The sequence below is a fragment of the Coffea eugenioides genome, chromosome 10, assembly GCF_003713205.1.
Source record: "Coffea eugenioides isolate CCC68of chromosome 10, Ceug_1.0, whole genome shotgun sequence".
In the NCBI taxonomy this organism is placed as follows: domain Eukaryota; kingdom Viridiplantae; phylum Streptophyta; class Magnoliopsida; order Gentianales; family Rubiaceae; genus Coffea; species Coffea eugenioides.
This window is the reverse complement of record NC_040044.1, coordinates 3941156-4054438: the sequence shown is the minus strand read 5'-3', so window position 1 is coordinate 4054438 and position 113283 is coordinate 3941156. Positions and strand designations below refer to the sequence as shown.

Genomic DNA, 113283 nt, shown 5'->3' with positions numbered 1-113283 from the left:
CACTTACACAAGCGATCTAGACCAAGCTAAGATGAGCAGGAGAGCCCTCCGAATTCAACTGACTCAGTCCAGATCATCCTGGAGAACTTTTATTCTTCGTAATGGAAGGCATATTCTGATATATGATTATGATTCGCCCACACTTTCACACAGAGTTTGAAAACAATCGAGGACGATCTTGCGATGTTCAAGGAATTTTAGGTTTATTGGAGTTTGGGAAATTTTGAACTTCCACGCGGGAAGAGAGATCTCTCAGGTTAGAGAGAGAAAGTAGCTCTCACTAAAGGAGAGATTCGAGAATAATACCAAACAGTTCAATTGAATCCCCAAAAGTGAAAGAGTTTGCATTGGCTCCCCAAATAAGAAACTTGTTCAACTTTGCAACTTTAGTTCCAGATTCCTTTACGATGCCCCTTAATGATTACTTGAGAAAAATTCCAGGGATGTTTTTGGATTTCGAATTCTACTACTGTATATTTATATTAAGAGACAAAAAAGTTTTCAACAAGAAATCACCTTATTTTGCACTTTTCTCTTTTTTCTTGTTTGTTTGTTAGACCAATCCGTGTAAGATATTGGGAATAAGAGTCTTCATAAATTCATTCCTCCAATGTCTTCAACATATCATAATCACTTCAACCAAGGGCTTCTATGAAGTCATGCGACAAACATACTAGTAATTAAAACACTAAAAAAAAAATGCAAAAAGTTCAACAAATTTTCGCGTTCGGAAGGCCAAAATTCAAGCATTTCTCTTTTGGTGGCTTTAATTAAAATGTCTGGCCACTTCAGAGAGGCCAAAGTGAATAAAACACACTTTTGTGTTATTGTATAATTTCTAAATTTTTTGAACCAATAATTGACTAGAAAGGTCAAGATTCTCCTTCTTCCTATACCAACATGACCTCCATTCCATGACGCAGTCGATGGCCTGTTGCCGGTGCCTTAATTACGAATCAAATTCGGAGTCTGCCAGATTCAATCTAACCGACACCACGCGTAGAATCAAGATAAAAATTTGGTTGTATGTCATCTGTAGAATACTACTCATATTTTTTTGGTCAGCTGCAGAATACTTATTTTTATTTAGTTGCTTATAATATGAATCGTTGTACAAGTTTCAGGCTTTCAGCCCTAAACAAAACAAAAAGTTGTTTTTATCTTGGGTTGTTTTTGAAGTGATAACAGCCATACATAGATTACAATTTGAAGGGAAGGGATGTATGTTATATTGGTCAACCATTTGATACCCTGTCCATGAATCGATAAGGTTCATGCATCTAAATAGTAGTAATTGATTCACTGAATTCAGCAGATATGGTGCTAAAAGCCCAGAAGTATCTACAGTACAGTTGAGGGATGTAAACAGTTCTAATAATATCCCAGATTAAATACTCTGGCTTCTTGAAAGTCAATCAACGGGCAGAATGAAAGCAAGCTCTCCATCCCCTATACGAACGAAATGCATTTTGTCAAATCTCTTTTAAGTTTGATTCTTCCAAAATATGTACCCAAAGCAAGAAACTTTTACAATCTAACCAACTCTGTTATTTACAAAACATCTTCACAACTAGTCAAAATCTCAGTTTCCAAGGAGTATTGAGCCAAAAATTTCTCCCTGGTTTCTGCAAGGCGCAGTTTGTAAGTGTCGCTGGGCTTCTAATAAGATCAGGGATTCAGCAAGCAACTTCACACTGCAGGGCTGCCTTGTTCCAACTTCAACAATGCCATGCTTACAAGAGAAACAGGCAAAGAAAGGCTGACAAAAATCATGGGTGTGCCGCTACGATGTGTTCGTGATTGGTGATTTTCCATAACTATCTAAGACGATTTCAAATAAATCACCTTCAGATTCTTCATCAAATTCTACTCCTCTGTTCATATTGTTGCCAGGGGTGCTGGTGCTTCTTGTCGTACTTCTGTTTAACCACTGAGCATCTATTCTCCCCATTGAAAAGAGCTCTCTGCTGTCCTCATACCCCAATACCGGAGAATTTGCAAGAGGGCCAATGAAGCAAGGATTCGGAGTTCTTTGAAGATTTGCTTGTGAATATTTGAAGGCACATTGTCCAAGATTAACAAGAACTGTAATGTCACTATTTGCTGCCAATGTTGGGTAGAGTGGAGTTCCAAATTCTTCGGATTTACAGTGAATTTCATGCACAAGCTGAGAATCCACCGTGAAGAAAACCTTTTTCTGGCTAGGATTGTATCCACAACCAATCACTGTGTCTGCTCTTCCCCATTCTTCCCTTTCAGACTCGAACACAAGTTTGACACCTGGATACATAAAACAAAAGACTATGAATTAATGGTATTGCGCATAAGCAAGGGTCAATTTCTCGTCCTAACCTAGTCAGTTTCTTAAGAACGTCTATAACTACAAATAAGAACCGACCGTCTTCAAATCGAATATTTGCAACTAGTAACCAATATTTTCTTTTATCACCTAAGCTTGAGGAGTGGACCTCGTTCCCTTCTCTAATGTTTAAGTCGATTATATTCTCTTTTCTGACACCTATATTCTGAACATAATTTTTTCTGCCTTAGGCTATCTCTATAAAATCGAAGTGGAGCATCTTTTAATTGGGTGGTTAAGCAATATGGCGCATTTATCTGCGACGGTATATAATGACAACCGATTTCATGACTATCCTGAAACTAGTGATGTGCAGACAATGCAGAATATAGATTTTTTCAGAAGATAGTGGCACATTTGGTTGTGGAAGCAAATGGTGCTATTTAACTGTTCTCCATGTACTCGAATGCCTATTTGCTGGTGCAGTTCGAAAAAGAACGGCGCTGATTAGGTTGTTGTTCCTTTTTTAATGCCATATCTCCACTTTTTACATGGAACAGCGAAAGTTTGACCGCAGAACAGTGTCTGACATTGTAATTTGTGTAGATTGCACGAGACAACAAATGAGAAACTTACCATCAAGAAAAATGGAACCATTAGAATTGAATCCAATCGATCCTGGATAGCTTCCCGGAAGCTTAAGCGGAAGAGGGCCGCCTCCTGCAAGCCCAATAGACAGCACAGCAGCTCCGGTTTTTCCATCTTGTTTTCCTGCAAGTTTCATTTCCTCTATCTTGCTATTGCCGTTACCATGGCCACTTGGAAAATTAATTAAAGTCTCAGGACTGACTTTTGCGTTGAAATCCTCTTGAATGAGTTTTATTTTGTCCCCGTCTAATCTACCTCCTTTTGCCTTGCCAACCACGTCATTTTGATCTTCACCAAAAGGTAAAATTATGATTTCAAAATAGGCTTCCTGTGGAAAAGCTGAATTTCCTAATGGTGGACCAGGCAAAGGCAAAGCTGTTCTGATCGCAGATTTAGCCACCATTGAAGAATTGATGGCCGTATTTGGTATTTTCTTTAATCCAGAATTAAGTCTAATTTTCTGCAGAAAATCAGCTGATCCTTGGCAAACTTCCCAACTGATTTCCACCTCCATTTGTCTGTCGTGATCCCCAGTTGCACACGGACCTAACAGGGATCTTGTTGATCGAGCTGAGGGAGATGGTGTAAAGGTTGTAAAAGCAAATCTTGACCATCCATTTTCAACAGCATCGGTGACAAGAGAAGGATGATCAGCCCAGTTGAAAAAAGGTCTTGTAGATAGCCCACGTCGGAAAACATAATAATTTGTTCTCTTGCTTCCATCTCGATCAAGATGATGAAGACTCACATGGTGAAGTTTTGCTGTTCCTGATTCCAACCTCTGAGGCACTGTTTCTTCATTTCCGCCAAGAATTTCTCTACGCTTTCTATTGGAACAGAAACATCTCTTGATGATCACAATTATCAACACAAAAGCTACTATACATGCTGCCACTATTGCAGCTTGTAACCATTCGAACATCTCTTCTTCCAACTTAAGTTCTCTTCAATCCTGGAAAAAAAAAAATTTTTTGAGGAAAAAGGAAAAGGAGAAGTTTGCTGCTAAGTAATTTGTGTTGGGAAATTTCAAAAGGAGAGGAATGTTAATTGAAGAGATATCAGGGGAGAAAGGTGCACACAAAAGGAGGGAGGGGATAGATGAAAGGTTTGAGGAGGGGGGCGTGGACTGGGAAAATTAAAGAAATGTTCAAGGAAGGCAGCAGCAGCGCCAGCAACAGAAACCAAAAAGAGTAAGAAAATCAGAAAACAAACAAAAGAGAATAGTTAGTAGTACTGATGGAGAGGTGGCATGCTCTTGAAATACTTCTTCATTAATGCCTTTCTTTATTGACTGAGTCATCTCTCCTTGCTGTCTCCCTCTCTCATCATTTAACTATGCTAAATAAAATTAGGGATAATTTCAGAAACCTCCCTTGAGTTTTCTAACAATTTCACTTGGCTCCCCTCAAGTTTAAAAAATTATACTTACCTCCCTTGACATAGTAAAATACCAATAATGCCCTCCACTTGATAGATAATTTTAAATTTAAGGCAATAAATTTACAAAACCTATTTTTGTCTCTTGTTTATTTTCACTCCTATCTTTTCTAATTAATATAGCATATTTTTATTATCTTCAATTTTGTGGATATTAGCAAATTGAAATTTACAAAGCAACAGAGAGCATATTATGTGTCAAATTAGAAGGAAATGAAGAGACTCGTAGCGATAGAGAAATGAATAATGAAATTGATGATTGAAATAGGAAAAAGAACTAAAGATGTGAAAATTGACATTTTTTGTTTGTTGTCACAAAATTTTTTTATAAAATGTCAATAATTATATATGGATTTCTTTCATTGGATTAGATTTTTTATTACGATTTTATTATGGAGGTAGAATTTATTCTCTACTTTTGAAAGATTAATAATTTTAAAACTATACGACGGTTGTAATGATGGTTTTAGATCAGATTAGCTTGTATTGAAAAGGTATTTGAGTATGATATATAATTTTTGGTACAACTGATTGTCAATTAGGTTTGTATGCGTGTTTTTCTCTTTTTTGTTTACGTAGCAAGTATTGATATTTTCTGTAATTTAGGATTTTTTGAACAACTACTTGATTTCAGAACTTATGCTTGGATGGTTGTTAGGAATTAAGCTTGTTAATTTATGTAAAGTATGGAAGAAAATGATTGAATATACTATATTTTTCTTTCTTAATTTTGTAAAAAGAAGGGCAATTTAGGATTTTTGTGAAAAAATCTATCTTATTGGACCTACATTGTTACTAAACATTAAAAGTAGGGGAGGTATATATAATTTTTAAAACCTGAGAAGAGCTATTTGTAATTGTTAAAAATCTCGGGGAGGTTTGTGAAATTATCCCATAAAATTAACACCAACAGCAATTAAGCTGTATAAGAAATACTCCATTGCATTTATATATTTATTATTATCCTCCATTGCATTTATATGCTTTTTCCTACCGAATCTCACTCACCTTCCCTTATATTTATTTACTTTTTTTAAAAAAAAATTAATTTTATATTTATCAAAAATATAACATCTGAAACATATTTTAACGACGAGGGCACCCGTTAAATAGATCCAAGCATCAAGGTTCCAATAGTAAAGTTCATAATTTAACACTCAAACCTTCTTTCTTTTACCATATTCTTTGCAAAATTTAAAAATCTTCCTTGAAAGAGAAGGAAAAAAAAAGGATGCTTATATTACCAGATTTCTTCTTTTTTTTCTTCACTTTGCTAAGATGGTCTTTTAGATCAACTTGTGGGTAGATGTAGATTTTTTTTAATTATTATTTTAACTTTAACGAAATGGCGTTTTAGTTCAAGTTGCGAACCAAGTTATCGCTTTTACACAGTTGCATGTAAAAGAAGCAACCGGACGACTAGGTTGAAAACCTTCAAGATAATGCGTGAAAGTATTAGTGGGGCGCCGTGGATTGTTGATTAACTTCAATTTCATTTTCAAAGGGAAGAGAAGTCAATCTATCAATTTTTGTGCGAAGCCAGCCCTTCTAGAGAACCAAACCTTGGTCAAGGTCCTCAAGGACAAGGAGAGATAGAGATATAGAGAGAGAGAGAGAGGCTGAAACATTCTTAAAAAGGCGTGGATTACTTCTAACAAAAAGGGGATGAACCGATGGAGACAAATGTTAAAAAGGGAAAAGACAAACGAGGGAAGAGCAAAGATTTATCGCAAGGGAAGATGGTTGGGTGACGGTAGTTTTTTGTCGACAGCAGTTAAATCTATTTGTGGTTAGAATAAGGGTTAATTCCACTTTGTCCCCCCAAACTTTGGACAATTATCCACTTAAGTCCCTAAACTTCAAAATGGGACACTTAAGTCCCTAAACTTATAAATACCTCCCACTTAAGGAAAATTGTTAACAAATCCTGAATGCCGTTGGTGGTCGAAGTGTCCCATTTTATAAGGGTTTAGGGATTTAAGTGTCCCATTTTATAAGTTCAGGGACTTAAGTGGGAGGTATTTATAAGTTTAGGGACTTAAGTGTCCCATTTTGAAGTTTAGGGACTTAAGTGGATAATCGTCCAAAGTTTGGGGGGACAAAGTGGAATTAACCCTTAGAATAATCAATCTATTCAGGTGGTGGGGCCGGGGGGCCAGTGAAAGCAGTAATCATTTTGCTTAAGCCTGGAAACAAAAGGCGTGAATTATTCTCTGTTCTTTTTTTTTAGTGCAGGGAATTTTGAAAATAGTTAGTTTTTTGTCTTGAGGCCTCACAAGTACATCAGGTCTCTTAAATTTGCATAATATTCCTCGTGAATGTGAAAGCAACTTTTTCTGGGGGAATTTAGAATTTTAGCAGATGGGTTCTTTTAGTTAATGGAGTAGTTAACATACATATGATTCTGTTCGATTAACGCATGCTGTCTACTTCAAAAAATATAAAATAAAAATCTTGGCCGATAACAATCAATAGACAGGACCGAAATATTTTACTTTATAATTTTAACGTAAGATATTTGATGCCTTTTTTTTTGTTTTGGCAATGGTAAAAAATATTTGCGTGCGTTTCAAGATTTGATTTGAAACATCTTAATCTGGAATGAATAAAGGACGCGTTGCAGCTGCCCCATTTCTTGAAGTCTTGAGTGAACCTAACTTTTTTTGTCGTTGGGTATTGCTGGTTCGCAAGAAATTTCACTTAGTTACAAAAGACAAAAAAAAAATTAGCATCGCTAGAGATTCTTGAGTATAATATTAATTATTGTCTAATCCACGTTAGGCTAGTATAAGCCTGATTTTCAAATTCAATCCTGAAAAAAATTTAGTTGACTAAAATGTGATTTAATTAAAGTAGTAATGTATTGTTGGGAGGTTAGAGAATAATGGTGGCGTCAACGCCATTCAGAATCCAGACAACCTGTAAATCATAGATGATCCACATCATCTCCCACCAAATTCTCATCTACTCAAATTATTATTATTATTAATCTAACACATCATCAGTATGATATTATAAAAGCACAGAACAGTATGAAATTCTCCTCCATAGAGCACCACTATATTACACTACTGACTCATCCATCCTGCTGTCCGTCCCTTGAATAATTATCCAAAAGTAAGAAAGTGATGTCATCAAACAGTGCAATCAAAGCATTTAATTTTATTATTATTTTTTTTTTGGTGAGACGGGAAACTTGCTGTGAGAATGAAAGAAGTCAAGTGAAGCACACAGGCAAGTCCGAGCACTTGAACCAGCCAAGTGAACAACGTTATGTTATGGCAAGTTACAAATGCACTTTTTTTTTTTTCTGATTATCATGAAAAGTTTGAGTGTTTTTTTTTCTGATTATCATGAAAAGTTTGAGTGTTTTTTTTTCTGATTATCATGAAAAGTTTGAGTGTGCTCGATTTCAATCATCATTACCGATCAGAGTATATCTCTGAATCTATAGATCGCTTACAGAAATCCTTATAAATTGCACACCAACACAGTCCTCATATTGGGACCAATTTTTGTGAGAAAGTGTTACTTTTTTATTAATTGAACCAACCTGTATTGACGTGGAGTTACAAATGGTCATGCAGGAAAAACAAAACTTACAAATGGTTTTGATACGCTTGCTCCCTTCCAAATGCTAGTTACTATCTCATCCAGAGCTCAGTAATTAATTGTATCACTAATTTACTTGCTGATATTTTTATGTATTTGATATTTTACATTAATTATGTGTGAATTCAATTAAGCAAAGGGCCTCCCCTTTCACGAAGCACGACGGTAATTTTGGCTACGACAAAAGCGCTGCTCTGCTGCAAGATGAAAAAAGAAAAGGAAGAACAAGAATCCCACCAAATAAACAAATTGGATGCTGCAAGCAAAGCAAATATTGGAAACTCATATGGGGTTAAGATAAATATTACTACTGTGGTAGTAGTAGGTAGAGCTGCAAACGAGCCGAGTCGAGTCGAGTCAAGTTTTGAGCTAATCGAGCCGAGTCTCGACTGAATTTTACCAAACTCGAGCTCGAACTCGAGCTCGACGAGCCGGCAATTTTCAAGCTCGAGCTCGACTCGAATCAAGTCAAGCCGAGCTCGAGCTCGAAAAAAATAAAAAATAATTATTTTTATTTTTTAAAAAATAAATAAAATAATATATATTTTTTAATAAATAGTAAAATATTAAGGATATATACGTAATTTTACTATGAAAATAAAATATATATATATATATAATATACGTAATTTTATTATTAAATAAAAATAAAAGACTCGCGAGCTAACGAGCTTAATATTCTGAGCTCGAGTTCGAGCTCGAATTGGACTCGAGCCGGCTCGATTCGTTTGCAGCGCCAGTAGTAGTAGTAGGCAAGCAAAACCATCTAAACAGGAGCTTGTCCATCCCATTTTGCCTCCTCCAACCGGACAAAAGTATCCGGGAGAATGATTAGAGAAGTAAGGCATGATTGAAGATTAATCTCGGACATCGCAAAAAGGATGTAGTATTTGAGATGTCACTCAACGTCACCAATGTGTCAGCAGACAGACACCTGAATAATGGGCTTTTTACATCCACTTGCTAGGTTCTAGTACCTACTACCCTCCTCCTTTATGCTTATGGGCTCTCTCCCACAACAATACCACCGGTCCATCTCAGCTCAGGACACCAACACCTCTGCTCGACTGGTAAAGTGGTAATGACTAGTTTGGACCACCGGCAAATGAAAATTGTTCGGCAGTTCTGCGCTTTTGCCCGCCCTACAATCCAGATTAAGTTCCATTCCTCCCATTCGTTGGTTGGTTCCACTCTCCAATTTTTTTGGATCTCAAATCCAAAACAAAACGGTTATGGACTTTTCAACAGCAGGAGGACGCTGGGCAGTTGAATGAATGTCGCAGAAGTTGAAATGTCAATAATGTTTTGGATCGTTCGTTCTAATATATGAGATGGCAGTGCATAATATGTAGGAAGTCTTTTGTCAGTAATATGATAAAACCTGCTCATCCTTTTGAGCGTAAACAACTTGAGACTTCACTTGGATTGCTACAGACTTGTGATTTGCTGACTTGAAAAACGGGAAATGCCCAAGGCAACTTGGTCGCAGCACAAAACATCGATCCCTTGAACACCATACTCACTCCTCCAAGTTCATATTCTCCCAACCTATATATGCTTTTTTTTTCCATTCAAAACCTTTATATATATATATATATATCATGGCGTAATCATTGAGCGTTTTTCAGCTATAGATTGATCCAAGAAAAAAAATCCCCCAAATGAAAGGCAAAGGCGCAGAACGGGTATGAAGCGCGTTCATGTTGAAGGCGTGATTCAGAACCAACAAGATTCGTGCACCTGCATTTCCCGAACATTCAGCTGCTGCTATTGGAGGCAGAGAATATTCTCATCTCCCTCCTGAAATTATCTCAACTTCCACAAGGTCTCCTTCCTCTTCCCTGCGACCACCTACACAATCCCGGAATCCCCCGCCAAAAACCCATAAGCTATAAAGTTTACCATGATTAACTCCCTATGCACCTCCATTGAATTCATCCACCTAAATTCTCCACCATTCTCCCACTACAGATTCCCCAAACCCCTTTTTCTCATTCCGCAATTCGCCCCCCAAAAACCCCCAAAACCCCTCTCCCTATCCGACCCCAATTCATCTGGTAAATGGGCCAACATCAGAGCCTGTGCAGCAGCAGCAGCTGCAGCCGAGAGCGAAATCGATATGGTGAGAACCAAAGAAGGCATCTACACAGCTAAGCCTAAGAAAGTAGTGGTCTTATGGGACTTAGATAACAAGCCCCCTCGCGGGCCGCCGTACCAGGCGGCGATGGCCTTAAAAAAAGTGGCCCAGCATTTCGGCGACCTGGTTGATATCTCTGCTTACGCTAATCGACACGCTTTCATTCATTTGCCTCAATGGGTTGTTGAAGAACGCCGAGAACAACGGCGTATGGACATTCTTGAGAGGAAAGGTGTTTCTACCCCTTCTGAACCGTATATTTGCTCTGTTTGCGGGAGAAAATGTAAGACACATTTGGATTTAAAGAAGCATTTTAGGCAGTTGCATGAGAGGGAGAGGCAAAAGAAGCTGAACAGAATGAGGTCATTGAAAGGTAAGAAACGACAGCGTTTTAAAGAAAGGTTTATTGATGGCAATGAGAAGTATAATGAAGCTGCAAGGACTTTGACTTCGCCGAAAGTTGGGTATGGATTAGCCTCCGAGCTTAGTCGAGCTGGGGTGTTTGTGAAAACGGTGGAGGATAAGCCACAGGCTGCTGACTGGGCATTGAAAAGGCAAATGCAGCATTCTATGAGTAGAGGGATTGATTGGTTGCTTTTGGTTTCGGATGATTCAGATTTTTCTGAGATGTTGAGGAGGGCGAGGGCGGCCAATTTGGGGACTGTTGTCATTGGCGATGGGTACAGAGCATTAGGGAGGCAAGCGGATTTATGGGTGCCATGGAATGATGTGGAGAATGGGGAGATTAAGGAGGATGATTTGGTGTCGCGGATAAAGAGGAGGAGGGAATCTGGAGGGAGGAGGACTGGGAGGTTTTCAGTCAGTGAGTTTGACGGGGGATTAAACGGGGAGGGGAGTGTAGACAGCTTGATGGATCAGCTTGTTGGGACAACGGAATTTGATGGAATGAGAATTTCGGCATTTTCTGAAGGGGAGGAGGAAGAGGATGAGGACAGGGAAGAGGAACAGGACTGGCTGAGGGAGAATCAAAGAGGTTATGTTCAGATTGGACTAAAAAATTCTATTGATGACGAGGAAGATCCTGATGAGTACACTGAGGAGGAAGATTATGTTTTAGACAGTGAGGAGGAAGGGGTAGAAGAGGATGGTTTGCAATTCTGGTAAACTGTGCTTCTGTAAATGGTTCGGTAGTGTGATATTTTTGGCATGGCCTGATATGAGATTAACGCTGATTTGTCTGCTTCATGCTAAGTATCAATTAAGGGATAATAATGGGAACAAGAGTTAATTCCTAACTGCACATGGAATTAGCTGCTCGGATTCTTGATTTGCCAGACAATTTTGTTGAACTTATCAGGTCATTTTCTGTTCTTGCTCGGGGATATTTAACTGCATTTTCCAATGCTATGTGTTTAAGACAGGACACCAACCTTGTACATGACCGTATCCTGAAGGTTGATGCTTTTGGTATTGTACTTTTCAAATCTTCTACCGACAATATTCCACGTACCTTGCTAGACTTGCATGATCGTTTCGTAAAGATTTAATTATTTCCCACTGCGGATATGTGATTTCAAGAAAGGTTATGCTGTGCTATCTATGAAAGAGATTTTTCTGTTCCCCCCTCTATTTGCCATCAATGAGGTGTTACTTGAAATTGATGTATTTTAGCTTTTCAAGGACTGTTCTGTGTTTTATCTTCTATTTGCCATCAATGAGGTGTTACTTGAAATTGATGTATTTCAGCTGTTTCAAGGACTGTTCTGTGTTTTATCTTGTATGTGGCTTCAAAGATCTTATTGATGTACTTTGATCCCTCAAAATAAGTGTATTTAGGCTATACTTCAAAACCTTGGCGACTTTGCTTCTTTTATGTGACTTTTGTCTAGAAATGTATAACTGTGAGCATTTTTTCCCCCTAATGCAGATTAATCAATTGATTGTCTCTAATTTTTTTAAGCCATCATTTGCAAATATGCAATAGTTTTTTTCATGAATGTTGGGAGTTTTGCAATGCATTGACTCTTCTTGTCACCTGAAATCACTGTTAGACAGGTGATTGTCATTAAATTAGTAATATTGCATTTCATCAGTCATATTAACACACTAGTTGGTTATATAACACAATGTGGTGATCCACCTACATAATATGTTCTGAAGTGGAAGTGCTATGGATTTTAACCTTGATAATTGGAAAGGTTTTGCAGTCATCTCTGCCTTTGCTCCAGGCTTCTTTGGGTGACATGTAGAGGTTGTTCAGTTTGTCTTCTTCACATAGGAGAACCTGTTCTGTTAATCCACCGGTAAAAAAGATTCTTGACATGAGGATCAGCATCGCACTGACTTGAACCACATCCTCTAGCATGAAAACAAAACAGGGGTCAGAATTTTCGGACCCCACTAATGGTATGAAAACAAGGAAAAAGATGTAAGAGATAAACAACATACTTTTGCTGGTATTGTAAGACCAAGGTACAAGAAGAAGTAACCAAGTCATTAGAGACGCATCAGGCACACAGCTAAGTCATTTTTGACAAAGCTGGTTATTATGTATATTGAATGCACGTTAACTATAATAGGCAAAAATTAAAAAGAAAAACAGAGAACAAAAGAAGGAGAAGAGAAGCACACTATATGCGTAATCTAGTAACATATCAAAAATGCATCAGCCATCTTAGGAACAATTCTACCAACTGACAAGCTTTGTTGTAAAAACTTCATTAGGCTTCAGCAAAGTATATTCTTGAATATCTAGTTCTTATGTGTTTGAATTGCCTATTACTGAAATAGCTATATATATCATTCAGGACCTCTATTGGCTTTTGAAAGGTCCAATGTCTTTTCACTTGTTGCAATATAAAAGTGTTCTGTGTCTTTGTTCAAAATAGAGCAACTAGTCAACATTTTATATGGGTCTTAGCCTCTTGATCTGTACAAAGAGATTATAGTAGGAAATATCTGATCATATAGGCATTAATTTCCCGGTGCCATGCTCTGGTATGCAATCTTTTTTCCTTTTTTGTTTGAATATTTACAAAGGAAAAATTTTTTTTTGGGGAGCTTACAAAGGAAGTTATATTCGTGAATAGTTGGCTTTGGGTGCTGTGATTTGAGATTATGATTGGTGTGGTTTAATGTGCTTATTTAATTTATCAGGGGTATGCATATCGAGCTTTTGCGAGTCTGTTGGCCTCTATAAATAATTACCTATGCCTTTTTCTGGAGAAATAATGTATTAATCTCTGGAGCATCCCTTGCATTTCTTTGAAAGTGGGATTACGATGGTAATAGTGGTTCTCAACTTGCATTTTTGGCTCTCCAGTGCTATTGCAGATTTGAGTCTTACTTTAGGTCCTTGATGTTGTCTTGCTTTTCCTTTCATTCTGGGATGTTGAGGATTATGGTGTCCGTCATGTTGCAGAAATGGAGGTTTATGTGTTTCATCATTTCTCACTTCTGGTCTTATGCACGAGGTTAGTTATTCTCCCATTTGATTCTATGGCATGTTGTGGCAGACAATACTTCCTCCAGTTATATTTTAGTTCATCGGCTGTCTTAGGCCCACATTTTCTCATTGCAGGTGATGCACATTAAAATCCACCACAGTTTAAGAAAGGAACTCCTAAAAGCTACGGATAGTAGTAACAGAATATTTTCTTTCTTTAGTTGTCTTGAACATGAAAGATTTGTTGGCACAGCTGAGGGGATGATAGTTTATGATTTTTGGTCGCTACAATGTTAGATAGGATAAAGCATAATGGATTTGTTCTCACTGGTTGGCCATTAAATTATTTGCCATGACTTGGGTTTCTCATATTCTTTATTGCGGTCCATTATAGTTTGGTGAAATATGGGTTTGTCCGAAGCCATGCTAAAACTTGAATGGCTATATATTCGTTCATTGAGGATTTCTGTTCTATGGGTTACTAATAGCTTCAAAGAGATGCTTTTGTCAAACAGAGTAAGATTCCAACACTCTTTTGTCGGATACAGAAATTTCTATGCCAACAAAAATCTTCGACGGCTAGATGCGGTTGCTTTGGTGCCAACGCAGGTCTACACGGCTGCCTTAATTCATATTCGCATTACATATCTTACCAGTTTGGACCATTAAATTTAGAGGCTGTGTAAGTAAGGAAAGTAATTCTTTTATACCACCTCTTTGAAAAGGATGCTTCAAAAGTAACTGGCTTTTGAACTCCTTGCTTGTAGTTGCGTATCTGAATGCCGGAATTGCTTATCTTCTGTCCAGACTACTGATTTTGAGGCCACGCTGCTGAGATTGTTTTCAATCATTTGTCTGCAGTAACAACAACAGCAGCAGCAGCAAAAGAAGAAGAAGAAGATTTGCCTATTATTTGTGTGTAATGGGATATTAATGTAATTGCACAGCCAACATGGAGTACCATACCACATCGTAAAATTGTCGAGGATGGTAGTAGGTCTCTTGTCATGTTTTAATAATGCAGCAGGTTCCTATGCTTAGAGCTTCTGTATCGACACACTTGCCATATAAGGAAGGATGCATCTTCGGCTGGTCCCCTTGTGGACTCCTGCTGATGCTGAGCATGGCCTAGTTGAAAGCATGCCCATTTGCTGCCGCTATCAAGTGCGTAAAAAGGCATAAACAGATTTTTGGAGGCCAAGAAAAGGAGGCTGACGGTTGAAAGGGCGCCATCATTCTCAATAATATTAGCAGCCTGTAGTGTAGCAGCGGCTGTGGCTGCCCATAGGCCGTAGCCTTAGAATGGACCGACCTGTCGGCAACCCCTATTTTGCTTGCTGACGCAGGTGGCCAAGCTTTCAAGCTTTATCTCTAGTCAGGCTACATCCCCAAGTTTCAGCTGTTTTTCCGTTCTTGTCACTTTGTTTTACTGGTCACGTTGTGCTATTCTCTTCTATCTCATATTGGAGAAACATGCCTCTGAAACCCAAAAAAAAAAAAAAAAAAAAAAAAAAAGGAGGAGGAAAATTCAATAGTGGCGTGATCGGTATAAATTGGTTCAGCACAACATCTCATCCTACCAACAAAACCTGACCAAACACAAAATTGCCGACTTAAAAATTAGGTTTTGGAAAAATTGAAGTCGTAAGACCACTAGAATAGAATAGAAATCGAACGGAATAGATGATTCTCACATCTTCAATTTCCAGTTTCTTGATTTGTTTATTGCGTGGACGGAAAGTCGTATATTCTCAATTCTCAACACACTACTGAAATTTCAATAGTCATCCACCACCGACCTACTTTTACCGTTTCTCCCTCGTCTCACCTCATGTCATCCATCATGTTTGTTTTCTGAATAAATTTCACAAAGTATAAAGTATAAACCACTAACTAATATGAATTTGTGAACCCTTTCTAACCTATACTCCTCTTAAGAGAATACGAAAAACCCAAAAAAAAAAAAAAATTTGTAAACCACTGTCAACATGCTGTAATCATCATCATGATCACTTGGACAAACCCCACAATTTTTTCTCAAACCAAGTTCATTGTTCCTTATACCATATAGAAGTGTGTACACACCCAAATACATACATATATGTATATGTATATGTATACGCACACCCTTTCTTGATAACATAATTCTACTCTTATACGAGTATTATTGGTAATGTTGACAAAATGAAACCAGAGGGTTACGTCATACGTGATTTGAGCTTGCGTAGTAGAAGCGGAACCCAGCCCCATCCACGTCGGCAGATAGCAAAAAGCTTCCCCCCGCTTCTACGTGGAGTAGGAAAGAAAGCAACGTAGGCCCCATACCATACAAAATCGCCCACGGTTGTGGATGACTATCATTCTGGAGAATCTAGACTTATGTTTAAGCAACATTGCACTCCCCTTGTACACAATATCATAACTGCAGCGAACAGGGACGGAGCCAGAAATTTATTTTTGGGGGGCTGAAGTGTATTAAAAAATTTTTTTTGTGACGAAATAAATATATTTAATAAGTAAAATTTAGAATCAATAATTATAAAAATAATAAAAACATATAATTATACATACCCAAAAATTTGTTCTGAATTTTTGGGTATGTAACTTACCCAAATCTACAAATCTACAAAAGAAACAACGAAAACAGAAGGCCTATCAAGATATGTATAGTACTCGGAGGCATAAACCGCTCAAAAAAATAGTTTAAGAATTGCCCATCGCATACTAAAAAAGTTTAAAAATTGCCCCTTTCATATGAATTTGATAAGTTCTTGGAAATCTCAAAATGCTCCAAAAAAATACTCTAAACTATCAATAATCTATCACTCACCCTGCTTATTGAATTCATGATCAGAATTCGAAATAAAATAAAAAACTAAGGCGGTCAAAAAGCGAAATAGCAGGAAAACTTTGATAGTAATTGCAAATTTAATTCTTCTTGAAGTGCAAGGGATGTCATAAGCGTTAAATCAAGAACTTTTCTAAATTCCAGGAAATACATTTACAGCATTCTTTGTTCCAGAACATACATTTAAAACAGCACCAACAACTATTGTTGGCAAGCTTCTTGATCAACAAAAGAAAGCCCACTCCACCATATAGTTCATGACAGCGATGCACAAAAAATACTTTGCCAACAACCAAACATCTGAAATAAAAAAAAGGCTATGTTTCCCAGGCTCTATGTTTCCGAGTCTCACAGGCTCTAACAAAGTCCAGAATATATGATGAATAACTACAGAGTTCAGACCTGCTCAAAACATTTTAGGAAAATCCAAGTTATTACATCACCAGCAGGTGAAAACATAAATAACTATTGAAAATTTCAGACAATAATACCAGTATCCTAAGAGACACATAGGAAGAGAAAGGTAGTACCTACCTACCTACCTAGTTACCTACTGCATTTTAGAAGCAAGCATTTGGAATCCCCTATATATAGGGGGTTTTCCGGCGGCTTGGGGGGGGCTTAAGCCCCCACCAGCCCCCCCTTAAATCCGTGCCTGGCAGCGAACGAAGATCACTCTAGACTATGTTAGGAAAGAAATAAATCCACGCATCTTGATCCTAAATCGATGAAAGGAGAGGAAAAATAGAAAATAGGTAACGAGTGGAGATCATGCAAAGGTGATCTGTGTCTTGACAACTATCATGACATGCAAATTAAATCATTTAAAAGATTGATGAGTCACGAACTGACTATAAAAAGGTTGAGCAGATTTCAATTTGACATGTTATCATGAGATCTCGATCTTGAGGTCTCAACCTGACATGGTGAAATGGCGAGCATACGAAAAATTGTGCAAAGGTAAATAAAAGTAGTAGGTCGCCAAGGAAGAGAGGTAATGGTGATTTCGGAACCTCTATCTAAAAACTACTTTCTTTGTTGAAACTTTTCTTACTTATAATCATCAGAATTGATTCCAAGGAGATAGCCTAGCCTTCTACAGATTTTTCATCTCAAACAAATTCAAAGAGGTTCGATCATACGAGCAGGTGCAAGGTTTTACTTTTCCAATCGACGAACTTAAGTGTACATTGTCCAAGAAAAAGATGCATTTGTAAAATTGTATTCCAAATAAAAGTCATAACCCCAAGATTTTATGCGAGAAGAACACATTTTTGCCGCTTTGGTTTCCTTATGGCCTGGTTAGCCAGTTTAGCATGGGGAAAATTGTTTAAAACGTTCTCACATTTTTTTTTAAATAAAATTTTTCGTTCTTCACTTTTAAAATGCTGACTTTATGTTCTTTGCAAAATTAAGTCAGGCTAAATTTGATCCTAACTTAGGTTTTCGATTACATTTTAATCCGAATTCATCACATGACCCACATGTGATTATTTTTTTTTTAGGTGTAAAAAGATCAAGCGTCATGTTTTTAGGGGTAAAAATAGTTGTGGATAAGGTAATTTGATTAATTGCACATTTGTTAGGGACAAAAATGAACGTAGGTCGAGTAATAAGTTTAAATACAAACGGGATCTGACCTTTTTGAACCTATAAACATTATCACGTGTACATCACATGGTTGTATTTAGACTAAAAAGTAGTAAAAAACTTAGGGTGAGATCATATTTGACCTACTTAATTTTATAAGAGATGTAAAATAACATTTTAAAAGTGAAAGATAAAAAATTCATTTGTCGAAATATGAGAAATGTTTGAACGATTTTCCTAGAGTTAAAGGAAAAGAAAAGAAAGAGCAAGTTATGAGGAAAAAGGACAAAAGAGAAATGATCTTCTATATCTTTTTTTTCTGAATTTTTTGAGAGTTTAACATATAAAAAACTAAAATGTTGTAATATGCTTTTACATGTTTGCCCCTTCGGTTGAGAAGATTTGACTTTATAAAGGACAATAGGTAGGAATAAGGTGCAAGTAAATTGAGTCGAGTTCAAGCACTGTATTATTAGAGTGCAACTCAACCTAAAATACTTGAACTCTAGTTTGAAGTCAAACTATTTGAGCTCTTAAAACTTTAGTTTTAGCTCGAGTTAGGTTAGATTACAAGTTATTCGTGCTCAAATTGGATCTAGCTCTACAATCGAGTTCAACTGATATAAATTAATATTTATACACTTTTAAACAAGGACATGATAGACATTTTGCACTAATAAATATGAGGAATTCAAAAAAAAAATAAATTTAAAGTTTGATTGAGTTCAATTAAGTTCAATAAACTTGAATGATAAGTTTGGAACTCAAATTCTCAAACCATTCGAGCTGCTCACACTTTAATTTTGACTGCATGAACTCGTAAATAACTCGGATTCAACTTCTGAGAGCTATATAGTTACATGGAAATATTCACTTATTGCCTTCCCTATCCTTTTCTTTACTTCCCATTCATTGTAAGAAGACACCTTCACTGTTTGGAGCGATTTGGCATCCCTCCATTTCCATTTTTTTCCCTCTAGGTTCGCCTCTCAAATGAGATAACGGATGCAACTTTCTCCCTAAATCAATTTTCAGCTCTCCAAATCTTCACCTTTCAAACGAAGCGTAGAGAATTAAAAAAAATCTAAAAGGAGAAAAAAAAAAAGGCTCTTGCATGAGGGAGAGGCGACCCTAAAATAAGGAAAAAAATAAAAAAAAAAGGGAAGGAAGTGAATGAAGCGATGGACTATGTCGGCCAAATTTGTACTTATCTTTAAGGAAGATCAATCAACGTGGCGGCCGAGCCCAGACGACAGACTAGCAGCCAAGTAAGAAATCCCCCTCTCTAATGCGTGCTGTTTATGCACTCCTTCCCCTCCTTTCCTCCTCAATCATAACTCATCATTCCTGCTTTCTTCCATTCATGATTCGCCAGTCGCCACCCCCTGAATTCATTTCTCTGTCCACGTATATATATGTATAAATGCTCTATACAATATATATTTCATCATACTTATAATAACTGTGTCTGTATTCTCTCCCACCTCCATATAAATATGATTGGCCCTCCTAAGGCAAGCTTTTTCCTTGGACAGTTGTTATCTACCTAAAACAGAATCTTCTCCTCAATTCTTCTTTCTTTCTTTTTCTTTCTTTCTTTTCGGGTGAGCAGGTCACCCACAGACTGATAGCTGATTTCTTCAAGAACAAAAGAAGAAAAAGAAAAAAAAAAGGGTTCTTTTTCTTCTTTCGTTTTTACCTATCGGGTGATATGGAAGGAGGGTGTTGTTCAAGCACAGAGAAAAGAAAGGAAAGGGAAAATCATCACCAACAGGAGAAACCCTACAGAGGAATAAGGATGAGAAAGTGGGGTAAATGGGTGGCTGAGATTAGGGAGCCTAACAAGAGGTCAAGGATATGGCTTGGCTCCTACTCTTCTCCGGTGGCAGCGGCGCGGGCTTACGACACCGCCGTCTTCTACCTTAGAGGCCCTTCTGCGAGGCTTAACTTCCCTGAATGCATAGTTGAAGATGATGAGCTGCATGACTTGTCTGCGGCTGCTATTAGAAAGAGAGCTACTGAGGTCGGAGCCAGAGTTGATGCGCTTCAACAAACTGCAGTGCATGCTTCTTCGACAAAATCCAATTCTACTCCTCCTCGCCTGGAGAAGCCTGACTTGAATGAATATCCTAGCCCGGAAACTTCTGACGACAACTGAAAAACGATGTCGAGGACAACTACTTTGATGACTTTTCTGTTTTCTTGGCGACAAGCAAGATGATCAGGAACTAGAGATGACCTCCGAAGGGAGACATAGAGCTGTAACGGGGCAAAAAGACGATGGACTAAAAGAGAGTATGCTATATTCTTGGAGGGTAGTGCGTGTAGCTTATGATTTCGCGGCTGTTAGTGAAAAGATTTCTCATTGGAATCGATGTTTTGAGATGTATAATCCAAAGGGATTATATGTTGCTTAAATTCTATTACATATAGTTGTGAAATTTTATGAGGATTAAAGATGATAAACCATCTATATAGCCTTAAGTCCTGAATGAATCATTTCCTAATTAATTCCCCCTCTGATGAAGTTCGATTTTCGTTGTTTATTTGATCTGGGAGGTGGATCGCTTACTTACTTTTTTTTTTTAATATATATATATATATAAATTCAGGACACCTGGTTCTTGAATTCTTTGACAGTTTTCATGATTTTTTGTACTGTTTCATTGAAAGTTTTTTGTATGAGGCTTGGGTGATAATATTGGAAATTAAGGAGGTGCCGAGGATGGAGACCATCGGAATAATGAGATGATAAAGGAACAGCAGCTATGGCCTACATTCAGTTGCCATATGAAAGAAAAGATAAGAAGAAGATAAGGGTACAAGCTTGGCGTCCCAAGCGCTACCTGTGACGTCCTGTGGATACTGCAGGATGCCACCAGCCACGAAAAAACACACACTTACCTAAGACTCTCTGAAAGGGTTAAAAAAAATTGGATCGATTAAGCATTGCAAGTGGTAGTGGTTTCATGTTTCAATCGCTTTCAAGAGATGGTGGAAGCTTTGAAAAGGCTTGTTTGGTAGTGGAGCATTGCATGATGGGGAGGTGGGCGGTGAGCAATTTACTAGTCTTCTTTCTTGGCTTTTTTTTAATCTTAAAAAGTACAAATGGCAACTTAATATGTATGGCATTTGTTTAGATGCCTTTGGCCACCCTATGACTGTTGTATGTATGGACCGACCACCCAAATAATAAAAAAAAAACACTAAGTTCATAATCTAATTTAATATTTAAAATTAATGGATTCAGATCTTAATGTATTCAGACATGTTTGATAACATCTGAATTAATTAAATGACATTAGATTTGTTAGGTAAAACTTGCTTCCAAGAAATAAGTAATGAGTTTTTCGCTTATCACTTAATGTGATATATACTCAAATATATCATATTTCATATTTCAGTTTTCGTGGAAACAGAAAGGAATCTGGTATTTTTGAGAGTCAAGCTACCCAAAAAAAAGAATAAGAAAAAAGGGTTGTTTAGACGTTCCCTGTTTTTGGCGGTCCTTTTCCTATGTTGGTATTTTATTACTTACTATGTTGCGCAAAGCCGCCAAGGGCGTTCCAATTAAATATTGCCGCCTTTGGTTTTATTTTATTTGGGTAAGTAAGGAGCCGGGGGTGCTTATTTTTGCTTGCTTTTGGAATTTTTTGTTTGATTTGTACGCGATCTAAGATAGTACGACTGTTTTTGTCCGGCGGTTAGGATTTGCAGTCCCTGAACTAACCAATAAAATGAGGGAGGAAAAATCGATCTTAAAAGATTTTTGTCCAGTTGCCTGCTCAACTGGCTGGCCGGCCGGCTCCTCGGGTTGTCCTTAAAAGACTGTACACTTGGGGTTACGACCGTAGACAATCTTTATGGAAGATAAATTCAAGGATTATTAGGATCCACACACGCGGAATAAATCACGATTGGAAAAAAAAAAAAAAAAAAAAACTCCTAAACAGTGACAATCCAAATGGAATAAATCTTGACAATCCTAAATCACGATTGGAATAAATCTTGAGAGTTTTGATGTCCTCGAATTTCATAGTTTTTGTGATTACACAAATCCTATGATTTAAACGTCCTATGAAAACGACAACTTCTCATTTACCAGCCCAAAGTCGAAACCAAAGGTAACCCTGCAAAAGTTGCAAATTGCTTCCAAGCAAAACTCAGAAGAACCCTTCATAAGGATTGACAAAGAATCTGACACGGGTCTGTTTTCTTGCTGAAGTGATGGCCTCTAGCTTAAGCAACACCCTTTGATTTTGATTTGGTAGGTGCAATGGAGTATCCCGGGTCATTTGACCGTGGTTATGAAAGTGAAACCCTTTTTTTTTTATATATATATATATATATATATATAGTTTTTTTTTTTTTTTTAAAAAGGAGGAGTTGAATTTAACTGTATTTAAGATGTAGAGATGAAATAGAGGGACATGAATCGAAGACCTTGAGTAATGACACATTCTTTTTATTATTATTACTATTATTGTTGTCTTGTTATTAAAGAGGATGAATCCCACTTATTGAACACGTAACCCCTCGATCCCGAGAAAAAAAGTTCTATCAATTACAATGCACTTTATTGTTCATGAGAATAAGTGAATCCCACTTACTGAAATCATAGCTTTTCAATCACAGATGAAACGTCTTATCAATTACACTGTAGACTTCACTTTCAATAATAATACCTTCTTGATCATCAGGTTGCAGTAAATTCCTAGACTTGAAAGCAAACTAAGAAAGGTTTGGCGTTTTCCCACTGCTGATTTTGCATGCATTGATTGAGTCCGTCCGTTGAATATTTAAATTGGTCCTGCTCCTTGGGCGACAAAATGTGTTCCAATGCTGCCTCTCCTACTATTAAAATATGATCAAAGTGGACCCAATATTATAAATCGAAAAACACCAAGAAAATAAATTGCTTGATGGACTCAATTCAGAGCATTAAACGTTTCTGAAAATTGGTTTTGCTGGGCTTTTATAGGCACATCTTGATATTGTCTGTTGAATTACCAAATTTAATCCAATTCCCTTTGTAGGCTGTAGAAAACTGGGGAACTGATCAGCAATAAATTTGGTGGGCACATCTTCAAGAATTGAGATGAAAGCCAGATACCCGTCCCCAGGAACAACATACGAGAAGAATGGTGTAAGCTGTCCCTTTAATAAGATTCAATAACCGGGACCATCATAACTTCGAAATCCTATCTGCATTAATGTACACTGTTGCTAACGTCCTATCCCGTTCGGTCGTTTTCCAATCAATTGCTAAATCATTTGTAATACTGATGCGGAAATAATAAGATGAAATTCCAACCAAAGATCTCCCAAAATAATTCTGTGAACTGAAGCGAGGCATTTGCCAGATAGTACTACTAGTTCAATTTGCAAATTTTTTTTTTTCGGTTCAGAGTGGTTTCTGGGCTATGATGTTCAAGATCCGATCTCATGCGCCAATCCATCGACATTGATAGAAAATGGGATACCTATGATGACTTCCTCGTTCTGAAAAGTACCCATGCTTAGTCCAATTGGCCCAAACAATTTAAGCTTTTTTTATCAAGTCCACTAAGTTTGACATAAATTAGCTCACTTGATATAATTGATATCAACTAGTACCTTTTTGTATTTTAGGTTAGGGGTGGTGGCGGTGGTGGTTGTGGTGTGTGGAAAGCAACAACTTCAATTGAACCCGACAGAAATTGGTAGAGATGTAACATATCTATCTTCCTATAGATGACTGTCAAACACTTGCTTACTTTAATGGTTTGAATCGCCTCATCTCCTATAGTCACTGAATGGTGCTAAACAGACCACAAGTGGATGGATAGCTCCAAATCTTGACATTGAGAATAAACGTATCGTAGGAAAATGTACCGTAACAATTTGACGTATGTTAGATTAAAAAGTGATCAAAAAATGTGTTCGCGAAAAGTCACAATCCAAACAAACAAACAAAGGTGTCATTCAGACAAGTATAAGAAATCTTATGCCAAAACTGAACATATCCTAGTTAAAGTTCCATATCCAAGATTAACAAAACCAATTATGGCTATGTTGTTATCGTTGTGGTGCCCAGTGTGCCCACCTTGATCTTCTTTTCCTAGGTTGGGCATTTAACATGTCAAACATTTGACAACCCTTCCATTTTTATGCACAGCTTCTTTTAATTTCCAAATTAATTGTGTCTTTCAGCTTCTAGTCTTCTGAATTAACATGATGACCACATATTAAAAAATAGGTGCCCCATGACGCTTGATATGTATAGAAATGAAGGGCCACTTGACAAATGCAGTTTAACAGAAGACTGCTAGAGCACTTCTTGCTATGCAAATAAACGCATGCCACCAGAACATTCAATGTAAAAAGCGGGCAGACATCAAAATGATCCTAGTTAAAAGTACCTACAAATTCATCGTCAAGTAATCATAATCCTGTAAATGTATGATCAACATTTTGTTCTGGTGTTGAAGAAAACAGTCTCATTACCATGGTGAATGCGCTGGAATGATGGAAGGGAAAGTTGTTTTGGGTATGCTGGAGAACCACTAATTAGAACTAGTAATTTAGAAGTTTCGTTTTAAGATACTAATTTTTTTTTTTTAAGGAATAAAGCGAAAGCACAGGTTCGTTCTCAAAAAAGATTGTTGTTCGTCACAGAGACTGGCAATGATCCAGAGCAAGTGATTCTGCTTTCAAACCTGCAAAATTACATCTTACGGAAAATGACACATTTGAGATCAAAAAATGGCAACCGGGTGTCCAGAACTTGATCCTGGGCACTACAATACTTTGTTTTCACTCATCATCTTTTCTTTTCTCTACTTAGAGAGTAGGCAAATCAAGTGGTCGTTAAACCAGGAAGTTATCTTTGTGCATAATGTGATGCGAATACGCGTTGGTTCAATTATTAATCACTTTCTTGCAAAATATCGTATATTTAAATTTTTGTTTTTAATGTCAGAGGTGTATTAGCGGATAATCTATATATATATTCCTATAAATAATTTACGATCTATTAACATGTTGTCGCCCATAATAGTTACTGAAACTTAAACCACTCAAACTTTTATTTTGCCAATTTGACAATTTTTAAATAGGAGCCTTTTTTTGTATGTTTGTGTGTGCAACTGTGCAATATACGTGTCAACATATGTATAGGCATGTACATATGTATCAAAATTTCATTGTTCATGTACATGTATATATACTATAATGGCAGTAATATACTAATATAGATATAAATACATATATTCATATAGAGGTGTTTTTATATTCAGATAATCACATATACACAGGCCTAAAACAGACTACATTGGGCCTAATGAGGCCGGTTTCAACTTTCAACAAGTCCATCCTAGCCCCAAAAACCCCTATTTTGTTGGCTTGGGATGGGCCCATTCAAAGTTCTCGTTGTATTAGGCCCAACTATGTAGCCCATATATTTGAGCCAATCTGAATTGTTTGGAAAATAATTACACAATTTTTTACGTACGCGTTTTCAACAATTACATAAGCAAAAGAAAATATCCTCATATAGTTACTATAATTAAAAAATTATTAGCAAAACGTGCCCAATTGTTTCATAAAACTTTGCTAATTTTAAACATGGATAATTATCATAATGTAAACTATTTATGTAGTATTATTAAATTGATTAATCTTTCCTGCACTGACAGTATGTACACTGTCAGTCTTGAATGAATAATAAATATGTAAAATTTGAATTTGAAATCCAACTTTTATACATATGTCATGAATCTAATAATGATAATATATACACTATTAATGTATATAGAATTTACCCTTATTAAATTGGTCGACCTTTAATTGAATTGAGTCTAGTTTGACTGTTAGTCAATTAGCTTTTTTTTTTTTTTCGGAGGGAGGAGGGGGGTGGTGTGGGTTAGAAGTTAGAACTAACATTTGACAGTGAGAAATGGAATATTCTGATATAAACGAAACCTGGATGTTTTACTAATTTTATTCACGTGCACTTCCGAGTTCCTAATCAAGAAATATGTGTGGATTCGTTTGGTTCAAGTTTAATCTTCATATCCATAAGAATATCTTTCGAATTTCTGTTTTCTTTTTGACTAACTCGGAGTAGAGTATGGGATGTTGTCTGGCTTGATGATAAATGATGATTTATGTTGACTTCGATCATGGTGTGTTACGTTCTAGGAAAGAGCCTTGAGTTCATTTGGCGGGAAACCCTCTTTCCGAGTTTTTTTTTTTCAAAAAAAAAAAAGAAATAACAAATGTGATTGGAGTGTGATCTTTTCTGCACTTGGTAGAGGAGTGGGGTAGAACTTGGGAATAGCATTTCATAGTGGGAAATGAAAAGGAAGTGAAAGAGACATTTGGACTTTGTAGGGAGTCAAGATTTAACTCTTTTGAGTTTGTGCAAGCGCCACAAAGGGGTTAAAAAAAACTCAGATAGATGAATAAAGAAAAAGGCATGAAATGAAGCAGCAGCAGCAACAAAAAGCAAAGCAAAGGAAAAAAAAAAACAAGAGAGAATAAAATGAAAGAAAGGAGAGAAAAAGTTTGCATTGGGAGGATCTTTCAGTGCCATCAATTCACCAACTTAATTGTTTTTGGACTGTCATCCATTTACGCCCTTCTCCTAAGAAAAATCCCTTTCTAAGCACATTTGCGCCCACTTTCCCTTACAAGACATGACATCTTATCACTGTGCCCTCATGTTACTCATCCATCCATGAGTACACATGATACATTCTTTTTCTCTTTTTGGGGGGGAAAAAGTGGAAAGGAAGAGGAAAAAGAGGGAGAAAAGAGACTTACTCCATGGAACATTTAGGTCACGAACCAAACTCATCATATGATGAAAAGATGCCCGTGTAAAACATCTAACTTGGAATGAATTTCAATCAGAGAAATGATGCCCTCTCGCATTAACTTTATCTGGCATATACTTATGACATGATTTAGAATCAATGGTTAGTAGCAATTGCATCGGTGATTGTTTTCCCATCAATTCCCAAGCTAAAAAGGTTTCCAATCAAAACGAGAACCAGGGTATGGAAATATAAAGTCACTGGCAAAAGTGACTGAAGATGGCATCCTTAAATCATTCCCTTTCTTTATTTTTTTCTTTAAAAAAAAAATTAAACTAGAATACTAATCATGTTTATGATGAGCCTTTTTTTTGTGTTAAATCTTACCGACAGCCTTGAATTACTTCAAATGGAAAAGTATATAGAATCCTGATTAAACATTAATTCGAGAATACATCATGACATGGATAAATACCGAGAGGGTTTTTCATCTGCATATACAATATACTAAAAGGATCTGCAGTTTTTCCTGAATTTAAGTGAAGCATGTTTTGGTGGCCGGGCATGATTAGGAGCTGAATTTGATTCTCATTTCAACAAGTAAAGTTTTTACGTCTTTGTCTAAAATCTGGATAAAACCCTTAAATATTCAAGAATATCAATCAAATTGAGGGGAAGACCCTTGATGCGGTTCTCCAGTACAATCAAGATTGAGACTGAAACTGCCACCTGCTGTCAATTCTTTTGTTTCCTCGTTCCTGATGTTGCCTCCGGTCAACCCGTCTCATAAATCAAGGGTATGCCGTAGTTCTTAAACCTCCCGAGTTATTCCATGTTCATTCAAAAGGTCCATCGTCCCTTCTACCCTTTTCAATTCTAAGTTGTAAAAATCGTCTGTTGCGTCAACCATGCATCCATCTTCCTTTTTTTTTAGGGATAATTGCAGAAACCTCCCCTGAGTTTTATGGTAATAGCATTGACCTCCCCTATGAAGTTTAAAATAGCAATCACCTCCCTAAAAAAAGACTGACACAATTTAATACATTCTTCATTGTCAATTTACTAAAATACCCTCACTAAAATTTAATTTTACCAAAGAATGTGATGACTTAAACCTAGTAAAACATTTGTCATTTTGATAATTGTAGTTTACACTAAATTAACTATTTATGCATAGTTTAACTAAATAACTAAATAACTAATAATCTAATTAATTAATTAACTAATTATCTGTTGACATAAATAACTAATTAACTTTAGATGCTTAACTAATTATCTAATACACTAAATTTTTTTTTTTTAAGTAATTTGTTAAATAGCCTGCCTGAAACCCGCTTGCGGGTTTCCCCTTTATGTAAAATGACTAAAAGCTGCGTTTCTGTTCTATTTATATCAAACACATACTCTCAAACCCTCACCTGAAGGGTGAGGATGAGAGGGGAGGTTTTGCTGGGCATCCTAGGGCCCTCCGATGGGCATGTGCAACTCAACGCAGCTTGCATGTAAAAAAAATTTTTTTTTTTTAAGTAATTTGTTAAATAGCCTGAAACCCGCTTGCGGGTTTCCCTCTTTTTTTTTTTTTTTAAAATAAATTCTATGCTAAAATGACTTAAAACAAAAATAAAAGACTAAAAGTAAATAAAAACTAGCATGAAAAATAAAAATAACAGTAAATAAAAATACACTAAAAATTTGGTGTCTACAGTAGTTAATGAATAATCTGGAAACAGATTGAATGAAGACTCAGAAGAAACGGAAGCTGGTCTCTTATTATTAAAGAGTGAAGGCTAAAATAGGCATATCAGGTGAAAGTTTGTGGTGGAAATCTGTTTTTCGCATATGCACGCGCCTTTGCAGTTCGTTTAAGACACACGCCGAATATTTGACGATTTCCGTCCACTTTTCAGGTTAATTCAAACCACGGGGTATCGACTGGTATGATATGAAACCACAAGGGGTTTTTATGTATGATTGCCTAACCACAGGGGGCTTTTTTGTTGTTTACCCAAAAAAGTATAATTTGTTGGGGTTGTTTTCAGACTCAGAAATCTTCAATGTTGCCTTTCTATTGCACCAGCAATATTTGTTTTGTATTGTGAAGGATGTAGGAGAGTTCCATGATGTTCTCCTGTGGCTGGAAGAAGCCATTTTCTGATTTCTGCAATATGACTTGAAACTGCCAAACTGAGTATCAAGCAAGCTGTGTTTTGAGCTGGAAAATTGCTGCTGCATACATGAGTCCAGATTCTGGTATTCATTTTGCTACTGACCATCGTTTATAAGCTAGTGCCTTAGTTACATCAATTAGCCGTTAAGTAGCCGTTGGTTTCTCAGCAAATGAAGTTGTTGCAGGTCATCATCTGGAAGCATGTTGTTGCATTTATACCCCCTGAACTTCCTTGTGCTTAATGAAAAAGCCCCTCTCTTGTTAATACTACTTGTCAACCAACATCAGGGCAAATTTGGAACAAATTTTTTATCTCACTTGTACAGCTAATTTTTTAATGGGAATTGAAGCTGCCTGGACTGATTTTGCAACTTAATGTTCCTGTTGAGGGGTGCTATCTGCCATTTCAGAACTTAGAGGGGAGCTCAGTGCAACTGTCAGTAGTTTCAGGGGAGGTTTCTGCAATTTTCCCTTTTTTTTACTCTCTCGTTTCTTTTTATAGTTTCCTTATTAGATGATCAAGAAACTCGGAAATACTTTAAAGACATTTGTATATTGGAATGCTATATAGGTCCAGACAGACCACAATCTAAAGTAGGTTAATAAGTGTGGGGTACATGTGTATCATAGATGGTCTCCTGCAAAATTCTGCATGCACTACATTCCTCAATTCTTGGTTTGTGGTGTTCGTGGCTCATCTAGGGCGTGAAACAAAAGTATCCAGACGACCATAGCCTGAAAGAATGTACCGTTGATCAAATGCTACAAAAAAAAAAACATTCTCTGTGGGATTCAGATATCCTATCATGAAAGCTGAAATCTTGACTGTAAAGCCGTTATCCGCCGTACTTAGAAACAAAAAAAAAATGCCTCTAGATCACATGGCATAATGTTGGTGAGACGTAACAAACGCCTCAATACGTGTCTGATAGCACTGGTGGAACCAGAAGTTGGGACTTAGGGATAGGACTGGTGAAGAGGTATACTTAGGAGGCACTCTTATATTCTTGTAAAAAATAAAAATTGGGGCTAAAATCTAATATTTACAAGGATGTAGATGAGAATTTTTAATATTTTAGACAGATATAGAAGGATTATTGAACTATTGGAAGAACAATTGCCCTCCCCACCGGCCGTTACACTCTTTTTGTGTATGTGTATTTGTGTCTATATATATATATATATATATATTCTCACGAGTATCTAGCTACTGTACTTCATAGTAATTCTTTGTAGGGGAGGTAAATTAATTTGGTATTGTCTAGTAAGTGTTTCAGCAAGTGTTAGGTGATGTTTGAATTGCTAGTTTTTGTTAAAAAAAAAAAGTGGAAATATTACTTAACACATCTTTTAATTAACTTTTTATCTCATGCAAGGTTAAAAAATAAGTCATACTACTCAATACTCAAATCGAGTTCGCCTCGGTAAGAGTTTATTCAGACTTGTTTCTTCAACTAATCAAAGTAATCTTGAACAATAGTTTACTTTCGATAATTTTTCAAACTCGGCTCAAGTTTGGCTCGATTAGCATAAAATTAAAATTTAAAAGTAAAATATTCAAAATATTCGAACTCGACTCCATAAAATTCGTTTGAGTTCGACTTGATAGATAAACAAATCAAGTTGCAACACAATTTCAAATTCAATAAAATAATTAAAGAAGTTTAAATACTATGGTGTTCGGTTTGATTATGTTCGTTCGTATCCCTAATCTCACATACATCAAATTCATTATAATACATTTTTCTATAAAAAGTTCTAAAAAATAGTAAATCCAAAAGGGATCTTAGATTTGAAAAAATTTAAAATTAAATCTGATAAGTGTCTAAAGTGAAAAATGGACGGAATGCAATTGATTGTATATTTCGTACTCCAAACATACATCAAATCTTAATGGGTAAAACACTTTTTGGATGAATAACTCTAGAGTGTCGAACTGAGAGTGAGTTATTCCTGACCCCAAGTCCAACTATGACGATGGAAATCGGAGGCGGAGGCCCTACGCGGCGGTGCCAGCCGAAATGTTGGTGACCTGCTCTTTCTAGGGAGCAGGAGCAAGAATAGGATTATGAAACGGAGGACCCGATGAAGACGGGGAAGAGGAATGGGAATTAGAACTTGGGGGGGGAATTGGAATGGGGAATGAAATCAAAAAAATGGTGGTCCATGGGACACGTGCAAATGATGACAATGTCCTCCATCCCTCAATGATGGTTTTCCACCGTTTCTTCCACTGTGTGGGCTCCCACCTCATGTCATGCCACCACCCAACCCCAACTTCCAGACTTTTTCTTTGACCGACAATTAACCCCGTCAAATCACCCATTTCCTTCCCTTCATTTCGTCTTTTCTACTTAACCAAATGCTTCTTAACCATGGAAAAAAAAAAGGCTGTCAAAAATTATTTAATTTTTTTCATTTTTATAAACGAGAGGTATTGAACTTAAAACTTCCTACTCATAATCTCTTCTTATGGTCCAATCAAATCCTCCCTGCCCTGTTCAAAATTATTTGCATTTGGAGTTGGATTGCATGTTTGTTGCTAGTCTAGCATAGATCATTGCGGACTGTTTTTTCTTTGAATTTCGCGGATCAGGTTAGAAACTTGCACCACTTATATTATATGTCCACTTCAACTTTCATCGAAAACAAGTAATATTATTGATAGTGTGTCTAAAAAATAAAAATCACAAGTACTTGCTTTTCTATTTTTATTTCTTTTAATGTTTTTGAAAGAGTGTGGATATGGATCAACAGTGAAACTTTACTCATGTTTGGATAGCAAATTTTTCCAAAAATTTTTTTCGCTTGCATCATAAACACATTTTCCAATTCACTTTTTTATATTTTCAATCACCTTTTTATCTCACATACATCACATCACAAAAAGTGCTACAGTAATTATTCCAAATAATTATTTGAAATAATGCTCTATCCAAACATAAGAATGTGAGGAGCGAGGGATTATAATTAGAATATTTTTTGTTCAAAAACTCCCACTCAAAAAAAAAAAAAGAAAAAAAAAGCTCACAATCCGCATCTAATTCTGCCATTTTTTAAGTCCTTAAAAACGGCAAAAATCAAAAGCAGGTTTTCTCACGCATAATGTGAAATAGGAATCCCTAATTTTTCGGATCTTTAAATTTGTTTGTTGGTTTTTTTATTCCTCTCCTTTTGTAAAAAGCATAATACAAATTAAATTTCAGGAGAAAAGTGATACTATCATAGGGATCAAACTCGTGCAAATGAGCCCCTTTGATCATTAGGATATGTCCATGCATCCTTAGATTCTTTCTTCGCGGTTGTAATCGAAAGTTGGAATTTTTGTACAGTGGCATGTGGTGGGCAAGATGTAAAAGAGACTCGGAACACCCAAGGTGTCATGATTTGGTTCGCAATTGAGTAGTAAAAACAGAAAATGTTCACAGTTGGAATTTGGAATCAGGTTTCTCCATCCGGTCTCAAATTTCAATATCTGATTGGTCATGGATTACAATATTCCAGCTATTAAAGTATGGTACCTGCAAAACACCGCACATTTTAATGGAACTAGATTCCTCTCCATTGCATCGGACAGAATTTCAATCCATTATACCTCAACAAAATTAATTTAACGATTATTTTTTAAAATCAACTCCATTTATATATATATATATATATATATATATATGTAATATGTTTCAGTACTTGTGTTAGTTATATACAAAAAGTTTTGCTGTTTGATTAATCATTGTAAATTTTGTCACAATTTTGATCCATTTTTCACCGTTCAAATGTTCCACGTATACTCAAAGTCAAAATATTCTCCAAAAAAAAAAATCATTTTTTGGTATATTGATCCAAAAATTAAAAGAAATATAATGACACAATTGCATAATTTTATAACATTATATTAATTTGGACGGGAATAAATGGAAAGAAAAATAAAGAGAAATTCAATGAGGAGGATCGTAATTAACCGCAAAAAAAATGTATTAACCGTGAAGGCCAAATGCGCGATAACGTTTGGAGCAAAATGAAATATTTTCCGAAATGAATAATTATTTTTTTCGTAGCAGCCAGCCTACCCATGACAAGTAATAACTTTTTAACCGCCAACGTGTTAAATTCAGGTAAAAATGAACAGAACAGAACAGCACAGGAATGAGAAAAATGCACCGCCGGGAAATTTATCTTACGTACGGACAAAATTGAACAGTATTTTAAAACAAAAACCATATGAAGAGAATTCAAATGGGTGGTACCGACATATCATTGGGGCGTGTTTTTGGGACCGAGGGACAGAGAGCAGAGCATAACATGCATGGACAAAGGGACGCGGGAATGGAGCGGTTGTCAGAACAACCGCTTCGGAAGGTGTAACACCATTTGTACATGGTGTAACATCATCTGTACAATGTGTAACAATAGAACAACAGCGAGTAAAATAGAACAACATTTTTGTGGGTCCCACACGGCATGAAAATCGAGTTACAAAACGTGATTTGAGCCGCACAAATTTTTGAGGCCTCATCCAAACCGTGAACTGCCTGGGACGGTTGTCTCTAACAACCGTCCAGGCCCCTCGTCCCAAAGGCAAAGACTTCAAAAAAATAGGAAATGAAAAAAAAAAAGAATTGGAAATGAAAATGGAAAGCCCTCCTAATTAGGTATGTATATTCATTCATGAGTATTCTCTACGTTTTGATTTTCCTAAGGCACTGGTATTGACGGTTTGGCTGGACATGGAACAAAAGCTGATTGTCCAAAACTTTTCACGTCATGGTGGAAAAAAAATGAAAGAAGAGAAAACTCATAATTCTTGCTGGAATTTCCATAATAATCATTCACTTCACTTTTTCCCCACTGGCCGGAAACATATAATTATCTCTCTCCCACGTTTTCATCTTTTATTTTCATATCTTTTTTCTCTGGGCGACTGGGACCGGAGGGCAGATGTTGGGGATGGTTGAGAAAATTTAAAACCAAAAAAAATAAAATTGGCTTCCTCATTTTTTCTTTGAAGTGCCGACGGATGTTGTCTCAAAACAGCAATTTCATCTCCTTTTCATTGGAAAACCTTCTATGAAGTCTTCGCCAATTGGCCATTTTAGAGACTTCATGCCTTAAGGTTATCAATTTGTATGTTCAACTCTTATTGTCTTATCGGTTCAACTTTTAGCGACTTTTAGTTAGCTCATGATGGATCCATTGATTCAGACTCTCCAACTTTTTCTTTTTCTTTTTTTCTAAAAAATAAATTATAGGATCTCTTCTAAACCTAAAAAACACCCTTATCCTCCGATAAGAGAACATTAAAGAAAAGTAAGCTATTGTTTAAAAACTCAATTCAGCACTTAAATGTAATATGGGTTCAAATTTTAATATGTTTAGACGTGTTTAATAACCAAAAAATAGAACGCCTTAAGTAATTAACTGGTTTTGATTTAATAAGTAATAAGTTGCTCACTTATCATTTAACGCAAAATACACTCAAATATTAAATACTTAATATATTTAAATTTTAAATTTCAGATTTCAGTTCTTAATTTTATCAAACTCACTCTAAAACGAATATGCCTACTCCTCCTCGTGCCACATCTTCTTTTGTACATTGGCATCTTTTTGTGAAGGGAATCCATCAAAACTTGAGAGCATATGTTGTAGTAATACTAAAATGCGTGCAAGATTAATGTTTTTTCGCTAAAGTTAAGATTGGCTTGACAAGCATTATTCTTTTTCGTGACAAGAAGTCCTAACAAACATAGACTAGGTACAGAATTATGAAGCCCTAGGAAACTAGGTTAGAGAATTTTGTAAACGACCATAAATTATCCTGTCGCGATTGAAGGTGTTAGCATTACTGTCAACTGTGATCTGCAAACTTTTGGCCGGGAACCGCAATGTCAATATTTGGCATCATAAAACCCATGAAATATGATCGGTCATGGTGTAGATTGACCTTCTGGATGCCAGGACTTGTACTAGAATACTAGAGTACTAAATTATTTTGAATCTTTAGAAGGCCCCCTCTCCCCCAGTAAATTATTCATATAGTAGTAGAGTATCTAGTAGGTTTTCCGTTTTACGCAGTACATAATTTAATTTTCTTAAATTCTTATGCGGCTGAAAGCCAGGGTTGGAGAAAGTTTTAGTGCAGCTAGCATACAAAACCAATTTTGGTCCTCACAAGGTTTTACATAAAATTTAAGGGCAAAAAATCGCAGCGGCCACTAAACTATTGGTAAGATCATGTTTTGGCCATCAAACTATTTTTCGTCAGTAATTGGCCACTAAACAACTTAATCAGTAAATCCGTGACCATTTAGTCGATAATTGCTCTAAATTTCTGAAATTAGCAGTACACGTGACAAAGTGCGGGGTAATTTTATCCAATAACTACGCAATTCTAGGTTTTTTACCCTAAAATTAATGTAGTTTAAGTTGAACAAAGTTTTTGTGTAGGGATGACAGATTTACGGCACTTTTAACTAACTAGTTTTACTTTGTCACTGACTTCTATTTAGGCATTATGCAATATTCTTGGGATTTTAAAAGTCCGAATACTGTATACATATACGTGTTATATATATGTGTATGTGAATATGGAAACATATTTCCAACAACGACCTATAGAAGTTCGGTGCTCGTGAAGTACCGTGTTTATCTCTCCCAGATTTGGTGTTAGCTGGAAATTAAGACCCAGTTAAATTTTTTTTTTTTTTTTTTGTATATTTGTAATTGGTTAGTTCCTTTTCTCCAAAAGAAAAAAAAAAAGAAGAAGAAGAAGAGTGAAGTACAGTAGTGTTTAGAAATTGGAAAGAAAGGGATAATAAGGTGCCCTTTGCTTAATGTCAACACGCTAAGAAGTATCTTTTACAAAAAAAAAAAAAAAAGGATATTCCTCCATTTCAAGGCTGGCAAGGTGCAAATTCACAACGCAATCAAATGCTTGAGATCATGAACAATTTCATACTTCCCAATCCCCACATTGCAGTGCAAGTTCGAGGGTAGGAACAAGACAGAGAAAACTTGAACATTTGATTAGACATTAAGGTCCGAGGTGTACTTGTTCCGGCCACATGTTTAGATTCTAATGGCCAATTTTGAATCATGAACACAATATTAATTTTTTTTTTGTTTGTTTTGTGATTGTACCATGCCGAAGGAGATATTTAGGAGATCGAGTTTTGAAATTATACCACAAATTTGACTTAATGTCGTGGGCAAATCTATGCTGAGGACAAGATTGCACATGCTACTTTCAAGGATATATATATTTTCGTGAAACTCAGATCTCCATCCATTTCTTCTCTTGAAACTTTATTGACCGATCAGTCTTCTTTTGCTGCTAGAGCAGAGTGATGGTGCATTATTGAGTTTTGGATACCTGAAGCTGAAGCCGAAGCCGCTCTCGATCATTTGATTTAGTCCTCAAAATTATGGCCTAGCTAGCTCATGACAAGCAGATGAAAATAATTAACAGCCAAAATGGAAGGCATAATTAACAAGGCATGACATATATATTGGTGTTTTTATTAACATTCTAAATCTTGATCATCAATTATATATATATATATACATATATATATTTTAGGGCAGTACGTACGTAGAGTCCTTCCTGATCATCTGTTCACTGGACTACGTATGGGAAGAAGAAGAAGAAGAAGGTGCAGTCATTGCCCATTGGTGATTAATTTAAACTAGGTAGCTAATCATATCAGAGTCAAGATCAGTGGCAGACAATGATTATTCGATAGAAAATTGGCAAAGTATATATAGCAGTACGTAGTGACTAATTAAACAAGGGTGCGAAGGTGTGTGTGTTTGCTTGAATCATGCATGCAAGAATTTGTGATACAAAAGAGGGATATAAAGTGAGTGAGATCAGAGATGGTGGTTTTATACTATTTTGGAAATTGGAACTACAGTTCCCAAAGAAAAAGAAAAGGATTTGAGTTGAGACTTGAGAGAGATGGATGGATATTGGATAGATTGATAGATATGGGGGTTATCAGAGAGATGGATAGATTTGGTTTAATATGTTTGTTTTTTCAACATGCTCTACCACTAAAAGACGGCATTCAGTTCTTCTCACACCACGACCATATCCGTATCTTAGAAAGCAAATTAGAGTTCCATTTTCAAGTTTTGGGATTGGAGGAATCTTTTTCCATTCCCTCCCTCTTCACCTTTTTTTAGTGATAAAGTTTAGAAGAGAGGCCACCGAAAAGCATACACACCTTATCATGAAAGCAAGAGAGAAAGAATACCACCCGATCGATTAGACTACCCAACACACGCATATATATATATATATATATATATATATATATATACACATACCATCAATATCTTTAAATTTTAGGGCGCTCAGAAAATCTAAGTTAAATTAGCAATTAAAGAGCACAAGTCCTTGAAATACATGATTCTTTTGTCCTAAAATTACCAATCAATTACAGTGTGTAAATTTCGTTCTTGGAAGTGTCGATTAAAAACACCTCCTACATCTACATGGGCGTCCATCTATATGTACCATACTTTTTCAATTTTGATATGTGCCTGAATGTATATAATATGGAACGACAATCATATAAATATCACTAATCTAATTAAACTCGATATAGCCTCCTGTGGTAACTTGGTTGGGATTGATCGTCTGTAGAACTCTGCCTAACCTGGGAGAGTTAGCCTCCAGACCCAAAAAAAAAATTAAACTCGATATATATATATATATATATTTTTTGGTGACAACTATCGTACAATCAGTCTTAAATACAGAAAATTTTCTGATACTACAAGACCAATTACAACAGCTAGCACTCATCCACACGCTCAATGCACTAATACAATGATAGCACATTTTTCTACATCACACACCCACAAAAACACACTCACTCTCTCTTTTTCTCTGCTCCAGATCACTTTTTCTTTCTTTTTTTGAAATGGAAATCCCAAGTCAACCTCACCTCATCATTTGGTCTTGGTTCTTCTAGGCACCACCTCATTTCCCACTTTCTTTTCTTTCTTCCTTCCTTTCTTTCTTTCCTTCTTTCCTTCATCCTTCTATATAATTGCTACACTTTCATCATCAAATTGGCACCCATGGGAAGCATGAAGGTGCATCAGTTTGCACGTGGATTTTGGGAGCATGAACCATCCCTCACGCTTGGCTGCAAGCGTTTACGCCCTCTTGCGCCCAAGCTCTCCAACACCGACAATACTCCCACCACCGTCCCCCCTTTCGATCTCAAGAGCTTCATCAGACCTGAAAGCGGCCCCAGAAAGCTCGGATCCTCAGACGACAAGAGAGAAACTGCCCATGTAATTTAACAATTTCAGACCCTCAATTAATTCACGTACATGTATTGCATGGCAGTAACTTACGAAGGACGTCAAGCATGTAGTTTCGGTGATGAACTTGTTTAAGGATACTGGAAATATAGTTGCTGAGCTTATGATGATTTGACATGCAGGTGGATACACACCCGGGAGGGACGAGGTGGAATCCAACCCAAGAGCAAATAGGTATACTAGAAATGCTGTACAGAGGGGGCATGAGGACTCCAAATGCTCAACAAATTGAACAAATCACGGCACAGCTGGGAAAGTATGGAAAGATAGAGGGGAAAAATGTGTTTTACTGGTTCCAAAACCACAAAGCACGCGAGAGACAGAAGCAAAAGCGCAATAATCTCGGCCTTAACCATAGTCCAAGAGCTCCTGGTGTCACCACCACCACTACCATTAGTAGTTCTTTAACACACGAGTCAAGGGTACGTCTCATCTTCATAATTGATTTTGTTTTTGTTCTTAACCTTCTATATATATATATACTTTGGAGAGTTTGAAGTTGGTATAGTTATTTATCAAGAATTTAAGACTTTAATCTCCCTAGTCTGAAGATATATAATTCCGTACAAAAAAAAAAGTTGTCATTTTTTGGTTTTACTTCATTAGGGTATACATTATGATGTGCTGCTAGCTCAAAAAGTCAAAATGAAGTGCTTAACATGTTGAGGACATGTTAATTTGTGTAGGGAGACTTTGGGAGAGAGGAAGATAGTCCTTACAAGAGAAAGTGCAGGTCATGGACTTTTGAATGCTTGGAAGAGGACAAGAGATATTGTAGAAATGAGGGAGATAGGACCCTAGAACTCTTCCCATTGCACCCAGAGAACAGATGAAAACTTCAAGGCAAAATTCAAGAATCTTTCATCTCGGTTTCAGTTGTAATTTGCTTAATTTCATGCAGTACTTTTCTTGCTTTTTTTCTTTCTTTGTTTCGGGAAAGAAGAAAGACAAGTATTGTATCTTTGTACCCTGATCATGATCCTGATCCTCCTTATTCTGTTCCTAACCTGAAACCAAAGTGTTTCTGTCTCTCGTTGGAAAATGTTGCTACTACCACGACTCTTTTTTCCCAATATTCTGTCGCGGCTGATCGGTCCTTTTGACTATAGCGATTTTGTTTTCCTTAGCTTTTAGGTTAAAAGTTACGAAACCGTGACAGTAGGACACTGAAGTCCACGAACCTCCATCTTCCGTTCATATCCTACTCCCACTTCCCACGTAGTACTACTATTTTAGACTTCAAAACTGATAAAGATGGTTTGTGTCTTGCCTTTCATGAAACAGTATCAATCAATGAAATCTAAATTGGAATGCCAATATATACACTACTCAAGTTCAACTAGCTAGAATTGTTTTTTTTTTTTTTGCTAACCAACAAATTCATTCAGGGCCTTGCACATTTGTGTATATTTCCAGTAGTGGTTTGTGGGGTCGAAGATCAGTTATAGATATGACATGTTGTTGGTGGGAAATTAAGGAGTTGGGAAAGGGATCCTAGAATTTAAATTACTACTAGACTAGAGAAGTCTGGTTTGTATACAGTTATCTTGGGTGGAGGGAATTACATGTCCATTTCTTTCTTCTTTAATATTTGACGTTTCATGTAAAGCTGATGTCCACAGCATGGTCGTATTTGTAGCTTTACCCTGCTGATCAAGACCGCACCTTTTATTAACTTTTTTTGTATTTTTCTTGATGATTCTTAGTCAGTTTAGCATAATTTCTGGTCGATTGGTTAATGAGGGATGGGATTAATTCGGCCCGGGTGTGGTTCTGCAACGCCGCGTATGATTATTGACTAATTCCACCTGAGACACACAAGGTTTAGTGCATGTAATCATTCATATTCTTAGCTCTAATCCTTAATGATTGGCCTATGAAATTACATTACCTTTCAAATTTGACCTAAAGTATAACTAATCATTTATTGGACGGATCGGCGCCAGCTGCTAGTCCGATTGTCATCTGAAGATGATGATGACATCTGCTTTAATAACGTTGCATGTAAAGCTTTGGTGCAACTTTTCTTTCTAAATGCATATATTAGGCTTTAAACATAATCAAATCAAATTCGTTTTGATTGAGTAAAGTTTAAACGGCCACATAGTTTAATAATTTGGGATAATATCAGAAACCTCCCTTGAGATTTTCCTTATTATCACTTGGCAACCCCCCAAGGTTTTAAAAACATCACTTACCGATTTAACAAAAGATATTTGAAGAGAAATACACTTGCACCAATTTAACTCTATATGCTCAAAACCGATTTCTTATGAACTTTTATTTTTTTTTTTCAACATCTTCTGAACCTTTGCTTAAACCATTAAATTATACCAATCATTATAAAAATCAACTCAAAATAAGCAAATAAATCATACTCCACTTTATTACAATTACAAAAAATATAAGATAAAAAATTTAATTTATTATAATTTATAAATAAAATATTGTATAGTCATCCAAAAAATGAGTAGAAAAGAATGATGGAGAAAAGAGAGATAAAAAAGTGACTTTTTTTAAAAAAAATTTTTGAGTTCCGTTTATTTGATATATGAATTATGTGTCAAATGGAGGTTAATACAATCTTTTTGCAATTATTAGGAGAGGTAAACGATATTTCAAAAATCTTAGGGGTATCAAGTGATATTAGGAGAAACCTCAAGGGAGGTTTCTGATATTATCCCTAATAATTGTACATCTCCATTGGTAAGTGTTAGTATACCTGAAGAAAATTAAGAATAGTTTCTTTATGGTTTTCTTCCTGTGCTCAGTTCGTTAGAGGCTATACAATGTCCTTGTTGTTCGGAAAAGCTATTTTCCACACAAAAATTTTTACGTTTTTTCATGAATACATTTATCAATCAACTTTTTACTTCACATATATTAAATCACTATAATACGATTTTTATACAAAAACTCTAGAAAATGATTCATTTTACGGTTCTTCTTCAAATGATTACTGGTAGATTAACACTTCATTGATCTACAAAACACACCATGCCTAGAGAATTCTTCATGCTTTTTGGTGGAAAACCGCTATGTTTGGATTGCAATTTTCAAAAAAAAAATTATTACATTTTTTGTGAACATATTTTTCAATCACTTTTTTTATCTTACATATATCAAATCGTTATAATAATTTTTCTACAAAAAGTCCAGAAAAAAGCAATCTAAATAAAGCCTTATACTTCAGGATCCATGCACGGCGTCCCACACCTGTTGCTAATAGATCTTGCTTTTACTACCTTTCTTTTGATAACTTAACCGCCTGCTCCATGTCCCTGTCCCTGTCCAAAAAACGTATCTGAAAACCTGATTTACTTTAAATCATACGCTAAAAGGAAAAATAAAAGGTCAAAATTGAAATTGCACTTAAGTCCATGGAAATGAGCTCAGAGACGTATATGTCAAGCTGCAATGAGTTTGTATTCATGAAGGTCGTTTAAATCATGCATGATTAGTTGATTGTCTACGGGATTTCCCTGTCTCAATACTTCTTAACACACACAATTCCAAACCATCAAAATTAATCGTCAGTTAATTAATGATCTCTGGCCAAACTAACGCAGAGACCAATTGTTAATTTATCATACTAAGCGACTTCGGAATATTAGGGCTTTTCTTCGTCCATCCATCATACCACTATACCTGTATATCAAAGTTCAGACCTGGTTATAAATAAAAAAAAAAAAAAAGAGGGAGAAAAAAAGAAAACAAAGAAATCATCGTCTCAATCACAAGGGTACCTACTCATCACCTCGACAATATTTTGTCACAAGTGGGAATTGTGATCTCTTTTCTCCTTTTTTTTCATCTCAATAGCTTGACAGCTATTATGTCTTAGTTTGTACTCGTTCTTAAGTTACATATTAATCAAATAAAGTTTGTATGACTTATCCTTTTCAAAAGTTTCAATTCTTTTGATTTCAAAAAAAAAAATTCGATCAAGGTAGAAATTTAAAAAATCACCGGTCTTTGGGCTAGTGGCGACCATCAATGCATTAAAGCTTAGTGGGGTGGGAGGCAAATTCGCCACATTAAAAAATGGCTCTCCTAAAAAAATCCAGACGGGTGCACGGTGCGTACAGCCGTCTAGTCCGATGGTGGTTTAGTCCCCGTATTGACAGAAGAATTTGTCATGGAGTGGTTGTAACAAAAATATTCATCAATGATCAAAAGAGTGGGAAATTGAATAGTGAATTATTTACACAAATTTATTTAGTTGTATCATAAACATATTTTTTGATCACCATTTTATCTTACATACATTACATCAAAAAAATTGACATAGTATTTTTTTTCAAAAATTTATCCTAAATAATCTACTATCCAAACATTCGTGTTTATTTGGGCTTTCACTTCTCACATATAGACATTTTCATGTTCTGTCATTTCCCCCAGCAAAAACGATTGATTTTTAATACTATATATCGAAACCAAAAGATAGAAATGTTTTTCTTGAGGAAGGAAATGATAGACATGAAAATACTACGTAGTTTTCTTTCGTAGATTGTACAAAAGTGAGAGGAATACAGCCGACAGATGACATTAGCCCACGGCTAGATTCAACCACGCTACTAAAACTCCCATGCACATTTCCCCACGTGTCACAATCAAACTGAACCTGAAATGTTGATCAAAAACATCTAACGGCGTCCACAAGCAAACTGAAACCGAATCGTGAATCTATCTCACCGTTCAGTCTAAAATGTAACCGCCAAGTGGGACCCCTATTAGAATCCAACGGTGGAGACCTAACCCCGTTAGGGTTTCTCATACGTCACCACCGTTTGGGTGCTTCATTATAAACCTCACTGTTGTCTTCTCGCCTGTTGCGGTGCAGTTCCCCCTGCCCTCCCCTGCCGTAAAATCCAAAAAAAAAACCAAAATTTTTTGCCCTTTTTCTTCTTCTTCTTCATCTCCTTCTTTTTTTTTTCTTTTTCTTTTTAATACAAAATCTATTGATATATAGTAAAAATCATCTCTATCTATCCATCGTCTTCATTGTTCGTTCGGATCCTCCGACGATTTTATATTTTTGTCCCAATTTCATCACGCCCTCCGCCTTTTCTTTAATTTCCCCAAAAATTACAGTCATAGTAATTTAGGAGGGGGAAATTAAATAAGTTTTATTTTTGAGAAAAGGAAAAAATGGCGCAGATTCAGGTGCAGAATGCGGGAGTGACAGCTGGGCTGAATGGAGTGGCGGCTCCGGCTGGTGGTGCTGCTGTGGCGGCAGCAGCGGCTCCCATTGGTGGAGGGAATCAGTTTTTGTCAACCTCGCTTTACGTGGGTGACCTGGACGTCAACGTGACGGACTCCCAATTGTACGATCTGTTCAACCAGGTGGGACAAGTGGTTTCGGTAAGGGTCTGTAGGGACCTCAGCACTCGCCGCTCACTCTGCTATGGCTACGTCAACTATAGCAATCCTCAGGATGGTAAAGCTTGTTTCTTCTTTTCTGTTCTCTTTTTCCTGTATAAGTTCCCCTGGCATTTATGTATATGAATGATTTTCTACGATATAGGGACTTGCATTGTGGATTTTGTTGGAATGTAGGTTTTGCATGAGGGTATTCTTTAACGTCTTATGCTTTGGTGTGTGATAATTGATGGGTAGGCATACTTCTGGATGCTTGACAAGATTGCGTGTTGTGCCTAAAGTTTAGAATTTTTAGGTTTTTGAACAACGCAAGTCAGCTGTAAGCTGGTCAGCTATTGCTGTTAATTTATTTTCAGTTTGACACTTTGATTCGGGTGTGGCTCCAATTCTGGCGATAAGTCTATCTATTAGCTTTGTTTGTAGTTTATGGATAGATGAAAAATAAATATTGCTACCCTTTCCTTTGCTTTTATAGGTTGATTTTATATCACCTTCCTTTTGCGGCTCCACACGTAGGCTGCTGCTTGTCTATTACCATCCAAATGTTAGAGAGAAGTAATGTACACTAGTCTGTGTAAATTTACTTGATATTCTTTTTACTGATTTCTTGGCGATATGATTGCATCTCTTTGTCTGTTTATTTAAGTTTTCTACCTGAAGTTCATTTCCATTAAATTTACTACCAATACCGTTTTTCTTTGTTTCAGCTACAAGGGCAATGGATGTGTTAAACTTCACTCCTATCAATGGCAAGTCGATCAGGATCATGTACTCTCATCGAGACCCTAGCATCCGTAAGAGTGGGACTGCAAATATCTTTATCAAGGTATTATCAATTGTCAACTGTCCATCATTATTCATTGATCAGGCTTGAGTATAGCACTGCCAAGGCATGTTGCTAGGGTTGCTGTGCAATTAGTATTAAATGAATAACGATGCTAAATAACTTTTCAGTTATTAGGGTTATTACTTGCCCCTATCTAATGCACCATGCGGGTCCCTTTGTTTATTCTGGGTATAGTCTCACTTGGCATGACATGGATTAAAAATTTTTTATTGTTGATAAAGCAATGAACAAATTTCAGTTTTTAGATTATTTGCTTTGTTCTAGTACACTTCAGTAGCCTCCTTTGGCCCATGAGCATCAAATCTGATTGAACTATGCTGTGCATTGTAAATTTTCTAGCCTAATTCTGTGATCTTGAAGAATTAATAAAACAGTGTTGTACAGTTCTTTCTCTCTTGAGATTTTATGCTTTATATTCTTAAAGCACCACCAGGGTTAAATGTTACTGTACTATGCCATTGTCTTATGCATGCTTTGTGTGGAGTATTGAATTGTTCTTGTCTGTGCAGAATCTGGACAAGGCAATTGACAACAAAGCTTTGCATGATACATTCTCAACCTTTGGCAACATTCTTTCATGCAAGATAGCTACTGACGGCAATGGCCAATCTAAGGGTTATGGTTTTGTTCAATTTGACCATGCAGAATCTGCTCAGACTGCCATTGATAAGTTGAATGGAATGCTTATTAACGATAAGCAAGTGTATGTTGGTCAGTTCCTTCGTAAGCAGGAGAGAGAGTCCGCCTTCAGTAGGACCAAATTTAACAATGTCTATGTGAAAAATCTATCAGAGTCTACCACAGATGATGATCTAAAGAAAATTTTTGGGGAGCATGGAGCAATCACTAGTGCAGTGGTGATGAGGGATGCAGATGGAAAATCCAAGTGTTTTGGGTTTGTCAACTTTGAGAATGCAGATGATGCTGCCAAAGCTGTTGATGCTCTTAATGGAAAAAAATATGATGACAAGGAGTGGTATGTTGGAAAAGCCCAAAAGAAGTCTGAAAGAGAGCAAGAGCTCAAGAGTCAATTTGAGCAAACGGCAAAGGAAGTGGTAGACAAATATCAAGGTTTGAATTTATATGTAAAGAACCTGGATGACAGCATTGATGATGATAAACTTAAGGAACTGTTTTCGGATTTTGGCACCATAACCTCATGCAAGGTGCATATTCAAATCTCTGTAGTTTTTTTTTTAATTGATCCTCTTGTCCTATTCTTCCTTTCCATCTCTCCATGTTGGAGTATCCTTCAAATGTTCACCTTGGTTTGTTCATGTCCTCCTAACTACATTCTTGATTTGTTTTAGGTTATGCGGGATCCTAGTGGTATTAGCAGAGGATCAGGTTTTGTAGCTTTCACAACTCCTGAAGAAGCTTCTAGAGCTGTACGATGATAAATTAGATTATGTTTCTATTATATGGGGAATGGCGAGAAGCTAACTAGGTTGTTTCCTTCTTGTTAATAGCTTTCTGAGATGAATGGAAAGATGGTGATCAGCAAGCCACTTTATGTTGCACTGGCGCAGAGGAAAGAAGAGCGAAGAGCAAGATTACAGGTCTCGTGCTTTCAGGAGATTTCTCCTTTGCTGCTTTTATTTATGTTTTCTGGTTGCTTTTGTGGATGACATATAAGAATTCTTCGCCTGATGGCACTTAATTTAACATGCTTTCATATGGCATATTGATTTTTCCTGCATGAGACTCTCCTTGCCAAATGCTGTTATTTGCATCCTTTTGCATATTCTGGGTGTCAAATCTCTATTTTCATTGGTTATGTCAGTCATAAGAAAAAAGTGCACAATGTCTATTAGAATATGAGTGGATGGTTGATGGTTGAATTTTCTTAATAGTGCTTAAAAAGTTCAATAATTTAGTTGTCATATCCATTTAGATTTTTAGCATTCTCAGCTTACATGTATACTGGATTTTGAGCTTACCTGTTTTGCTGTATTTGTTGTTCAGTTTTGGTCTCAAATTTTCGTTTCTGAAATTTAAGGGTTCCATGGGACCTAAAGCAGAAATAGTAGTAATTATGTGCTGCAATTTGTCATAGCTGAATCGTTATGACAATGCCTTGCAGAAGCGTGTTTTGTGTGGCTTAGACTGAATGTGGTACTGTAATTCTTGACAGACTTCATCATTTTGATGTTAATGCAGGCTCAGTTTGCGCAAATGAGGCCTGTTGCAATAGGGCCAACTATTGCTCCTAGAATGCCTCTCTATCCTCCTGGTGGTCCTGCTATTGGACAACATCTATATTATGGGCAAGCTCCTCCTACTATAATCCCTCCACAGGTTATAGTTTGTCCTTTGACTGCTGTATTTGCCATTACATTTCTTCCCCTCCCCGCCTCCCCCCCCCCCTTCCTTTTGTTCTTTTTTTTTTCTTCTCTTCTTGTGGCATTACTCTTAAATGGGATAAGCATTTTTAGGCTGGATTTGGATATCAGCAGCAGCTTGTACCTGGAATGCGACCTGGTGGAGCTCCTTTGCCAAATTTCTTTGTGCCACTGGTCCAGCAAGGCCAGCGGCCTGGTGGAAGGCGTGGAGCAGGGCCAATGCAACAAGCCCAGCAGCCAGTGCCATTGATGCAGCAGCAGGTTGGTCTCTTACTGTATATGTTATGTATGTATTTTTTCGTGTAACAGAACTAAGGTCAAATATTTGTTTGTCAGATGCTACCAAGGGGACGGATGTTTAGGTATCCACCTGGCCGCAGTGTTCCTGATGTGCGAATGCCTGGTGTAGCAGGAGGCGTTCTCTCTCCATATGACATGGGTGGGACGCTTCCCCGAGAAGGTGCCATTGGTCAGCCAATGCCAGCTACCGCTCTGGCATCTGCACTTGCAAATGCATCCCCAGAACAGCAACGCACGGTAGGATATAACATTTTATATGAAGCTTCAGTAAATAGGTTTTGTCTAGATGGTTGTTAACATGTTTCTATGCGGCAGATGTTGGGTGAAAATCTGTATCCATTGGTTGATCAGCTGGAGCCTGAATATGCAGCCAAAGTTACAGGCATGCTTCTGGAGATGGACCAGACAGAGGTCTTGCATCTACTGGAATCACCAGATGCTTTAAAGGCAAAAGTTGCTGAGGCAATGGAGGTCCTGCAGAATGTTCAGCAGGCAAGCGGCCCAGCTGATCAGCTAGCCTCACTTTCCCTGAGTGACAGCATCGTTTCCTGAGCGCGTGAAGTGATGAGAATGGAAGAAATGAGTTTTTGATAGAATCAAGATTTCAATATCTTTCGTAGGGAAGGAATTAGATTCTAGAACTGAGTTTTCGAATGATAGATTGGAATTTTGAACCTGCCGGAGTTAGTTTTATTCTCATCTTATTTTTGGATATTGTTTAGAGAGTTAATGGCTGGTAATTTGTTTTTAAAACTGTTTTTGAGATGATTTCCAGGATTATAATACTAGAAGAAAACTGCTCGAGCGCTAAGGTCTCTGCAGGAACCACCCGGTACATGAGAGGAAGGCAAATCTGACCTGGGGTATCGACTAAGCCTGTATATATGTTTTTGACTTCCAACAAGATTTGTTAGATGTAGTACAGAGGGGGCCGACTTATAGAAACCTATGAGCCAGCGTGTGTTTTCGCGGTGTCTGAGTGCGCTCCTAAAATAAAAATTATAGAACCAGTACTGATAGTAGAGGAGTCCGACTCTCTGAGACTTGGGGGTCCATTCGAATTTTTATTTATTAGTTCCATGCAATTGCCGATAGTAGGGCTGGTTTCTCTTTAGCATTTTCGGCGGCTTTGCGAATTCATCCCTTTATTTTTTTTTTTTTTGACAACCCCAACTGATTCTCCCTGGCCAGGCAAACAATAATAATATAATGCTCACCAGCACTCTATATACTACTGTATTGGTTCAAAGCATCCGAAAATTAACTCCCATGTGAACGCTTTTACCTGATTGCTGCCGTTTCCCCCAGAAGGATATACTAGTCAGTGTATAGATAAAAGAATTAAAGGGATTTACAAGATTTGACTGACCAAATCCCCCAGGGACTGGGGTTTTTCAACTTTGTGGACTGGCGCCAAGTATAGGTGGAGTAGGACTTGCGCCAAGTAGGCATTATTTAGTGCAGTTTGTCAACAGAAGGAATTTCTGAGGGAGCTGCTGCTGAGAAATGGATTGGGATGGGCAGCCTGGAAGTTGCATCAACTGGTGATCACACTGACAAAGATGCGGATTCCCTTCAAAACCACCCCTGAACCATTGCATCTGAGCTAATTCAGATCATGGCATGGCGTCTTCACACAGATGCAGAAAGGCCTCCCTTTCGCCAAGTCTCCAGAATCAAGTACGAGTAAAAACCAAATCAGAAGATGCTCAACCTCCTCCCTTTCTACCAGTCATCTTGCAACAGTGAAACAAGAAAGTCGGCCCCTCATGTGCCCCTTTATATTGATTGCACCGGCGATAACAGTCGTGGGGCTAGATTTGTTCACGCATCCATGCACTTTGACACTGGATAGATACCACAGTTTCAGTTTCACAATTCACACACGGATGTGTCCGAAATTGTAAAATCATTCTTTGGTTATGAAATACCTCACGGCCATCACCCGCGTCTTTGTACGTTGAGCAGCATTCCAGTCAATGAGTAAACCGATGTTCCCTCAACTAGGTGGACTCGTTATTTCTGGAGTTCTTGTGCTTTAATTTAGACGAAAACGAACTGTATTATGTCAGAAATCTGTAAATCACAATAATAATAATATGTTCTTGCAATTTCAACTTGTTCAGAATCACGAAATCAGTGCATCATGATGGACCCCTTCCGCATCTCATGCTTGAAAATTAAATGAAATGGTAATCATTTTTACTTTTAATGGGAAAGAAAGTGAAAATCAAATGATCCTTTAGTGAATGTTTGGTTTCAAGAACTACAGTGGAGAGAAACGCCAGGGGAGTTCAACCAGAAAAAGGGTCGATTATATGTTTCGCGAATTGCATGTATGATATACACACTCGGGGTGCATACTTTTACCATAAAAGAGGCAAAATGCATTTTTTTTTTTTTTTTTTTGTTTAGATTGAGAAATTTGATGAAGAATTTGAAATCCACTCAAGTTGTTCTAATTATTTGAATTGATTTAGATACATTTGAATTTATAATTCACTAATTATCAAAATATATTTTAAACACTATAATAATTTGTAATTTATAAATTTAAATACTTCTTAAATAATTATAAAAATTTGAGAAGATTTCAATCTTTCATTAAATCCCGCATTCCAATCGCAACCTAGGCGTACTTAAAATTCATTCAAATGTACTTAAGAATCGGAACAAAAGTAGATAGACATCCCTCTTCAGTTCAGTAAGCGCAGTATTCAGAGGGCATTCCTCGTTTGTCAATGGAGTTGACTTTTCAAAAGGCGAGACATGCACCTATATAGTATAGAGTATAGACTGTGGATATGGAGTATCCCCGGAAAAGGAAAAACTTGACCAAGAAGAATTTAACTTATTATATCAATCATAATACTTTTGAATCATTTTTCAATTCCAATATAGGTAGATTTTTGTTTAATCGTATTAATTTATTCACACTTTTGCATCAATTTTCAATTCCAATTTCCAATACTGAGCAAGTTCAATTGAACGAGCACATCTACTACATTACTATCAATCCAAAAGTCTTTAATAAAATACATATTAGACAACAATTACACGATACCTAAATTGATTGATTTGAGTCATTCGATCTGCAACAGAAAAAATCTTTACTAAACAATTATAAATCCCAAGTTAAATGTATAAATTATATTTGTCATAGCTTTGATCTACCTCGAAAATTACTAAAGTTAAACTGCACTAATGGCCCGTTTAGCGTTGCAATGCGTTTACAATAAAAAAGTTTAAGCACTAAAAGTATTTGGATTAATTTTTGATACACTGGCAGTAGTGTATGCACTTTCATCATTAGATGTACGACACATAATCTGAATTTGAATTTGAAAATCAAATTTTGCATATGTGTCGTATATCCAACCGCGATAGTGTATACATCGTCAGTGTATATAAGATTTATTTAAAGTATTTTTAGGATATTTATAAGATTTATTCAATGTATTTTTAGGGTATTTAGTAACTGATTTTCTTAACTTAAGTAGGTAAATTTAGCAGGTTATAAACAGTTTCCTTAAAAGCACTTGTATTCTTTATAAAGTCCTCGCAACCCTCCAAACGGGGTCACACAAGATTAAGCAGCAAAGCAATCAACCATTCAGCATAATCGTGGAAAGACCCGCGGCTCGTACTACTGAGGAGCACGAACACTCTTTTGCGCTAGCACTACACAAGACAAACCCCCAAACAAACTTCAGGGCCACGCTTCTTGAGTCCCTGACTGCTATAAAACCCTACCTCCTGTCCCCTCTTCATGCCTTTGCTCTCGCGGAAAATTTCCACAAATGAGGGGAGAGGATCCAAAGCCCCCGGATGATCCGACGTCGTTTTGTCTTCCACCAGGTTCTCGATTCTACCCTTCCGAGCAACAGCTCGTCTGCTACTACCTTACTTCTAAAAACAACGGCACCAATTGTTATGGCAAAGACGTAATTAAAGAGTTAGACTTGTACAATTTCAACCCGTTCAACTTACCTGAATCGGGTTGCTTCCGGTTCGGCAGCGGAGGGCGGAGGCGCCACTGGTATTGTTACGTTAGGAGGGTTGTTTTGAGGGAGAGAGGGAGGACGAGAGTCGCCGGTGGTGGGTATTGGAAAAAGAGGGGGAGGGTTAGGGATGTAATTGAGGCGGGTGCAGGGAAAGTTGTGGTGGGGACGCGTAAAAGTTTTGATTTTTATTCGGGGGATTCACACGAGAATGCTGTTAGGACTCGTTGGGTCCTGTATGAATATGCTCTCATTGATCATCATATGGTATTAATCTTCTTTTATGCTTTGATGATAATTTATTAAGTTATGGGTCTGATAAAAATTTGAAGTTTTGTACCTGATATTTTGGTAGAAGTTATACATTGTTGTTGGTCTAAGCTGATTGGGTTTGAGTAGATTAACTTTTTTCATAATTAGTTAACTTGACGTTAATATCTAATGGGAATTTTTTCTCCCCCAAATACTTTCATTTTCATTGCGAATTGGGTTCTGCGGTTCTTTTTTTTTTTTTTTTATTTATTTGTGGAGAAAATTTGGTGGTAATTTATGCTTCCTAAATTCAAGGGTATGAAGTAGAAATTGGATTCGGCCATGTTAAATGAATGATTGTCAGTTGGCAGTCTTGCTTATGCTGGTTTCGGGAAATGATTTTAGTGGTGTCAATGTGGATTTAATTCATTTTTTCCCTAATAAAGCTGTTAAAATTCTCTTCTACTTTATTGTACTTGGTACTAGAATTTGCACATACAGGCGCAAATAGAGACATAAAGTTTGTGATTTACCTGTTGAGCTAGATTAGTTATTTCTTATTTGGAATTAGGTTTAAGTTTGTGTTGGTTATCTTGCTATTATCAATTACGCATTATAAATAGCTTTTGGTGCCTTTTGCATTGGTGTGATGAAATCATTTTTTATAAAAGAAAGTATATTTTGTTTCAAAATGTAAAGGTGATTTTCTTAATTGATCTTAATGTTAAAGGCAAGAAGAAAAAATGCATCGTGACTATTTCCTAATAACATATTGAAATTAGTTTTGATTTGTGAAGATCCTGAATGGGAGGCTTCGGTTTAGACTTGAGATTCACTGTGTGATACCCATTGCCCTGCTGCTGGACAAGCTTTTGATCATGATTTGTTTGTGTGCGAGAAGAGGAGAAAATAGATGGTTTCTTGTTTCAAGGATCTTGATGTCAGCTTCTATTCGACAGTCCTACACTCTGAGACTAATGTGTGCACCATCTTTCATATATGACTCGAATGTTGTGTATTCTTCCTAGGGTTGTGATTTCCATTTATTTCCATCTGTGTGTACTGTGTAGATGTCAAGTATATTTTGATGATGGTTGCTTTCCCATATGATCAGATTGAATATTAAAAGATCTAGGAAATTTGGTTATTGGATTATGTTAGAAGTTTCTGCTCTAATTCATTTGGTTAAAGCTGCAACAAAATTTATTCAGAATCTCATGATTCAAAGTATATGCAGGGATCTTTTGTCCTTTGCCGAGTGTTTAACAAATCTGATCTGGGACATAACTTATCAGAGCACAATATAAGTTCCTGCGGTGAGGAAAGTGTTGCAACTGTGCGTCATATAGGTGTTCAATATGATGGAAGTGTTACATCAGTTATTGAAGAATCTAAAATGCATGACAAGGGTACGCAAAATGATGATAATGAGGTTTTGAAGCTCCCTACAGGACAGGGTAATGAGTTAGACGAGACCATTAGCCTCAAGCCTGTTTCTGAGCAGGTATTAAACCTGAAATCTTCTTCTTTTCAATTCAGCGAAATTTTTCCTATCAGTTATAGTTAGAAGGATCCTGCTGCTTAGACTTCTGCAGTATATTTTCAAAACAGTTGCTTTGTCTGATTGTGGAATGTCAAAGCTCAATAGCATTCTTTGTTCCTTTTGGATTGCTCTTATTCTATTCACTTTGTTGGAGGTTCACTGGCATTAGGACTTTAGTGACTGTTATATGTGCGATTTCTTGAGGAGAAACAGAGTGGTTGGTGATAAGCCTTTTTTCTTTTTTACTGTAAATTCTGTGGATAAGTTGGTAGACAGTCCTCTTAGTTGAGATTTACTTGCCATATTAGAATGAACATTTTTTCTTTGGTAAATGGGATGCTGAAAACTTCTGAGTGATGGTCTTGAATTGATTGACCTGATAAGTAAGTTTGAGATTTCCAGTGAGCTTTCCTGAACAAGCAGAAATGAAGATGTTATATGTATAGAGTAATAAATGTTCCTGTTTTCCCAACATGATCTTCTTTTCCCTTCTTCAAACTTCTATCTCCTCATTCGTCTTATGGGTTGGAAATTGAATGTGGTTCCTTAAGTACTCTTTCTGAGTTTACTTACTGACGCCCTTAAGTTTATCCAGATAGATTTTGCTTTCTTATTAAAAAAGATGGAGATTGCTTTTTCTTTATGATCTGTTGAATTTGAACATGTAGAATTATACGGCCCATGGATCAATCATTACTTCCTTCCTGATGATTTGTATGATTTGGCTGTGCAGGACTTGAAAACCATTCTAGAAGGAGATTATATAGAGGTCGATGACCTTCTATGCTCGCTTCCGGGTGTCGACTGATTAACTTTAGGAGTGGTAACATTAATGTGTTTGAAAAGATACAATAGACAGACATCTCCGATGTCCTGCAGATTTTCCTCAGTTGGAGTCTTGATGCTCAGATTACTTCCTCAGGAAGTAACGTTATGATCTAATTTTCTCTAGGAGATATGAATTACACATATTGATAGAACTGATATCACAATGAGTTAGAAACTGAGTTGTTCAATATGGATTATGGAATGAAGAAAATGCGAAAAGGTGGAGGGGAGTACTGCCAGTAATGAGATTTACCTCAATTGTGGATTAATGATCATGTGAAGGCCAGGAAACCATGTTTCATAAGGTGGTTGTGGATGCTTGTCTTGCTTTTCCTATATCTCATCCTTGATGAAAGGCTGGTAATGGTTTTTAGTATTGAACCTGCAGATCCTCAAATATCAATTTACAGCAGGCACTGGCCCGGGTGGAGGTGGCTAAAGATGGTGAGAAAGCTGTGCAAAGATGGGAAGGTCAACGGAGTCAATTGAATGAGGTGTGTGAGCTGGTCACTGCATCGGTCATTCTCAGTGTCAAGAATGTGAAGAAGTATGAATTGAAGCGCTGTGCTGATGTATAATAGCAGATCACTAGATCCAATTAAAATAAGTCTAGTTTTTTCTGGATATGAAGGTCTCTTTTACTAGGATTTTTATCATCAACTTATTAGTATATATATGCTTGTTGGGATGGTAGCGGTTAACTGCTGCCGCTTGAGAAGATGGAGCAGCATTTAGGACCCCGCATAAATAGTCGATTTTAATGTTCATTCGTATTTTCATATCATGTTTCCAGCAAAAAAGGAAGGAGTTTGATTGGGTCGTTTTACCTGTACACCAACGAGTCGTCATCAAAATGCTCCACTATTTTCCCATCTACAGAGTGTTATTAATTTTTGACAAGCAACCCAAAATAATTAATATCGACGAATATCTCTTCAACTTTTCACCTGAGTTTCGTGAAGCTATTTCACTCTGTTTTTTTTTTTTTTTTTTTTTTCCTTTTCTTTTTTAAAATGGATCCGGACATGACCAGCCGATGAAATTGTGTAAAACTTATACCGGTGGGTTTTAAAATCATTGGCAATTGACTAGTAAATTTTTTTTTTTTGGACGAAAGACTAGTAAAGCTCAAAATCAGAAAATGAATGTGGGCAATGATACAAGTATGCTGATAAAGTCAAGACATTAAAATGCAGGCTAAGAAACAAATAGGCTGAAATTCCTTATAACTGTGGGAGAGAAAAGCCCACAAAACTTTTTAGCTTAGACCATAGACTGATAGACCGCATTTCTTTCCGAAGGACGTGCAAACCAAATTCATTTAACTCCGACCCGGACAACAATTCTCCCCAAAACACAGAGAAATAGTTACCATGGCAAAGGGTTTATGAAAGGGTTTCTTCTTCAGTTGCTGCTTCTCTTCTTCTTCTTCTTACTACTTGAGTCTCGGGGCTGTGCAATCGGAACCCTTCATCAATTCGCCTTTCTCAGTCACTTTGCTGGTATGCTTCCGCCAACAACCCCCTCCCTCAGCTGCCTAGCAATGCAAATGGGGGGAAATTTTATGATATCTCGGGCTCTGTGTTCTAATTTTTCTTCTGTTATCTGTTACTCTGGTAATCATCCATTGATAAAAATATGAACTTTCAGGTGAATCAATAAATTTTCCCAGGATGGTTTCGGTTTAGCTGGACCAGAAACAACCCTTCAAATTAAAAGGATAAAGAGTTCTTAGATTCGAGAGTTTATCATTTTGGAGCATGGCACTTTGGATTTCAAGAAGGGCTTTTCGTTCTTGGAATGGTGCATTTTCTTCGGCACTTGGTTTTTCTAGTGGTATGTTATCTTCATGCTCCTTCTGTTCTCCTGAATAACTTGACTAAAATCTGACTCTTTATTATTATTCTGGGGGAAATTTTTATTGCAGGCTTGAGCTGTCAGCGGGCTGTTAGGCAAAGTGTGTTTTCTGTTGAATTATCTGCTCTTCAAAAGGTAACTGGATTAGTTATCACAATTTGCTTATACTGATCTTGCAAGAAATTAGTTAGGATTTGAAATTTGTCTTCCGTGGTTGTGCCCTTGTTTTTGATCATTTGTTTTCCGCAAAAATGAATCTTTTGTAAGAAGATGGTAGCACATTTTGTTGGTCGCATCATATTCATTAGCTTTCTTCTTGTTTCTGGTTTTTGACTGCAGAATGAGTTACTTATCGCTGCTTGTCGAGGGTTTTCAACGTCTATCTTAACTCCTGGATCATGTGAAGATGCATTTCCCTCAGATTTGTTGTCCAGGAAACGGGTTTTCCCCCCTGAGCGCACAGTTGGTATGACTTCTAATACTTGCTTTTTATTTTTTGCTTTTTCTTTAGACACGTTCTGGAAAGATTATCATGCTTCATTATGCTCCATTTTTTTGGAAAATTTTACTGTATTAAACTTTCTTTTTCTACACTTTTTTTTTAAAAATCTAGCTCATGAATCGATGGATAAGTCAAATTTTCTGTGAGGAATGAATTGAAACAGTGTCCAATTAATGCAGTTTGAATTGCATTAGATGATTGCACACCTTAGGCTTGACTCTAAGAATTTCGTTGCATTTGGTTTATAACGATATGATTGAGTTTATAGTGATGTATGACAAGGTAGGTATGACACAATGTATTGAAGAGAGTGATACAAATTTCTCTTATTAGGTTTGTATCTTAAATCCAGAATTTTCAAGTTTTTTAAAGGCTTCTGGCTGCAAATAATATAATAAGAGTTTGTAGTGGATTTTCAGTTTACATGAGGATATGTTTTAGTTTATCTAGGAGATTTACTTTCTGTTTCTGGGAAGGTTATAGATTGAGTTGGCCCTACCAAATGAAGTTTACTTTTGGTTTTGATTTGTTATATATTCTCTGTCTCATCCGATGAAGGTAAAATTTCTTATAGACTGGCATATTGCTACTTTGTGTTCAACTAGCGAAACATCACTTCTTTACTGTGTTGATTATTTGTGATTTCTTAGGACTTTGTCAGGACCTGGTGATTCCGGTCACAAACTTTTCCAATGAAGATAAAGGCTTGATGGTTTTGGCTGGCGATGTTTTTGATGTTCCAATTAGGAAAGATATTGTCCATCGTGTTGTAAGGTGGCAGCTTGCAAAACGACAGCAGGTAGGATGATCTTTCTTTACTTGGAAGTATGATAAATTGACAGGATAACATGTCTTAATGTTTCACAAGCCAATATTGTACCTTGTATCCTCCTCTTAAACAATTGAGTTAAGAATAGCAAATCTATTAATGTCATGCCACTGAGTGAGGTCAATATAACCTTCTGCAGTTTTTTAAATTTCTTAACTTTTGGCATCTAGTATCTTGTTATCTTCAACATTTTTAATTGTTATTTGCATATAAGAAGAGAAGTTTGAGTTCTTGCAGTGGAGGATATTTCGTGCTCAGTGTATATTAATAGTTTCTTAATGAGCTTTAAGCTGGAGAATAATTTATTATTGTGAAATTTTCTTAGAGCAGTGAGTTTTTGTCAGGGAACTCATTCAACCAAAACCATTAGCGAGGTCAGTGGAACTGGTAGAAAACCATGGCGACAGAAGGGTACTGGTCGAGCGAGACATGGAACACTGCGAGGTCCTCAGGTGATGTACCGCTGTCTTATATTTCTGTATAGATGGTGCTTTTTGTATGACTCTGAATGGTTACTATGGATTTGCTTGCTGAATAACAGTTCAGGGGTGGTGCAACTATGCATGGTCCCAAACCACGAAGTCATGCTATCAAGCTGAATAAGAAGGTCCGTCGACTGGGGCTAAAGATTGCATTGTCAGCTAGAGCAGCAGAAGGAAAGGCGAGTTTTTGAAAGCGTACTTTGTCTTATATAATTTCCTCGTTTTTCTTATCTAGAATTTGGTTGGGTTGTCTTAGAACAATGGGCAAAAATTTTGTCCTGGACCCTATGTAGCCAAAAGTTACTTCAGTCCTAGTTTCCCTTTATTTATTTGATTTATTCTTATGCTCGTGGTGTCCTGCCATAAGTTTTTCTTGGTCTGGATGATGATTTAATTGTCTGGGGAAAAAAGAACCCTTTGCCCATTTTTTTTAAAAAAGAAACCCCCAGTCTTTCAGAGCAAAGCCTATCGCTTCATGCTTTAGACTATCTGGATAATTTTATATGCCTCTTTATAATTTTCTTTCATTGTAGTGCATAAATATTTTGGCCATAACTGGATGATTTGTATCTCGTAACACCTTTGATTTCTAGGATAGAGTTCCGGCTAGAATTAGGAGTACACCAACATTAATAGTGAAAAATAGAGCTTCTTTATCATATTAATTGTTGGTACTTTATTCTGTTCTGATTGCATTATTGGACTTGTTTACCGATGATGTTTATCCCTCAAGTTGCCATATAAGTATTTTCATCTGTTAAACAGCAATTCCGTTGCAATTGTGAAGTAACTACTGGGATATACAACAGCACTAACCTGCTAAAAACCTTATTGAGGCTTTCCTCATGGATTAAGTTAGCACACACACTAGCCTTCCTTTCTGAGCACTGATACCTCGAGATATGTTAGATAAGGTAGATAGTTGTATTTGACTGAATTTGTAGAGTATTGTGAATTTTGGGAGTCTGGAAAATTGTCATTTCTACTTTTAATTAACTATTAACCTGGAAGCCCTTGAGGATTTAAGTCTCTTTCATTTGAAGATTTTATATTTTTTAAGAGATTTATCTTCTATTATAAAGCTTGTACTTCTGTTCTAGTGTGGCTACATTTATCCAGTGTTGTTTTGGCCTTTCTACCTCCCTCTCCCATGGAAATGATAACATTTATCATTTCTTTTAGGATGAGGAATAGTTTTCCAGCTTATGCTCTTTATGTTCACCCATTCATCTAATTATTAGTTTTGACATCGTATGGTTCTTTATCCACAGCTTATGGTTTTTGAGGATTTAGAGATCCCTTCGCATAAGACAAAAAATATTGTCAGCTATTATAATCTAATGGTGGATACCAAGAAACTTCTGCTGGTGGATGGAGATGCAATTAACGAAAAGCTGAAGCTTGCTACCCAAAATATACATTATGTCAATGTTCTTCCTTCAATTGTAAGTATCAACTTAGTTTTGATTTGTCCCTCGTGAGTTTGTTGTTGGATGTAATTCCTGCTGACTATTCACATCTGAAAGATGAACTGCAATTTATCAAATTTTTAAAATTTCAGATGAACTATGGAATTACTCATCAATCACGCTTTTATAATTATCTTTGCCATAACCTTTCAATGAGTTTTCAAATACTGATTCCTTTTCAAGAAGATTTAGATTATTTTTCCCGTTATGTTATTAATGAACAACCATTAGCCATTTCATGGTTTCAGTAGAGTTCAAATGTCTACCAAAAATGTGGATGGTAATTTATGTAGAAATAAATTGTATTTTTCCTTGATAATCTGCCGCCCTGTTTCAGTAGTGACAGGCTGTTTTGGATTCTATTCGAGGTGATTCTTCTCCAGCACTTAGTCTGGTTCTGATTTTTTTTTTTTTTTGACTTTTGGTTTTTGCAGGGATTGAATGTCTATAGCATTTTGTTGCACGACACTCTAGTGATGTCTCGTGATGCCATAAATAGGATAGTTGAAAGGATGCACACACCAATTAATCGCTAAGATAACATCAGCAAGTTCAAAGGGAAAGCTTGAATTTTTGTACGTTAGCCTGAGAGATGATGTAGTTGTCATGGCTAATGATGCTTGTATTGTTGTTATTGTCAAAACTTGTGACAGTCTGAGGCTGCAATTTTCATCTTTCGTGATCCAGGACGTGGCTTGGATGTCAGATAACTTGCTTAGGATTTTACTCAGGTTGTTACTTGAACAGGGAAATTGATGCAGATCAAGATAGTATTGCCACCTTTCCTTAGGAGACCTGCAGCAGGGCAGCCACTAGTTGTCTCTCTCATGATGATAAAGAGTGAGCCAGCATTTCGGTTTCACTTAGTGACTGGCTGATGAGAGGCTTGGCTCAAGACTTGGAATCTATAAAAAGACGCAGGAAAACATGATATACTTGCTACTGTTTTAGTATTTTGTCTGTGGAGCGGAAAGGAGCGAGCTTGAATTCCATGACCCAAGGATCATGTGAGGCGCCATTTCTTTTCTGTTCTGCCTGCTTTATGTTTTGGGTCTCTTTATCTCTTACCAAGTTGTAAGTACTTGGCTTGGCTTTTTTTGCGTCCACCCCTTTCTGGTGTTGTTTCTTACTGTGTGCCATCTTTTGATCTTTATTTTGTTTTTCCATAAAGCACGGTCAAAACAATCATTTGTCCTCCTGCAAATCACAAGCAAAAACAACAGGAAATGAGGCTTACGGAGCGGCCTTGGCCTTTGCATGATCCGCTAGTGACTGCATCATTATTGATGTTGCTGTAACATTTCCTTTCATTTCACAATGCATGCTGCACCTACAAGCAATAAATGGCGCATCCCTTCATTCGTCATCCTCTTTTCTGTCCTTTTCTCCTCCTCTTGAATTCTCAAAAGACTCTTCAGGAGTTCATACCCTTTGCCTTGTGGAGTATGTTTCTTGATCGTGTTACCACATATCATATCCCCATCTTGGGGTGGAAAAAAAACCAAAAAAGCAAAAAAAGAGAGAGGTAGGCAAATGAACGTGTCGCCTGCAGCAGATGATCTATAGAAAACCATCACATAATCACACTTTTAGCGCTTATTAAAACCATAAAAAAGTGGCCCCTTCCAAGGAGTGAGATGAACATGTTGTCATAATATGTCGCGGTGGTAGCTATAAGACACTGATGATTCCTTCAGGGGTTTTTTTTGTCATCTTTCCGCAAGTCATTGTTATGATTATTATTCTTGGACACCAAAATCTGATCTGTTACCCATTTTTTTGGCCGGTCGATAAGCATAACCCGCAGCTGTGTGAAATATGCAATTCCATCATCACTGCCTTCGGTTTTGAGTAGCGATATTATTATTGCCCCACCCCACCCCACCCCACCCCAAACCAAACCCGTATGCTTTTACACACGTAAAATTGGGTGGGTCATTCCAATTCTTGTGTCATTGTAGACCCAAAATTCTGAGGGTCATTACTCATAAAGCTTCTGCCATCACGATTAAATTGAGCCACCGCACCACCTACCTTTCAGACAGGAGAAATTGATAGAAGGATTGGGTCCCATGATTGTAGACCAACACAGACCCCTTTGATTTTATGACTCCTCCTACAGCACAGTGTACACAAAAAAGTCCAACTCTTGCTTAATGACCCATAGAATAGACAGATGCTCCACTCTGTCTGTGTGTGTGTGTGTGTGTGTTTTTTTTTTTTTCCTTTCCCGTAGAAATATATAGAATAGAGGCGTGTATCATCATTCTTACCCTATTCTTGAGTGGAAACTGCTTTTGCCCAATGAAAACGGAGCGAAATGAAAAGTTTTTGTCTTGTATTTATTGCCGTAAGGTAATAGGTAAGCAGTAAGATTTTCTTTGCTTTAAGACACAACAAATGCAATCTGTACACATACATGAACAACATAAAATGTATGGTAGGAAGAGTATTATTATGCAAAAAAAAATGGAGGATTGTTGATGGGATTAATCAGTAGATTTTGATGTTTTGCATAGGCCATAGACTCGTAGAGTAGTGTTTTGACCCAGAAAATAATGAAAATTATGTAGAGATAAAGAGAGTGATGGACGTTAGGATGTGCCACCAAATGAGATGATACCTATAGCTTGATATGGTTGGGCGCATGTCGGCACCTCAAAATTTGTCATGTACAAGTTATTCAACACTAAGCTAACAGCCTTGTCTGACCTCACAAGCATATAATCTCACGGGAAATTTCATCACATTATAGACTCTTATCCTTCTTCTGGGCAGGGAATGGAATCACACTTATCCTCTTGTAATTATGTAACACATATATTTTTATTTATTAGGCAATGGTGGTTTGAGTAGACCATTTGGAAAAAGATAGGAAGCTTGCTAATTGCCAATTGCTAATGGGCAAATGCTAATATGCTTTTCTGTCTCGTGACTTGTGACCTAAACCCAACAATACAAAACACAAAGGAAAAAGGCAAAGCAAAGCAAGCCCACCTTTGAATTTGATTGAAAGAAGAAAGAAATCAAAGACTAGAGAGGTGAGGCGGTGAGTGTGAGAGAGAAAGGAAAGAAGGAAAGGAGGATGAGCATATTTATAGAACCAAAGACTTGGAATTGGAAGAAGAATAAAGAGCCCCCACTCGACTTGGATGATGCGACGTTGCTGCCGTGCCCAGCAGCTGTGTATGTTTATGCGCCCCTTGCGTGGTATGGTGAGATTATAGGAGCTGCCTTACGGCCTACTTACTTACGGGTCAAAATTAAGAGAAAATCTTATACATATTTACTTACCGACGACTATATGTACGTTATCAGCATTGAATTTACTATATATGTATATACGTAAAAGTTAAATTTTAAATTTAAATGTTACGTAGACGTCATTCATTCAGGATTAATTTTAAAATTAATTATTAAAACAAAGTTGGACCATTTATATACGTACTTGCAGGTATCTATCTTTTTTGTAATGAGACAATTTTTGCTGTGACCAAATCCTTCTGTTTACACCACTTTTCTTTCCTTCTCTTTGTTCTTTTCCTTTTGGGCTTTTATGTGTCCTTAAGACTAATTTAATTACTAATAATTGATAAGCTGATGCTTATGAATAAAAAGAAAAATAAATTTTGAGTACTTGCTAAGATGTATGTGTGCTAAAATAAATGAATAACATGGAAAATACCCCACAAATCATGGTATGCACCCTGTATTCATGTACGCTAATTTTTCGTTAAAGTGCTGGAGAAAAGAAGCTGTATAGTTGTGTTAAATTGATACTACTAGTTTGCCATGCTTTTCACGTGTTTTGAATAAAATGGACAAATTTGAATGAGCTAATTGGAGACGCATTCCATTCTTTCGTTTTCCTCTTGGGGTCATTGGAGCACCCACCCGTTTCCTAATACTACTATTGGTTTGATTGTTCCAATACTGCAATTTGAAAGGGAAAAAGGAGACCTCCATCTCGTATTTGTTTGATTCAACTCAACTCAATCAAAGCTGGTTCAGAGTTCAAAATCTCCTGCTCAAAAAAAAAAAAAAAAAATTCAAAATTTCTTACTTACACCTACCTACGGGATGAATTAATATATTTCTGATACGATTAGTTGCTTTCGATAATATCGCCCATTAACATTTTGTGCGTACATTAAAAAGGAAAAGATTGCTGATTCTCACGTCTAATTGACTAAAAATTTGTATCCTCGTTGTTTATACATTTCTTATCTTTTAATTATTGCAGAGCAGGAATTAATTCAGCATTAAAATGAACAATTAAACTATGAAACAAGTATGGTAACATAATAATAGGATTCCACTAGTTTCACCAAACACTACTATTTTTAAAGAACAAAAAAAAAAAAAGAAGAAGAAGAAAAAAAACCACTCCTCCCGCCCCCCCCCCCCCCCCAACACTCCCACCAGCACAAAAACACCTCCCAAGAGAAAAGAGAGAGAAAAAAGAAAAAAAGACTGCCACAGCCCACAAGTGTGAAACCAAGAAGCAGGTTCATTAGGCCTTTAAATTTAAAGAAACGAAGTGCAAAGACGGACATGTGATTATGAGATGCCAAACAGGGGCCAGCTGCTCGGCGTGGAGATGCATTGGGGAGACACAGTTGAGTTGACAGAAAAGACCAACCAAAAAAGAAAAACATTTCAACATTCAACCAAAATATTTACTGCTCTTATTAAACTATACTACTCGTACTATGCCCTTTAGGCTTTAGGCGTCCAGCCCTCCAACCCCTTCCTTGAAAGAAGAGCTTTAAATTTCAAGACAGCGATTAACGTTTAAGGGCAATAGAAAAAGAGAGGGGAGACATCAGACATGAGGAAAAAAAGCCATTTGGTAAGCGGCCTTTTAACCCACATATGCATGAACATGACAACTCCTCTCCTTTTTCTTCTTTTCTTTTCTTTTCAGTTTTTGGTTTTGTTTTCTACCGCTACTATTACTGCCACTGCCTTACCGAATACCGATTTCTATTAGTAGTATTTTCTTTCTCATGTCCCATTTCATTTTCCATCCTTGACATTTCTTGCATTCAATTCAGTTGCTTCTGATCGTGATTAACATGACTTTTTAATTTTCTGAAATGTCAAAAATGCATAATTGACTGAAATAGCAAAGGATTACTGTTGGTCTGGCTTTAATCAGCCTCATTATTCTACCCCCCCAATGCTAAATGCTAATAGCACACCCATCTCTCTTCCATCCTCTTTCACACCCATAACCCACCATTTCTTCCTCATCTTCTCATCTTCTTCTTACAAAACCTTTTCTCTTTATTCTTATCTCTCTCCTTTTCTCCATCTGTATCTCTTCATCTATCACAGATTGTTCAGCAGTGAGGTCTGTCTGTTTTGGGCTTTTTTTCTTTTAATATCTTGTTTTCTTTGTGGCCGATAGAGGAAAAAGAATCTTAAATTTGGATGGAAAGATTGTTTTTTTTTTTGTTATTTTTGTTTGACAGCGCTGATTTCTGGCGGTTATTTTGCATTTCAGGTCTTGACTGTAGATCTACAGCTTAATCTGCTGCTGTTTGTCTGATAAAAATCCAGTCTTGGTTGCTGTTCGTTCTGGGCTGCTATTCTTTTTTGGTCTAGGTAATAGAATCATACCATTTTTTGGTTCATCCTCCTCTATTGATTCTTGACTTTTTGATAATTTTTATTATTTTCTAGTTTTTTTTCCTCGTTTCATTTCCTTGCATCTTTCTTGTTTCCAAATACTTCTTGTTCAGAGCAAATGCCTATAATTTTGAAAAAAAAAAGTTATGACTTTTGGTACTTGACTCATTGATGGTTGGATTGAGAGCTGATTCTGGGTGGTTTTCTTCTCTGACCAATCCATTTTGATTAATGATTTTAAGGCTTTTCCAAGAAAAATAATAATAGAATCTTCCTAGTTTTATTATCTACAAAAAATCTATTTTTGATGCAGTTTGCTTTTATTAATTTCTTCGTCTATTTACACATCGGGTGTGATCATATTGTTAAGTAACGCTTTAGTGCAATGTCATTTTATGGTTGGTGATTCTTCGTTGTGTCTTCTCTTTTGTGTAAAGATTGGGATATCAGAACAAAAAGCTTGTAAATTCATATTCGTGCTTTAAGTTGTTGCTAGGTTAGCTAAGTTTGTATCCTCATTTTTTTGCTTCAAGTTGTTGGGATGATGGAAGAATGATATATTTGCAACTTGCATTCAAGAGTTTTGGTTGTAATCAACCTTACTGTTGTTAGCAGACTAACAAACCTTTAGCACATACCTAGATATCTCAATGCTTTGCTCGAGGCCAATGAACAATGCATGCCTGCATTGCTTTTTAGGTGCGGTAAAGTTTTTATGTCATGAAAGTTAGAACATTTGGCTGGCATGCATGAAACCTTCACCGGCATGTTTCACTGTCAGTGTTCTGCAACAAATACTGAAATGGTGAGGCTGGCATTCTGATTTTGTGTTCTGTAATCTGAATGCTGATGGTAAGACTGCATGGTCATAGAATGCTGGCAGTTAAGGTCTGTAACAAACCACATTTAGTACATAATTTTTCAAAAGCATCTTAGTGGTTAGATGCATACATTTTTGTGGTGGCACTGAAAGACTTTGTATTTAACGTCATTCTGCAATACCAGTTCTGCTGTTGTATTATCTCTTATCTTTGGCTTCTCTTTTATGGCCAAATCATAATCATGTGAATTTGTTTACTGACAATCTCAGATTACCTGAAGAACTGCTTTCTGAGCTCTGTTTGCGTAAGCATTTTTTGGAGCTGTTCAGAAATCTTGAAGAAGCACATTCAGCCCTAATGCAAGGGCAAAGGAGTGCTGTTGGTTCCTTACCTGAAGTTTTAGGCATTGATCATGGATCAACATCAAGCGATACTAGCTTAGACCAGCAGGTGCACTGGAATAGCATAAGGAATTCGTCACAAAACAGGATACCTGATTATTTGATGTCGCCGACAGACACAAGTGTTGGATTTCTAAATGCAGTGAACCAACCAGGGCAGAATTTAAGTGGATGGGATTTCGGTGAAAGCAGTTCTAGAGGGGAACAAGGCGAGGTTAGTGAAACTGATCGGAAAAACGAACATGGGTGGTCATCTCCAATAAATGTTTGTGCTGGTGCAGCTCTTGGCGCAGAAGGACAGCAATATGGGCCCTCTAATATTCTTTCATTAAATAATGTTGGTGTAAATATGCACAGCAATGAAAGTGCAAGTGGGACTTTCTTTATGCAAAATTCAGGCTCTGAATCCATTCGGCAGGATCTGAATATGAACTCAGATATTATTGTAGATGAGGATGATGATTGCCAAGTTTTGGAATGTCAAAATGCGTTCAAAGCTAGTGAATCAGTGAATGAGCGGATGCCATCTGCTAGTAATTCTTCCAATCCTTTTGGGATGTCTTCTGGAACTGGTGGATTTTTGGTGGAGGAAGCTGATGGGAGGCCTGGCTGTTCATTGGATGGTCGAAGGTTTTCGTGTAAAAGAAAAACACTGGAAGGAAATGCTGGACAATCTTCTGGGAGTGGAAGTTCAAACTTGGTTCAACATGCTGAGAGCAATCTATGGCATTCAGTACCAGCTAGGCATAATGCATCCAGCAGCACAGGTATAGCTGCCCCTTCAGAAAACAACTCAACGGTCAATCTACCAGAGCAGGTAATCCCGAGACTCGGATTAAGTGTTGGACGAGCATCTTCTGATAGTCATCCTCCATTAACTGCTTCAAGAACTGCAGAGAGTTCCCGCAGAAATTTTCGCTTGAGGATAAATGCCTCACATCAACAAGATTCTTCACGCAATAATATAGTCTCCACAGAGACTGATGTTGGAAATCCTAATAGTTCATCCGCTCAGCATTCATTTAGGTTGCTCCCCCGTAATAATTCTTTGGATCTGAGACCTGCACCTACGACCGACAGTGGAAGTTCTCAAGGTCAGTCAGTTGTAGTGCATGTGTCATCTGTGCGTCGAAACCCACATTCCAGGTGGAATGGAGCATCTAGCTCAAGAACTGGAAGCTCATCTAGTTTTGCCATTTCTGGAGATATAGATGCTGTACCATATGAGGAGTCTAGTTCATCCAGTGTGGCAAGGCACATTTCAGAACATCCCATGTTTGTACCACCAACGGAGATACGAAATTCATCACAAAACCCTCCTAATTGGAGTTTAGCTGGCGGAAGTGTCAGTAATCCTGGAAACGCTGCATCAACTTCCCGCACTGGCTCTAGTGCAGTTGTCCACTCATCTACCCCTACTTGGACACCCCATCGGAATCCTTCTCAGTATCCAAGGAGACTATCAGAATTCGTTCGCAGATCTTCGTCATCTTCAGCTGATAGCGACTCTGGAGGTCACAGCAGCAATTATCCTTCACTGCGGACAGGTCCCTCGTCCTCCCAAGACATGCCACTTTCATCTGGATCTGGTAGTCAGGGTCGCCATGCAGCAAGTTCAAGGTCAGCAATTTTGTTGGAGAGACACCTTGATACTGCTTTTGGATCTTATTCATTAAGAAATTTGGCTGCTGCCAGTGAAGGAAGAAACAGGCTAATGTCTGAGGTACATCATGTTGCTTTACTTTTTCGTTGTTTTCTTTTCCCGTTTGTTTTCCAATATTCTTAATTGTTAGCCATCTTTTTCCTGAAGTTTATTAGTATATCATTTAAGTCTGTTAAATGTCCTATTTTAAAACTATGGTTAACAACTCTGATATGATTTTTTTCTTTTCTGCAAGTTATCTATTGAATTTCATCTTGGCACTTAATGTTGTGATCGTATCTCCAGATAGCACTCTTGCCTTTAAGGCACTTCGTTGCAGCTGAATCATTCAAACATGATGAAGATTTCTTTATGTTTTTTGGCATATCGTCATATAAATGTCAATAATCGTGTTTTCTTTTTGGCTAATTAGCAGATACGCAATGTCTTGGATCTCATGCGCAGGGGAGGAGAGGGCTTGCGATTTGAGGTTAGATTTTGACATTAATTGAAAGCTTTTGTATTTTGACATTGCTACGATAATTTTCTAGGTATAAATAGACAAGTTTTGCCTACATTATCCAGCATTTTGTAGTGATACTCTGGTTGATTAAGTATTCATTCTCTGTCCTGTGGAAGACAGCAAATTGCAGGCTACATTGAATGTTTAATTGGATAGAAATCACCTTTGTAGTTGGTGCAAAAAATAGCACAGGACAATAACTTAGATATTTGATAGCAAAAAATTCGGAAGATTGCGCGCACTCCTTTAGATGCACACTAACAGGTGATATTTTGATACTTCAAAATGTTACTCTTGATAGATCAAAAAATAATTTGCATCAGCTTTTAGAAGGCGACTGATACCTTGTATAAAAGGGTGAGGTGTCATGAGAATAGTACTCCTGCTTCGTCCTCCTTTTTGTGGCACAGGCAAGGCAAGGCAAGCTAGTTTTTGTCTTGTCTAGTTTTTGGGCAGTAGATTGTGAGAAGCTCAACGTATTGTTTTTAGTTATTTGATGAATGTTTTTGTTTGTGACAGGATGTCATGGTTCTTGACCAATCAGTCTTTTTCGGGATGGCTGATTTTCATGATCGCCATAGGGATATGCGGCTTGATGTTGATAACATGTCATATGAGGTGACCTAGGCAGTAATTTCTTGATCTTGTATCATGAGCTTTGTGCTACACATTCTTAAAACTTCATTTCCTGCACCGTTACAGGAATTATTGGCATTAGAAGAGCGTATTGGAAATGTGAGCACTGGTTTGAGTGAAGAAACCATTTTGAAACAGTTGAAACAACGGAAGTATGTAAGCAATAAAACAGTTGAGGTTGAAACAGAGCCGTGCTGTGTATGTCAGGTAAACCATCCAAGTCTTTGCATTCTGGGTTTCTGCAAGATACGATTTTTGCTTTTGCTGTTGATTTGGCAGTTTTATGGCTCTTATAAGCGGGGCCTTAAGTTCTACCTACCTTATTATTTGCAGGAAGAATATGGTGATGGTGAAGATCTTGGTTCTCTGGACTGCGGGCATGATTTTCATGCCGAGTGTATTAAACAATGGCTTACACACAAGAATTTATGTCCCATTTGTAAAACAACGGGACTGGCTAAATGAATAAGACCAATTGTTCTGGGCAATAAAATTGCCTCCATCTGAAAGAGTTGGGGCGATTGGCTCTCAGAAGTGTTTGAGCAGATCATACATCCTCTGCCCGCTCCTTGTAAAACTTCCAGGGATGTATTTTCTTCTTATGCTACTGTGGACTGATACGATTGTTTTAGACTAAGTATAAACAGAACGAATGTTTTGACATTTTCATTAGGTATTCAATTGATTATTGGAAGTTGAAGTCTTTTTCCTTTTACGGTACAAGGCTTTTAGATTGGAATTTATCATTTCTTTTTGCTCCCACTGTTTTAGATTGTCCATCACCTGCTCAATAGGATAAGAAAAAAAATGAAGTTGCTAGGGGAACGATCTTAGCGAAGAAAATGAAGAGGGCAGAAATTATGAAAAGAGGAAATTTGTTTTGTTGCTCTTCTCGTTCAACAGGTCGGAAAGGAAAAGAAGAGGTTTGAGGCGATGATGAACATTCATTCGTTCATCATCTTCACAACCCTTCCTTCGATTTCCTTTTGGGAGATTGGTGACCTCTACTAAATGCTTTTTTTCCTTTATTCGTCTGAGAGTTTTATCAATGCATTGGTTGGAATGCCCTCCAAGAAAGTGTAACGTGCCCACAGATGCTTGGGGAGAAGGAGATGCTCCATAATTCTAAGGCTGGAGTTGGTGGAACAAAGGGCCAATTAAAATGATCAGTGCATCACAATTTTTCTCTTATTCATGACAACTAACAGACAAGTTTCGTATCAGATCATATCATTAGGGAGTGAAATTGGTTGAACAGCTCCTTCAAATTGGAGGACGCTTGTGCAATGAAGATAATTTTTCGTGGGTTCCTAAATAACCAACCGCTTCATTAGCTGGGCAAAAGCAGAGAAGATCATCAGCAAGACAGGGCAGGGTGGAGATTTCCATTTGTCTTGGAAGCTAGTGGAGTAGTACATTTTGCTTGTGGAGCGTGCAATTTGATAAACCATTTAAACGAAGATGCCGTTTTAGATAAGAGAAGATAAGATGGCTCGATTGTCTTTGTGATGCTTTCATGAGCACATGAATTGGGAATTTCACTTTGAGCAGGAGGTGAGGTGGGAGTAGGGGGTTGGTGGCTTGTTTCCAAGAAATTGAGGAGAATGTCAGAAATTGCATGCTTCCATTAAACAAATGGAAACTGCTTTTTCGCAACTCCAGTCGTCATGCCAATAAAAGACATGGCGCTAGTGTTTAGAAAATTCAAAGATTGGAGGGTTAACAGAACAAGCATATGGGAATATAATGGGATGGTCTATTATTATTACTTACTATAGTATACTAATTTGCTTTGAGTGTAGAGGTTTTTCTTGGCTGTGGGGTTCAGATTTTCCACACGCAACGCAACCGATCAAATACTACTACTAAAAAGAAATGAGAGAGAGAGAGAGGCAGAGATGTAGGAGAGAGAGAGAGACTTGACCTCGGGAATACCAAAATGTCAGTAATAAATACACTATGATTTCAGTTTCTGGCTAAGGTGGCAATCCTGCTGGATAACCCAATCTCATCAGCTTCTCAACAAAAGAAAATGAAAGAGGTGCATGCTCTCTGACTTGGGCACTTTCGGCCAATAATAATCAAGACATCCTCCAATCTGCTCCTCTTTTTTTTTTTTTTTGTAAGTTAAAAGCTTGAATGAAAACTTTGGTAAGTGGTTGGAGTATTAGATATTGCATGAAAAGTATTATTTATTTATTTATTCCCAGTCGTCTCTTTTTTATCAACAACTTGTTGGATAGCTGATGATTCAATCCTCTACTACTAGTAGTATTTGATAGCAGTAGATTCTGAAACCTCAACAGCCTGTGCAACCACACTAGCAATCATTATTTATTCATTAGGGATGAAAAAGAAAAACTTAAAAGCTGGATGTTGGAATCTAAGAAAGAATTAAATGTCATCCAAGATTCTTGTCTCCTGATTGATTGAGGAATCCTTTCATCTTTAGTTCAAGTACGGTCAATCGTCTTGTATTCCTATTTCACTTACCAAAGATTACAGGCACCAATAAGTTAAATTTAAATGCTTGTTGTGAGATTTATTACTTTTGATGAGTAAAAAGAACGGACTTGTTTCATTTTGTTAACTCCTGCCTACTTTCTCTCTAAAGTATTTAAATATAATTTCATAAGCCATGTTCACTAAAAACTCATATAATGTTAATCCCAATTCTCAATAGAGTGAAAAATTTCCGTTTGGATTAGTTGTTTTTGCAAGTGTTTTTGAAAAATTTTACTGTAGCAGCGTATATGAAAAATTTTTACTATAAATTTTTTTTGAAATATTTGATATATTGTATGGATGTGATGTTTTTTGAATTATTGTGTATTACTATAGCATTGTATTTAAAAAACTTGTTTTTTAAAAAATGGCTAATCCAAACGCAGCGAATAAACATAATAAAAAGTGGAAAACACAAAAAGCTCTTATATGGCTAATTTAAATCCATTTAATTTTAATGTTTACTTGTGTGCTTATTCTTTTTTTTTTTTTTATTTGGGTAGGCTACTTATGGTTATTCACTGTATATAATAAAACAAGTTTGAATAAATGTAATTTCAACATCTGGATTTTTTACATATGATTTTATAGCCTCAAAATATATTTCTGTTAACGAAAACAAAATAAATCAAACCTAAAAGAAACCACCCCCCACCAAAAAAAAAAAAAAAAAAAAAAAGTAGCAGTAAAATTCTTGTCATGACTATAACAAGTTTGAGGGGAACTCTGCAAACAAGAGAAAAGTCGAGGTACTTTTGGTCCGAAAACCAGAATACTACAATTAAGGCGGGAGAACAACCAAACTTGATTACCACTCTAATCAAAATCTCCCTCCCTAATCTTCCCCGGCCTTTACCCTTCAACATTACACTACTACTTCTCCCCAGCACACACACACTTGACAGTCCTAACAACACACACACACACACACACAGACTTAAAAAACACACTCACTCACACAAGTATCACAAAACAAGAAGTTCAGTTTTGTCGAATTAATTCAATTTCCTCCGTTTAAGGAAGAAAAAAAATTTTCAATTTATGTCGGATCCGTACGGAACTGATGATCGCTCTTCGTTTGAGCCCGACTCCGAACCCGGCGGACCGCCCGAACCGGAAGATATGAATGTGTTTCTTCATAATCTTTTCCAGAATTCACCGGCGACTGCCGGAAGTAGCTCTCTTTATCGGGGCTCCGCTTCCATGATTAATTCCTCCTCCGCTGCTAGCTTCGATTTCTCCGATCCCGGCGGCTTCTTCGCCGGAGAGGTGAAAGGGAGACTTGAGAAGACTTTTTCTTTAGCTGCTGCTGGAGATTGTGGTGCTGTCACTTCTTCGATGGATAGGGGAGAATTTTCCGGTGCAAACAAGGTTATGATTGAAACATTTGCTTTTTCTTGATTTCGACGTTAAATTTGCATGTCCTTATCAGTGTGATTTGAGCTTTTTTTTAGCAGAATCGTACAAATTTGACATTTTTTTCATGAAAGTTTGCTTTTTTTGTTTTCTCTTTCATTTGTTTAGATTAAATTAGTGTTGAATTCCTGAATTATCAGTTTCGATATTTGAATTTCTGCTATTGAAATTGATAATTTCACCCTTTTAAAAAAAAAAATTTTTTTTTTGCTCCTTTACCAGCTGATCAGTATCTGTGGATGCTGAAATCTTATGGAAATTAGTCTCTTAATCTGTGTTCCTTTTTTTTTTTTTCAATTCCACCCCCCCTGCTGGTGAGGGGGTACTTCAATGAACTTCCAATATTGTGGTAGCTGACGTCTGTTTATCTTTGTAGGGATTGGAGGCTTCAGATGCAGCAATTAACGAGGCTCAACCGCGTTGCACGAAAAGGAGTAGATCAGCAGAAGTCCATAATTTGTCTGAAAAGGTTCTGCTTTAAATTAAAGTTCAAAATTTTGTTGCAAAAATGTGCAATCTTTTCGCCATTTCGACTGATTTGATTTCATTCTCAGAGGAGGAGGAGCAGAATAAATGAGAAATTGAAAGCCCTGCAGAACTTAATTCCAAATTCGAATAAAGTATCTATTACCTCGCACTGTATTGATTCCTTTTTCTTAAGCTTTAGATAACATTGCCATAGCTCTTGACTTAGCTCAGCATGATGTTTCTGGCTCATTTGTTTGATAGACAGACAAGGCATCAATGCTGGACGAAGCGATTGAATACCTTAAACAGCTTCAACTACAAGTTCAGGTTTTTACTTGTCTTGGTGCTGCTCTTTAATTAAATATCACCACTATAAATTCATGGTTACATGATACCACTTTCTTGTTGTACTGGCAGATGATTGTCATCATGTTAAAGCATGATGTGAGTTCTGACATTTAAGCATGACGATATGCAAATGCCTTTTGCACACTTAATAAGGGGAATGGAAGATGTATTGATTGTATTTGACATGTATTAAATAATGGTATTACATCTTTAATACCAAAACTTGAGCTGTGAATGTCAGTATGCTTTGACAAAAATAAAATTTCCACTTAAACTTAACATGATTTATTCAGAACTTCCTGTATGTTCAGTCAATCTGGACTATGAAATTGAGATATCTCTGCACACCATATGCTATTGTTTTTAAACTCTACTCCTAGCAAGCAAAAATATCCAAGTTTAAGAACACATAAACCAATCTAACTTCGTAAGCCAGTAGACATATTATTGTTCATGGGAAGAACTTCTAGGCTATAGTCAATTGTTACTATCATATAGGTTCTTATTAAATGGTCTTGTTTGTCTAGTGGCATGTTACTAATGAAATTTTGCTTTTGATAGCTACTTGTTTTGTCAGTAGATCATTATAGGTGGAAGTAGTTTGAAACATTTAAAGTGGACTTATGGAGTTGAACATAGGGAAAAACAAAAACGTATGGCTAGAGGTACTTAAAAGATGGGGATGAGGTAATATTCTAGGCCATCATTCAAGTCTCTTAGTCCCTTGAAAATCTAATTGTGCTGCTCTGGAACATTTTTTCATTGTCTCTTATCTCATGAGAAATACAACCTAATATAGGTTTCTCTGAAGGATGAGTCAGTTTTTTAAGATTTTAGGACGAGCTTTGATGAACCATTAAGTTTTGGTGGAAGTTCCTTTTGCCGTTGTAAGTCAAGCTACAGGATACAGCTGCTATACTCTTGGCTGCTAAACGAGGTTCATTATGTACTAGATGGGTCTTGCCTGTACCTCTTACTCTTAGAGAGGTTTGCGCGTGTTTAAATTGTACAGGTATGAGCTTCAAGGGTTAGCGTCCCTTCCAATATGTATGTGCAGGACTCCTGTTAATTTGTTAGCTGGCATCTGTGAAAGGGCAGTCATTCATGTACAAGTTTGTGCGGTTGTCATTGCACTTGTACGCAACAGTAAAAACATCAATGGAAATCTCTGCTCTAATGAATGATTCACTATGAGGACTATGTACTCTTACAAGTGCCTATAATTTACATAGAGAATCTTTTGCTTGGGAATGCACCAATGCAGCATGCAAGATTGGTAGACTTCAGCTTTTCGTTCATGGCTTATGAACTACTCGCAGATGGATTTTTGCTTTGTTTTACGGAAACTATGCAATCTTTTCTTCTGTATCGCAGAGAAGGGTGTCATTTGGTAGCAATACACGTTACTGCTGCTACTTATAGTTTTTACTTGTCTTGGCTTTCCAGATGTTGACAATAAGAAATGGACTCAGTTTCCATCCAAACTATGTATCGGGATCCCTACAACCAATGCAGCTTCCCATGGATTTTAATGAGGGTGATGTGATGCCAAATACAAGTGGAGGAAAACATACATTATCTAGCAACCAAGAGGTTGCAATGCAAGCAGCATTTGGGGTTTCCAATCCTAAAATCTCAAGCCAGCAACTTGCTATAGCTTCAATGACAAATAATAGCAGCTCAGCATTCTCATTTGGATTGCAATCATCAGCTCAGAATTACCCTGGTGTTCCCAATTATTTGGCATCTGCAAAGGTATGTTTATCTGAATATTTTGATACACTGTAGTGTGATGCAATATATAATTGATATCAGCTTCCCCCAAATGTTTAGGATCTCTGCCGGGAGGATACTTTGATGCAGTTTCCATTAGATATTAGCCGCTCTGGGAACAATTCGTCGTCAGGTGTGTCTTCGTAGCCACGAGAATAAATGGTGTGCAAGTAATCAGCTTGGTGGCAATTACAGGAAATTTTAATTATTTGAAGAACATCTCAGAAATTAGAAATGAACATTCTGAGTATACTTTAACTGTTAAATATCTAATTCTGCTCAAAACGCACATTAACATAGTGACTGTTCTTTTCCCTGATACGAGTATTCAACCCCTCCAATGTTACATTCACTTGTATTGTTAGGGAAAATCCTTGTAAGTGAATTCTTCGAGCCATTTTAATACTTGCTAGTTTTTATTTTCATCTTGCACTTGGGAAGTGCGCTGTTAATGACAAAATACTTGCTTTTGTTGTTCAGTGGAAGAACCCAACTCCCTTAATGATGTTGAGGAAAAAATTAAGATGGTTACATATTTGTTAAGCAATGATTATGACTTGAAAATAGCGCCGCTTGATCTTCTCTTCGGGTTACGTCAGAATATGATTAGTTGGGTAATCTAGATAAGGCAGCCAAAGAGGCTGGGTCTACACAGGAAAAAACAGAGTAGGCTTACTATAACAAAGATTCTAAAAATTACCGTTCATTTTTTCCGAATTGTGTACACTTTGGTAGAAAAAATGATGCAAAAGTATATCCCAAAATCTCAGCCATTAAGGCCGAGAAAGGCACCATATACCAAGAACAAGAATGACTCTTGGCTCTGTGGTTGAAAGAGATAAGCTGGACCGGACAATCTAAGTCGATCTGGTGGTTCTTAACTAATGCTGGATACATATCGTACGTAGTCTCATGCTCAATTGACATATCGGATTGTTTCTTCCGCCTTAATTGTAAGTTGGATAAAAAGATCATCCAAAAGATAAACCTATTCTTGTCACGTAGTATACTTACTATATACTGCTTTTGGTTCTGGTGCCAGCAAGGAGAAGCAGGTACTTGCACGGAAAAAGAAAAGGGAAAAAAAAGGGGGGGGGCTCGAAGCTCCCAAGTTTCTTGATATCTTCCCCAGTCAATTAAGGACGAGCGAGATTGGCAACAGCAGGAGGAGCAGCCTGTACTGTAATCTTTCATTTACTTTCTTTTGAAAACCGCGTTATCCATCCACATAAATGCAATTACGAGTCCTTTAGATCCACTACTAGTAGTAAGTGGTACATAAATAAAAGGATAATTTTAGAATTGCGTTAGGTCGGTGGCCAACAATCTGGAATTCTCCCACTCAATGAATGCCAGGCGGAATTTTAGGCTTAGCTTTCATCATGTGATCAAGGCAACAAACAATCTGGAGAATTCTCAAATGTGAACATCTATAAAGCTTAACTAAGCCAACCTGATTTCATCACTCACTGACCATAAAAACTGTGTATATATTTTTAGGGTCAATGTCGATATCCTCACAAACCTTCTTCATCTTCTCTTCCCTTTTGCTGTTTCTGTTGCACTCTGAGTTTCCTCTGTTCATATGGGTTGGGTCATAATTGCCATCCAACGCACTGACTGACCCACCCAATCCTCCAATTGAATAAGAGACAAAATCCGTTGAGTAAAAGAAAAAAAAATTAAAAATCTCATGCTACAGAGCATATCTTCAGCATCCCATTCTATCTTCTATCTCTAAATATGAATTAAGACAGAGGCAGGAAAAAGTTTTCGACAAAGCCATCAGAAGGTCCACGACATTGACTGGAGAGGCATCTCCCTTGGCAATAATACTACTAAAAACCACGAGAGTTTTAAAAGCCAATTAAACTAATGCCCGGTCCCCACCAAAATCCTTTTGAGTTTGATCACCCTTTCCTTTTCCATACTATTGAATTCCACATCATTAATTAATTAGCAGTAAATGAGAGGCACCGTATCAGAAAAGGGAAAAATATGAAAATGAAACGTCTAAAGACCTTTTCCCCAAAAAAAGCCTTTTAAAGACATGAATCAAAGGTTTGCATCAAGCCTTTGTGACTTTTTTTTTTTTTTTTTTTTGTAGTTTTTTAGAATAGGCGATACATACTTCATACGCATAGCAGTAGCTACTTCAATTGCACTTAAACAGACTGTAATCTCTTGTTTTAAAAAAAAAATAGAGGAACGAAAAAACATTTGAGTATAATTGATTCTTAACAACTAACCTATAGGTTAATGTAAAAAGTACTCTTACCACTTTTTTTTTTATTCGTAAAATGAAAAAAAAAAAAACCTCCTCAAGCAACAAAAGAAAAAAGGGAAAAGATAACGGAGTAAATGTTAGTACATACTACCACCAACCGGCCGGATTCTTCAGATAATTGTGGGAATCCATCACTACACATTACGCAGCAATCGAAAGTCCAAACGAAACGATCATCACAAACACCAAAATCTTATACTACTACCAAGTTATAGCAGCTCAACCTTGGACTACAGTGTCTGCACTACATTTAACACCGCATTAATGGATTTGGCACAAGTACAAAAAATTGAAAGCATTTTACACAAGATTAAACAAAACAAGTGGGCTTTCAAGTTTCCACCATTCCCAGCGGTCCCATCATTACAGCTGCCCCCCCTTTCCTGCTTTCTCTCTTCTTCTGTCTCTACTCTACTCCCCTCCACTCTCCCACAGTCCCCACCTCTTCATCATCATCCCTCTTCCATTCATAAAAAAACCCATACAATTATGCTCCTCAGTCATCTTTCACCATCTTAACTTTCAATAATTCTGATGTTCTGAGCTGGGTTTTGAGAGAAATAGAGGCAGAGATGTCTGATAACAAAATTAATACTACTAACAGGGCAGCATTTTTGAACGATGAGCTATCAAAACGGACCTCAATATTCGGGTTACGGTTATGGGTCGTGCTGGGAGTATGCGTAGGAGCTGCAATTGTGCTCTTTTTGTTCATTATCTCCATCTGGTTTACTTCCAGGAGACACAGCAAGAAGTCTAGGCTTGCATCCCAGAAGAATCCCACCATTCCAAACGTGTCCAAAGAAATTCAAGAAATCCGGATCGACCCGAATAGGCCCCGGCCCGAACAGGACACCAAGCTGCTCCTCCTTCCTGCTCCAGGTCCTGACCCGTTGCCCGAGCCCGATCATGTGGTGGAGGATGAGAACGCAAATGGGCATCGGAGAATTCATGTGGAAATTGGAAAAGGACACAGAATTGCATATCCGGAGAGGGTCGGACCAGGGAGTGGCGGGTCGGGTCAAGGGAGTGGGGAGGCCCGGTCGGGTGATCAAGTGGGTATAGCTGTGCCCGAGGTATCCCATTTGGGTTGGGGCCATTGGTATACTCTGAGGGAGCTTGAAGAGTCAACTAATGGATTTGCTGATGAGAATGTGATTGGGGAAGGAGGGTATGGGATTGTTTATAAAGGTGTTTTGGAAGATAATACTAAAGTGGCTGTCAAGAATTTGCTTAACAACAGGTAAGTTGGTTGAAGTTTCGATCTTTTTGTGTTATAGGATAAGATGAATACTGGCATTGCATGTTATAAATGATTGCATGTGAACCATGCAATGTAAGATATCTGCATGTCTTGCTTTATTTGATTACTGGAGCTTCATTTGTGCCTTGTTCTTGCGGGCAATTATGTGATGTGTGAAGTGAACCTAATTTTTTCCGTTGGGTTCTTGATATTTGTTTGATCAAATATGAATTTCACAGTCAGGAGCAAATTTGGAGGTCGGTAAGAGATATTAATTTGGTTTGGGAAATAGCTGGTTTTCCTTTTCTGCCTTGTGTGTGCTTAAATGGGCATATTATATTTGTTTTCAGAGGACAAGCGGAGAGGGAATTCAAGGTTGAAGTTGAGGCAATTGGGCGAGTTCGGCATAAGAATTTGGTTAGGTTGCTTGGTTATTGCGTTGAAGGAGCTCATAGGTAATTTTAACCCCAGTGTTTCTCCTCTTAAACTATTCCGTTACATTCTATTCTATATGTTAAAGGATGGGGGAAGGGTTTCCGGTAATTAAATTTCGTCCTCTGTACTTGGAGACCTTGAGATTGAACCTGCTTTTTTCAAAGTGATGTGCTTTGTCAATTTCCATGAAGGTTTATAAATTCTTCATATCTAACAATTTGAGGACCGTGATTTTGTTATTTCTAAATTTACGCTTTTTTTGTTTGGGTGTATGGTTTTGATGTAATTGAATTACAATTCAGAATGCTGGTATATGAATACGTGGACAATGGGAACTTGGAACAGTGGCTTCATGGAGATGTAGGACCTTACAGTCCTCTTACATGGGAAATTCGAATGAACATCATACTTGGAACAGCAAAAGGGTACGTCTGCTACTATTCTTTCTGCCATTTAAACGTCTTCAAATTATGTTAAGTTACCCATCTAAGCAGATGAAGCTTACAGGCTGACCTATCTGCATGAAGGACTTGAACCCAAAGTTGTACACCGCGATATCAAGTCCAGCAACATTCTGCTTGATAAGCAATGGAACCCAAAGGTATCAGATTTTGGCTTAGCGAAGCTTTTGGGGTCTGAGAGGAGTTACATAACGACTCGTGTTATGGGAACATTTGGGTCAGTAGAATCTCCAACTTTGAGTTGTTTTATCAATGCCAATTCTTGACCAAGTGAACAAATTGACAAACTTCTTGTTCTGTTGTAGTTATGTTGCTCCAGAATATGCTAGTACTGGCATGTTGAACGAAAGAAGTGATGTTTATAGTTTTGGTATTCTTCTCATGGAGATCATTACAGGGCGGAACCCAGTGGATTACAGCCGTCCTCAAGGGGAGGTTAGTACCTAATTATTATCATCAAAGGTCAATGATATTGCAAGGCAGATGTAAAAGATCATTGGATCTTGTTTTTGGTTTACACTTCAATCTTGCAGGTGAACCTGGTTGATTGGCTGAAAACTATGGTTTCCAACCGTAATGCAGAGGGAGTTTTGGATCCTAAGTTACCCGAGCAGCCTTCCTCAAGAGCGTTGAAACGTGCTCTTTTGGTAGCTTTACGTTGCGTTGACCCAAATTCTCAGAAGAGGCCCAAGATGGGGCATGTGATACACATGTTAGAGGCTGATGATTTCCCCTTTCGAGATGTAAGTTTACATTTATCTACCTAAAATTTTATTTAAATGTCCAAGGTAAAAATGGATCATGATGCGGGGGGAAGCATAGCATGCAAAATTACCTGTGCAACCTGTTCTGATATTACTTCTGTATGCATTTGTCTCTTCCTTTGCAGTAGGATTGTGGTTTCAATTGCAACATATTTGACTACTACAATCTATATGACAGAGATTACACATTTAGCCTTTTATGTGCTTATATGTCATGCCATGCTATGAGCGGGTGGATTGTAAACTTTACACTTCATTATTACATGGACACGTGAATAATACGTATGTTGGAATATCTTACTAGCATTGGATATGTGGCCATCAGATATTGTTCTGGCGACCAAACCATTTTGAAATTTATCACAGTAGTTGGTGGTAGTTATACTAGTTAAATTTACACTGCACCATTTTATATTTTGGCCGGGTAACTAGTTCATGTAAATTTTCCTGTTTGAAATTGCGATGTTCCCTCTTTGTTCTACGATCCATGTCCTGTTACCAATCAGTTATCTGATTTTTTAACTTTTCTTTGAGCTATTTCAGGAACGTAGTAGGGCTGGAAAAGAACATGCACGTACAAATCGTGACAGCCTGAAAGAGAGGATGATGGAAAAACGCATGATTGAATCAGGGGACAGTAGCGGATATGAAAGTAGCGTCCAAACGAACAGGATGCTATTGAGGAAGCAAGAAACGGATGAAGAGCAGTAGCCGTTGCGAGGTTGATTTAGTTAATCAGGTTGTAGTTTCCATTAAACTTTCATCTCTAGATTGTCCTTTGTATATATATTTGTACACCATTCCTTCACCTGTGCAGTCTTGGTTACATACAATGATAAGCCTTGTAGGTTAAGCATGAGAGCCATATCATGCTACACATTTTGATGATTCAGTTGGGCGTTCAATTTTGTCTCTTCCCACTCATAAATGACTTTTTTATATTGAAAGAGGGAATGGCTTGGTCATTTTGTTATGCCGTATGATTTTCTGTTTCTTGAAGAAGCAGCTGACGTGAAATTATAGCAAGAACTTGAGTTGCAAGTGTACATCTATCTGAATGTTGTTGTGCAGTGGCATTTTTTCTTTATTGTCGGTGGCTTGATCATCAGTTTGAATTCAGTTTTACTAACATTTTGTTGTCATCGAACCTTTTGTCGGCTCACCCTAGTAATGAAAATAAAACTCTGTGGACTGGACGGTGCTGAAATTCTTTACAGCATGAAGAATCAAATTCCTGCAAACAAACCCTGAATCATGTGCTGACAGGTGGTGTCAAGTCCCTTTCATTGTCATTAGCTGCTGAGACTGGATGATGGTTGGATTTGGTCCAAAAGAAAAGCCTAAATGTCACCGACAAGAGATTACCTATGTTTTAGACATAGGAGGATGGATACTAAAAAAAAAGAGGCTTGTTCGGCCCATAAATGTCAGTTGTGAATGGAATTTGTTCAAACGCATCTTTGATTTACGATGTTAGGGACACCAGTTCCTTAATTGTTCATTAGTCAAAAGGGCAATTGACTGCTCCCAAACTTATGTTGAGAATTTGCTTGGGAGGAATGAATGATGTCGGTCCTACCATTCACATGCATCACTGCTATATCTCCAATGATTTTTTGACTGCTTAAATAAATGAGTTTCCCAGAAGAAAGATTCCCAGAGGTTGTTGCCTGTTCAGTGTGATTCCCAGAGGTTGTTGCCTGTTCAGTGTTCTCTTTTTAGGGACAAACTCTGCTGATTTTTTTTCCTGAGAAATTGGTTACCACAGAGTTTTTGCTATGTATGTCATGAACAATCCCCATAAAGTTTTCATCTCCATCAACAATAGTGCCACATTAAAGTTTTGGAGGAAAATTAATTTCAAAAACAAAAAAAAATTGCTTGCATGTAAAATCTGTTGGAAAAGATCTCACAATCTAAAGTAAATTTGGACCTTTCATAGCAATCCTTTTAAATATCTTCTTGGAGTAAAATTAAATTTCAACAATTATGTATCATTGTTCTCTCTTTAGAAAAAAAAAAAAAAGAAAGAAAAACTATAATGTTAATATATACATTTCATGGGAAGAGTAGCAGTACAAGTGTCCAACCGTACAACAACTTTTTCGTCGTCCAGAAAATTTGGTCCCTCAACATGAAGAGGGCTAACACGTAATCGGAACGCACATGGGCAGTCGGCAGTCCGTCGGGCCCTTGAAACGTCGCTTTACAGATTGGACCTGCTCTTAATGGGCTTGCTTCTTCTTATCGGGCCAACTGGTCAGTCCGTACTATTCTTGACCCTGGAAATCTTCTCATACTTGCTTTAATGCTGCTTCCAGATCGCAACTACCTTTAGGGTGCGTTTGGTTTTATAGAATTAGAATTGAATAGAATTGAAATTCTATAGAATTGGAATTCTATGAATTGGAATTCCAAGTCATTCCAATTCTTTCGTTTGGGAAATGCATAGAATTGATACGGAATTTATTTGAAATTCCAAATCCTTTGTTTGCATGAGAGAAGAATTCATTAGGAATTAGAATTGTTTTCATGAAACATTTGCTTACATAAAATTTTTCTTTTTTTTCTTTTTTCTATATAATAATTTTTTTCTTTACATTTAGCTAATTTTTACTAAAGATTTAAAAGTAAAAACCAATTTGTGCCTTTAATAATTTATTTTTTTCCACTCTTATATCAATTTCTTTGGTGAACATTTCCAGACGTAGGTTGTGCTAAGCACAGCATTAGCGAGACATGTCAATCTGACTGCCTTCTTTTGTTCAACGTATGGTATAGATATTGGCATCCAACCAAAACTGGACCTCAACCCCGTAAAAGTAAATCCCCAATGACACTAGCATATTTCTTAAAACATGGTAGAATACCGGACAGTTAATTACTCACAAATTACCTGACCCAAGAAAATAGTGAAAAAGAAGACAATATACAAATTGACTTTTTTGGTGATAATCGAGTAGGGTAAAATTTATGACTCTACCGAATAAAGAACTGTGCACCACGAAATGAAAAAATGTAGAATAGATCTCAATCATGAAGACAAAGTCCCGAGGCTTCTTGTTTTTGTAACACAATATGATAAATACACGACCGAACCTTTGTACTAATATTTACCAGCTTCTTTGGAGGAGATGTTGGAAAATACAAAACTTAAGACTGTCAGATGACCAATTCACACACAGTCAAGTACTTGCTAAATAGAATACAGGAAGAGCACTTATACAAAAGCTCCTTAACTTTGAGAAAGAATGCAAAGCAATTTTAAAAAAGCATTAGATCCCAAGAAATGCTATAAAGTGTTCCCCACTTAACTATAATCATCCAATGGGACTACGTGCAGAAATTATATTTTCTCTACTAATCTTTTTGATATGTTGCAGCCAATTTGTCAGGCAGACCTCTCCTCCTCCTACATGGAGATGCAAGCACCTTGGGGACAACTTCTGCGCTACCACCTTCACCAAAAGCCAAGTCTTCCTGCAGCCTGTGGAGAATCTTCCAGCCACCAACAAAAGCTGAAACTTAATTAGTTTCTAGAAAACTATCAACATTTTTATATGGTTGTACGAAGTTATTGTCCAGTAGCCAAAGTTTGCTGCACTATTGGTTCTCTTGAATTCAGTACCACTTTCAATGAAGAAAACTGGTATAAATATCATGCTGCAAAACTACATCATATTGTAACTAGTGGGGTGGGTCATCAATTCCATCATTTCCAGTAACAATCCAGTAAAAATTCAGAATTCCGACCAAGAAATAAACCAAATTCTGGTGGAATTGAACCCAAAAATTTCTTATTTCTTATTCATTTAAACTTTTTCAGAAAATCCATCAGAGTGAAGATAAAATACTACCACCAGCAATCCATATGAAGCAGTAGTATAATTTAGACAAATGATATATAATAGTAGTACAAGGGAAGATTCTATTGATCCTGGATTAATTTAAGGACCAAGTTTTTGTTTGTATGGAAGACAGCATCAGATATACTGAGCCAGAGAAACAGGTGCAAAGGAACTTCTTTTGTCATTAGACATCTGATGAACAAGACAAGAAATGAGCCAAACAAAACTAGAACAAGTCCACCTGAACAAAAATGGATATGAAAGATAAAATGGATATGGTTTCATTTCTGTCTTGTTATTCGGGATAGCTAATAAGTTCCCCTTCCCTGATTATTACCCTGATTACGCCACCAAGAAACAATTCATTGACTACCTAGAATCATATGCCACCCACTTTGATATCAACCCTCAATTCAATTAGTGAGAGGAAGCAACTTGGACTCGATTTAACTAACTGAATTCAAACCCACTCCAGTCACAATAGAACAAATTAGTGAGAGGAAGCAGAAACAAAAGCAGGCCTTCAATCATTAAGAAATGCACAACTTGACCAGAAAGGTTAAAATATCAATTATCAAGATAACTAACAGCAATCTGCAGCAGAGATAAGCAAAAAATAAGCCCATGGTCAAAAAACTTCAGAAGGTTTTCACCTCAAGCGAATTCCCTTCTTTACAGATTCTTTGGCATCATCTGCAGTAGCAAATACGAAAAGCAGCTTGGATCTCACAGTATTCAGAACATGGATTCGAGTAGGAAGGAAGGAGCAGGTAAACGATAAAAAGTGTAGTACTCACTATATATTCTGATAGATGAAGCTATAAAATGGAGTTAAACAAGAACAATGGGAAATAGAAGAAGGCGGAGAAAATTACATCACTGAATGAAAGGCTTCCAGGATTAAAGCTTTGTTCAAGACGTATCTGTATCAAAATACGATTTAGAGGTGGAAGGATCCTTACTGAAGGAATATTGTGGCAGATTTTGTCGAAATCCTCTCCTCGAACCCTGTTCTGAAATTCTTCACGGATTGCCAACACTTTATGAGTGAACCAATGAACCTCAATCCCTCGGGCCGGAATCATGGTTAATCTTTGACAGTAGTGAATCTCAAGACTAGAAAGATTTAGCCATAATGGCTCCTTTCTCTACCGTCCACTTCTCTAATATGAAAATATTAGGGTTGCAGGTGGAAGCGATGGTGGAGAGCAGAGCACTAGTGGCTGAGGAAAAACGGTGAGTTAGATAGGAATTGAGGGGCTGCCAATATCCTTGACCCGATTTTAATTTTTGGCCCGTATTAGATCCGCGTATGGACCCGTTTAGTTGTGGAATTAGAATTAGAATTCTTTTGATCTGGTAAAGAATTCAATTCATGGAATTGGACTCCTATAGAATTCAGATTCAATTCTAATTCTTTGAGGGGAGCAGAATCCAAACAATGGAATTGGAATTAGGGCCCCAATTCCAATTCTAAACCCCAATTCCATAGGGAACCAAACGCACCCTTAGGGTTTTTTGTCAGTCCAATTCATACCTACGTGAGTCTCCTTACTGTTTTCTTAAAACTAAAAAAATCTCTTTGATTAGTCGATTTGTAATTTTTTTTCAAAAAAAAAACCTCATAAACTCTATCCTACAAAGAAAACTGTTGGATTTTGTTGGTGATGTTATCAATTTTGTAGTGTCAGCCAATGGTTGTGAGACACTAATATGTACAACTTACCATTCTTGATATAGAAGATTCAAATTCAGCTGATTTCATTTGGCGATTCTACACGTCAATTGTACTTTGCAATTGTACATACACAAGTTATAAACTTTAACCTCATTCGATTCATATATGGTAGAGTGAAAATTTTCAAACTATACAATTATTGTATACCCAACACGTGCAAATTTTTTTTTTTTAAAAAAAACCCCAATAAAGCTCATTTGTGGAGTAACAAAAATTTAAAAAATAAAAATAATAAGAGAAGAAGAAGGTACTAGTTTATGTTATATCATGGAAAATTTTGAGCTGAATTATACACTTTTGGCATGACTCAAGAGGAATTTTTGAGAAAGTTGTAGCCTTTTCCCATGATGTTTGGGAGGAAGAAGAAAGAAAGATGAAGCAAATGGGACGTTTTGCCTTGGATTATCCTCTTTGGAACCTTTGATTACCAATTGTGATGTATCAGTCTTTCACACTGTTAGAAAGTTTAATGATCTACTGTGTACTAAATCTTTAAGGCAAAGAATCAGGCTTGTGATAGGCTGCAGGAACTATCCGCTTTGAAGTTTAGTCTTTATCTTATCTTGTCCACATTGTCCCAACACGGTTTCTAATTAAATCCGACCTACTTTATGGCTCATGCACTTCGATGGCTTTCTGGATTGCCATAAATTCGCAAGACATTTCCTAGCATAATCAATCAAGGATTGCTGTTTTCATTATCATCCTCTAGATCAATAGCTTTGCTTGTTGGATTGAACAATGTTAGTCATCCAAAAAATTGGGGAAAAAAATTAACAATTAGAATAATTGGAGCTTATTATAGTCCAGAGGCACAAGAAGTCCATCAAATCTGTTATATATACCTCTTTTCATTACTTAACATAAACATATGCTTCTTAATTTTTTGGGATTCCTAATGTTTTTCTGATTTCCAGTTTATTAAAAAAAAAGAGAAAGAAAAGGATCCTTGCAAGTTGGCAATGATTGCAATAATTGATATCACATTAAGCAAAGATGAACAAGGCGTTTGCCTCGGTCAAGAGACTATAAAACTTTTTTTCTAGAGTGAAAATAATCGATGGAACTATCAATCATGATCTGCCTAAGCTTCTATGTCATCACTACCTTGAATTTTATTGCTATGGAGTGTGGAACTAGTCCATTGTAGGCCATATCCTTGTAGAACTTCTCAGCCCGTATTTTTTTTTTTTACAAATCTCCACCTATTCTAGCTTCTTCTCCGTGAATATATAGCAAGAAATATATACAGTTTTGTGGTGTTTTAGGTTAGAGTAATAGTTAACCATGGGGTTGACTGAAACAGTATCCTTTCTGTTGCTTGTTTGGTTTCTTTCTTCTAGTCATATTCTTGGTGCCTTAGCAGAAAGATCCATTCACATCGTCCACATTGACAAGTCCTTAATGCCTAAGGTTTTTGCCAGTCACATTTACTGGTACACCTCCATGATTGATTCCATTGGAAATGTTGGGCAGACATCCGATCATGGTTTTGCACCAAAAATTCTCTACACTTATGATGCTGCATTTCACGGTTTCAGTGCCTTGATGTCTAAAGACCATTTACAAGCTCTAAAGAAGTCGCCTGGCTTTGTTTCAGCTCATCCTGATAGATCACCTACAATTGACACCACTCACACTCCTGATTTCCTCTCGCTCAATACAGCAACAGGACTCTGGCCTGCTTCTGATTATGGCAAAGATGTGATCATCGGTGTTGTTGATGATGGCATATGGCCTGAAAATCCGAGCTTCAAAGATGATGGGATGACACCAATTCCTCCAAGGTGGAAAGGATCATGTCAGGAAGGTCAAGAATTCAATTCTTCATTGTGCAACTTGAAACTGATTGGAGCCAAGTATTTCAACAAGGCTGTTTTAGCAGCAAATCCCAACTTGAATCTCAGTATGAATTCAGCTAGAGCTACTTCAGGCCATGGAACACATGTTGCAGGCACCGCTGCTGGAAATTATGTTGAAGGAGTATCATTCTTTGGCTATGGTTCAGGAACAGCAAGAGGTATTGCGCCTCTTGCCAGGCTGGCAGCTTATAAAGTTCTCTGGGATGAAGGATCTTATGAAGCTGATGTTCTAGCAGGCATCGATCAGGCTGTAGCTGATGGTGTTGATGTGATCTCAATTTCCTTGGGTTTTGATTTTACTCCTCCCTATGAAGAACCTATTTCAATAGCTTCTTTTGGTGCCATGGAGAAGGGAATATTCGTCTCCACTTCGGCTGGAAATAAAGGTCCAGATCTTGGTACTGTCCACAATGATATTCCCTGGGCTTTGACAGTTGCTGCAGGTTCTGTGGACCGCAAATTTTCCGGGAGTTTGGTTCTAGGAAATGGATTAACCATCATTGGATGGTCCATGTTCCCCGCAAGAGCCCTGGTTAAAGACCTGCCTATCATATACAATCAAACCATATCTGCTTGTGATTCAACTGAGTCACTATTAACTGTAACTGACATAGGTAGAAGTGTTGTTATCTGTGATGAAACTGTGCCATTCAGAGAACAAATTCGCCATGTTTATGAGGCTAATGCCCGAGCAGGTATTTTTGTTTCTGAGGAGCCTGCGATATTTAGGTCCAATTTTTTTCCTCATCCTGGTGTTGTAATTAGCGGCCAGGATGCAGCAAAGGTAATCAGGTACGCTTCAAAGGGCAGTTCTCCTACCGCAACTATCAAGTTCCAGCAGACTTTCGTGGGTACAAAGCCAGCACCAGTTGTTTCTGCTTCCTCCTCGAGGGGTCCTTCGCAAGGCTTTCCTGGTATCTTGAAACCAGATATCATGGCACCAGGAGTCCTAATCTTAGCAGCCTATTATCCTGACAGTTTTGAAGCTAGTATTGGTTCCAGCATACTCTTGTCCACCGATTTCACTGCCATTTCAGGGACATCAATGTCTTGCCCTCACGCTTCTGGAATCGCTGCACTCCTGAAGGTGCACATCCTGAATGGAGTCCAGCTGCTGTTCGGTCTGCAATGATGACCACAGCTACTACGCTGGATAATACTCGAAGCCCCATCAAAGACACAGGCCGAGATAATGAAGTCGCTACACCATTAGCAATTGGAGCAGGACATGTCGATCCAAATCGTGCACTGGATCCAGGTCTTATATACGATGCTACTCCACAAGACTACATCAACTTCATCTGCTCAATGAATTTCACTCGGATGCAGACTCTAGCAATAACAAGATCAACTAGTTATAATTGCTCAAACCCTTCATCCGATCTGAACTACCCATCATTTGTTGCTCTGTACGAGACTTCGGATCAAACAAAAAGCAAGTTGGTTAAGAAATTTCGTAGGACTCTCACGAACGTTGGGAATGGTGCGGCAACATACACAGCAAAGGTGACGGCACCAAAAGGTTCTGCAGTCACAATTTCGCCGAAAACAATTAAATTTGGAAAGAAGTATGAGAAGCAGAGTTACTCTTTGACCATTAGTTATAATGGCAATGAGAATCAAATTGTATCATCTGGTTCAGTAACATGGATAGAAGATGATGGCAATCACGTTGTCACGAGTCCCATTGTAATCTCTCCAAGAGTGGAACGTTCATGAATCTTGTTCTTATTTCATAAAATCAGCCTCCTTGACTTGCAATAATCTATGGCTGAAGAGTATATTAAAATATCAAATTCTTGCTAGTTCAGCATTCTCAAAATGCAACTGATGAGCACCAGCTATAAGCTGCTCTCTACCTGTGCTTTTCACTGGAGATTTTGCCTTGTAAGCAAATGCTTCATTAGCACAAAGCAGGTCAATTTCATTCTTCAAGTTCATAAATGTATGAACAACGATTTTTGGAACAAATACAAATGTTACTTCAAGTTCATGCGGAAGTGATGATGCATGAAACTTCTCCAATAAACGGTTTGAACCTGGTAACTGACTGGTTATTTGCACATGGCAAAACTCAAAAACCTTGAGAAACCTCCACATCTATGTATTCGGGACTGTGGCTCCATGGATCTTATTTCCCACGGATACCAGTGATGGAATTTCTACCATTCGATTCACTGATACACTCGTAATCCTAATAATTTTTGAGTTTCCAAAAGAAAGATTCCCCGAGGGAGAGGTTTGTAGTTTTTTAGAGTTCTTTTGGGCAGCAAGACAAATTTGGACATGTTTGAGGATATATTTCAACATTTTCCTTTGTATAAATGTACTTCAAAATAATTAACTTTAAATTGTGCCCTCTTTCTTGTTAATTAGGCAAGTTTACCCCATTTTTCAATGGATGACTTGCTCTTGTGTGCCTGTTTCTCCATCAAATTAAATTAGTATAATTGTATAAACAAACCATATGGCCCCACTATGGGAACTTCCACATTTGCTGTCTCACTATGGTATAACTTGCATAATTATGCCACCTCAAGTTTTGAGGAAAACCATAACAACCTCCATTTCTATTATTTCGTTTCACAAGAAGTTTGTTAAAAACCAAAAAAAAAAAATTCTTATCTATACAAAAGTCAAAAATTTCGGAACACTTATTCTGAAAGACTTGTTGCATTGGTTTTGAATTGGATTTCAAGAATCATATCATATTTGACCAAAGAAAATGAACACTAGAGGTGTCAATCATAACCCAACTCAACTATGTTAATTCGCCCAAACTCGTCCAAACATGTTTATTAATTTTCAATGGATCTAAATGGGTACTCAATTAATTGGTAGGGTAGTTGATTGATTCGACTTATCCATTTAAAAATAATTATACATTTAAACTCAACTTTTAGTCAGTGTTAAGCATATAAATGTAAATTTCTTACTAATTAATAACAATAAAATATGGTTATTTCTTATCAAACAACATGCAAAAAACATAGAAAAAAATAAGTAGAGTTTCAAGTGAATCATAAATGAGGAATTAAGTATATGTATATCCATTTATTTAAATAAGTATAAATGAATTGATCTGACGACACCTAATCATGACCCGTCCAAACCCATTTGAACCACCCAATTTGACACCTCTAATCAACATGACCGACGCTCTCGACATATTTCACCAAAGAAACTCAATACAACCGACACTTAAATTTTTTTTTCCTTTTTTTTTTTTGGTGGCGGCAGATACTTGCATTTTTAAAATATAATTGATCAGAAATTTGGGTCCTTCACAAGTCGCAATGAAGAGGAGCAATAGCCACGGATAGTCGCGGGCTTGGCAACTTCCACTGATATTAATTAATTATTATCCTTCGATCTTTACAGTTTAAGCATAAATCTTAACGCTTTGGAATAAGAACAATTGTCTCGTGAGCCTCGGAGTTAAAAATTTTACAAGACAGGATTCATGAAAAGGTGTGGTGTCATCACGTGTTAAGTGAAAAACCACTAAACTATTGTTACATTTTATTATAAAAAAAAAAAAAAACAAATGATGCAGTCTCAGGCCAGTCAGCCAATGGTTAGAGCCGAATACAACAATTTTAGCCACGTTGCATCACGCGCGCTTGTGCGCACACACCCGGACGTCGTGGAAGAAAGGTAACGCCAATATTTTTCTCATCTGTCACAGCCCCACATTGTCCCAACACGTCATACCTGTTTTTAATTGATAAGACCTACTTCATATACACTTCTCTGATCTTGTCATAAATTCGTAAGATCTTATCTAAAAGAATGAGACACTCAAATGCAGTTTTGCTATGGCGATCCAAGTCAAATATCTGGATTAGCTTGTTAGACTTAGATAACGTTCGTCATTCAAAGATTTGAAAGCTTAACAAATCCACAGTTACCAATTCTGCAACGTGTGCCAATCAGTTTCAAGTCTTCGATAGCTGATGAATTGACTGAGCTTCATTTTTTCATTAGTTTTGCAATAATTTCTCTTCTGGTACGAGGGAGACTGCAGATTGCAAAGCTTGCAATTTGCAGGCGTTCTCAAAAATAGTTTACTAGTTAGAAGATCTAATGAGTGCTTTAACACTATTGATATCAGAAATCTAGGTAATAGGTTGAGTTCAAAGTAACATGAAACAAGGCTGCCGTCCTTTCCTTGCGAAGTTCTGTCACTTTTTCAAGGGGCCAACACTTGATATTTCATAAGATATGGGCTTGAATTTTGATCCAATATTTAGGTGTAAAACATTAAGGTCAAGAAATTGAGCCTGGACCATGAACAGAGAGGCTCAATCATTACAGCTTATAGTCACTGAAATGAATACTAATAAGTTACTCCCGAGCGTTACAATCTTCCACGAGGTATACATATATATACAAGGATATGCGAATTGAAGACCTGACAGGAAAACAGTTCCAAGGAAAATGTTGAAGCTGATTTCATTTCTCTTCATGTTTGCTACCTCTCTTCTAAATTTAACCTCTGCAGAGAGGTCTACACACATTGTCCATATGGACAAGTCATTTATGCCCAAGGCATTTGCTAGCCACCAGCATTGGTACTCAAGTACCCTCAATTCCTTGAAATCTACAAGCCCAAATTCAGATCCACAGAAACCCCTTGAGCTTCTTTACACCTACGACAATGTTTTTCACGGTTTCAGTGCAGTGCTATCCAGAGCTGAACTTGAAGCTGTTAATAAATTGCCAGGCTTTGTTTCAGCTTGTAGCGACAGAGTTGCCACGCTCGACACGACACGTTCTACTGAGTTCCTTGGTCTCAATCCTGTGACAGGACTATGGCCAGCTGCTAACTATGGCAAAGATGTCATAGTTGGTGTTCTTGACACCGGCGTTTGGCCAGAAAGCCTAAGTTACAAAGATGATGGAATGACAGATATTCCGTCAAGGTGGAAAGGATCGTGTGACGGAGGGTATGATTTCAATTCCTCATTGTGCAACAAAAAACTCATCGGAGCCAGATATTTCAACAAGGGGCTCTTGGCGGCCAACCCAGATGACAGGGACAATAAGTATTCTGCAAGGGACACTGACGGCCATGGTACACATACCTCATCTATTGTTGCTGGGAATTATGTTGAAGATGTTTCGTTCTTTGGCTATGCAAGGGGAAGAGCAAGAGGCGTGGCGCCGCGTGCTAGGTTGGCAATATACAAGGTCAGTTTTCGGGAAGGGCGCTATGCCTCCGATGTACTTGCTGGTTTGGACCAAGCTGTTGCTGATGGTGTTGATGTCATATCCATTTCCTTTGGATTCAACTCCATTCCTTTTTATGAAGACCCAATTGCAATAGCCTCCTTTGCTGCAATGGAAAAGGGTGTATTTGTCTCGACCTCAGCAGGGAATTCTGGGGATACTCCCCGAAGATTACACAATGGAATTCCGTGGGTCCTGACGGTGGCCGCAGGTTCGATGGATCGTAGTTTTGGTGGAAGTATAACTCTAGGGAATGGATTAAACTTGAGGGGATGGTCCTTGTTTCCCGCAAAGGCCGTCGTGAAAGACTCTACTCTTGTCTACAACGAGACAATAGCTGGTTGCAATTCCACTGAGTTGCTATCTGAATTTCATGGTGGAACCATCATTTGCGATAACAGCTCCTCTTTCAGTAGTCAAATTCTTTTCATCTCTGAATCAAATGCAGATGCTGCAATCTTCATCTCGAGTGATTTTACTTACGATGAAAATTCTTTCCAATATCCTGGAGCTATCATTAGGCCTGATGAGGCTGCGAAAGTGATTGACTATGCTACGAAGGATGCAAATCCCACAGTCACTATCAAGTTCCAACAGACATTCGTGGGGACAAAGCCAGCACCAATGGTTGCAGAATACACCCGACTTGGTCCTTCACCAACCTATCCAGGAATCCTGAAACCAGATCTAATGGCACCAGGGACATTAGTTTTAGCAGCCTGGATACCAGATGACAGAGTATCCAACATTGGCTCCAACATTGGCTTGTCCAACTCAGATGACTTCAATCTTATTTCCGGTACTTCCATGGCTTGTCCTCACGGTGCTGGTATTGCAGCGCTTCTTAAAGGCGCACACCCAGATTGGAGTCCAGCAGCTATTCGCTCTTCAATGGTAACCACAGCAAACCCCTTGGACAATACTGGAAATCCAATCCGAGAGATTAATGGCTTCAATAACCCAATTGCTTCACCTCTATCCATGGGAGCAGGACAAGTCAATCCGAACAGTGCACTGGATCCTGGCCTTATATACGACGCTACAGCACAAGACTACATGGAATTGCTCTGCTCAATTAATTACACTCGGAAGCAAATTCGCACCATAACAAGATCCAGTTACAATTGTTCTAAGGCATCATCTGATCTAAACTATCCTTCCTTTGTTTCCTTGTATACTTCCGGGACTAATGCATCAACTCAAAACTTTAAAAGGATTGTCACAAATGTTGGAGATGGGGCAGCAACATATAAGGCAAAAGTGACACCACCAGAGGGTTCAGTGGTCACCGTCTTCCCGGAGACATTGGTATTCAGAAAAAAGTATGAAAAGCGAATCTATTCCCTCACCATACATACTAAGATTGACGAAAATAACCAAGTTACATATGGTGCAGTTATTTGGGTTGAGGATAATGGTAAGCATAGCGTGAGGAGTCCAATTGTTGTGACACCAAAAATTTCATCTGATGATTCGTAGTAAATAAGCATTATCTGCTGCGGTCTATCCTCTGCAGGGTAGATAGGCAATGTCAAACAAAGACGCCAACAGATGGAAGTGATCAGAAATTATTTGTGAAATTAGAAGTACTTGTTTCTTTTTTTTCTTTCCTTTTTTTTGTGTTGGAGTTGGAGGTACCAGAATAATGGAGGTACCAGAATGCCTTCCTTTTTTTAGCTGGAATTTTCAAGCAGCCACAATGTCCGTGCCTTTTCACTCCCTGAACTTCAAACAAAGCATATTCGTTTAACGTTTCGCAGGTATTTCACTCCACCAACCTCCCTATGATGGTATCAAAGCAACCCTCTCTTGGTTTTGCTGCTGCTAAATTTTTCAAGTTAATTTAGGTATCTGTACCATAGCCTGGAATTCTATACTAAATTTTGGTATATTTTGAACCCTGTACGACGACAAAAATTAGGTTGTTGGTTTATAAGCTTTTGAGATTCCAGAGGCGCCCAGCGCCAAACAAAAGGAATGGGGCCAAAACAAAGAAAAAAAAAATCAAGATTGTCATCCACTAGAAGATATTCACATAAAAACTAGATTAAAAAAAAGTCCAAGGGACAGAAAGACAGGATCCAAAATAAATCAAACAGAAATGAAGGCATTTCGGTCAAAAGATGGCGCAATTTCTAATAGCCCCACCAGCTGTAGTTTCCCTTGGTACAATTCACACCTCTAATTTCCAGAAGGTGACAGATAAAAAGGAGTAGAAAAAGAATCGCGGTGGCTTTTGAAAAGATTCAATTGTCGAACGACACAGTTTTGTTGAACTCTTCCCAGTAGCATTTCTTTATCAGTTGATTCAGTTCGTCACTTGTAGCAAGTTTTTCAGCTTTTACGCATTTCACATTTAGTCCCTTAATTTTTTATCTGACTCATATTAGTCCTTCTTTTATTGAACTTTGATACCTTTGGCCTCTTCCGTTGGTGCAAATTATAGTTTGGCATTGACAATACTGGAGTCTTGCTGTTTTAGTATTACATGATAAAAATCATATGAGATTTCAATACAATTAAGTAAATTCACATTATTGAAAACAAGTTGTTTATTAGAAATTAACTCTTACTAGAGTGCAAGGGAATGTTAGATCGGATGGTAAAATGGGAGGAATTGTATGTAGAAAAACTTTGATTCAAATCCTTACACTTAAAAGAAAAAAAAAAAAGTCTTACTAGAGTGCAGAGCATGAGTTTTGCCACTTGACAGTTTCTTCTTATCTACATTACAAAATATATATATATATATATATATATATATATATATATATTAAGATTTAAGAGTTTATCCGCGAAAGGAATAAATTCAAATTTCTCTTCTCAAATGTTGTTGGTACTATGCATGACCTCCTCTTTTCATCCAACCAATAAGAATACAACACCGATTTTCTATTGATTATTCTTAATTGGCTTAAAGTAGTTTCTCAATACAACTAATTCTATGATTTCTTTTTATTATTCATTGCCCATTTTTTTGGGATAATTTCACAAACCTCTTCTCAAATTTGTCTTAGTATCGGTTAGCACCTTGTAGTTTCAAAAATCTCTTTTACCTCCCCTGTTAAATTAACAAGACAAGATTTCTCTATCATGGGTAATAAATGGACAATATTACCTTTCTGGAAATCCTTAATTGATTGACTAAAAATTGCCCAAAAAAAGAATTTGGAAAGTAAAAATATCAGGACAATAATTAACAAAATTATCGTTTATAATTGTGACTTTTTTTATCCTATAGTAATAAAAGGTAGGGAACTTCTATCATTACTATTACCTAATACATCAAAAGCACATCAAATGGACAGTAGAAGCAAATATAACTTATTTAGATTTCATTCGCTTTCAAAATCCTAATTGTCGTCTTCATATTGTAATTAATAATATCGATTTTTATATGAAATGATGTTGGTGAATTATAAAGTGTCTTTTAATATTAGAACTTGTTATGATTTGCAATAATATCTTCTACTAATTTCCTCTTTAAGTTGCTTCTTTCGCCGTTGAACTCGTGTTTTTTATTTTGTTGTCTTGTTGTCTTTATAATCCTAGAGTTAGATGATTTGTCATTGCAAAGTTGTAATATTACTTATTTTCTGCAACATCTTTTTATTGCACTTACATCTCTTTCAATTTGTCTTTTGCTTATTAGGTTTATTTTAATATTTATATAAAGGATAACAAATGGTACAAATGGAAATAAATGATTATCTCTTCTTATCTATGAATTTTTTAATGCACAACGGGTGACAATGTTACAAGACATGTCAATCAAAGGGAGGTAAGAGATATTTTGGAAACCATGAGGGTACTAAGTGATATTAAGGCAAACCTCATGGGAGGTTTGTGAAATTACCCCTTTTTTGTTTGGGCTTTTCAATTGTCATATCAACTTAGGTGACAGCCATTCGAGTAGGACTCATCACTTATACATGCGGAGTGTTAAATAAAAAAAAAAGGGGGAGGGGGAAAGAAAGAATTTGTAAGCTTTAGACAATGCTTTCCCATAAATTGCTACACCCTTTTTTTTGTTGGAAGGAATCAATTGCTACACCTAAAGACCAAAAAAATGAGTACAAAAGAAGTTACAGGCTGCAATCATTAACGTCTCAAGGCAGTCTGTATTTATTAACTGTTAGGTTCCAAGTCGTAATCGATATATAGGTCCTGGATGGTTGAATGTCACTCGGGTTATTGTCACATTAATATTATCATGATATGAATTTATTCTGAAGCTGTAAGCAAATTAAAAGATTGCCTATGATCTCCATATTATAATAGTCTCAGTTGCTGGAATGAATTTAAATGTACATCATTATATATGAGCCGAACTTAACCCAAATACAAAACTGCAGCATTGTTTATTTAATTGCTGCAATACCCCATCTGAAATCAATAAATTTATAGCAGCTAAGAATAGAAGGCGATTTCCCCAGCTGTCAATGCAGAGTGATGCTGGTTTTAGTAAATCACTTTTCATTTATTGGGTTGTAATTGATTTAGAGGATAAGTTGATTCCCTTTGTCTTTGACTAAGCCGGATTAGTGAGTCTAAAACGCAACCTCCTTAGTCTTTAGTCTTCATTTATGGTATTAGTCTTTAGTCTTCATTTATGGTTGTTCCCATGCTCAAAAATTTCTCTCGTTGTACGTTGTACAACGAGTGTCACATGTATAGATTATCCTCTTTTCAACATTCGCCAGGACCAAGTTGAAATTGATCGTTGCATATGTCTGTCTTTTGATTTGATGATCATTGGAGACCCGTTAATTTCATAATCAATTATGCAAGTTCATAAAAATTTCCAGGACACCTTGGTAGATTTTGCAACCCTTATCCAACGATCAACTGCAGATATTGTTCATTCAAAGCCATGTAATTTCATCCAACACAAGTTCCACGGACGGCGTCTTACAGCGGGTCTTGATCTCAGCTTCTATGCTATACTCTGTAATAATTTTTTCATGCATTCCAAGCACTAAACATTCAGGCCCTCCTGTGTTCTCATGGATAAGTCTTGACTTGGAATTATCCGGCTCGAAGAATGCAACGTCTGTGTTAAGGATGTCACAGGACAGAAAGTAAACACTGGAGTCAGGACTCTTTCGTTGTTTGGCAATTGCAAGAGTAACATGCTTGATGGTGACTTCAGAAACCCGCCAAACCAGAGAAAAACATAGCTAGATGTCAAGTCACACCAAGATGCCTCTAATGTTCGAAGGAAAAAACATGGGGAGCTCACAGGAGTTGAGTTATAGAAGCAACCTGTACAAGTCATTTTTCAGTTCTTTAGTAGCTGCAGAGTTTAATTCTCCATTAGTTGCAACAGATTCGAGTAATTTCTCTTCTGCTGCAATTTCCGCTTTAACGTAGTACAATTCATGAATGAGGGAACCGGGAGGATAGCAGGATATAAAGCAATTTGCAAAAAATTTCAACTGTACTGCATGTCCACTGCTAACACAGTTACATTTAGCAGGTCGCTATAACGAACATAACAAGTTAAAGGAAGAAATTTTTGTAACACTGAAGCTGCATTATTGGGTTATGAAGACAATACAACAGACAAGGCTGTTTGCACGTAACTTATCAATGTGTCCATTTGTTGTTACTTTCTGTTATATAATTCTCGCATTGATCCTATACGCAAATGTCAAAGGTCAAGAAATCGAGCCATTGATCACAAAGTTCCATCAATAAAGTTAACAGTCTTCGCAATTTGAATAATTGGTCCGGCCCCAAGGGCAAAATAACAAAGGTTAAAGCGGTCCCAAACTTTAATGCTTATTTGAGAACCTCCGATCGCATTGTTTTATTCTTATATGTTGGGTTAATTTTTCTAGCTATTACAAGCAAGATATACTGCTAAACAAGTGTTACAGTTGTACTCTATATATACTTGCTGATTGAAGAAACTGTCAGAACCACACATTTCGTGCAAAAGAAAATGGGCATTGTTCAAGAGATGATTTTTCTCTTCCTATTCGCAGCCTTTGTTGTAAATTTGGTCTCAGCACAGAGGTCCACGTACATTGTTCATATGGATAAGTCATTCATGCCCAAGGTTTTTGCTAGCCACCAACATTGGTATTCAAGCATTCTCGATTCACTAAAATCTACAAGCCCAAATTTCCATCAGAATCCTTCTATGCTTCTTTACTCGTATGAGAATGTGCTCCATGGTTTTAGTGCATCATTATCCAAAGCTGAACTGGAAGCTGTTAAGAAATCACTGGGCTTCGTGTCAGCTTACAGTGACAAAGTTGCCACACTAGATACCACACACTCTACTGAGTTCCTTTCTCTCAATCCGGCGACAGGCCTATGGCCAGCTTCTGAATATGGCAAAGATGTCATAGTCGGTGTCATCGACACTGGCGTTTGGCCAGAAAGTCTGAGCTACAGAGATGATGGGATGACAGAAATTCCCTCAAGGTGGAAAGGAGCTTGTGACGGAGGATATGATTTCAATTCCTCACTGTGCAACAAAAAATTAATTGGAGCTAAATACTTCAACAAGGGAGTGTTGGCTGCTAACCCGAACAACACCAAGAAAATGTACTCCGCAAGGGACACCGAAGGCCATGGCACGCACACCTCATCCACAGTCGGTGGCAATTATGTTGAAGGTGCTTCATTTTTTGGCTATGCGTTGGGGACAGCAAGAGGGGTAGCACCTCGTGCTCGGTTGGCAATGTATAAGGTCATTTTCCAGGAAGGGCGATATGCTTCTGATGTACTTGCTGGTATGGACCAAGCCATTGCTGATGGTGTTGATGTCATATCAATCTCAATGGGATTTGACTTGGTTCCTTTGTATGAAGATCCAATTGCAATAGCCTCTTTTGGTGCAATGGAAAAGGGTGTTACTGTTTCAAGCTCAGCAGGAAATGCTGGTACAGATCTTGGAGAATTACATAATGGCATTCCATGGGTCTTAACAGTGGCTGCTGGCTCCATGGACCGTTGGTTTGCTGGAAGTTTAACTCTAGGGAATGGATTAACCATCACTGGATGGTCCGTGTTCCCTGCAAGAGCCGTTGTCCGAGAATCACCTCTTATCTACAACAAAACAATATCTGCTTGCAACTCCACCAAGTTGCTATCTGAAGTTTCTTCTGGAACAGTCATATGTGATAGCAGCGAGTCGTTCAATAATCAGATGTATTATGTCTCCCGATCAACTCTTGATGCTGCCATCTTCATCTCCAGTGATTATACTTATGATGATAGCCTTTTTCCATATCCTGGTGTCGTCATTTCCCCTGGTGAGGGCGCTGAAGTAATTAATTATGCAGTAAATGGCGTTAATCCAACCGCTTCTATGGAGTTCCAACGGACCCTCCTGGGGACAAAGCCAGCACCTATTGTTGCAGAATATACCTCAAGAGGTCCTTCACCAAGCTATCCCGAAATTTTGAAACCGGATATAATGGCACCAGGTACATTAGTTTTGGCAGCCTGGAGACCAAATGATGCTGTTTCGATAATTGGCCCAAACATTGGGTTGTCCAATGACTTTAATCTTGCTTCTGGTACATCTATGGCTTGTCCTCACGCAGCTGGTATTGCTGCACTTCTTAAAGGTGCACACCCCGAATGGACTCCAGCAGCTATTCGGTCTGCCATGGTAACCACGGCAAACCCCCTTGACAATACTGGAACTCCTATTCGAGATGCGGGCTTCAGTTATGCAACTGCTACCCCTGTATCCATGGGTGCCGGCCAAGTCAATCCCAACAGTGCACTTGATCCAGGCCTTATATATGATGCTACGCCACAAGATTACGTATCTATTCTCTGCTCCATGAATTACACCCAGAAACAAATCCAAACAATCACAAGATCCAGCTACAATTGCTCAAAAACATCTTCTGATTTGAATTATCCATCATTCATTGCCTTGTATCCTAACAAGACTAAGAATGCGTTGGCTAAAAAGTTCAAAAGGATAGTCACAAATGTTGGAGATGGGGCAGCAACATACAAGGTTCAAGTAACAGCACCAAAGGGTTCAGGGGTTACCGTCTACCCAGACACATTGGTGTTTGGCCAAAAATACGACAAGCAAAGCTATTCTCTCAAAATAAAGTACATGGCTAACCAAAATAAGACTCTGACATTTGGTTCAGTTATTTGGGTTGAGGTCAATGGTAAGCATATTGTAAGGAGTCCAATTGTAGTTGCACCAATCATTCCAGTCTGGTAATAGCTTTCTAGTTCAGTGTCGTTGTGGTTCATGCTCATTACTAGGGAAGAATTGCCCGAGGTCCAACCAGACGCGAAGGCACCATAAAGTTGAAAGTAGCTGGAATTTTAATTTGAAGTAGAAGTACCCCTTTCTTGCTAAGAAAAATCAGAAGGCACGATAAAAGATTGAGGAATCCAAATGCATTGCTTTTGATCTTTCGCGCAGCTATAGTTTTTGTACGGCTTCGTCCCTTCAATGTCCCATATGATAGCCAGAAACGGGTTTTTTTTTTTTTTTTTTTGGTGGGGGTCTACGTGCTCTGCCAAGATTATAAGAGTTAACTAGGCTGCAATTTTCTCGCAAGAGAATTCGTATAACACAGTAATACTAATAAGCAAGCTACGCCAGGCCGGCAAGCGAAGGAAAATACTAAAGTTATTTTTCCCAATATTGTGTCAATTAGGATAGATAGAAAAAGGGGTGTTCGCAATTACATCCAGATTACACTTTGTAGTAGGTATGATATTTTTCTGAGGTTTATTTGGGAAGGCCTAGAAAGAAACAGTATCAAGTTAACTTGATAGAGGAAGGACAGAACAAAGATAGAGCATTGAACCCAAATCAAAAGGGGAACCGACACATTATTAGTTTCTTTTGATTAATAATCACCAGATATTAGGTTAAACTTCTTAAACTTCTCAAAGATATTTTTTCAAGGGATAATTTCAGAAACCTCCCCTGAGGTTTGCCATAATATTACTCAGGTTCCCTCAATTTTTTAAAATTTCACTTACCTCCCTTGTCAACTTGACAAGACTAAATGTTCTTATCAAAGGTCACAAATTCAGAAAATTACCCTTGCTCTTAATAACTATTTAATAAAAAAGCCAAAACAAAATAAAATTTTAAAAGGCGAAAAATGTAAATTACAAAAACAAATTGCTAGCTAATAATGGTCCATATTTTCTTACATTGACGTTATGGTGGAATAGCAAATGATATGATTAAAGTAAATCTAATCAAGATTAACCATTTAGGGGGATTTTAGAGAGTAATTAACACCTCAAAAAATTTTGTGCACAATTACAATTAAGGAAGTCAAGATACTTTTTGGGGAAATGTGTTTTAATTCATGGTGTAGTTTAAGTTATATTGAAAACTAAAAAAATCTCTTCATATGTATGAATTTTTCAAAGTGTAAATTTTGCTTTTGTTCCGATACAACTAAAATATATAGTTTATGTCAAGAAATTTACACCTTATAAAAATTTAGCCTTATTTTATTCTTTTATTGTTGTTATAAATTTCATAAGTAGGATAATATAAGGGTAGTATTGGAACAAAAAGTTTTATCTTTCTTGTATTTTCTCCAAAGGGGTTAAAATGTTACAAAAAAATATCAATTTAAGGAAGGTACGTGAGATTTTAAAAACTTCAGGAGAGCTGAATGGTATTATAAGAAACCTCGGGTGAGGCTTCTGAAATTATCCCTTTTTTCAAGCTCTGCATTATGATACTATTCAAATGGGAAATTCTGGAAGTCATACCTGAGCATACATTTTATATTTGGGTTTGGCAAACTGGTGTTGTAGGCGTAATATTTAAATATTTCAGTGCACAATAATCAATAATGTTGGGAGGGAGACTTCTGATCTCCGAATTCAGGTGACAAATTTTATTATCTCAATATTCGAAATCATTTCTAGGACTTCTTAACGATGTGTCGAAGGTAAGAAGAAGAGTTACTCATTTTTCATACTATTACGGGCATCAAATCGATCGTTGCAACAAGAAATAATTTTCAAACACTCAAAAAACACGCCTTCCAAAGGGATCCAAGAATGTTAGCATCTTTAGACATGGTAATGCCAAAGGACATCAAAGCAAGCCTTAATGCATTCCCCAGCATCCTTATAACAGGTTTTGCCACAGCAGCATCAATCGAGCACACCATCAACCGCGATCCCTTGGATCGCATCCGTTTCTTGGGTCACCAAGCTCATTCCTGCTACTAGGCTTGTTTGCCGGGAAGCCAAGCACTTCGCCTGTGAATTCAGACGTGTATTATGTATAATTTGTCACACCTAATGATATATAAAAGGTTCATTTTTTGGATAAAAGAGATAGTTATTGCCAAAGTAATGTGCCACTATTAATGTAATCAAGCTAAAACAATAGGTGACGTTAATTTAAAAACTCAAGTAATTTTTTCGTTTAATTTAGGAATATATCATGATAAATTAAGCTGCCTAAATAATATATATATATTTATATTTATAATTTTATATGTATGTATGTAACATCTAATGACGCATCTGCTGATCTTACTTACATTACATCTATGTTGATTAGAGTGAGAAAGAAAAGAAACACGACAGATTGAAAGAAGAACCCAGGCCAAGTTTGCAGTTGCCATGGACATGAGTTGCGAAGAGAATGATGTGAAAACGTAACTGAAGAATGTGGAGATTTTATAGCAATTTTTCTTTGCTAAGGAATAAATATGACATAACAACTTTCATTAGTTGTATCTGTTTGTTTCAGAATTATCTGCATGAATAAGTATAACTTGACTTGGTCGCATATACATTCCAAGCATCTCTGCCCTCCTAATAATAATATGCTCAATATTTGGATGCTTTTTCGTTGTTGTAGCCCTTTTAGGTCTGCAGTTTAAAGAAATTTGCTGTGGTTTTGAGGCGTTTCTAACTTTGCAGCTGGAGATTGCTTTAAAACCTACATGATCTGCCCTCCTATTAAATCCTACTGAAGGAAGACCCGAACATTGGACAACTATAACTTTTTTTTTTGGTTGCTTCTGTATTTTGTCTTTTTTTTTCCTGCCTCACCATATTTCAAATGTATTATAGTACTTCTTCCTTTTGTTGGGTTGCTTTTTACGGGGTTTATGAAATGCCTCAATCCTACAATATATGCAAAATTGTTGGGTTTCGTGGGTCAATTTGAATAGTGGTAATGACAAAACCCAAAGCCCGCACATTTGACGTTGGTTGATTGTCTTGATCAAGGGTTTGTCAAATGGCTAGTAGGCACAAACATATATTTGAATAGATTAGCCCATATTAATTTGAGGGACTGTTGGCTCTCTCTGATGCGTGCAATCGAGTCGAATTGAGATCGAGTAAGACATTACTCGAACTCAACTTGAGTAAAAAAAACTTGGATTCAAACTCGAGCTCTTGAAAGTCGAGTTTAAATTCGCACTCAATTTTGTTTTGCATTACTCAAACTGGTGCTGATTGAGCCCAATTGAACTTAATTCAAACTCAATTGAGTTTAATCGAGCCTAATCAAAATTTTAAAAAAAAATAAATTTATATTTTATATAATTTTAAATAAAAAATAAAATAGATATTTTATATTAATAAATAAAAAATTAATAAAAACATATATATGTAAAACTTGATGAGTTGAGTCAAATAGAGTTCAATCAAGTAGTTCAAATCATTCGAGAACTTGAGTTGGAATTCGATCAACGTGAGTTTGAGCTCGAACTTTGATTAAATAAACTCAAGAGTTACTTATTGAAGCTCAACTCATTTGCACTTCTAAAACAATACATAAGTAACAAATAATTTTTTGAGACCATAAACTTCCATGCTCACGAGTCTATCATAGCAGGTGAAAGAGGTCAACTGTCCACTAAGACAATTTAACGTTCTAAAGTTTTATAAAATAAAGTACTTTTGTAATTCAATCTAGGAATTTTATGAGAATAGTGTCAATAAAGCTTCAAGCATGATACGATACATGCTGAGGTAAGATGGAAAGAAAAGAAACAAAAAGGAATTAGTATAGAAATGGTAAACATAAGTTGCGTCCACAAGTAAAGAAATGGTAAATATAAGTTGCGTCCACGCAAAGATGTGGCTTGCGTAGAGACTTTTGTGCAGACAGGGTAGAAGAATATGAAGATTTATATCGATTCCTCACTGACAACGGAATTCCTTTTTGGCTAATTCCTTTCCACAGCAATAAAAAGGACATAAATCGTAAATTGTTCTCGATCATATCCTATCGAACCAATCGAAACAACTAACGTTATCAACAGCAGAAATGGTCACTTGCTCGTTATTTTAATCTTACCATTTCTGTTTGCAAATATTCTGGACACGCAAAATCTCTTTCAAATAACATTTATTTGATTAATGATAAGACCAATCCTATAAAAGCCAGGACATTTTAATTTTAGATGTGCAAAAAGGTCGTTCTCTAAAATTTTCTTTGCTTTTTTGTTCGGAAATATTAGCACTGAAGGAGACTGTTATGCTTGCCATTTCAGCCTGGCAATAGCTTTCTAGTCCAATTGTTGTTGCACCAATGCTTCCAGTCTGGTAATAGCTTTATAGTTCGGCACAATTGTGGTTCATGCTCCTTGTAGGGAAGAATTGCCCACGATCCAACTAGACGCGAAGGCACCATAAAGTTGAAAATAGTTAGAATTTTTTAACTTGAAGTATCTTTTTCTTGTTTTGGAATATTAGAAGGCACAATAAAAGATTGAAATATCGAAATTAAAATGTTGCACCCATGTTGATCTAAGTGAGAAAGAAAAGAAACGCAAAAGATTGCAAGAAGATCAAAGGTGAAATTTGAAGTTGCCGTGGAAATGGGCTGCGAAGAGAATGCTGTGAAACTGTAACTTAAGAATAAAGAGATTTTATAGCAATTTTTCTTTCCAAAGCAATAAATATGACATAAATCATATTTAAATATAATGAACATAGGCTACAACAAAGGATGCTTAACCACAACATACTTCAATCATTGGTGCAACGGCTATAGGGCTCCGCACAATATGCTTGCCATCAACCTCTACCCAAACGATTGAACCAAATGTGATTGTCTTATTTTGATTAGCATTATACTGTATTGTCAGAACATAGCTCTTCTCCTCATATTTTTTCCCAAACACCAATATCTCTGGGTAGACAGTCACCGCTGAGCCCTTTGGTGCTGTCACTTGAGCCTTGTAGATTGCTGCCCCATTTCCAACATTTGTGACTGTCCTTTGAAATCTTTGCTTCAAGACATTCTTAGTCGTATTGTTGTACAGAGCAATGAATGATGGATAGTTCATATCAGAAGATGCATTTGAGCAACTGTAGTTGGATCTTGTGATTATTTTGATTTGTTTCCAAGTATAATTTGTTGAGCACAGAAGGTTTATGTAATCTTCTGTTGTTGCGTTATATATGAGACCCGGATTGAGTGCACTATTGGGACTGACTTCTCCTGCGCCCATGGATAAAGGGGTGGCAATTGTATTGTTGAAGCCAATATCTTGGATAGGATTTCCAGTGTTGTCAAGGGGGTTTGCTGTGGTTACCATGGCAGATCGAATAGCTGCTGGACTCCATTCAGGATGTGCACCTTTAAGAAGTGCGGCAACACCAGAAACGTGAGGACAAGCCATGGATGTACCAGAAGCGAGATTGAAATCACTAGACAATTGGATGTTGAAACCGATGCTGGCCACTGGTTTAGTTGGGTTCCAGGCTGCTAGCACTTGTGTTCCCGGCGCCATCAAATCTGGCTTCAGGATTTGCGGAAAGCTAGGAGCTGGACCTCGTGAGCTATATGAAGCAACGCCTGGGGCACGCTTTGAGTGCAAGCAAGTCTTTTGGAACTGGATACTAGCAGATGGTTGATAACTAGTTAATGCATACTTAATGACTTGTGCTGCATCAGAAGGGCTGATCACAACCCCAGGATACTCAAATGAAGCTTCTTCAAATATTTGAGGATCTGAGGAGACAAATATTGCAGCCTTTACTCTGGATTTGGACACGGAGGACATCTGAGCCAAGAAGGCGCTGAATTTAGACACATTGCAAATGACTATTCCACCAGAAAGTTTGTCAAGCAACTCAACAGGGAAGCAAGCTGAAATGGATTTGTTATAAATTAGGGGTGAGTCTTTAATGACTGCTCTTGCTGGAAAAAGGGTCCAACCATTAAGGTTAACCCCATTCCCTAAACACAAAGTTCCACAGAATCTACGATCTGTGGAGCTTGCTGCTACTGTCAAGCTCCATGGAATTCCATTATGTAAACTTCCAATGCCAAATTCACCATCATTCCCAGCTGAACATGAGACGAATACATTCTGTTGCATTGCACTAAAGGAAGCAATCGCAACTGGATCTTCATATAGACTGGCACCGCTGAAACCTAAAGACAGAGAGATTATATCAACCCCATCAGCCAGTGCTTGATCAATGCCAGCAACAACATCAGATTCATAAGGATCTTGTTCCTCCCAAGATACCTTGTATATCGCCAATCTAGCTTTTGGCGCAATCCCCCTTGCTGTACCTGTGCCATATCCGAAAAATGAAGCTTGTTTGACATAGTTTCCAGCAATAATTGATGAGATGTGTGTGCCATGTCCCTTCCCGTCTCTTGCTGTGAACTTGTTTTGTTCACCGTTCCCACCATTGGCTGCCAAGATTCCTTGGTAAAAATAACGGACTCCAATTAGCTTCTTGTTGCACAAGGAAGAATTGAAGTCTTCTGAATCTCCCCCAGCGCATCTCCCCTTCCACCTAGATGGAACTTTTGGCATTCCGCCATCTCTATAGCTGGGACTCTCCGGCCAAACTCCTGTGTCAATAACTCCTACTATTACATCATTGCCAAAGTCAGAAGCTGGCCATAGTCCATCCGCATGATTTAGCTGAAGGAATTTGTATGTGTAGGTGGTATCAAGAGTGCCAACCTTGTCCTTATAGGCTGACAAAAAACCAGGCAATTTCTTCAGATATTCCAATTCATTTGTTGATAACATCGCACTGAACCCGTGAATTGCATGGCGATATGTGTAAAGAAGTTTTGGTTGGCTCTGGTGACGGTGTGGATTGGGGTGGTTCATTGACTTGAGATTGCTCATGGCGTTCAAATACCATTGCTCCTGGTTAGAAAAAACCAGGGGCATGAGCGAATGATCCATGTGGATGATAAAAGAAGATCTTTCTGCCGACTCTAATGCCGTAGCAGAACTAAGGACTGCAACAGCTAAGAAAAGAGTAAACAGCTGGAGAAGGTAGACTTTAATAGGTTCCATTTGCTTATTAATGATCTTTGATATAAGCTTCTTTAATGGACTAATATGCAGGCTGATGATGAGAAATTCAGATGGAATCCGTGGTTACAAATAAGGGAAGCATCAAGGAAGGTAGTGGTTACACAGAAGGGAAGACTGAGGAAGATAGTAGAGAGTAACAAGCAAGGGAAATTCCAGAGTCCTGATTTGTTTCTTTCTTTCTTACTGATATATATGGTGTAGTTGGTTTAGAATTGAAAAGACAAAATTTATAGTATCTGCTAACAGAGTTTTCGCACCATGGTAAAACTTTCCGCTTAGTTTTGATGAAAAAGGCTCTTGCGGAATGCGTATAATCATGGGATGTACGTTTTGTCAGTACCATATATAAACTGTGTTGGATAGGCCTCTTGAACTCGGGTGCGATTCAAAATTAAATGCTCTATTTGTCTGGAGAATCAAATTACTTTCTTGTGAAATCAGAGTTTTTGCTAGTTTTATGATTCATCATGCGGCTGGAAAATGGGGTTGATTTTGTATTGTTGTCTCTTAGGCTCTTAGCTCCATTTATCTGTTTGCATGATTTACAGTCGATGGATAGAAAACTTTCCAGTTGGACGATGTGTTTTCATCTTCATCGAGATTTCAACACCACTTTAATTTGCTAAAGCCACTTCATAAACCGTTAAAGCTACAATCCGTAACGGCAATCAAAAGCAAATCAGTGGTACAAAAATATGCTTTCCAAAGCAAGATGCACGTTTGATCTTCTCTTTGTAAAACCAATAGTGCTTTGTCCATGACAGCTTATTACTGTTTTTACTGAATTCTTCTTTCCAAAACTGATTTTTTTTTTTGGGAGGTGGTTTTGCCTTCTCTTCTTTTTGGTAATAACTTTATTTGTCTTCTCTACTACAGTTATATTAATAAGGGTGTCTGGTCAAAGATAATGGTAATATGTTCTAATCTGGTTAATTTTCCCATATGTGTTTATCTGGATCTTTTCTACCAAACTAGAGAAACCATTTTCCACTTAGCAATTAATAAAGAAGAAAATGAAAAAATGGCATAGCAAGCTAGTAAAAGTTCTTTTGGTAATTAGTACAGGTTCTGCCATAACCATAAGAAGGCTCAAACCTGCCATCAATAACCCGTCCAAACCAATCCATTAATTTTAAATGGGTCTAAATGGATAGCCAACTAAATCCATTAATAGGTAGTGGGTTGATTCGACATACCCATTTATACCAATTTAAAAAAATAATGGTAATAAATTTTTAGTGATGGTTAAACAAATAAATTTAAATTTCTTATCAATCTAATGACAATAAATACCGTTATTTTTTGTTAAACGATGTGTGAAAAAATAGGAAAAAAATGAGTAAAATTTTAAATGACTCATAAATGGGTAATTAGGTATACCCATATCCATTTATTAATTGGGTATAAATGGGTACCATTTATACCCATTACCCAATTATGACCCGTCCAAACCCGTCTAAGTCACTCATTTTGAGACATCTACTGAATATTTTCTTGTACTATATAAGAATGAATTGTGGTCAAAGAGGGATTTTGAATTTCAACCGCATGGATAGAGGCATTTTGGGAATGTGAAATGATGTGGAGTTTTTTTTAAAACTTTTGGTATAACTAATGGTAGCATGTGTTTGGATATGTTTATAGAAATGTTCTCATGTTTGTACATTTAAAGCTTTTATTTATAGAGACATTTGGGTATTCTTGGAATATGAATTATTTTGTAATCGTTTTTGCATCGGGTATAACTCATATAAGCTTATGTATTGGTATAATTATTGAAATGGTTTTATAGACTCATTTACTTGAAGTGTAGTTTTTGTTGTGCAAATGAAATGAATACACGTTGCTATTAACTAACATATTCAATTGCCTGAAGCATAATCAATTGTCTTTACCATTTACGTCTTAATTGAACTGACAAAAACGTGGGTATGTTAATGAATTTATGTCTGAGTATCGGTTATGGTTGTTTCAATGCCTCCTTCTTCACATTCTTCAAAAAAAAAAATCAACTTTTGGGATTGAACTATGTTTGCTGCCTTTATACTCAACATTCCAGAATGGTCTTCAGTCGAAACTATTCGTGATGGTTCAGCTTGAGGTGAGTTTTATTTCTTAATTTTATCGTTTATGTGGGTGGTTCTTATGGTATGTAGCGTCGGGTTTCTGCTTTTATCGTAAAATTTGAAACTTTGGTTGTGTAATTTAGCTGTAACATTATGATTTTTTGCACAAATTTGATTGCCCTGTATAATTTGACGGTGTGCTTATGATGTGATAGGTTTGAACCAACTGCAAGAAAAAGCTTTCTGGAGGATATCTGGAATAAGGTAAGTTGGAAAAATTATCTTTATTAATTCAGTTATGGTGTATTTTCTGCTGCATGTAGTAAGTGATTCATATACGGAATCCATTTTTATGGTAATTTGATTGTGAAGCATTGTGAATTGATAGGTTATATGGTTTACTGCTGATTTGAGTTTCAATTGTTTAGTCACTAATAAATTTATAAAATAAACACATACGAAAATGACTAAATTGATTTGAGTTTCAATGAGAGCTTATTATACAAGCACAAATGCTTTCTTATATAGATAAACAAAACTAAAATTTCTGCGAAAAGTTAAATAAATGAACCTAAAAGAAACAAAAAAGATGAGAAACAAAAAAGAATGAGTTTTTTGTTATCAGAAAATGAACCAAAATGATGCAAAAGAAAACCTTACACAGGACAAGAATGAGTGTAATTTTGAATTTTAACCCCAAGAACAGACATATAACTAATGAAATTACTTGTAATCCATGAGATATAAGCTAAACAATAATCTGAAGAAAGGAAAAATTAAATGACTTAAAAAGTAAATTGCTACGATCTAAACATAAGAAATTGCGTGAATGTCTCTGCAATTCCCCAATCTAGAATATGCTTGCCATAACTATGTAAAACTCTAATTAATATGCCAAATAACTAATGTCTACCCAACCACCTTGATTTTCTATAGTTGTAGTTACGATTGCAAAAGCTTTTCATCAATATTTGCTTATTTTTATTCTGAATCCTGAAACCTCAGTGGTGCTCTCTCCATTCTTCACCTTCGACTTCAACAATGGCTACAAACTCAACTGAGATACTCCTTGACTTGTCTCCCGCGATCCAAGTATACAAGGACAGCCGGCTTGAAAGTATAGTAGGCAAAGATATTGTAGCTGCACCAGTGGATCCAGCAACCGCAGTTGAGTCTAAAGATGTCCAAATATCACTAGAACTAGACACATCTGCTAGACTTTACCTGCCCAAAAAAGCCCAACAGGATACAAAGCTTCCTCTTCTGGTCTATTTCCATGGTGGAGGCTTTTGGTTGAATATGCCTTTTCTCCTACATATCACGCGCACCTTAATACAGTAATTGCAGAAGTTGGTGTTGTAACAATTTCAATGAACTATCGACTCACCCCTGAACACCCTCTGCCTACTGCTTATGAAGATTCTTAGATTGCAGTCAAATGGGTTGCCTCTCATTCGAATGGCAAAGATCCTGAGGTATGGTTCAGGGATTATGTTGATTTTGATAGGGTTTTTTTTGGTAGGGACAGTGCTGGTGGCAACTTAGCACATAACAAGGCATTAAGGGTTGGGTTGGAGATATTGGACGGCTTCAATCTTGATAGGATTTTTCTCAATTGTCCTTATTTTCTTTGGGGAAATTGCCAATCAGTATTGAGGTAATGAAATTACAAACGAAGACTTATATTGAGGGCATCTCGCATTATGTTCACCCAAAATCTACGATATTGATGATCCATTGCTGAATCCTGTAATGGAACCAAATCTTTCGAGGCTAGGCTGCAAGAGGGTGCTGATTTATGTTGCTGAAAAGGATATTTTGAAAGACATGGGATGGCTTTATAAAGAGGCATTAGAGAAGAGTGAGTAGGGTGGAGATGTGGAGGTTGTGAAGGTTGCAGGGAAGATCATGTCTTCAATTTTTGATTTTCCACGGGGGAGAGAATGCTTTGTCGTTGTTGAAAAAATTGGCTACTTTTATCAACAAGAATGTTTGTGTAGATGTTTAAGTGGATAATCATTTTGTTTATTGTCATTCTCTGAATCATTTGTGTATTTCTTTGAAGTTCATTTGGTCTTGTTAATGAAAAACTCATATACAAGTGTTTGTTTTAAAATATATGAACCGAGCAAGATAGCATCATAATTTCCTTCTCCATCTCCCAGTACACATTAGATATTTTGTTACTCCATATTGTTACTCAATGTGCATGAATTTTTTGATATTCGCTTGAACTACCAAAAATTCTCGTTTAATCACAGGCATCAAACACCCGCGTGCAATGCGCGAGCACTCCTCCCTAGTATTTACCATAAAACGGAATACTAACCTCAGCTTAAATCTTGAACCTTCTCTTGTCAATATCTCATGTTAACCAAGAAAATGCTAAACCATCTTATAACATCTAATCACAACGAGTTGTGAAGTTAAATATTGATTGCTTTCCGACTTTTGGTTGAAACAGAACTGGTCAGTAGAACACATTAATTTCTGCAATTGATAGCGTTAGTTGTTTGAATTGGAATTGATGAGATGAGATTGAGTACAGTTTACGAAAATATTATACGATTTATTTTGCCAAAAAAAATGTTTTGCTTTGATAAAAAGATATCCTAAATCTTCATATTCTACTATTCTTATGCACAAAATTGTCTTCGCAACTTGCATAGATTGCAGTAACTAGATTACCATTTTTTTTTCCCCTCGCAAGACTTTTTGCTTCTTTTCCTACCATCTTACCTAATCACAAATGTTGAAGCTCTATCGCCACTCCTCTCCTAAAGCTCCTAGATTAAATAAGAAAAGTAATACTAAAATGGGAAAATGATCGGTTTCATCCTTCACATTTCACAAAAATATTCTTTTCGTCCCTCACTTTTAAAATGAAGCAATTTCGTCCTTGACATTTAAAAACTAAAATTATTACATCCCTGAACCCAAATTTCAATCTGAATCAAACCACCAATCAACCT

General features: G+C 37.1%; 12 protein-coding genes, 1 long non-coding RNA gene and 2 pseudogenes across 25 annotated transcripts; 12 read left to right on the top strand and 3 right to left on the bottom strand.

Moving 5' to 3' along the window:
- Positions 1-1352: 1352 nt before the first annotated feature.
- LOC113749997 lies at positions 1353-4056 on the bottom strand. The gene is made up of 2 exons (XM_027293895.1): positions 2936-4056; positions 1353-2280 (listed from the first exon to the last, which is right to left on the bottom strand). The coding sequence occupies exons 1-2, from the start codon at positions 3867-3869 to the stop codon at positions 1784-1786; spliced, it is 1431 nt and encodes a 476-aa protein (XP_027149696.1). The 5' UTR covers positions 3870-4056; the 3' UTR covers positions 1353-1783.
- Positions 4057-9653: 5597 nt separating this feature from the next.
- Positions 9654-14985, top strand: LOC113750029. 10 transcript variants are annotated; one of them, XM_027293947.1, is made up of 3 exons: positions 9654-11451; positions 13516-13567; positions 14088-14985. In XM_027293947.1, the coding sequence occupies exon 1, from the start codon at positions 9900-9902 to the stop codon at positions 11256-11258; it is 1359 nt and encodes a 452-aa protein (XP_027149748.1). In that variant the 5' UTR covers positions 9654-9899; the 3' UTR covers positions 11259-11451; positions 13516-13567; positions 14088-14985. The 10 variants fall into 10 exon arrangements, with proteins under 10 accessions (XP_027149748.1, XP_027149744.1, XP_027149741.1 ...); XM_027293943.1 differs by having other exon boundaries at positions 13675-14985; XM_027293940.1 differs by having other exon boundaries at positions 13417-13567; positions 13675-14985.
- Positions 14986-19227: 4242 nt separating this feature from the next.
- On the top strand, positions 19228-20488 carry LOC113749653 (ethylene-responsive transcription factor ERF011-like). The gene has a single exon (XM_027293472.1). It carries the CDS (start codon positions 19689-19691, stop codon positions 20133-20135), a length of 447 nt encoding a protein of 148 aa, XP_027149273.1. The 5' UTR covers positions 19228-19688; the 3' UTR covers positions 20136-20488.
- Positions 20489-37972: 17484 nt separating this feature from the next.
- LOC113749539 (WUSCHEL-related homeobox 4) lies at positions 37973-39455 on the top strand. The gene is made up of 3 exons (XM_027293311.1): positions 37973-38245; positions 38398-38697; positions 38962-39455. Exons 1-3 carry the CDS (start codon positions 38027-38029, stop codon positions 39106-39108), a joined length of 666 nt encoding a protein of 221 aa, XP_027149112.1. The 5' UTR covers positions 37973-38026; the 3' UTR covers positions 39109-39455.
- Positions 39456-43120: 3665 nt separating this feature from the next.
- On the top strand, positions 43121-47957 carry LOC113748878 (polyadenylate-binding protein 2-like). The gene is made up of 9 exons (XM_027292458.1): positions 43121-43715; positions 44365-44483; positions 45014-45670; positions 45815-45892; positions 45974-46063; positions 46665-46802; positions 46940-47107; positions 47183-47383; positions 47462-47957. The coding sequence occupies exons 1-9, from the start codon at positions 43427-43429 to the stop codon at positions 47696-47698; spliced, it is 1977 nt and encodes a 658-aa protein (XP_027148259.1). The 5' UTR covers positions 43121-43426; the 3' UTR covers positions 47699-47957.
- Positions 47958-50772: 2815 nt separating this feature from the next.
- Positions 50773-54549, top strand: LOC113749407 (NAC domain-containing protein 72-like). Of its 2 annotated transcripts, XR_003464522.1 has the most exons (4): positions 50773-51414; positions 52637-52903; positions 53676-54075; positions 54159-54549. XR_003464522.1 is itself a non-coding variant. In XM_027293137.1 (3 exons), the coding sequence occupies exons 1-3, from the start codon at positions 50947-50949 to the stop codon at positions 53748-53750; spliced, it is 810 nt and encodes a 269-aa protein (XP_027148938.1). In that variant the 5' UTR covers positions 50773-50946; the 3' UTR covers positions 53751-54549. The 2 variants fall into 2 exon arrangements, 1 of the variants encoding a protein (XP_027148938.1); XM_027293137.1 differs by having other exon boundaries at positions 53676-54549.
- A 508-nt stretch (positions 54550-55057) lies between these two features.
- Positions 55058-60155, top strand: LOC113749137 (50S ribosomal protein L4). Its single transcript, XM_027292804.1, has 9 exons — positions 55058-55272; positions 55421-55606; positions 55698-55762; positions 55967-56093; positions 56780-56928; positions 57303-57410; positions 57500-57619; positions 58712-58885; positions 59344-60155. The coding sequence occupies exons 2-9, from the start codon at positions 55531-55533 to the stop codon at positions 59443-59445; spliced, it is 921 nt and encodes a 306-aa protein (XP_027148605.1). The 5' UTR covers positions 55058-55272; positions 55421-55530; the 3' UTR covers positions 59446-60155.
- Positions 60156-63976: 3821 nt separating this feature from the next.
- On the top strand, positions 63977-69281 carry LOC113749596 (E3 ubiquitin-protein ligase MBR2-like). 2 transcript variants are annotated; one of them, XM_027293387.1, is made up of 7 exons: positions 63977-64265; positions 64419-64519; positions 65634-67488; positions 67844-67897; positions 68450-68548; positions 68633-68773; positions 68900-69281. In XM_027293387.1, the coding sequence occupies exons 3-7, from the start codon at positions 65722-65724 to the stop codon at positions 69029-69031; spliced, it is 2193 nt and encodes a 730-aa protein (XP_027149188.1). In that variant the 5' UTR covers positions 63977-64265; positions 64419-64519; positions 65634-65721; the 3' UTR covers positions 69032-69281. The 2 variants fall into 2 exon arrangements, with proteins under 2 accessions (XP_027149188.1, XP_027149187.1); XM_027293386.1 differs by having other exon boundaries at positions 67841-67897.
- Positions 69282-71892: 2611 nt separating this feature from the next.
- LOC113749273 (probable serine/threonine-protein kinase At1g01540) lies at positions 71893-81353 on the top strand. The gene is made up of 14 exons (XM_027292958.1): positions 71893-72442; positions 72864-72956; positions 73042-73107; positions 73217-73282; positions 74750-75058; positions 75137-75222; positions 76119-76131; positions 77840-78606; positions 78957-79061; positions 79344-79466; positions 79549-79719; positions 79808-79937; positions 80036-80245; positions 80810-81353. The coding sequence occupies exons 1-14, from the start codon at positions 72113-72115 to the stop codon at positions 80975-80977; spliced, it is 2637 nt and encodes an 878-aa protein (XP_027148759.1). The 5' UTR covers positions 71893-72112; the 3' UTR covers positions 80978-81353.
- A 1950-nt stretch (positions 81354-83303) lies between these two features.
- Positions 83304-85345, bottom strand: LOC113750034. Of its 2 annotated transcripts, XR_003464618.1 has the most exons (3): positions 85077-85345; positions 84768-84807; positions 83304-83764 (listed from the first exon to the last, which is right to left on the bottom strand). It is a non-coding gene; the product is annotated as an uncharacterized LOC113750034 (long non-coding RNA). The 2 variants fall into 2 exon arrangements; XR_003464617.1 differs by lacking the exon at positions 84768-84807.
- A 1580-nt stretch (positions 85346-86925) lies between these two features.
- On the top strand, positions 86926-89519 carry LOC113749450 (annotated as a pseudogene).
- A 2474-nt stretch (positions 89520-91993) lies between these two features.
- On the top strand, positions 91994-94662 carry LOC113749209 (subtilisin-like protease SBT1.9). Its single transcript, XM_027292887.1, has one exon. The coding sequence runs from the start codon at positions 92155-92157 to the stop codon at positions 94423-94425; it is 2271 nt and encodes a 756-aa protein (XP_027148688.1). The 5' UTR covers positions 91994-92154; the 3' UTR covers positions 94426-94662.
- A 3513-nt stretch (positions 94663-98175) lies between these two features.
- LOC113749272 (subtilisin-like protease SBT1.9) lies at positions 98176-101352 on the top strand. Its single transcript, XM_027292957.1, has 3 exons — positions 98176-98281; positions 98426-98527; positions 98829-101352. The coding sequence occupies exons 1-3, from the start codon at positions 98176-98178 to the stop codon at positions 101153-101155; spliced, it is 2535 nt and encodes an 844-aa protein (XP_027148758.1). The 3' UTR covers positions 101156-101352.
- A 4550-nt stretch (positions 101353-105902) lies between these two features.
- LOC113749271 (subtilisin-like protease SBT1.9) lies at positions 105903-108224 on the bottom strand. The gene has a single exon (XM_027292956.1). The coding sequence runs from the start codon at positions 108222-108224 to the stop codon at positions 105903-105905; it is 2322 nt and encodes a 773-aa protein (XP_027148757.1).
- Positions 108225-108295: 71 nt separating this feature from the next.
- Positions 108296-112180, top strand: LOC113749270 (annotated as a pseudogene).
- Positions 112181-113283: the final 1103 nt, after the last annotated feature.

Coding starts and splice junctions, on each gene's coding strand:
- LOC113749997 (XM_027293895.1), bottom strand. CDS start 3,869: ATGTTCGAATGGTTACAAGCTGCAATAGTGGCAGCATGTATAGTAGCT. Junction 2,281..2,935: donor TGGTTCCATTTTTCTTGATG/GTAAGTTTCTCA, acceptor TTATGTATCCAG/GTGTCAAACTTGTGTTCGAG.
- LOC113750029 (XM_027293948.1), top strand. CDS start 9,900: ATGATTAACTCCCTATGCACCTCCATTGAATTCATCCACCTAAATTCT.
- LOC113749653 (XM_027293472.1), top strand. CDS start 19,689: ATGGAAGGAGGGTGTTGTTCAAGCACAGAGAAAAGAAAGGAAAGGGAA.
- LOC113749539 (XM_027293311.1), top strand. CDS start 38,027: ATGGGAAGCATGAAGGTGCATCAGTTTGCACGTGGATTTTGGGAGCAT. Junction 38,246..38,397: donor ACAAGAGAGAAACTGCCCAT/GTAATTTAACAA, acceptor TTTGACATGCAG/GTGGATACACACCCGGGAGG. Junction 38,698..38,961: donor CTTTAACACACGAGTCAAGG/GTACGTCTCATC, acceptor TAATTTGTGTAG/GGAGACTTTGGGAGAGAGGA.
- LOC113748878 (XM_027292458.1), top strand. CDS start 43,427: ATGGCGCAGATTCAGGTGCAGAATGCGGGAGTGACAGCTGGGCTGAAT. Junction 44,484..45,013: donor CTGCAAATATCTTTATCAAG/GTATTATCAATT, acceptor TTGTCTGTGCAG/AATCTGGACAAGGCAATTGA. Junction 47,108..47,182: donor TGCCATTGATGCAGCAGCAG/GTTGGTCTCTTA, acceptor TTTGTTTGTCAG/ATGCTACCAAGGGGACGGAT.
- LOC113749407 (XM_027293137.1), top strand. CDS start 50,947: ATGAGGGGAGAGGATCCAAAGCCCCCGGATGATCCGACGTCGTTTTGT. Junction 51,415..52,636: donor CTCTCATTGATCATCATATG/GTATTAATCTTC, acceptor AAGTATATGCAG/GGATCTTTTGTCCTTTGCCG. Junction 52,904..53,675: donor TCAAGCCTGTTTCTGAGCAG/GTATTAAACCTG, acceptor TTGGCTGTGCAG/GACTTGAAAACCATTCTAGA.
- LOC113749137 (XM_027292804.1), top strand. CDS start 55,531: ATGGCACTTTGGATTTCAAGAAGGGCTTTTCGTTCTTGGAATGGTGCA. Junction 56,094..56,779: donor CCCCCCTGAGCGCACAGTTG/GTATGACTTCTA, acceptor GTGATTTCTTAG/GACTTTGTCAGGACCTGGTG. Junction 57,411..57,499: donor GAACACTGCGAGGTCCTCAG/GTGATGTACCGC, acceptor GCTGAATAACAG/TTCAGGGGTGGTGCAACTAT.
- LOC113749596 (XM_027293386.1), top strand. CDS start 65,722: ATGCAAGGGCAAAGGAGTGCTGTTGGTTCCTTACCTGAAGTTTTAGGC. Junction 67,489..67,840: donor GAAACAGGCTAATGTCTGAG/GTACATCATGTT, acceptor TTGGCTAATTAG/CAGATACGCAATGTCTTGGA. Junction 68,774..68,899: donor AGCCGTGCTGTGTATGTCAG/GTAAACCATCCA, acceptor TATTATTTGCAG/GAAGAATATGGTGATGGTGA.
- LOC113749273 (XM_027292958.1), top strand. CDS start 72,113: ATGTCGGATCCGTACGGAACTGATGATCGCTCTTCGTTTGAGCCCGAC. Junction 73,283..74,749: donor AGCTTCAACTACAAGTTCAG/GTTTTTACTTGT, acceptor TTGGCTTTCCAG/ATGTTGACAATAAGAAATGG. Junction 80,246..80,809: donor ATGATTTCCCCTTTCGAGAT/GTAAGTTTACAT, acceptor GAGCTATTTCAG/GAACGTAGTAGGGCTGGAAA.
- LOC113749209 (XM_027292887.1), top strand. CDS start 92,155: ATGTTGAAGCTGATTTCATTTCTCTTCATGTTTGCTACCTCTCTTCTA.
- LOC113749272 (XM_027292957.1), top strand. CDS start 98,176: ATGGGGAGCTCACAGGAGTTGAGTTATAGAAGCAACCTGTACAAGTCA. Junction 98,282..98,425: donor ATTAGTTGCAACAGATTCGA/GTAATTTCTCTT, acceptor TACATTTAGCAG/GTCGCTATAACGAACATAAC. Junction 98,528..98,828: donor ACAGACAAGGCTGTTTGCAC/GTAACTTATCAA, acceptor CAAGTGTTACAG/TTGTACTCTATATATACTTG.
- LOC113749271 (XM_027292956.1), bottom strand. CDS start 108,224: ATGGAACCTATTAAAGTCTACCTTCTCCAGCTGTTTACTCTTTTCTTA.